Here is a 137,572-nt window from a genome sequence, read left to right on the forward strand (position 1 = left end):
GTTAATTTTCTCAATTTCGTTTACTTCTCTATGAGCTTTAATCACATTCATCTTTGTAATTATCTTATTACATTCACTAATAAATGTCATCATAAGTTTATTGACCTAACGACAAAATTACGATTTTCACTCATTTAAAATATTCCTATTAAAATGTACTCAAAATGTACTTTTATTAGATAGTTTACAAATGTGTTACTAAAACATGAACGCTAATCACATTATTTTCAATATAAAATTACTAGATTAGTCTTCATTAGATGACAAAATCTTGTCTAAGTTTTCTTAACCTTTATATCTAATAAACGTTAGAAACAAGTTTACGAATACATGAACGATAATCGCTTTTCCACTATTAATCTCTAAGGGATATCTAAATTCATGAGACATTAATAAGTGCTTAATCACTTGACCTTTGCGGCGGAAAAGTAGTAGATAAAAAATAATGGAAATCAAATTGTGGGTGGCCCTGAAAAGGGCCTTTACTCGTTCTCGCGGTCGAACGTCATCACTATTAGTTTGTAATGGCGCCACAGATAGGACAGTGCACTGCTCGCACGTTCGGCGATGGGTCGTAGGCACAGAAGGTATGAAACATTGCTTCACATCTACAGAAAACCCAACCAACCGCATCACCGGTTTCACACGGAGGCTGCGCAAGATTACAGATGTCGCAGAGTCGATTCTCGTCATGCTCTTCTTCATTTTCGATGTCCCGTTCAGTTAACTCTTCCGAGTTAATAGAAATTACTTCCTCCTCATCGTTACTGAGCGTTTCATCCAAATCAACAGTTCCTCGTTGTATAAACGGCACTGCTACGTTAGTCGAGGTTCTTGAAAGGGTGTACGAATGCTGTTCTCCATGTAAGTTTACTGGCGTTGTTGGTAGTCTACCGTGAACTATGAAGTCATGAAGTGAACTGCATTGTTCCTCCGACATTCGCCTGATTAACGCTATCACCGCATTCTTCATGCTTGGCTGACTCAGTTGCATTGGGAAATAATTTTCAACTGCAATATGAGTCAGATAACCATCATAGTGTAACCACCTGTCACAAATTGACTGTACGTTCACTTCGGTGTTACTGTGTATGCAGTAAGCCAATATGTGACGGCATGGTAATCCGTTTTCAATGAAGAATGGACACGAGCACCGGCTAGTGTCGACGTGTACGTAGTACGTCCCCGTGGCGTCCAAAGTACGTTGTTAAAACTACAAAATCATGTTATGTAGATTTTGATTTACCTTTCAACCGTTCGAGTGAACATGAGGCGAAAGAACAGTTGTACAATTTCTGATCGCACCCTCTACAATAACGGTTACTGGGTTAATGTTAATGAACGAAACACTTACCCTCTTTATCACATTCCGAACAAGGTGTACGCGACACAGAATATGGTGTGCATCCGGATACACCTGCGTAATAGCAGCAGCAATTGCAGGTGAATCATCGGTCACAATGCCTACCAGTTGTCGACTGTTGGTACACCGTTGGAAAAAGAAGAGGAATCGAGAAATCAAGGCCGACGTTTCGCGACTTAAAAAGGCAATGCACATGGGTATTGCCTTAAAATTCATATCCATGGCAACGACTTGATATAAATGGACGTTCTCGTTATTAGTTTTGTACGTCCCGTCAAAACCAATTACGTCACAAAAGTGACCAGCCAAATTCACTTGCTCAGCAGTCATGAAGAAGAAATACGATAGACAGTTCTCATCGTCCAATTCGTATTCGCAAAGCCCACCCAAGGATGTTATGTGAGCTTTCAATTTCCCGTAATCACCTATAGTGTACATTATAAATTGGCGAATTCCGTACCAGGAAGGTTCGCGTGTGAGAACACTTTGTACCGCATATTGCAGACATCTTGAGCGGTCAGACATTTCCCATAAGATTGGTAAGCAAAATTCCTGATGTGGAATGCAGCGGTACCGGAAATCAGCAGCGGTCTCACAGTTTCAAACTCCCCATCCGTTAACCTGCGCATCCATGAATTACCCTGGTACCTCAGGGAATTGCACTCGTGATTGTGATGTACATTCCCACGTACAACAGTCCAATAGCCGTCTATAATCTTACAAAACATAAATGCTGGACATTGGGTGTTCATAGAAGCCCTTCATTAAAAAAAATTATAAAACAATTTACCAAATTACCTCCTCCGTCTAATACGTTGTGACGAACCGCTAGATCTTATACGCCCATTTCGCCAACACACAAATTTAATGTAGGATTTTTGATCTCTGCCAATATGCGAATCTCTCACTACATAATGACTGTAAGTCGATCTTTCAAAATTTGTGATAGTGGTCTTTAACGCTTCAACCGATGGAAACGCAACCAGAAACAAGGTAGTCAAAAAGACTTCCTCCATTTCCGTTACGTGAGAAACACCAGCGCTCGTACTCGGCACGTTACTCTGCTCCATAATGACGATTGAGATTGTGCTTCGTCGACAAGTACTGATAATTTATAACAATTTTCAAGACATAACTAACCAATTAAATCTAATTTTTGGAACTAGCCATTTCATTGGACGAAACACGGGATGAAAAATATTGTAATTTGGGGTTGGAAAATTTTTTTTATAAAAAAAATGGCCGGTCGGACAATATTATTCCAATATTTACATCTATAACAAATAATTGTTAAATAGCTTATCAGAATATTTTCTGTAATTGCTTTGTAGTCTTACAATTATACTATATAAATTGTTTATATTTAGTGTTAATTGAAATGTGAACGTATTAATAATTTTTTTAATGTTATTCAAGCTTTCCATTAGTTGATCGTTCTGTTTTTATCATTTTAGTGAGAAACCAATCGATTATGGTGATTTGATGATTGCATTAAAGACATCATGTAGTAAATTAGGTCTAATGGAAGTCGAAGGTAATTTATAAAATAGATTAGATAGACATTTTTATCTGACAGTAATTTTTGTATGAATGAATATAATTTATTTACAGTTCCTCAGGAAACTTCTTAAGGGTTGTTGATATTCACTAGTCAAAGTATTTAAATTCCAAACTGATTGTTTGATTAACTATATTAGGCTAGCAGTTATGAAGTTTTGTTGATAAGTGGTTTACTTGGACAATACACAAATGAATTCGGTATTAAATTATCTTCCTTTATTATTAACTTACAAAATTACTAAATAAAATGTATGATATAATTTACTCAAAAATGAAGAATATTTGAGCGAACAATTGTTTTCAATAACTTCATCATCAGGCTCTACAGTTATAAATCCATAATTATGATATTTTACAAAGGCCAAAAATAATGCATGTATGAATGAATTTGACAATGTTATGTGTTAAAAATGGTGAACGTTTGCATCTGTTACGATATATATATATATATATATATATATATATATATATGTATATTGTGTTATTTGCAAATTAGAAAGGTCACTCACTAAAGGTCAGGATGATTTGGAGTAAAGTGTTCAGTCACAATAAGTAGAATAGTATTATAGCAAAAATGAAAATGCAAAAAAAAATTGTGTGAATAAAATGTATAGTAGGAGAATTTAATCTTATCACTTGAGATAATAATCTCCACAACCCCTATACTAGTAATCAACATGTGCTCACTAGTGACTAGCTTCGTGAGGGAATTCTCGAAGTTCTAGTGAGAAGCCGTGATCAGTGGAGCTAATCTATGTCGGGTAGAGACAGGTATCTACCTCAGTACAATGGAAGTTGGTCGCGCAATTTCGTGGATTGATTGATGTTAGACACTATCACCACTGGATGCCGGCTCAGTGGTCCAGTTGGTTAAGCACTTGCGCGCGAGACCGAAGGCCCTGGGTTCGAATCTCGTGGGGTGCGGGGTCGTGGATGCGCACTGCTGAGGAGTCCCACAATAGGACGAAACGGCCGTCCAGTGCTTCCAGGTTTTCAATTGTGGTGGTCTAACATCAACCGGTTCATGATCTCAATCAAAAACTTAGTAATCTCCACAACCCCTATACTAATAATAAGATTGTTGTGTGAATATAATATGTGATAAGGGGGATGTTATCAAGGTAATTACGATCAACGAATTAGGAATGATGAATATGAAGATTAAGATAGAGATAATCAAAAATAATGATGATAAGGAAAATAAATGAAATAAAGGAAGGGGGTAAGAGGTTTATAATATTCAGTCTAGGTATTCGGTGATCCAGTCGTAGGCCAAGGTAAACAAAGAGGCTGGATATATTTTTTCATGATACATAAATTAGGTCTTCTGGAGTTGATCCAGATGGCTTCGGCTACGTAAAGCAATCGTAATCTGGCTCCTTGAGGTAGATATTTTGGAACTTGATATAAAACAGAGAAAGCTTCCTATATTTTGATATGATGCTCACGATCTACCAAGTGGTAGTTCAACATTAATACATAATGCTAGACATCTATCACTGAATCATACTTACGAGTAATATACTCTAGTTGTGCTATCTTTTGTGAACTAAACGGATTTTTTTAATGGACCACTACATTGTTAACTCACTTGTGGAATTATTTTTTGCTTGTTGAGAGTTTTAAGTTTAATCATGTATAGGATCATATAAAGTTCAATACATTCGACTTCTCAATGTTACACTATCTGATGTTATGTTTAAGCTGCCAAAAGTTTCATAAACAACTCATCGGATTGATTATATTGACAGACGGATAGCATGACAGATGAATTATCAATAGTATCTATTTTCATTAATGTGATTTATGATAACAAGATGCATACATCGAAATTTAATGACTACTGGCTACAATAAGTGTAAACATAACATTTAGATTTTGTATTCAGTGACATTCTCGAACATAGGAGATTATCAATCTCAACGTTTTCACACAAAACCCTACAAAGATTCAATGTAAAACCCTACTACTAAAGTCACCATAATTAATCAGCGCCGACAAATATAGTTCACCATTAGGAGTCGAATTGTTTGAAATATAGTTTAATCAAACACAATCACTTTTTACCATTCATTCATCTCAAATGTTCTGTTATTTTCTTGATCTTTTCTCAAGGTTTTGTCCACAAATGTATTCAACTTTATGAAACAACTGTAGTTAGGCATGGACTAATGTTAGTTGGTCCAACTGGATCAGGTAAAACTAAGGTGAGTTATTACTTTTAATTTTACGTTTAATGGCAAATAACTGTCTATGAGTAGGTAATAATTCTAACTAAAAATATGACCCAATATATGTGGTTAATGTTCAAGATTGTTATCCTTTCCTGTTTTTGACATTCAGGATTGGATTTAGATCAGTCGGTACTTATATATATTCATCCTAGTCGGAATCCTCGTCATTACCTGTAGTTACGAATTACATAACTGAGAAAAAGAAAAAAGCAAGAATAGTTAAAGAATTTGTCTACTTGGTTCACCTTTGAGAAGTGACACTGACACACGGAGATGGATTTGCATCTAGTCTGATGTTCATATTTTTTATTTATTTTAACAACATTCTGAAATTCATGAAATGTTTAGTTAACTCGCTATAGTAGATTAAAATCAGAAATAATCAGTCTTATCTCAGTAGATAGTCATGTAACATCCTAGCAAAACTACTTCATCTACTCGATATCCTACAGAATTTAGGCATAAAAGAATAATTTACAGTTATCTGTTATATAATACAACCGCCTTTCTAATAATTCGTAGTCGACCTTGTAAAAACTATTAACACTAAGCAGTATTTGACAAAAGTCTCTTATGATCGACAGCTTTCATTTCATTTTATCTATATTTATTTTCAGTGTTATGAGGTACTTCAAAATGCTTTGACATCAATTTGTAAAAAGGTAGCTCCAGATGGCACATTATTTCAAACTGTGCATACATATATATTAAATCCTAAATCAATAACAATGGGACAGTTATATGGCGAATTTAATCTATTAACACACGAATGGACTGACGGTATATTAAGTACATTAATACGTCATGGTGTTAATTCATCGGATGAAGATAAACGCTGGTATATATTCGATGGTCCAGTTGATGCTGTTTGGATTGAAAACATGAATACTGTATTAGATGATAATAAGAAATTATGCTTAAGCAGCGGCGAAATTATTAAATTAACTGATCCAATGACTATGATGTTTGAAGTAGCTGATTTGGCCGTTGCTTCACCAGCTACTGTTAGTCGATGTGGCATGGTCTACTTAGAACCAAGTATTTTAGGATTGAAACCATTTGTACAATGCTGGATAAAAAAATTACCTGATCCAATATATCATCAACATGATAAACTTCAAGAATTATTTGATAGATATATGGAAGTAGGTTGTGATGACTTGTTTGGTTATTTTGTAAATGATAAAAGTAAACACTTCATTTTGGTTGTTGTACTTGTTTAGATCTTTGCAATTTAATTGAGTTCAAACTAACAACGTTAACTGATCATTCACAGACAGTAGGAGCTATCAGTATAGTTTAAACAAATAAATGATTTTTGAAATTACCTTATAGCTTACTGAACTACAGGGTTTCAAGAAAATAAGATAAATCAATATGAAACTTCTGTAGACAAGCATAACTGATACTACTTTGTAGCTCAACCACGTAATAGAAGCAGTGATAAAATTAGTAAATAAACAATTAGTCTAATAGCCAACAGCCTATACTATTGATATTTAATTAGGTTGTGTCAGGTTGAGACCTCAATGTACCTTATTATCTATCACTAGCATATTAAGTATATGAAACAGTGTTATAAATTTACATACTTCTGTGAAATACGTATTTATGTACTTTTTTGCCGTACATAAATGAGATTTTTTCCATGAAACGAAATATGAAATATGAATGAATAAACAGAAATAAATAGAATCATTAATGACCAGAATATTTAACATTCATTTCACTTTCTAAAACAGTGTAAACCTACAGGAGTAACACTATTTACATTTAGTTGAAGGAGTTTTGTTTAGGTTTGTATACTTCGTGGGCTGAGTTCTTGATACACTGATCTTAATCGGGGTACCTAGAAATCTGTGATGACAATAACCTACAAATCTAATTAACTTCTACAAAATCCCTTCAACTAAGCAATGGTAATCAGTTCATTAGTCACCAACGTCAAGATATTTTTGAAGCCCAGATATATTGGCATTGAAACAGTTTTACCAATAGTGTTTGATAATAATAGCACAATATCAGAAATTTATTCTAGTCGAAATTATACCATAGTATACTAACTCAGTGGTTCTAATACTTAACTATTCGTCAAGATACCCTAAGTCCCTGGGTTAAAACCTTGATTAAGTAGTAGGTGCATACTTATGAAAGTTCACATACAAGGACGAAACAGCTTCTTGATGACTCCTTATTTTCATTGGTATCTCAATTGAGATCAATCTGTAATAAATACAAACTAGATACTAAATAATCAAAATATTTTTGAATGACTGATTCGTAAATGCTGTTCTACTTCTTTCTTCAAAACTTATGATGCAACTAATAACAAAAGCATTTGTCGAGTGGTCAACTTTGGACTATTTAATTAATCAATATGACGGATACGAATCACATCAATTAATTTAGGCAAAAGAGAAAACTACTAAGAGCACAGAAAACCAATATCCGAAAATCAGTCAACCCAGAACAAATAATTGGTCAACAGCATAGAGGATACTCGTAGTAATAATAATGTGTTTGTTTGAGAAACGTTTAATACTTAATTCAATGTACCGAAGACATGCTGTTTCGTAGCTAAAGCGGCCATTTACATCTAATTGTATCCTATACCCAGTAATAATCTAACTGATAGCCTAATTGTTCAGCTTATCATATCACTTGCATAAACGTTTAACTCAACATAAGAATATTGACAGTTTAACATGTCTTCTTTTAATAAAAACATAAACGATACATTAAAACATATAATGTAACACATTTGTCATACTAAATTACTAAACTGAAATTATGCTGTAAGTAAAATAATTTTTCAGAACTTTCCATTTGTATTTTGACAGGATTCAATAAGATTTATTAGAAATGAAACGAAAGAGATTATTACAACAACTGATGGACAATTATGCTTTAGTTTAATGAAAATGATGGATTGTTTTTTTGTACCATTTCAATCGAAAGAGGTTAGTTTTGTTAGTTATTCAATAAATTGTTATATTTCTGTTCCAAATGTCAAAATAAAACAACATAATTGAGTGATCTTTTTACTACTCTCTATCACTCCGATAGAGAAGTACAAAAAATATTGATTGGTTTAAAGAATTGAATAAGGTTACATTTTTTAATAAATTAATATAATTTAATAGTTGAGATCATGAGTCAAGTTTAGCTAGAACACCATGGAAGATCTGAAATCACTAGACGGCCGCTTCGTCCTATTGTGGGACTCCTCAGAAGTGACCACACACGATCCTGCCTCGCGAGATTCGACCCCAGGACTTATCGATCTCATGTGCGAACACTTAACCTCTAGACCACTGAGTCGTCATCCAACGGTGTCAACGTCTAACTTCAACCAACCAACGAAATTGAGCGATACATACACCATTATCTTCAGTGAGTTACTATCTCACAACAGACCAGGTTGAACTCCACTGGTCACTGCTTCTTTTATATAGCGGTTTAGCTTGAACTGACTCATGATCTCAACTATTAAAATTACTACAATATCCACGAAACCCCTTCTGAAAGTAATATATTCCTAGAATTTTCAAAAACAGACAATCACTAAAAATATACGAGAAATATTTTGAAAAACAAAAGACAGCCAGCCATTAATAAACATGAATAATATAGGGATCCTCTGTGAAATACTTTACAGAAATGACGAAAGATAATTATTCAATGAAACTGAGTCATTCTAGTCACTTTGTTTGTATAATGATCCTAGTTGAGTTTCATATATATCTATACATATTTCCTAAATAAATAATTTTGATTATCATCTAAATTAGCTTTGTTTGTCAAATATTTTTCTTCATTAAGAAATCTATGACAGTTGATATAATGAATAAAATACATTTAACACTGAATTGCTTTTATTATAACTTGATATGATAAAAAAGAGAACTAGGTCGTCCAATTCAGTACAAGATTATTTCACTGAAAGCTTTTTTTTATCAAGAAAGCGGAGAAACTATAACTTATGGACGACCTTTGGACGAATCTCAAGTGATCTTAGGAAATATTAGCCAGTTGGAAAACAGTTAGTAGAAAGTAAAAATATATTATACAAAACCAAAAAATTAAAGTGGATACACTTCTTTTACATGGTTCAAAAACTTTTCAAGGTTAGAAGGTAGTTCGGAAGTTCTGAAATCGTAGTGCAAATGGTAGAGGAACTTATCCATATAGCTCCATAATAGTCGGCCCCTCGAACCACGATAAGGTCGTAAAAAACTCCTTCAGCCTCGACCACATTGCTTCAATATTGTTAGTGTTCACTCTGATTGTAGGGTCCACAAAATGGAGATTGTGTATAACGAAATGATGCACATAACCAAGCCCATTCAGACATCTGTACGCTCTCTAATCATCTGTATATATTGTAGTGCCTAGCTGCACACATTCCCGTATAATTGGTATTATTATTGTTGCCTGTCGGTTTCTAACCCTTTGGATATGTCCCTTTTGAGTTGACTTGTCGTAAATTTCAAAGATCTGATCCCTACAATACTCGTACCACTGAACAGCTGAAGCTTGAGTAATGTCTGTAAATGTTGCAGCCAGTATTACTGGTGCTTTTATCATCCAATTCGCAACAGTTTTCATGATTTCTGTTCCAACAGACTTCTCCCTCCAACATAAATAACATCAAAAGATAATCTCATCACGGTAGTCTGCAAACGGCACAGCAGTCATTTGATTATTGCAGTCACAAATAAAGGAACTTCTTAGTAATCTCATCTGTTGTAGCCGCTCAATTATCATGTCTCTAAACTCCGCTGTAAACTGATCGTACGCGGGCATCAGGTACTGAAATTGGCGCCGTGACCTTAAAATTCCTCAGACGCTTCTTATTGGCTCATTCATAAATCATAGTCTCGCCAGGACAGCTTATAAATTGATCATTTACCCTTAGTAAATTAGTCGTAAAATGGTCAACAAATTCTTTTGAGAAGGGGTTTGTGGAGATTTTAGACATTTTCATAGATTGAAATCATGAGTCAGTTGAAGCTAGACCACCATTGAAAATCTGGAAGCACTGGACGGTCGTTTCGTCCTAGTATGGGACTTCTCAGCAGTGCGCACCCACGATCCCGCACGCCGCGGGATTCGAACCCAGGACCTACTGGCTTCGAGCGCGAGCACTTAGCCATTAAACCACTGCGCCGGTATCCAACGGTGGTCTAGCTTCAAATGACTCATGATTTCAATCTGTGAAAATTCTTTTGAATTAAATGTTTAGCATGAATCTGTGTATTGCTTATGATAAAAGGAATGGATAGACTGTGCTAACATATAAGTCATTAATGAACACCGAGTAGGTTAAATTAAGTTAACATTATACGTTTTATGTGTTTGGCTGTTTTAAAATTAATAGTACATGACTTAGTCTAACAGTAAGCTAGTTGTAACTCAAACAGATCAGTGGTTAGGTTACAGACTGTGATCACAGTTCGAATCCCATGACGTCATGATCCTATTGGTTTCCTACGGTCAATTAGACATTAAAACATAGTGCATACAAAGTAAAAGGACTTAGATTAGTGATCGCATTGAGAATTGATCAATAGAATTAAATCAGAATTAAGGTATAAACAAACATAAAATGGTCTACAACTTTGATCAATCAATGTAAATGTGTTGTTCTTGTTCAGCTAATGTAAATTAAACTTTTATAATGCTCAATACATTTCTCCCAACATTTGATGATCTTTTTTAAAACTTGTAATAGTATAAAACATTACTAAAACATAAATTTAAATTTTTTCTTCGTTTTATTTTATAATTAGAATTTATCCAAAAAATGATGATTTAAAACTTACTCAAGCTTACTATCTAAAGTCTACACAATTATTAGAATAAAACTAGAGTAAAACTAAACAGTCCTTATTATTTTCGCATAATAATATGAATCAGAATTGGTAGAAATGGCTTGAATCCATTCACTCCTTATCTTCTTTTAGATATTGAGTTTCAAAGTTATCTTGTACTTCTTTTTCGGTGAATTCATTATTTCTTCTCGTTTTATATTGCCTATACCTCATCTTTTCTTCTGTTACCACTTCTACCGTAGTAGATGAAAACTCAAGTAAGGTAAACCACTTCATTGTCTAATGCTAAAATATACAATGTCTTCATAAAATATGAAAAGCATACGTTAAATACATCATTTGGACATCTTCCTTCAGTTGTCCTTTACATACTTCAAGTTTATTCCAATTCTGTCGTCATTATATTTTCTCTCTTCTTTCCTTCCTGTTCTTTTCAATTCAATCCTAGGCTATCAGGCATTCCACTTCTCACTGGTGTCGCCTACCACTTATATCTGTCAGCATACGTAGCAAACGCCACCCTACTACTTCGTGATTTACCGTAATAGTTTTATCTCACTGTAAAAATACGGTATGGAAACTAAAAGCAATTCACTCTGCTTGATCCTACACTAAGTCAGTCGGTCACTATCAACGTAGTTTATGTCTCAGAGATGTACTGACGCGAATTGCAATACCAAAATAGAACCACGAGTTTAATGCGTTCCTACTAGTTGTGAACGGGGAACTTCGTATTTAGGTTTCGTTTAGTCTGGGATTCATCAAAATGAGTGCCTGCAATCTTGAGAGAACTGATACTTTCTGTCAGATCTAAACCCGCATCACCTTAATTTACACTTTAAGAAATTAGAGTTAAGCGATTTGGATATCAAGTGACCTCCGGCAAAAACTGACATATTTCCAATTAATTGATCACTGAATAGTGACCAATGTCGTATTTGTTTACTTGTTTATTTTAATAACAATGGGACCTTTCTTTTCTACTAAACTTTTTCATGATTTAGAAGAATATAAATACTGATGAAATGATTTCACGAGTTGGTCAGGCAATAGAAAGTTGGTTTCTATTTTCACTGATTTGGTCAATCGGTGCTACGTGTACTAATGAAGGACGTATGAAATTTGATCGATATTTAAGGCATAAAATGAAGGAACTGAAAGTATGTATAAAAATAGTTGTGTATAGAATTATTTTCATATTAATGTTTACTAATGACTAAGGATGAATAACATTTTATATATAAAGAGGTAAGGTTATTAGACATTGTTCATTGCTAGAAATAGTTTACATCATGATCAAATAACAAGTAGAAAATCCCTAAAAATTAAAGAACAATGGATAGTTGTTTCATTTTAATATGGGACTTTTTTCAGCTAAATTATTGAAATTATAAACAATATAAATTAGTTAACGGTCTAACCATTTTCACATAGTTTAGTATTTATGGATAATATGCATAGATTTGAAAGAGCATTTTTATATTTTACACCACAAACCAACATTATCGAAGTATCTATTGAAAAGCAGGAGGTATTTTACGACTGTTTCATAGTAGTACATGACTCCGCAGTATTGCATTTTTTCGAAAATATGAGGAGTCGAACACAAAATCTTCAGCTCTCTTGGTGACCGCCTACTTTTTCAACTACTGATTCATCACTTTTAACTCTGATCGGTGTGATATATTGTGAAAATACCTTCAATGTCACTGACAGGTAGCTGCTTTAGACCCGCTATGGTTGAACTCCACTGCTGAAGAGCCACATACCAAGCCAAAGTAGATGTTCAGTACTTTTTTTACAGTATTTATCTAACTAAATCCACTCTATGATGTAAATTATTAAGTTCACTTCCGAAAACCTCCTTCATAAAAGCAATAACTCCATGTATGTGAATACTCCTTAGCAAATGTTTAGTTTTTGAATTACCGACTGTGACTGTTTAACATATATAGTTATACATACCCTAATACACAACAATGTTTTTTTATGCACAAACAAAGTGTGGCTTACCATTCCCTGAAGAAGGATTAATTTATGATTATCGTTTCGAAGATGATGGTTTACTATCACTTTGTGTCAAAGATGACGAGGAGGAAGATAATTGTGTAAATCGAAAAGTAAGGATAACATTTTTACTATATTTTGTAAATGTGCTGTTTAAATGATGCAGTGAAAAGACGAACAATATCAGAATTATGTGTTATATATTAATCCGATTTTACTTCGAACAATATGACTAAAAATTAACTCGTTAAGATATCTACATAATAAATGAAAGTGGTCAAACTGGGCAGAAGACATGACATCGAACAAAATACTAAGGTAAATGTGTCTTCATAAGCGGTACGTGGACAATATAATAGTCACTGACAAATATGATACTTGTTGTCTATAAATAAAACTTTGTACACTTCTAAAGCACATTGGTCTTCCTTATGAGCAAGAGATAAATAATCGGCTTATCTTTATAAATATAATTCTCAGCGGAAGAAAAGACGGTTCAGTCAAATGGTTTGTTTAAAGAAAGTCTAAGTGGACAAAATAGTATTTCACTTTCGTGGTAATTTTCAGATCCAATACAAGCGAGGTTTGATAGAGGGCTTATTAAATAGGATAAATCATCTTTACTCAAAAGATACCAAATAAAATGAAGTAGAGCTTTCTACTGAAACGTCAATTAAAAATGGATATTCATTTGCCAATGGAAAGTCGACAATTTGTGAGGGCTTACTGTGTTTCAGCATCCAAGAAGCAGGACTACATCACCTCACTGTTAAGAGGTTACAAGCAGTTTTGAAATGAAATAAATGAATAAATTAACGATTAGTAGAACATTTTACACAGCTCAAATTATTAACATTGAAAAGTCAAGATTCGTACCTCACGAAAAAATCTAAATGTTATATAAACAAATAGGTTTTATGCCATTACTTTTTTTAACTTATATGTATATGTAGACACACATCTATAGGAAAGACCAGTTATGAACTCCAAGTGAAGATGACTAAACGCATACTTACATTATTACAAATACAAATGAAGTCCAATGGTTCAATAAGAGCACGCGTTAAACAACCATCTTCCTCTATTGGTAAATATTTAGATGAGAGGAACCATAGGGTTGATATTAAATCAGCCTTTGTGGTGTTGAATTGGCATGCCTTTGGGGTTTATTGAAGCCCAAGTCATACAATGATCAATAGCATCTTTATATGTTTTTATTGAATTTATCCTACTGATAGTGACTTTAGGTTAATATACAGGGTGATATTATTTGTATCTTCATAATTATCTCTGTTTTTCTACGTTTCCATTTCACTAGTTTAATAACTTTCATTTTTCATATAAATATATTTACAAGCGATCAAATCACTTGCAATAAGGTGTCACCAATAAATTACATGGTTCTGATAAAGTTCTCATTCTTATTCGATTGTCGTAATCTATCAAAAGGATTTACTGCTTTACGTAAATACAGTTATTAAATTGTAGAGGGAGAAAATATATTTTAGATTTAACAGAGAATATTTTTATGCTATGCAGGAATTTATAACCACTTAGCTCGATTCATATTACAAATGATCATCAGTTAATCAATCTAAAATCTGAATACATATTGTTTTTTAAATGGTGCTCAAGTGCTTTACTGTCATGTCGTGAATAAAGAATAAATAAGTACCTTTGTTCCATCGATTCTATTCTAAAGTGGGCACACGAGACGAAACGTCAAGGGTCCGATCCCTCGTAATGCATGCGTACTGCCGAAGACTCTTATACTAGGACAAAACTAATATCCAGCGCTTCCTGGTTTTGATGGATATCTAATCTAGGTCACTTAGTGATGTCTATAACATTCAATAATCTCCACAAATTTCAATACTGATAATAAAAATAAATTACGTACCATTTCGAAATTAAATAAGCCTTCAAAATAAACAAATCTGTACTCCAACAAGACACCATAGTAATGAGAGGAAGAAATATCAATAAAAGTAGAAAACAATCGACTTTTAGAAACAAGGAAGTCATAAAATTCTTTTAAGATGAGTAATAATACTAAGTATGTTTTAGATATATCGGTCGTTTGACGAGTCCCAACTAAAACGAAACGAGCGTTTCGTATTACACTGTTAGTCACCATCCATCTCTGCTTATAAAATAAGTTTAGTTTAATACTGAGAAACAAGTGAATTTAGTAACGTTGGATATTCACTGCTTTATAATGATTAAACTTATTCGACTTTTTTATTCAAAATATTAAATTTTCGACTGGTATTTTATTTTTATGACAAATAAAACAAACTTGAATGTAGATGCATTGGGTAAATTGGATGATAAATATACCAGAATATAAAATCACTTCAGATATTCGTTATTCTGACATTATTATACCAACAATCGATAACGTACGTTCAAGTTATATTATTGAAATGTTATTATTAGCTAAAAAACCAGTTTTATGCATTGGTCCAACTGGTACAGGGAAATCATTAAATATTTTGCATAAATTAACACGTCATATGCCCAAAGAGTATATACCAGAATTTATTATATTCAGTGCTAAAACTACAGCAAAACAAACACAAGATTTAATTGATAGTAAATTGGATAAACGACGTAAACATTTATTTGGTCCACCATTAGGACGTTACATTATATTTTTTATTGATGATTTAAATATGCCTACATTAGAAGTATACGGTGCACAACCACCTATTGAATTAATACGTCAATGGATGGATTTCAGTGGTTGGTATGATTTAAAAATGATTGGTGAATTCCGTAAATTAATTGATGTGAATTTTATATGTTCAATGGGTCCACCTGGTGGAGGACGTAATCCGATCACTGCTAGATTAATGCGTCATTTCAATGTTTTGGCATATAATGAGCTAGATGACTCCAGTATGCAATTAATATTTAGTGTAATCTTAAAATCATGGTTAAATCGTTCTACCAGTGAAAATGTAACAATGAAACTTATGTCTTATACTGATGATTTGGTGAAAGCTTCAATTTCAGTCTATAAAACAATTCAAAAGCAATTATTACCAACACCAGCTAAAAGTCACTATACATTTAATCTAAGAGATTTATCAAAAGTATTTCAAGGTATGCTTATGATGGATACTGATCAGTTAAGTGGAAATATTGAACAATTATTACGTTTGTGGTATCATGAATCATGTCGAGTATTCCAAGATCGATTAGTGAATGATGTAGATCGTGATTGGTTTAATCAGTTAATTAATAAAACATCAAAAGAAATGTTCAACTTAAATGTAAATGATTACGTGACAACTACGCCATTATTATATGGAGATTTCTTGTCCATATCGAAAAATGACGCTTCAAAATATATGGAAATGACTGATCATAGCAAAGTAAGTTATTTCTCTTTTGTTTAGATATTTTCGATTACCAATAATATAGTTGTCGTTTGAGTGAAAATATCACTTAACACCCACCTTAAGAGATACTTAAGAAGGTCTTGACATTTTAAATACTACTTGTTGATCAGTGAGGTGAAAGATAAGCTAAAGTCTTTTACGAAAGGAGTAGTTAAAAAAGTTTTTTACGTTTCATAAAGTTTTAAATGTTTACATTATGTTGTTTCGCTTTAAAATAAAAGTTCACTGTACAGAAACTCATTCAGTAATATGTTTAATAGTTTTAAAAGTGATCATTCATAGAGCCTAGGTTGTTCAAGATATTCTACATAGCCTTTACAATTTCTATATGCAAAATTACTCAAAGACCAATGAAAAGGCGTTGTTGGACGACGACCTAGGAATCTCATACACATGCAAATCTCCATTCATTTAAATTTCCGTACACCACATATCTTTATTATTCAATGAAGCAAATCAGTTTTTATTGATTTGAGCTTCGAACCAAACATGCAGCAGAACGAGTAAGATTTTCATTTATTTTGGCAAATATATTATGTTGTAAATACTGACTGACAACATATAAGACACTTTCTTATCAACCTTAGCTGCTTAAATACTTTATAATGTCTTCTACTAATTTGCCTATCAAATAGATTTACTTAAGGCGGAAAGTTTTTATCGACCCGCCAATTTTTATGAACTAAAACGAATACATCTAAATAATTATTTTTAGGATGCAATGTGGTTACTAAAGTGAACAAATCGATATTATGAAATACTGCAATTTAGATTAGCTTGTTTGAGCTAATAGACGCTCACAACGCTTAAGTATACTACTTAACTGAGCTTCGAAAGACACATCATTATTGTTTATACACTTTGATCAAGATATCATCACCATTATAAAAAAGCATTGGTGTAATTTTATGTAGATGACCTCTCCTGAGAAACAGGAGCTCTCATCATTTTAACTGACATAAAATACTACTTGTTTCAAAGACTAAACAACGTCTACTGATTAGTTCAATTTTTCCTGTATAATTAAAATGAGATGATATTTTAACACACGAGATTGATACGGAAATCAGTTTAAAAAGTACATTTATATTAGGTTAAAATTTCACGTTTAAAAATCTGGAGGCGCTGGACAGCCGTTTCATCATAGTGCGGGACTTCTCATCAGAGCATATCCACGAGCCCGTAGGAGGGGCTGGAACCCAGGACCTTCGGTCTCGTGCGCAAATGCTCAACCTCTAGACTATTGAGCCGACATCCAGCGGTGTTAATGTATAAATTCAACCAACCCATAATGTCACGCGATCATCTTTCATTTTCTTCGGCTGGTAGCTGCATCACACCGGATATGGTTGCACTCCACTAGTCATGACTTTTTACTGGAATTCAAAGAATTCCCTCTCGAGGCGTTTCTGTTAACGGTACCGGATATGAAATCACTCCTCAATCACCTAAACTGTCCGAAGAAATCTTAACTTCAATTCTCAGGTGCCGAAATATCTTGATGAAATTCATTTCTAATTAATATGACAAGAAGTAATGTATTTCAGTTAATGCTTAGGGGGTATGCATATAACCTGTTTATAAATTCTAATTCTCTATTGATGACTTACAAATCAATTCATTTTGACAAGAAATCATAAGGTCATTTACTTCAACTGATGCTCATATCCCCGGTAATAAAATTTAGATTCTTTTGAGAATTTCATTACAATAATTAATTTACTAACATACCTTCGTTTTTAGGTACTACAAGTTATAGAAGAAAACCTCGATGATTACAATCAAATTAATACAGCAAAAATGGATTTAATATTGTTTATTTATGCAATACAACATATTTGTCGAATTTCACGTATTATAAGACAACCACAAGGCAATGCTTTACTTCTTGGGATGGGTGGTAGTGGTCGTCAGTGTTTAACACGTCTTGCATCTCATATGTAAGTTAGTATTTCTCTTTATTACGTCTTCAGTTTGATATAGCGTTCTGTTATCTTTCTTTCGTTTGATGATTGACTTCCTTGCTTTAGTTCGTATTTGTGTATTTTTTTTATTAATCCCGAAATAATTTGATTTTAGTAAAACGCAGTGGTTTCAGTCCCTCTATTTATTCAAAATATTAACACTATTTGATTAAAAGGGTTTTGTGGATATTGAGTTAATTTGTAGACAGTGTTTATCGCAAATTAACGGCACTTGCGGTACAATTAAGACCTAAGTAATATTTAGCAGCTAATATGTCCCGATTCGAAACTCCAAAGATTTCTAGCGTTTTCTGATTTGCAACGATGTCAAAGGTGACATCAACCTGTGATGAATATAATGTACAGTTCATTTAATTTTGAACTTATTCAGCTTATTGGTATGAAGAAGACTGAAATCTGTAGTACTTGAGTACGATATTATACAGTTTTTTAAGTGAGTAAATGTTCTTTAAAGTAATCACTCTTATTACATTGGGATTAAGGAAGTTAAAGATTTGTTGTTGAAAACCTTTAATCTTCTGTAAAGTTTAATAAAGACGTTAGCATGTGTTGCAGTTAAACTATCCAATGTTCATAATCACAATATATTTACCGACCAAAAAAATTATTGTTGATATTATTTATAAAATGTGATTTCAATAGGAAATGGCTATTGTAACTCACAGTTCAAATAAACAATCCGTTGGCGTTTTTAGAGGTTAACAATAGGAACAAATGTAATCGTATTTGGACAGTTAATCTCAAACTGATAGAAATAAAATTTTAATAAGCTCCTTTCTAGATTACTGTCAGTTAGAATCAAATAAAACGTTGATAATTCTGATAATACTAATGATATTATTATGACGTCAGTGAAGTTAACCAAATTTTAAAATCTTGGTTATTGTTTAGTAAATTTAAATAAATATATGTATTGAGAAAATTATAGGCAAAACCTCAGAGTAGGTTTTGTACCTGAGTATTACACAGGTATAGTCAGAGACCTTTTTGTGAAAATTTACGAAGAAAAAGAGTAATTTTTAGTATAATTTACTAAGTGAATGTCACAGCTCTATCGATGAGTGAGCAGTCAATCTACAGTTGACAAGTCATTTCCCCCAACGTTATATACACAATCGCAACATGTTAGATGATTGAAGATAGTCAGTAAGAAGATTTGATGAAATGCGTCATGGATGCTGACGCAATTCTCAATACTCAAAGTCATACACCAAATCTATAGCTTCTGTGAATAGAAAACAGTTAACCAGACATAATACGATTACGTACTTACTTTAAATACGTCTTTGATACCTCGTGGAGGATCATAGGCCGCCCACGAGCACTCTCTATCCAACCCTGTCCTAGGCAATCCTCTCCGGTTCATTCCACTTGACACTCATCCTTTTCATGTCTACTTCCGATTCCCGACACAATGTGTGCATTGGTCTTCCACTTTTCTGTCTCCCTTCAGGATTACAACCTACGGCTTGCCTCGTGACACCGTTCAATGATTTCCGTAATGCATGTCCTATCCACTTCCAACTTCTTTTCCTAATTTCCTCTTCAGATAGAAGATGGTTTGTTCTCTCCCACAATAGGCTGTTGCTGATGGTATTTGGCCAATGGACATTCAGTATCTTGTTTAGGCAATTGATCACAAATACTTGTACCTTTTCGATGATGGCTGTGGTGGTTCTCCACGATTCAGCTCCACACACTAGAACTGTCTTTACTTCCGTATTGAAGATTCTCACTTAGATGTTAACTGACAGTTGTTTTGAGTTCCATGTGTGCTTCAACTGTAGGAATACGACACTCACTTTGCCAATCCTCGCCTTCACGTCTGCATCCGGCCCTCCTTGTTCATCGATTATGCTTTCCAGGTAAGTGAAGGATTCCACACCTTCCACAGCTTCTCGATCAAGTGTGGTTCAGATGATGTGCTCCGTGTTGTATTTGAGGATCTTGATTTTCTCTTCGTGTGTCTTGAGGTCTGGTGATGCAGAGGCTTCTCACACACTGTTTGTCTTGACCTGCATTTGTTGATGTGTATGGGATAGAAGGATCAGGTCATCTGCAATGTCTAAATCTTCTGATTGATTCCCAGCTGTTCATTGTATTCCGTACTTTCCCTTACACGTTGAGGTCTTCACAATCCAGTCGACCACCAGAAGAACGAGGAAGCAGGAGAGTTATCAGCCTTGTCCGACTCTGGTCCTTACTTGAAATGCATCAATCAGCTGTCGTCCATGCACCACTTTGCATTGTAGTCCGTCTTATGAATTCCCCATGATGTTGACGATCTTCTCATGTACTCCATAGTGTTGAATAAGGTTCCATATGGTCGTCCTATCTACACTGTCAAACGTCTTCTCATGGTCAATGACTTGGATGTACAGTGACGAGTTGCACTCAACTGACTGTTCAACGATGATCCGTGGTGTTGCGATTCGGTCTGTGCACGACCTATGCTTACGGAATCTGGACTACTGATCTCGAAGCTGGATGTCTACTGAATCTTTCGTCCTGTCCAGCAACACTGTAGACAACTTTTCCTGGTGCTGATAGTAGTGTGATGTCTCTGTAGTTCTCACATTTGCTCAGATCTCCTTTCTGTGTTATCTTGATGGGGGTTCCCTGCTTCCGGTCCGTTTGTTTAATCTGGTTAGCGTAATTTAGCAAACGTTTTTTCTTCTTGATGGGGTTGCCGTCCCCATACCCAACCCTCCTGCTTTACCCAGGCTTGTTACAACAGCAACTCTAGAAGAGCTACAGGCTGAGTTAGACACTCTAAAATAAAAGGCATATATTCAGAGTGGGTTATAATTTTTTATAATGAGTTTAAGAACTGACCTTTTTTTCCTATATATCCTCCGAATATAAACTTTTATGTTCTGTTACTTCAAGGGCTGAATATGATTGTTTTCAAATCGAATTATCTAAAAATTATGGTATGAATGACTGGCGTGAAGATTTGAAAAAAATAATGATGAAGGCCGGTATAGAAAATAAACCAGTAACATTTTTGTTTTCTGATACACAAGTAAGGAAAACGTTTCCATTTCTTTACAACAATGTATTCTTTAATTTCTTTCGTATTGTTTGTTTGAATCTTCTCCTTGTCGTTTACAATTACAATCGACCATTCTTTTATTGGTATATGTACATCCTTTGGGGATTGCCTCGATATTACCTTTAGTCACAAGCATTATAGGCAAAGATGGATGGAGACTAGCAGTGGAATCCAGGACGTGCGTTTCGTCCGATTTGGGGTTCATCGGCTGGATTTACCTGAACTCTGGAGTGAATATCAACTCTGGGAAGCAGGCACATCCAGCTGACGAGCTCCAAATGGGACGAAACGCGCGTCCTGGATTCTGTTGCTAGCCACTATTAATCTTTACTTATAGTTCAATCTTTTATGATTGAAAAACAAATTCATGCATGAACTCTGAGAATTTATTGATAAAGTTGACTTCTTCATGGATTTACTATGCTGGTTTGTGATATGATACAATTTACAATAACGAGTCAAAGCTACATGTGCCGTCTATCAATCGTTCTGAACTAGTCTGAAATATCCAGTCAGGAAAAATAACGATTCTTCTTCCACTTAAAAATTTGACACTGTTAAACAGATTAAATAATTGATCAAGACTCGTGTTTTGATGTTTAGAAAAAATGATCTGTCTTTTTGGAGAGATAAAAAACATCAAGTGCCAATTGACTTTTATGTTATCCTAATAAATACTAGTCCATATGCGAAAATCATCTACAAATTACAAATTTACAAGACCTTTTCGATAAATTTTCTGATTTGCATTGAAATGTAACACCAATCGACAGTTAGAATAATACTTCTACATTTAGCACTAAGTGAATTTTGAAATACAGACCTTTGAATATTGACATAATATATAAAGGTTGAACCTGAAGATCCTGGGTTACACCCCTATCAAAGTCTTGAATGCTTATCAGTGAGGAGTCCCATACTGGGATGAAGTACTTGTCCAATACTTTATTGCTTTCCACGATTACTTAACTAAGACCAGTCCCGTAATCTAAAGTATGGGAAACTTTCACTAAACTTTATTTGATTGCTAGTTTGCTTAAATGTCTCATTATGTACTTGTGACAACGGATACTTTTTTCTCTTTCATGATCATTATTATAGATAAAATCAGAATCGTTTCTAGAAGATATTAATAATATTTTGAATGCTGGTGATGTACCAAATATATATCAGTTAGATGAATTAGACAAAATATATGATTCTATGAAAATAGTAGCCGCTGAATCAAGTTTACAACCAACTAAAACTAATTTATTTTCATGTTATACAAAACGTATACGTGCTAATCTACATACAGTAATTACAATGAGCCCTATTGGTGAAATATTTCGTGCACGTTTAAGACAATTTCCAGCATTAGTTAATTGTTGTACAATTGATTGGTTCAGTGAATGGCCAACAGAAGCTTTAAAATCTGTTGCATTTAGAATGTTACAAAATATGTCTGATTTAGAAATTGACGAACAAACATTACAATCTTTAGTACAATTATGTATAGATATACATCAATCAGTTGTACAAAATACAGAATTATTTAAACAAGAATTAAATCGTCATAATTATGTGACACCAACAAGTTTTCTTGAATTACTAACTGTTTTCTCTAAAATTTATGGATTAAAAAAATCTGAAATAATTACTGCTCGTAATCGTACACAAACTGGTTTAGATAAATTATTATATACAGAAGAAGTTGTTTCAAAATTACAAGAAGAATTAGAACTAATGAAACCAGAATTGTTAAAAGCTGTTGAAGAATCCAGAAAAACAATGGAAGAAATTGCACGTGATTCTAAAATTGCTGAAGAGACACAAAATGTTGTAGCTCGTGAAGAACAACAAGCATTGATAAAAGCACATGAATGTCAAACGATTCGTAATGACGCACAACGTGATTTAGACGAAGCATTACCAGCTCTATATGAATCATTAGAAGCATTAAAATCATTGAATAAAAATGATATAACTGAAGTTAGAGCTATGATGCGTCCACCAGAAGGTGTGCGCCTAGTCATCGAAGCTGTATGCATTATGAAAGATGTTAAGCCGAAGAAAATAGCTGGTGATAAACCAGGCGTTAAAATTGATGATTATTGGGAACCAGGTAAAATTATGCTACAAGATCCTGGAAAATTTTTAGATAGTTTAATGAATTATGATAAAGAAAATATTCCAGAGTATATAATTCATAAAATTAAACCATACATTGAATCTGAAAGTTTCTCACCAGCAACAATCGCCAAAGTTAGTAAAGCATGCACTAGTATTTGTTTATGGGTTAGAGCAATGTTTAAATATTATAATGTAGCAAAAACAGTTGAACCAAAACGTCAGGCTTTACAATCTTCTGAATTGGAATTAGCTGAAACTGAACAAGTATTAAATGAAGCAAGAAATCGTTTAAAGGCATGTGAAGATCGTATAACTAGTTTACAAATAAAATACAATGAATGTATACGTAAACAACATGAATTAGAAGAGAAAAGTCAATTATGCGAAGCAAGACTGATTCGAGCTGATAAATTAATTGGAGGTTTAGGAAGTGAGAAAATACGTTGGAAAGAATCTGTCAGTAATTTAAATTACTTATTAACTAATCTTGTTGGTAATGTACTATGCTCCTCTGGTTCTGTAGCATATTTCGGACCATTCTCCGCTAAATATCGTTTAGACATGATTAATGAATGGGTGGATAAATTAAAGTATCATCATGTACCGCATACTACTGAACCGGCACCAAATCTAGTTCAAACATATGGTGATCCAGTAAGATTACGTAATTGGCATATACTTGGTCTTCCTAAAGATGCATTATCTATTGAAAATGCTGTGATTGTACAATTTTCAAGACGATGGCCATTGTTTATTGATCCTCAAGGTCAAGCAAATAAATGGATTAAATCATTAGGCCAACCAGATGGTATTATTATTATCAAATTATCTGATAAAGATTTTATACGTAATTTAGAGAATGCTCTTCGTTTCGGTAAACCATGTTTATTAGAAAATGTTGGAGAAGAGCTAGATCCAGTTCTCGAATCAGTCCTATTAAAACAAACTTTTAAACAACAAGGTGCAACAGTTATTAAACTTGGTGATGCAATAATACCATATCATAATGATTTCAAATTGTATATTACAACAAAACTATCTAATCCACATTATAAACCAGAAGTTTCAACTAAAGTGACTGTTGTAAACTTTACTTTGTCACCAAGTGGTTTAGAAGATCAATTACTAGGCATTGTTGTTGCTGAAGAACGTCCAGATTTAGAAGAGGCTAAAAATCAGTTAATTATTAGTAATGCAAAAATGAAACAAGAATTAAAAGAGATTGAAGATAAAATTCTGGAGCGCCTTAGTGCTACAGAAGGTTCACCAGTTGATGATATCGATTTAATACAAACATTAGAAGCATCAAAATTAAAATCAAGCGAAATTAAATCTCGAGTTATTGCAGCTGAACAAACAGAACGTGATATTGATGAAACTAGAAGTAAATACATTCCAGTAGCAGTGAGAACACAAATTTTATTCTTTTGTGTTGCTGATCTGGCAAATATTGATCCAATGTATCAATATTCCTTGGAATGGTTTGTGAATATTTTCCTTCAAGGAATAACAAATGCTGAGAGAGCTGGTGTGTAAAACTATAACTATTGCTTTTAATTATTTTGACTAATAATTTATACTATTCGGTACCAGTAAAAATGTTTCCTACAAAGTGTTGTGGGCATTTTCATTTACAGCAGGTACTCATGTTGATTATATTTTTCTTGATTTTAACTAAATAACTTCTGAAATTTAGGAAGCAATGAACACGTTTCATCCAAAGTTTAATAATCCTTAGCTGTACACACCTACAATATCCTCATAGGTGATACCCAGGAATTTTTGGCCTAGCGCAGAGCGCTCTAATGATGGATTACCAGTGTGGAAAAATATATAAAAAAATATTTTAACGTTATTGAACTACTCTCTAATTTAAAAAAGCTATCTACTTTAATCATCTTAAATTGTCTTTAAAAAAATACTTATTTGTATAGCCTAGCAAAACGTGAAGAAAATAATCACATCAGAGATCGTGATTCTTTTATTATATCCCATCGTTTTGATGTTGATCAATAAAGTAAGCCATTTTGGTAGGTAAATTTTTACCACGAACTGAATTCAGTTAGAGAAACATTTAAAATCAATAAAAGTATTGTACAGATAATTTACTTCTATTCGAAAAAAAATTTCTGTTGTAACGTGTGACTGCAAATTTAGATAGCAGCGTATCTATCGGTCGGATCAATGACACGTAAACACGTACGAACGACCCAGAGTCCCGATTGGCCCTGCTTCACTGTCTAGCCCAGCCAGTTGAGTCCAGAACACAAGTCTCAGCCTCTGAGTTATGAATCATTATATTTCAGACATACTCTGTTTACATACCAACCAAACAGACCACATCGACCATAAAATAGAAAACAACATTTGTACAATATTTAACAAGTGAAATAAATACTGACCAATAGGGAGTGCCCATTTAAAGTCCAAGGACACCATTAGACTTAACATGATAATTACTGGTATATTTTTCCGAATATCCTAACAATTTCCTCTAAGAAGACCTAAAACATTCGGAATTTTTATAACGAATAATCACTGAAAAGGAACGTATTTCTTTTTTTGTCTAACCCTTTTATTATTAATTCTATTGGAATGACTTGTTTTGGTAAGTAAATATTGCGTAATGATATTTGCATGTTAACTAGTTTTGAGTTATTTGAGGAAAAACACCTGAGTTACTTTTTATATCTGTAAGTACTCATCATTAAGGTTCTTATGTTTTCTTAGTAGGAATTATTCTTAGGATGAGGTCCTATCGGCAATAAGAGTTAAATCAACAGTAAATTAGTTTGTATTTATTCATTGTTCAGCATGAGAAAATTTCAGTACAACAAGAACCCAGTCGTTAAATTAATAGTTAAATAGTAATGTGAAAGACTGTAACATTAATTGCTGTTAGTTCGACTCTCTACAAAGAGCATCACATTCTTCCATTTAAAATTTTACTTCATGATGAGTACCAGTTAGTAAAAAGCTTAAGTTTAGAGATTTCTACTAAATATCTCCAATTATGTAACATTTAAATTTTCATATGCTTACAAATTCAATGAATTCTGCTTCAAAGAATGGAAATGTTTTCCTTCATTTACTGTTTGTTTTCAGATTTTGTTCCACAACGTGTAGAAAATATTAATGATTATTCCACATTTAGTTTATACTGTAATGTATGCCGAAGTTTATTTGAAAAGCATAAATTGATGTTTGCTTTCTTGTTGGCTATTCGAATATTACAAAATGAGGGTTTAATTGATTCTGTAAGTAATGTATGATACAGTTTTATTATTATTATTATTAATGTAAAAATATTGAAATTATTATAATTATTAATTCCATTGTAACAAATGTTCATTGAAAAATGTCTGGTTAATACGTTTGAGCATTTCTTGTTAGATATGAGAGCAGTTTTAATCAAAATTCTCATCAGTAATCAGTAGTATTTTAAATATGTCATTAAGTCAAACACAATGCTCTCAAAATTTATCCTTCAGTGTGAGATTACTAATTAAACTAATGTTGGTCGTATGAATACATAGGGTTAGTCCTTAAAATTAATGACAGCTGATGGAAAATAGATTCAGTAAGTATAGGCTTTCAGATTGGGATTCATTGAAAAATTACGGTTTGCCATCAGAAAAGTGAGTGAAATACCTATCTACGACTGGTTTTATTATTTCTATGCATATTGGTAATTTCTCCACTAGACAGACTGATATAGACTGTAACAATCTGGATCTATTTACATTGTTACCAGCCGATACATACCCTATGGTTAAGTATCATCAATATGTGTCTGAAAAAAATAATATCGTGGTGTATGCTACTTATGTCTGTCGACATAAGTAGAAGTCCAAAAAATCCAATTATTGTTCATAATTTTATCTATTTTGATAGTATTGATTTAAGTCATTACTATAGTTCTCATAATATCGTCTATGCTTATCTGAATGATACTAACTGTCGGTGTTAATCTTCATCAACGCCTTGCTAAATAGTCGATAGATGAGTCTTCCAACTCATCATTTGAATTTAATCTGATCCAGCAAAATAATTACTCAAACTTTTAATAACTTTCAGAATGATTAATTGCTCAAAAAATTACAATAACGAATCCAGTTTTCCAGGTAAAAGAGTAGAATAATGGAAGACAAATGAGATATGAATAAGTTAACTTCAACATGAAAGCCTTTAAGTAATATTATATTCAAGGATGAAAATACTATGAGATGATCATGAAAATTTAATCCCACATGATAGATTTAATTTCTGTAATATGGTTAGCGCAACAGTGCTGTTTTTATCATTATACTAGATAGCATTCTTAGGACAACTTATTAAATAATTCGACAGCCTCTTCTGATAATCTGATATGTGGTCAATAGCTTTCGTTTAATATATTTTCCAACTAATTTATTGAGCCCGCAAACCTGATGAGAATGAAAATATAGATTAAAAAGCCAATTTTATTTCTTATAATGTGAATTATATGGTGACCATCATCTATGAATATCTATAGACAAGCTTGCTAGCCCAGAAAATCAGATATAGATATCGACTTTGACAGACTGAACAACTGACTTGCTGTCAATATCCCGCTAACATCTATATTTCATTTTTATGGTGGCCAAATGAGTGATCAGTTTGGTTTCACTGATTAAAGCATATACTACCTAGATAGATAGTTAGTGATCTGATTTTTCGGGTCGTAGTTACTTCGATATATTGTTTTAATAAATTTTAAAATGAATCTGTGTAAATCACATTTCCCTGATCAGTTTAAATGAAATTCTAAAACTTTTGATTGATTATTTTCACTTAATTATTAAGATGTAGTGAATTTTGACATGTATGCATCTAAATTAGTCAAAACTATTGGAGAAATCAATTAAATAGTAATCTAATCTACCGACTCCCTAAAATGAATTAAATTTTAATGAGAACTAAGTTCCATCAGGTGCTCTATGACAAGACAGTTTATATTTTTCATTGCCAGGTTTTTATGATCTACCAATTGTTAGTATTAGACTTCCTAAAGTTATTGTTATAGAATAAAATCTTTCCACCATACTCTGTACCTTTTATATCTTATCAGATATAGATTAATTACCAGAATTAACCTTGAATTCATAAACCAGTTTGACGACAAATTTTAAAATGCAGGCCATTCTCCGACTTTTATGGTTGAGTGTTGTATGAATACCTCTGTTTTATACTAAATACTAGTTATATGTATGATGCTTAGTTATACCACTGAAGAGGGTGAGGACTTCAAATTTTAAAAAAAATTGTTGCAATCAGTTAAGCACACGTAATATATGACTAATTTAACAGATAGGTAGTTTAGTGGGATCGTGAATACATCATGATGGGGTTAGTCAAGAGACCTGTTATGTCTTTTATGGTCGAAATCTGATAAGAATTTAGTGATTCTAGATTATAACATATTAAAGTTATTCAAAATAAAGCTGATTAAATACTCATGACTCCACTGTATATATATGAATATGTTGAAATTGTATTTCCTGTTCAAGGATGAATATCGTTTCCTACTTGCTGGTGGTACTCACAAAATCAAAGAATTACCAAATCCAGCACCGGAATGGATATCCGATCGGATTTGGGGTGATGTGTTAAATCTTGCCTCCCTGCCTAAGTTTACCAATCTACCGGAAAGTATGACACAAAATCCTGATCAATTTAAACAAATTTTTGATTCATCTGAACCACATAGAACTATATTCCCTGAACCATGGCAAGCAAATTTAGATAATTTTCAACGTATTTTAATTCTACGCTGCCTTCGAGCAGATAAATTAACTAATGCTATGCAAGATTTTGTCAGTCAACATTTGGGTCAAAAATTTGTTGAACCACAAACTGCAAATCTTCATCAGGTATTCAAAGATAGTTCACCGTCAACTCCATTGATTTTCGTCTTATCACAGGTTAGCACTTTTCGAGAAAAAAAGCATTTAGTTATTCTGTTTAAACGTTTTCAATAAGCCATTTAGCGTAACATTCATTGTCAATGTAATTATTCTTTATTACTTAGTTTTCCTTAAAATAGTGAATTTTCATTATGTTGTATCAGTGAAATGCTTAACTAAATTGTTGTTGATACTAAAACAACGAATTTGACTCTGCATAGTGCAAACATGAAGACTAGTGATATGGACACATCTGACCTAGAAATAAACCAAAATGACATTTGAATACACCACATTTTAAGTGATTCTTTTATTGTCGGATTTGTGTAATTTTAACTGAGTATTATCTAGTATCTACTGACCAATAAATTACGATGTGAACATATTTGCGATATCATATAATTAAGCATCTAACTGGTTTATAACTAATTAAGTTAGGGCGTTAGTATCCGAAGGGAAGAAATAATGATGTAATTAGATCATACTGTCAAACCCGTTAAAGGGAAGATAGGCTTTTAGTATTTTGCGCTTAATTCAAAAAGCCATTTCAGATTAAATTCCCCTTATCTATAACATTGTAAAGGATACCCTGATTCACAGCTAGAATTGTTTTTTCCACCATTATATGGTGAAATTACTCAAATGCTCTCTGAAACCTGAATAAATAGAAATTGTAACAATTGAGTTCATGGGTTTGTGGTGGTCGGTATTCAATATAATCCTTAAACTTCGTATACAGTTCGTCTTGATAACCGTCACTAGATAACGTCCCAACGTTATATTAATGAGAAGGCGAATACGAAGTGTTGATTACGTTTATTACGGGACCAAACACAGATATCCAAAATTACACGTGCGTTAAACAAGCATGAAAAAGTTGTGCCGATAGGCAAGCAGGCAAGCGATCGAGCGAGTGAGTCAGCGAATATGAGTACGAGTAAGCGAGCACAATTAAGCGAGAGAGAGCAGCGAATATGAATAACATGGACATATATATGCATAGTGAAATGAATGAATCATCGAATCAATTTAGCGGTTAGTAGTAAGGCTAGCAGCGTGAATAAATGAGTAGGCAGTAAAGTAATGCTCAAGCATACATGTTCATACATTCGCAACAATAATAAAGATACAATGATATAGATAAACTGTTGCTGTACGGATGACTCAGTTCGTTAATAAGTTAACAAAATGACTTAACCGAATTAAATGTGAACAAACTCGATTTCACGTGAGTTGCTATAGTTCAATCTAAGCTAGACCACCAATCAAAACCCAGAAGCTTTCAAGTTTCGAATGTTGGTCCAGCTTAGATTGACCCATGAATTCAACTGTCAAAATACTACAGTCTCCACAAATCCCCATACTAAAAATAAGTTGTTCAAAATCAACTATTAAAAAAAATCATGCCATTATTCACGCATGCAATTATAGGCACTCTTGTTTCGCATAAGTTTTCCGAAATCACTAAGATCTTTACTTACGTATTTCACAGACAGTTGTCCAGTTATATCATTTCATTGATATTTTTGGGAAGCTTAAAGACTAAAATGAAAGCTATTAGAAATCATTTATAGCTCGATTAAAGACTAGTAAATACAAACATTCTCATTGAATATGTGTTTTTACTGAAGTGTATTTACTTTAAGATAATGAAAACAGAATACAAACCTTGAAGAACTCATTATTTGTCCAAGACTATCACATTTACTCAAATTCTCATTACCTGTTTTAATGACAAACTCCTGATTTGTGAGGTCTTTTCTGCTTATAGTTCGATTTAAGTAGTTTGGAAACTTTAACGTCATTTTTCACTGTCATTCAAGTTGGGTAGCATAGCATACACTCATTGAGTTAAATATGCCTTTTTTATCTACGTGTACAAAATGGTTTAAAGCCTCAGTAAAGAAGACTAATTCACTGAATATATAGAAAAAACCTCACATTAATCAATCAAAACAATCATACACTATATTATAGTCGATACTACTTACAGTAATCAAACGGCAAGCTAATTTTTCTCCAATCACTTACTTAGGAAATGGATATCTTATTGAGAAAGGCATTCAAAACAGATAGTCTGATAACTGTTGATGAATTTTAATTTATATCAACTTATTCTTAAAAGTTTACTTAGAAAACCATCTGGAAATGTAAATCAGAAAAATATTCCACGAAACAAATTATCATACAATTTGTTGTGGCCAACCTACTTACTTACCTAAACATTATGGTTCAGTTGAAAAGACATTATGAATCAACGGAGATGTATACCACTTTGAAACATAAAACAGCCTATTTCACTGTATCAAATAGCACCTGACGGTATAGCCTCAGAAGTAAATCATGTAACCATCCGAACACAAGTTTGATGACCCTCAGAAACCGTATGTATTTTGTTCATTGAAAAAAATATAATAACCTTTAAATTGTTGTTGTCTGCGTTACAATTTGTACTACTGGGTATGAGTAATGTTTTGAATTAGTTGCAAGTTCGGTCAGAATTTTGTGACATTTACAAAAATTCAATTACAGGGTACAGATCCAGCTTCAGATTTATACAAATTTGCTGATGAAATGAGTTTTGGGGGAAAAAAGTTGTCCGCTATTTCTCTTGGTCAAGGACAAGGTCCGAGAGCTGAAGAACTTATGCGAACAGCAATGGAACGGGGTGTATGGGTATTCTTCCAAAATTGTCATTTAGCTCCGTCATGGATGCCAACATTAGAAAGACTTGTTGAGCAAATTGACAAAGATAAAGTAAGTTTAAAAACACTTATCTTTCTCAATATGGTATCACCGAAATAGTCATTACCACCAATCAGTTTAACACCAGTGGGCAACTTGATCGAATGAGTTGACCGTTCTATTTAGTACAGGGATTATGTCGATACTGATGAACTAGTTGTTCATTAAGTCTTTGCACTGATCCACACTAAACGCCTAACTTTTGTCCATCTATTCTTCACTGTGTATCATTGCATCCTCATTAAAATATGTTTTACAAATATTAGTTCATGGTTTACAGAAAGGCTTAAATTTAACTACCTTAAAAATAGGCTAAGAAAGGGTTTTGTTTAATGAAAACTTTCGGGGTTTACACACGTTTTCAAGTTATTGACAATATTTCTAACGTACCATGTCTATACGTGATAAAATACGAGCCTCATTCCAAATAAAATTATCATGAATTAGGTAGACAAACATCTCGTGTGACCATTTTGTTTATACATAATATAAACTAAGGCAATTTAAAGCAAGTTCAAAATTATTCAAAGTATCAAGTTATATTATGTTTTATTTATATTTGGTGTTAAATAACAATTCAATTTTTTGTAATGTATGTTAAATTTAAATAATGAATTGAGTCTAGAAATTATATGATCAGTTGAATGTATTAATTTATTGTATTCTGCATTAATTGCTAGGTACATCGTGATTTCCGATTATGGTTGACAAGTATGCCAAGTCCAGACTTCCCTGTTTATATTTTACAAAATGGATCAAAAATGACGGTTGAACCGCCTAAAGGTTTAAAAGCTAATTTATTAAGAATATATCAATCAATAAATGATGCTTATTTAGCGAATGTACCTGCTAAGGTTTGTTAATAATAGTTATACTGACTATTATTATTATTAATATGATGATGATAAATGCTTTTCTTTTTAAACACATTAGTTCAGTTCATTAATAATTTGTATCACGAAATAGCACCGCCTTGAAAACCAATAAAAATAAGAGAGGCCTGGACAGCTATTTCGTTTCACGTACGAGATTGTTCAGCTGAGAACTCAAACGATCTTAGATTAGACAGAACCCATCACTTACGAGTTTTGTGACAAGCACAATATCCATAGATTATTACGTTAGAATCTAGCCCTCTACACTTTTGTCTTTAATTATTTAGTGGCAAGTTACAAACAGCAATGTGTAACTGCTTTACTTTCTGTATGAGTGAGCTTTACCAGCCAGTTTTTTATTGAGAGGTAAAGAACCTAGCTCGAAACAAATACCTAGTTAAGATGTGAAGTTTCTTTGTTTGACTATTTTGTGGAGAATAGTTTGATTAAAGTAGTTTTTGTCAGAGACATTATTTTTCCAGTGTTTCGTAGCTTCTATGCTTCTACTTTTACTATTCACATTAGTTGAGTACTTATTAATTATCTTGTTAGCAATCAATTTATTAAGAGATAATTGATTGTTTAAGTTAGCATTAGCCAAAGAACCGTTGTGAAACAGGAGATAATTGAATAATTCTGCTTCGTACAGTATAACTTGCAAGCTGTACATGTATTTGACACCAAATGAAACTCAGTACAAATTCATTGTAAAGGAGTATATTCTCATTTTCATGAAATATTTGCATAAAATATTCAATTTAAATTTAATTTACATCATAGACTAAAACTTATTAAGCCAACCTTTTATAACCGAAGAAGCATCAAACAGTTTATTTTGCCTCAGTTTGAGACGTCATACCAATAAATAAACTATATTTTCAACACTGATGAAGCTCAACCTTTAGGTCTGATGATGTTTGTCTTTTACTTCGGCCAACTGAATTGCTATTCAGTGATTTCTACTTCCATCTTTAATCAGTTCATGATATTTGCATCAGTTATACCTGTCTCACGATTGATATGATCGAACTCTACTATCAATATGTATTAGCTAGAACATCAAGAATTTTGAATAAAGTTAATCACCAATCAGCATATAATTATTCGTTTTGGAAGATAGACCAAGATGTTAACTCTTGAACTATTTTCTTTCTTTTGTGTTCCTCTCATTTCAGAATGATGTCTTTCGGCATCTATTTTTATCATTAGCATTTTTCCATGGTGTATTAATTGAACGTAAAAAATTCGGTCCACTTGGATTTAATATACCATATGAATTTACAACTGGTGATCTAAGAATATGTATGGATCAGCTTATAATGTTTTTAGACGAATATGATGTCACACCATATAAGGTAAAAAGGGAATTAATGCTTTTTTGTCATAATAAGGAATTATTTTGATAATGATACGAATTTGTTTATTTTTCTTCTTCTGCATAACACAATGACTAATTAGATGAGTAACAGTAGTTTAGTGGTTCGAGACACGACTTTTAGTCAGTATGTCGTTGGTTCGAACCCCACCCCAACTACTATGGTTTTAACAGCTGAATAGTACCGCTGAGTCTCATATAAGTAATCTGATTTACAGCAGAGTACTCGATGAGAAGTTCTACTGTGTAAACCATCTACAATATTATTAATATCGTCATCACCATGAATAACAGCAAAAACCAGTTGAAATATTCGAAGTAGAGGTAATAGAATGATGTTCTCTTTAATATTCCACTCATATTCTTATCAAAATAAGTTATAAACACTAATAGACATGTAAATATACGGTAAGTTAAGGAATTTACATTAGACTTATAATTCTGTTATGCATGTTTTATAACATGACGTGGGGATAATTTGTTTAAAAAAAGGAATCTTAATAAACCCAACTAACTAAATATATTCCGTGCACTAAGTTGTGTTATACTTGGTTAGCATGTGTTTGTGTGAAGGACAGAAAAACTAACCAGTTCGCATCATTAAAGCCACAAGAGTGGTTTTCAAACCTGTAACCTATCAGTTTAAGAATAGACCTCTAAAAGTAAGCATTATAACAAACGATATTCTTCCACAGCGTATTGATTTAATTCAAAAAGAAATTATTCAGCCAACCATACTACTCCGAGTATATTCAATTAGTCTAGATTTATAATAAAAAAGTATCTCACATATAATTAATATCATAAACTTCTATTTATATTCAAAGGTTCTATGTTATACAGCTGGACATATTAACTATGGTGGTCGTATAACAGATGATTGGGATAGACGATGTGCAATGACTATATTAGATGAATATTATTGTCCTAAAATATTAGGAGATAATTACAGTTATTCAGCATCAGGTATATATCATCAGTTACCGGGAAATACAGATCATGCTGTAAGTTCACATTATTGAATTATATCACAATGTTAAGAAACTCTTGATATATGTTTATTTTTCTACTTGCAAACATTGATTTACATCATGACAGATTAACAAACAGAGAAACAAGTGAGAAATAAATGAATAAAATAAATAACGATAACTGGAAAAAGGATTATGATGGTTTACTGTACGTTTCAGCCACCAATCAGGTCCCGAATGAACTCGAAAAATGAAAACATACGAATACATTGGAGTGGATCAAAATAATTACAACTGATCCGCCTCAACAGTTAGCTGAACTGTTTTATTAAACTTGGTTAGGTGGATATTCTGCACGTTCAGTATAAAACAACAATAGTTGAATCTGACTAACTGTTTAGTCTCTTGAGATATCGTATGGCCTGTTAAGTTAATGATATATACACAAAAGTGGACAAATAGGTAAATTCATTCAGGTTTTAAGTTAGCAATTAGAACATTTATGATAATTTTAGTAACCAATTTTGATTACTGAACTATGAGTCGTCAATTTCTGGTGCATACCAAATGTTTGACTTGAAACGGTCATTCTATTTTAGTGATAAAAGCAGAACACATCGATTTATAGCAATCAAAATTACAAATAATTAAATTGATTCAATGAGAATTCTTCTTATAATTAGGATCAACAAGATTTTTCTAATTGTTGTGCTTAATTTGCTTTCCTTATAAAACTATTATTAATCAGTAAACTAATGTTTAGTATGTTTGATCTCGCTATGGTTCACATAGAAATGGATTTTGTTAGTCTTATATTCATAAATGATTTAGCTAGATGAAAGTGTAAATGAAGAAGAATGAAAATGACTACTGTTGTGATTCAATCTTAGGAACATTTTTTTTAGAAAAAAAATACGAAAGACGATTAATTACCCTTTTTATTCAAAAGTGATTTAAAGAGAATTTATTTCTATTTTCGTTATCCAAACCAATTAAGGGTGATAAAACTCGTTCTTAACATTTTAAAGAGACTGCTATAAAGTCATACAAAACTTAACATCTCACGTAGTTGTATAAGCTTTCAAAGTTAAGTATCTGCTAACAATGATATTAGGTCACAACAAATTACTAGGTGAAATGTATGTCAGATAAATTGATTATTTGCCTACTGGTTATCATGCAGAAAAAAAATTAATTATCTTGATGATCCAAAAAAACACATAACCAATATATGGCTGAAATTTGAATTTCTGCGCCTAGTTTAATGTTATTTCTTATGAATAGTTCACCTAGAGCTCCTCTAGAGTATGTTCTGGTCCCAAGCCTGGGTGAAGAAGGGTTTAGTGTAAGTTATTCTCATCCTGCAAGGAAAACCTTGATGAAAAACGCTAACCAGAAAAAAACGTCATTTCTCAAAAAAGGTAATTTTCAAATTATTAGTTAGAATTTATTACGTATTTATCGTTATTAACTTTCTACCATTGAAATTTTCCACATCATTATAGTTCGTTTTTCTTTACTTAATGACTAAAACATTAAATCATAGGTATACCTTGATTACATTCGAAGTTTACCAATTAATGATCCGCCGGAAATCTTTGGATTACATGAAAACGCTAATATTACATTTGCTCAGAATGAAACTTTTACACTACTAGGCTATTTATTATTGTTGCAACCAAAAACATTCAATACATCTGGACATGGAAAACAAAGTGAAGAGATTGTTGAAGAAATTAGTCGTTCGCTATTAACAACATGTCCACAATTATTTGATTTATCGAGCATAATTCAAAAATATCCAGTTATGTATGAACAGTCGATGAATACAGTTTTAACACAAGAAGTTATCAGGTAAGAAGAGATATGTGTGTACTTAATAGATGGATTGATATTTATTGTGTCTTATAAAGTACTGATTTTTCGGAAGCAAAGCAAATACTAATTAGTGGTAGTAAACATAATTTACATCCAGAAATTGCTTCGACCTTGTTTGTTTCCTTTAAGCGCTACTCTGTACAATACATTAGAAATAGACAGTTTTTGCAGCCATCATTAGCTGTCCTCAATGAGGCCGGATCCATGAAGTAACGTTTTTAATTAGCATTGAAACGACTTTCTAGCGTATGTGGTCGGGAAGATCATTTAGATGATGCTAGACTTCATTGTTTATTTCATCAGAATTTTACTCAACAGAAATAAAAACGTTAGATTTATTACATAACCAGCTACTTTTCCCCATGATTTAATTCTTTAACCCACAAGTCACAATAAGGTGTAAGTCACTGCAGTAAAATTTTATCTTCAAGTCATAGTATGTAATGTCAAGACGAGAGAGTTTAGATCCTGATTCCTATATGCTCGCTATTTGAGTACATATAAACTCTTCACTTTCCAGTTATATCAAATGAAATTTATGATAACGTCGGAAATTCCATTCTCACCAAAAGTTTAATCTTTTAGATATCAGAGTAACATCATGTTCGTATGTCATTCCTTAATTCAGAATAAGGAAAACCATATTGACTATAATTTCAAATTAGTGTTTTCCAACTCCTCTTGTGAGATATTTTCTGCACTACTGCTTTTTGCGATAACATTGAAAATTTACTATAACTAACAGAACTTACCTGTTTGCAGCTTTTCTAACAAAAAAATCAGTGATTAAATTTAAGAAAAAGTCATGTGATTACAAAATCTCTGCTGTGATGTTCAACACAATGAAGTTGTCTTTATCCTGAAATAACAACTATCGACGTCATGGATCAGCCCCGAACCTTTATTTGAACATTCTTTGTTCAACTACTTGATTAGTGAGAAAAAAGCTTGTGTTTATTTGTCAAAATGAAGGTACTGACACTATTATCACAAATCGGAAGAAATATATTTCAAAGCATCCTTCATTGCATTTGATATCAAAAAAATCTTTAAAAATATTCAAAATAGTACTACAGAACAAATTCAGCAGAAATTGATTAAAGTCTTTAAGAAAATAACGTAATTATTTACTCCTGTTACTCCTCGTGAAGGAGCATAGGCCGCCCACGAGCACTCTCTATCCAACCCTGTCCTAGGCAATCCTCTCCGGTTCATTCCACTTGACACTCATCCTTTTCATGTCTACTTCCGATTCCCGACACAATGTGTGCATTGGTCTTCCACTTTTCTGTCTCCCTTCAGGATTACAACCTACGGCTTGCCTCGTGACACCGTTCAATGATTTCCGTAATGCATGTCCTATCCACTTCCAACTTCTTTTCCTAATTTCCTCTTCAGCTAGAAGATGGTTTGTTCTCTCCCACAATAGGCTGTTGCTGATGGTATTTGGCCAATGGACATTCAGTATCTTGTTTAGGCAATTGATCACAAATACTTGTACCTTTTCGATGATGGCTGTGGTGGTTCTCCACGATTCAGCTCCACACACTAGAACTGTCTTTACTTCCGTATTGAAGATTCTCACTTAGATGTTAACTGACAGTTGTTTTGAGTTCCATGTGTGCTTCAACTGTAGGAATACGACACTCACTTTGCCAATCCTCGCCTTCACGTCTGCATCCGGCCCTCCTTGTTCATCGATTATGCTTTCCAGGTAAGTGAAGGATTCCACACCTTCCACAGCTTCTCGATCAAGTGTGGTTCAGATGATGTGCTCCGTGTTGTATTTGAGGATCTTGATTTTCTCTTCGTGTGTCTTGAGGTCTGGTGATGCAGAGGCTTCTCACACACTGTTTGTCTTGACCTGCATTTGTTGATGTGTATGGGATAGAAGGATCAGGTCATCTGCAATGTCTAAATCTTCTGATTGATTCCCAGCTGTTCATTGTATTCCGTACTTTCCCTTACACGTTGAGGTCTTCACAATCCAGTCGACCACCAGAAGAACGAGGAAGCAGGAGAGTTATCAGCCTTGTCCGACTCTGGTCCTTACTTGAAATGCATCAATCAGCTGTCGTCCATGCACCACTTTGCATTGTAGTCCGTCTTATGAATTCCCCATGATGTTGACGATCTTCTCATGTACTCCATAGTGTTGAATAAGGTTCCATATGGTCGTCCTATCTACACTGTCAAACGTCTTCTCATGGTCAATGACTTAGATGTACAGTGACGAGTTGCACTCAACTGACTGTTCAACGATGATCCGTGGTGTTGCGATTCGGTCTGTGCACGACCTATGCTTACGGAATCTGGACTACTGATCTCGAAGCTGGATGTCTACTGAATCTTTAGTCGTGTCCAGCCACACTGTAGACAACTTTTCCTGGTGCTGATAGTAGTGTGATGTCTCTGTAGTTCTCACATTTTCTCAGATCTCCTTTCTGTGTTATCTTGATTAGGCGTTCTTCTTTCCAGTTTTTCAGTGACACTTGTTCTCCCTCCTAAATACTTTCGAATAGAACGTGGAGAATGTTGCAGTTGCTTCTGTGTCCGACTTATGTACTTCAGGTGGTATATTGTCGGGTCCTGTTGCTTTCCCACACTTGACTTGTCTGATGGCCATCCTGCATTTTTCGATCGTTAGTGGAGTGATATCTTTCAGAAGGTCTGTGTGTACTGCTCCGATATCCGGTGGATTCAATGGAGTTGGCCAATTCAAGAATTTCTCGGAGTGTTCTACCCATCTGTTCCTCTGTTCTTGAATCTCGGTGCTCGTATGGCCTTCTTTGTCCATGACTGATCTCTCTGATTTACTATATTTCCCTGATAGTTTCTTCGTCGTGTCATACAGTTGTTTCATATTTCCTTCTCTTGCAGCTTTTCCCTTCGTCGTTGTTAGCCCTTTCACATATGTCCGCTTCTCAGCTCTTAGAGTCCTCTTCATTTGCTTGTTTGCTCCTGTCTATTCAGCTTGTGTCTTGACTTGTTCTGTTCTTGTTCGGTTGTTTTTAATTACCGTCTTCCGGTTCTTCCATTCTTGAACCTTGTCCAGGGTTTCCATAGAGATCCACTCTTTATGAAGTTGCTTCTTGAGGCCTAGAACATCCTGACACATTGATCCCTTTCCAGTTGTCTTCCATAGTGGATTCTTCTTCCTTCCGTAGATCTTGTGAAGCTTATAACCTGTTGTTGACAGTAATCTCGAACTTATTGAGCCTGTTAGTATCTTGAAGAAGGCTGTAATGAACATTTTACTGCTGTTTCAACGTCGAGTTTAAGTTCACTGATGTGTTCTATAAGCAAACTGAAAAAATAGCGATGGGTTTACCACTTGAAGCACTTCTAGTTGATTGTTTCATTGTCAATCTCAAAAACATTATACATAGACCAACAGTTGGCCGTCTTTTCTCCATTCAAAAAATATGTAGATGATGCTTTTTATTTGTGGCAAAAATATTAATTTCAACGACATCCTGGTCAGGCCCAATAGATGGCATCAATCAATCAAGTTCGTAATGAAATCAGAGTAATATTTGGAATACACCTGATAGTTCACTACAAAGATCGATACATAGAAAGCCAACCTGGGATGGTTAGTACACGAATTTTCAAAGTCGGGTTTCATGAAAGAAAAAGAGAAACCTGCTCCATTTTCTGTGAACTTGGATTAGATGAATCTGTACCGATGACACAATCAACAGTAAACCTGATAAACAACAGCAGCTACTGTTCAACAGTGAATTAGATTCGTTGAGAAAAATCTGAAGCCAAAAAAACAGCATGAAATGTGTCTATAACAACATAGAAGATCCTCTTTGTGGATAAAAATAATTAACGTACAAGATCTATGAGAAAAACGTTTTATTCGGTTGGACTTCGTATTGTTTTCTCTACTCGACATTTCATTAATATCTGTTTGAAGTATAAGCTGTCACTTTTGGTCTAATCAATGGGGATGTATCAGTTTAATCGTTCAAATGGAGCAGGTTATATTGGCCACACGAAGGTAGACCTTTCGAAATGCATCTCTCAATATTACCCCGCCTGGCTACCTAAAGGACTACAAAGCTCTATTCTGAAACATTGATTTAATTCTGGTCACTGATTCATCAGAATCCTCCTTCAAACTCATTCATGTAGTCAGAAGAACTGGTTCAAAAGGAATACAATTTAAAAGCTTATATGCAACAGATTATAGTTAAATAAGTAGGACAATATTATTAGATTTTTAGCAATAAGTGAATCGCTAAATCGATATAATAATAATAATTAATAAAAATCCTGTTTTAGTAAAGTTACGTTCTTCAGGGATGAATGATTTAATCGAAGTTTAGTTTGTCTTTCTAATGATATATTTTAAAATCCATACCAGTCATTAATCAACATTCTTAAACTCAATTAACTCAACTAACAAGGTAAGATGAAACTGTGCGAAAAGCTTTATTGAAAAGGTTGAATTATAGTGATTACATCTTATGAATACTTATAAATTAACAGACTGACAGGAACATGAAGTGGGTGACTTTAGTTTAATGAGCAACTCATTTATTTCTAGAAGTCCCTCATCCCTGTACTTTTATCTTCAATATAGATAGAACAACCTATTAATTACTTGTGAATAAATTCTAATTGTTCACTTCCCAATTTTATACTGATAGTGTTATCTATAAAGACAATCAAACCATCTGAGTACAGAGAAAATATCATCGAACAGATTCATCCGAGCTAGAGAAAAAACCTCGACCAGCATTTCAAACGCTATTTTTCCCTATTTCGAAATCTATTAAGTGGAACTATTAGACGTCAGTGTGGGCTTTTGGAGACTGTTGAACTTTATTGAAATCACGAACCGATCTAAGTTAGGAAACCATTGAAAACCTGGCAGCACTGGACGGGAATTGTTTCCAGGTATGGGACACTCAGCAGTGTGCAACCACTACCCCGCAGCCCATAAAACATTGGATCTCAGCCTAGTTGTCTAATGATTAATCGTTCTGGGCTCATCCCTCAGTTGTGGAGTCATGGATGCGCATTTCCGAGGACGTAACGGCTGTTCAGTGCTACCAGGTTTTAAATGGTTAGCTAACTTAGATAGGTTCGCGACTTGAATAAAATTATTGAAGCTGACCAATGAATGATGTGTAGATTATTTGATAAGACTAACATTTATGGATGAACTTTCAGCGACGCTAAAGTGTCCTTGGGAAGATTCACCTACCTACTAGTGTATAAAAAGGATCACAAATTGTTGCTGATTATTCGAATTCAGAGTTACAAGCTAAGTTAGGAAGTAAAATTATCATTGCGAACATCAGTTATAATGCCAAAGTGCTATTTAACCATGCAGATAGATGAATTTCGTGCTAAAATTCTAGACTTGCTGTCTTAAGTTTCATTGGTTTGTCCACAGCTTATAATCTCGCCGATAGTTCAATTTCATTCTCTTATTCATGCTTTAGCTCAGGTAACTGATCTGTGTTTCTTTCATTCATTAAAAAAATAGATACAATAACTTACTATCAACTATACAAACAACACTGAATGATTTAATCAAAGCATTAAAAGGTTTTGTAGTAATGTCAGCTAATTTAGAAGAAATGGCTAGATCATTATTTGATAATCGTGTACCAACTATATGGGCTAGTAAAGCATATCCAAGTTTAAAACCATTAGCAGCATGGATAGAAGATTTAGTGATGCGCGTGAAATTTATTCAAGAATGGATCGATCATGGTGTGCCTAGTGTATTCTGGATAAGTGGTTTCTTCTTCCCACAAGCCTTTTTAACTGGAACATTACAAAATTATGCTAGAAAAAAAATTATTTCTGTAGATACAATTTCATTTGATTTTAAAGTAAGTAGTTCTTTTGTTGTTTTTGTTCGACAGTGTTTCATGTTCAGTAAACAGATAATTATAAATCTATGAATATGTACTTGCTTGACCTGTTTATAATCTACTTAGCAAGTAAAAAGGTCTATTAGCTTATCATTTTATAAACTGTGGTCAGTCAGTCAGTATAATTGAGGCGATTAGATTAGTGTTACTACCATGAAACACGCTTTACGTACCTAGGCAGCGTCAACGATAAACAAGGGAGATCTGATGCAGATATGAAGGAATGGATTAGCAAAGCAAGGGGAACATTTCTACAACTGGAGAATGCCTGAGAGTCAAATGAACTATCACCTAAAACCATAATCAGAATTTTCCATTCAGACGTCAAGATAGTTCTATTATACGGGACTGAAACTTGAAGAACGACTATCAAGAAGTATAGGCATTTATGAACAGCCGTCTATGAAAAATATTATACATCCATTGGCCGAACAGCACTAGTAACAACTTATTTTGGCAGAAAACAAACCAAATTCCATTTGAGGAAGAAATTAGGAGAGGACGCTGGAGTTGGACAGAACTCATATTGCGGAAACCATCAAACTGCATCACGATGCAAGCGATAACTTGGAATCCTTAAGGCGAAAGGAGAAAAGGCAAAGCAAAGCACATATGACTCCGGGAATATGATGCAAGCATGAAGGCCATGAGTAGCAATTGATAAGGACTAGAAAGGAAAGCCGAGGAAAGAATCGCTCAAAGAAACCTGGTTGGCGGCCTATGCCACACTAAGCGTAATAGATTTAAGTAAATAATCTTGAAACCCAAAGTTCGATAGTTTGAACTGATTTTGTGCATACTTTTTCAATGGGTACCATACCATGTACTGTGAAAAAGTATTTAGGTTGGAACACCTTGTAAAATAGATAACTATGTGGGATTTACGCCACTCGGTTTTTCACGACAATTGAGATTGCATTCTGACCGTTGTGTAACTCAATGGCGTAAAACCTTAATAGGTATTACTCCAAACAAAAGTCAGTGACAACCTTGTTATATTTTTCTGTTATATTCCTCAAAAACAATTAGATGTACATTTTAACTAAATGAAGTCTACTTTAAGGTTTTTTTCTCAACATTTACTTATGAAAAATTACTTCTCTCTACGTTCTATTTGTTTAGAATACTGAAAGTAGGTTTTGTGTAATACATTTCTTAGTACCAGATTGACAGAGGTACTTTGACAATATAATAACAAGGAATTGGACAAAAAACTAACTGATTACGTATATGTGTGTATGTATCGGGTTAATTAACAACCAATAAACCCATTACAATGAACTTCAAACTAACACTTGATGAGATGATAAATTAAAAGCTCGAAAGACAAATCATTAAGGAATTCTTCATGTTGTAATTACACAACTAATCACAGCCTTCATTTTATAGATGAACTACTTAACAAATCTCAGGAAAATTTTGATAAACTGAGTTTATTTTTAGGATTCGCTCATGATATTTTCTTGGATTATGATAAGGACTTTAAAATCAAGCGACACTTAGATTATATCAAGGGCTTCAACGTAACTCAACAGGTATTAGAATAAAAATATGTACAAAAAGTATTTATAGCTGAAAAGGAGCATTCTGCAGATATTCAACTGTCTTAGCTGAATAAAACTTAGGACAAGCGCCAATCTAATGATTCTAGAAGAATAGCAGGGATCCATTTTATTTCATTTGGTTCATGCTATTCTGCTAGAATCTTCGTTCTTGCTCTCTTTAAGATGATAAAGGGGAGTATGTGTATGAAACTAATTTAATCGTTTCATGCTTTTACTGATACGCTTTCTACTTTAAACAACACCACATATTGAGATAGACGTCTTGCCATGTTGTTCTTAGTACTCGGTCAGTTTAATTGGGGGAAATTCATAATTTCACCTAACGGTTTAATTTCCTCCTGTTGGACTCTACACTTAAACATTTTACTTCCGATGAACCCAATACATAGAATAAGTATGAAATGTAATTATTCAGAATGAAGAATATGAGGTTCATGAACGCAAAATGCAAGAAACTCTGGACTTATATGTCAAGCCTGGTGGTACTTCTTAAAAAAGTCCATCTCTAACTCTTAGGGGAAGTAACTCAGTAAAGTGTATCCTAGTGTATTGAAAAGATAAGTAACCTACTACAGAAAATTGATAAACTTCTCCATAACAGTTAATAAGATTTTTAATTTAAATTCGGTTAATAAATACACTTTTAAAGATTATTATATATTATTATTTTATACATGAATAGGTAATGAAAGAGAACAATGCGAAATTGAATAAATCACCTGACGATGGAAGTTATATTCGTGGCTTATATCTAGAAGGTGCTGGTTGGGATTCCACACTCAATTTATTATGTGAATCACGACCAAAAGAATTATTTGTCAATATGCCAGTTATATGGCTTATACCAACAGAAAATCGTAAATCACCAAGTCAAGGAATTTATGAATGTCCAGTATACAAAACGTTAACACGTGCAGGTAATGTCTATTTAGTTATGGTCAAGGAATTTATAATAATAGTATATGAAATATAAATTCCATGTTGAGTTAGTATTCATTAAGGAATTGATAAAAATAAGGAAGCGCTAGACAGATGCTTTGTCCCACTTGGGTACTTTTCAGAAATGTGAACCCATCACTCTTTGCCATTGAGTGTTTGAAACCAGATATGAAATCGACCCCCTGTAGAATTGGGAGTGCGCACTACTAAGACAACTATTCATTCCGCCTTTATTCTCCGATTGGCATCAGTTCATTAAATATATATTCTGAAAATAATAATTACAGAATTCATGCCAGTTTGCAGATATGATCAACTTGACATAGACAATAATTTCAAACGTAGGGAACAGACATGTGATATAGAACCCCATGTAGACTAGTAAAGCTTCAAGTTCGACCAAAAGACAGTTTTCCGATGAGATTTCAGACATATATTTGGTACAGTGATACAATTTTGAACGGTATTAAATACGTTACATGTTAAAACGTTGTTGTTAACATATCTGTTATAAACCGACACGTTTTTCAATAAATCTTTCGTTAACTTCCGACAAGTGCTTTACGCATGTAAGTTAGCAAGGCTCCTCAAGGACTAATCACAACAGCAGTTTTTCGAAAATACCTGTGTTGGAATTAAAACCAAACTTCATCGACAGACAGTAATAAGTTCTTCATGATTGCAACGCCAATAAAAAGTAAATGGTTACTCAAGAAGATATAGCCATAGAGGATATTGACAGTCTTTATCAGAGATACCTATCTACACAAATACGAAACATTAAGCAACTAGAACGTCTGGCTATTTTTAGCCCGTTATTGGTATCACTTCACAAAATTTAAATGTAGTAGTACGTAACAACATGATACGTGTTTTAGAATGTAGTTCAATCTCTATAGTATCGGGTAGTAGATATATTTAATGTTACCACATATCAAACTTAAATTTTTATGCGAATATCTCAATGTTAGTCCAGTGATAGTCGTGTTTCGTAAGGACGAATAAGAATTAAGTTTAATAACTTACGAGATGTCCAGCATGAATGGATGAATAATGAAAAAAACTATGAATTACACTAAAAATTCTGGTTTTGTATATAAAATAACTCAATGATTCAAACGTTTGAAATGACTCATTATTAGTATATTTTACTCTACACTTGCAGGAACTCTATCAACTACTGGTCATTCAACAAATTTTGTATTTTCCATTGAAATTCCAACTGATCAACAACAAAAGCACTGGGTTCAACGTGGTGTAGCTTTATTATGTGCACTGAATTATTAAAACAATTAACACATTTGTATTGTTTAAATATAGAAAAATACAAATCAGATACCTTTGAGAGAAATGAACACAATATTATTACTATTAATCATACATATGTATCTGTTCTTTGCATTCGCTGTATTATTTTAATTATAATTAACACATCTTAAAACAGAATAAAAGTAGAAAAGAAATTCAAAAGAATTAGACAAAGATGCAATATGTATGTATGTATCGTCGGTTTCCACAAACAGTTTTATTCTAGCATCTATCCCCTTCGAGGGACTGGCATTTATAACTCTCGTTTATAATAACTGGATAGAAGTTTGTTTAAAGATTTAAACTAGTTTACTCTCCAAGTACCTGGATTTGAGCTACACTATAAGTGTGAGAACTAGTGATACTATCTGGTTACTTAAACCGAAGTAGGTGGAGCATGGGTCCAACCTGTAATTCAGTGACTGAAAGTCGAACGCCATAACAAATAGGCCACCGCTCAAGACGTTTATACATATATACACACATATATGGTAAAAATAAATCTCTTGTGCGCTTCTGTTGATTGATATGTTTACGTGTGTAAACATGGGAGAGGAAACTCTCAAAATAATATTACGACGATTGTAGTACATAAAGTCAACTACTACTGATGAGCGGATAGCTCAGCCCAATATAATTGTCCAAAAGAAGCAAGTTTATCAAAAGTAAATAAACTATTAGCATATTCAAAACAAACGTTATATTTAAAATAAACTGAAAAATTGCAACGAAATACTGACAAATACAGTATAAAAGCTGTCAATTATAATAAAAAAGGGGCTTTCTTTCCTCTCAATATTACAAAAACAACCACTGGACAATTAAGTTAATAGTACAATGGAAATAGACAATCTGAGATTATCTACAACATTCTCAATGTCCAATAAGTAAGACATATCAATCATTTTAGTTGTTTTTCTGTCCATTAAGTAAATGAACGTTTTGCACTAGTATAATTTTTATTGGAGATTCCACCTCCAGCTTCAACTTTTCACATGTTAATATTTGTCATCTGAGATTTTAGTCAGCGTTAAACTAACGTTTTCATAGCATACAATTGGAGATAACTCTAGATGATTGAAATAAAATCTTCTAGGAAAGTTAAACTTTGATATGCAGTATTGAATAATTGGGAAAAAAAATGATCGGAAATGATGGATAAAATACACCTTTTATACATTGAAAACGTTGGAGATAACTAGAGCCTAATATTGTCCTCAGTCGTTTTAAAGTGAAAACAGTTATAATATGTAAAAAAATCTACGAAATTCCGTCTAATGATTTTAATTGTATATCTTTTAAATTACTGACTAATTGAACACGTTGTTCTAATGACCATTGAGGATACCAAAAATGAAATAAACGTACTTGACATTGAAATATATCTGATGAATCTAATCTTTCAACAAATTCTGAATTAATTTGCAAATTCCTATTCATTAAATGTGCTAAGAATGTATCATTCATTTGATGACCAATAGTATTATTCTGATGTATAGAACTATTGTCATGCTCATTGGTATTCATTTCACTTATTATGGATAATGAATCATCAATGGATAAATGATGATCCACCGTTTCGAGACAATTTAATGTAGAAAGAAATAATTCACGTTCAGAGTTGTTCCATTCAGAAAACCAATGAAGAACTAAACGTACCGCCTGAATTGGAGGTATTTGTATATTCATTGAAATTATTGGGTTCCAAGAAATCTTGGCAAACTGAATGTTTCGAAATATAAAAAAGTAAAGTTAAGAGTTTAGTAGTATTCAACAATTGCTTCTCATCAATTGAGAACAGGCTAAATTTGCAAAAAAAAAACATTAATATGTCAATGGATTTCAGACAGAAATTCAGTGAGATCACCAGAAATTTAGTGGACATGAAGTGGAAAGTACTAGAGGATTTAGGATAATTAACGAATATCAGGCGCGTTACTTATTTCCCTTTGTAGAGGGGATTAGTATCAAGTTTTTCCCAAGGGATCTATCTATACAGTAAGACAACGTGGTCAATCAAACTATATTCTAATAAACATACTTAACCCTAAATGGTTTCACTTACTAAATTCCTTTAAAAATCCACTGACTTGTATTCATCCAGTAAATTTCACCTTAGTTGTGTTGTTTCGTTACCTCATCGCTTTTTCTATTGATTATCGTTGGTAGATCCATCTCCTTTACTTCACATAGTTAGGTTTCAAACAAAAATCTTCATCAATCATAACTGCAATATTCACAAACACTAACTGACAGCATCTTACCATATTTTTTTTATCTAATTCTGAAGTTCCCTTTTGAAAATAATTCACTGGAACATGAAAATCTTTTTATAGGTAACTAGATCATTCATTGTAACTATATTCTGTATGAATATGATAGGTTTTCAAATAGAATATGACTTCATTATTTAACAGCAAATCTTGTTCTTAGCCTTGATTAAACATTGTAAAATGAAATGTATGAAGTAATTTCCACTTATTATATAATAATTGTACTTAATGAAATATACGAGAATATTTTCACCAGTCAAGTGGATACTTATTCAATAAAAATGTTTGGGTATTCAGAATTGCCACATTTGGAAATGTAAAGTAGTATTCATGTGTTAGTGTTGCGTTCACTTCTTGTCTGGTCTTTATGATGAAATTGTTTTCTTCATCTAGTCTGTTATAACGACTTCTAGCAGTAACATCATGAGATCTCATCAAAAGTTTCTATCGATCCCAAACAAAATATAACTTTTTCTATGAACGCCTAACAAATTAACCAAAACGTCAAAAAACAAAGCCGACAAAACAGTACAGATATTAGGAATACATATATAACTCACCTATAGTTTCTTTGTAGTGTTCAAATTGAGAAGTTAGACAGTTATTTGCAACTACACAAGGATCATGTGATAGTAAAGGGACTTCATCAGTTTCTACGACATCCAGTCAAACTTGATGCTAACGAATGCCTAAATCATTACCGTTGAAAGTAATTGAGCTGAATAGAAAAAATAGTATACAGGAGAAAATGAACCAATGATGTGATGCAAAAGAGTTAGATTATTAACAAAAGAATGAATAAATCAACAGAATAATGAATTATTGGTATTATCATGTTAGACTGGAGAAGTTGCTTGCCGCAGCGAGGTTATAGGTTATATCTTTTTGAGCAATAGACTCAGTAATTGATCATTCACTTCATCACTGAGAATATGTTACTTTAATTCCTTCGTTTGTCAGTCATCATTGTTCATCTCGTCGTCCTTATATTTGATTATAACAACTCAGGACAGTTTATATTTCTGCCCAAATCTAAACTGATTGACATATTTATGGTATAGTATGATAACTTTTTTTAACTTAATGAAAAGTATAGAAAGCAATTAAGGATTTTAATAAGCTTATATATAATAGCGTAAAGTAAAATGTACTTCTATGGATGTACTAGTTGAGTGCATTCAATTTTAACCAGAACAATAACAACAGAGAAAACGTACATCAACAATACGCTGATAAAAGAAAATAGAAAATCATAACGTAAACAATATTATTAGTAATTCAGTCAAGTACAATGAAATAGCTGCATTTTCTCTTGGAGAATAATTTAACATCATAATAGTATGTAGCAACAAAAAAAGAATACCAGTAAAATGCAACAATAATAATAATTAATTAATGGCAACCATTGTAGAAAAAAAATAATGTTAATGTAATGAACAGTGTGTTAGATAACAAATTCAGTATATAAGTAGTAAAATTTTGATCGCAAAAAAAGTCAAAAAAACATGGTTTACAAATTTCAAAAGATAACAAGCATTGAATTCATGAAATACACATATTATTTAAAATGAATAATCGATTATATACTACTTCCTTCATTTAGAATTTGACCATAACATTCTTGTAATGTATTCATTAGATAAGGTAATAATCCATGAAGTGATAAACGTTTCGGTGCTAAATGTTCAATAAAATCCAATTCAGCACCTAAATACATAATTGCAGAGCGTATTACAACATATTGTATAATTGGTAATAATTGGTCAAGTTGAGATAAATGAGATAATGTATCCGTCGAACAAATTGATGGGTTTCTGCAATCATTATTATTCTTAATTGATGTTTGTAGATGAGAATCGGAATGTTTACTTTTACTAATTATCTAATAATGTTGGATATTTTATATGATACACACAGATATGAGTGAACACAAAGGACTGTAATAGAAAGAGATAGGAAGATAAATAATTACTAAAACATTCGAAATTAGTGAGCTACAGTGTGATTAACAACAATAGACAAAACGTAATAATAAAGCAAAGCTGTGATTACGCAATCGAATATCAAAGAAAAAGAGATCAGTACGATACCAATTTTAGTCCCTGATACTAGAAGTAGTACCATATATCTTATCTGGTCTATGAATATAAGTGACATCACCAACGATCACCATACAAACGATATGCTTTTTTGTAATGTATAACAATTTCTTGTGAACTGACTTATTATTAATCGTTCCCTATTTTGTCAGAAACGTTAAATATAATTTTCCAATATCTGCTTCAATCTAGACAGTACCTGTTGTACGGTAGATTAACAGTGCATGCATTTTTAAATGTTACGAAAGAAATTTCAGACTAAAACTTCTTTGTAACCATATGATAACATCAATATTAGTAACACATCCAATTAAGACGGATAGACCAAATAAACTGACGACTAATTTTATATTAAGAGACATAAAAATTCTGATTTCGGTCCTAAAATAGTAACTTATAGATAAGTTTCGATACTTAACTTTCTCGTGCATGATATTTACTCCAAAGAGCTAACAACCATGCTGCATCAGAAGAAGATAAACGAAAAAACATAGGAATAAAGCAATATTATTTATTTTGAATAAGGGATAAAGTCTGATTGAAATAAATGAAAAGTAAAGCACTGAAACACATTTTATAGTGAAAAGCTTTGTCGTGAAATTATGAATTGTTAAAAGACATCTAAGCTATACGCAGAAGCTTCGTCGTAATACTCTAGAAGTGGAAGGTCTACATTTATTATGCATCAAATTGATAACTATGTTTAAATAACTTTTAAAAAGGTTTCTTATAATCAAAGGGTGAGTACGTCAACTACTTAATATATCACCTAGCTTCAGTATGAAATGCTATTATTAAGCTATTCAACCGATGACTGACCTCCTTTACGAATAAGATATTTACAAGTAGTTGATCACTGAGTAATGACCAATGTTATATGTGCCTATTCGGTTACTGTATCAATTTCCTTGAGATTGTAGGCACGCTTTGCTGAGAAGTGCCAAAGGGGAAGAAACCCGGATTTAGAGTTTGCCTTTTACTACTCTCAGCTATCAACTAAAAACATAGTGGCCACTACGTTGAGTCACTTAGACTTTGTGTGAGCTCACTACTAAATAAAAGTCTTTGACAAGTAAAACATACATTTCCCTGCTGTACAACTTTATTTTAATATTAGTAAGGGAAGATTTATGGAGAAAGTTGAATGTCATTGAGATCAAGAACAGATGATTATTGGAAGCTAGGAATCAGTTGACAGCCGTTTTGTCCTAGTATGAAATTTCTCAAAAGCCCCCATTCATAAGCATACCGAAAGGTATCGTACCCACGATCTTTTGGTGTCACAGAGTGCTTAACCTCTAGATCACCACCAAGCCGGCATACAATACTTTGGATGTTTAACTTCAACCAATTTGTGATATTAATCAACCAAACTCCGGGAATTACCTCCAGCTACTAATGAGTACACGATAACTAATGTTGTACATTTTTTTCATTGGAAATAAGCCAAACCAAGATTAAATTTAACTTACATGATCCATAGTGGGGAAGGTTTGACATATAATTGACATTTTTTTAGTTGGGGGTTTTTTATGGCTATAAATTGAATAAAATAAATGTTTAAATTTAGTTTCGGAAATAAGAGCCAATCAATATGAACGGACAACCCAAACAACATTAATAACTTGATATTAGTGAAAAGTAAACTTTATGAAATTAGTATGATTATTTCATTAATTTAAAGACCAGATAGTATTAAATTGCATTCTCGCAATATCAAACAATTTCACCTTTAACCAACTTTGCTTATCTAAAGTGGTTGGGACATGAAGGTTCAATTGATCATAAAGATTTACAAATTAAGCGTCGATCGACAAATGAGAAATTTTGGCATGTTGTGGAGAAAATAAATCCCATAGGTAGAGGTTCTTCCTAAAATGTGTAGCGCAAATACATCACATTTTTTAGATCAACTCGGTCTTCTCATTGATCAATCAAAATTTATGAAAGGAACTAATTGCTTTAAATCCTATATTTCTCAAACTGACAATACGCACTCAACCTTCATCATACGCACGACACAGGGATGAAAATGTAACTATTACAAGTCATATGTATAATGCAGAATATTCATAAAATCACATTTATTCTACAAATCAATGAATGATAAGGAAATGGTCACTAAATACTTTACCATTCGATCGATTTCGTTGTTTATAAACTTGAATATTACCAGTTAATTTACGTCATAATAAGTTCAACAATTAATCTTTAACATTCATCCTTATAAAACTAACTGGAATGATTTTAGATCGATGCTGACCTCTTGGATTTCAGTCGGGAATAAATGAATGGTTTTTATTTTTATTTCCTAACCTTAGGTATGTTACATCAAGATTAAATGAAATATTACTGAATAGACTGTAGTTGACGAAATCAATATATTATTAATTTGAACTTACCTCAACTCACGAAGAAAACATAGCTGAATTAAAGACAGAATACTGATCCGCTTCAAGTGACTACAAATTAAATAAACGTAGGAAATTTATAATAGTAAATAAATTCTGTTGTATATGAAAGGTGTGCAGCATGTTGTTCATAATGAACTATGTAAACAACGATGATAATTGAATTGGAAGATGAATTATATAGACTAATTGCATCCCTTTTGTCCCTTAGACCGTTTAAAACTTGATAAAACTCAAAATATTAATCAAATATGAAAGAACCTAGGTAAAAATCAATGTACAGATTGATCAACTGTTTGATACCATTAATTGCTTCTGGCCCACTATGGGTTATTTGGAAAATAAATCCTTAATATGTTCTACTTTGTGTTATATAAGCACGTGAATCATTAAGTAATTCATTGGTTAAAAAGAATAACGACTGAATATGATGACAACCAACATTTTACAACGTCGACTATCAAGCTAGAAGTTATTTAAGTGGAAAGACTAAAAGACTGGTCAACCGCAAGATGTTGATATGAAGGCATTACATTTTTGGCATCGATAAAAATTGCACTACATGGGAAAATACGATAAAGTATCCTAAAATTCCCTCAATGCTACGATATGTAATGAATTTTTACTTGACTTATCAAGTTCCCATTTTCCTTTGTTAAACTATCAGAATGATTTGATCCATAACCAGAGCTCATAGAAAACAATGCTACACAAGAACTTTTAAGTCAATTATGTAGACGAGACATTATGATGATGAACAGAATTTTACTTACTGGTGAGTTACTACTGTCAGAAGATGATGTGTCCCATAACCAAAAATTTCTTTAAAAAAGTCAACTTAATACAATAAACATTAATAACATTGACAAATTGCAGTAAAACTAAAGGACGAGTATACTGCAAAGCAATTTGCTGTTCTGCTTTATGGCTGTGAAACGTGGCCTCTAAAAGTACAGAGAATAATCACAAGTTAATAGCATTTGGTCATGAGTGTCTTTGAAGCACTGCTTACGTATTTTGGGACCATCGAGTGAGTAATGTTGAGGTTAGACATAGGGAACTAAGATAGTGAATTTTCATCGACTGAGAAGGTTGGACTGTTTATTCATGCTCAACTACAGCCCACCTCAACAGGAAATATTGACTGGTATCGGAATAAGTTGGAGAAAATGTAAGAACGGTCAAACCAAAACCATTTTATTTGTTTATGAGCCGTGTGGGTAGATGCAGACTAGTTGGTTGGGGAACACATGATTACCGTTAGCAGCGATTAAAGACGTTGTGTAATATGAGTCAGAATTGACCTTTATGACGCATATCCACTCACTGACTTCCTTTAGGTATTCAGTCTAAAATTATCATACACTTTTTACTCTGAAAATTCATTCATTTTTCTTGAACCAAATTGTTTTTATTTAATCTTTTCTACTACTACCACTGATACTGTTACTAATTCTACTACTCTAGCATGCCTTGATAGTTTTTTTGCTGTAGGGTTATAGTGTGGCAACTTGGACCAATACATATATATTTCAGGTCCGATAATATTCATGACTGATTGATTGACAGTAAAGCTATCATTCAGTTAATTAATGACAGTTTGTGCCAAAAAAACCAGAAAGTTGTACTTTTGTATAATTTTATCAATGATTTTATCATATGATCCCCAACGGTAGACCATTAAAATTTCCAAATCCTTAAATTTGGTGTTTTCTCAAACAGATTTGTAGCTGTGGTTATCTGAGTGAATCGAAATGAGTGACAACATATGATGACATATTACATCGAAATTTCTGTGCATGTATAGCCAGATAAAGAAGGAATCTACATTTTTCAATGTGATATTTTTTAGAACTGATACAGTTAGTTTGGTAGACAATAGTCCGTTAGTTTCCATTCGTTGTAGCGTCTTTTGATCCACGTCGGATGGAATAAAGTTGTTCTTTTGTCTTATGAGCTACCTTGATTGCAGTGGGATTTAGAATTTTTATGGTGATTTCTGACATATTTATCACACATGGTGAGATGATTTGCCTTTTTGTTGATCAGGATGAATTTTGGTGTTGCTATGTTGATGGCTTGCTAGACACTTTTTGATGAATCTGTAAGAATAGCTATTTTTAGTAAGGACAGACAGATGATGGTTTATTCAATTTTCTGGTGGTGAGATTGATGTGTTGTGATCAGTTAAACCATTAAAATCAAAGAAAACAACCAAAGACATAATGGACTAATTACAATTCACTATAACAGTCAAACTGATTGGAATGTAACATAGATCTGTTGTAAGACAAATTATTCACCTAAATGGTAAGCCGAATTGTACCATCCTTTAGGTCCGAATTACACTCTATTTACTTTGATTTCAATCCACAGATATAGGGTAATTAGACCTTAATACAAGGGCTATGAAATAAGTCGAGTAGTATATCAAACACTACTTGAGAATTACGTTGTGATACAATAATTTACTCAATGAATATTTGATGGAATTGAATTAGTTTTTGGTAAAACCACATAAAGTTTGGATTCTTTGATGTATTTCCTTCTAGAGAATAAATTATTATTCGTCTGTCTACTTGTAGTGGTCAGTATGGCAACTGTACAGTTTATAAGTATGTATACGTACACAACAATGATATATCATAACCGAAAACTGACAATTCTAGGGAAAATATAAACAAATGGAATCGATTATTATTTATCACAGAATTAAATCTACTTCATTCTAGAGAAAGATTAATTTGCTAATCGGTAGAACACATACACATAATAAAGATTTCACGTTATGTCCATCACATATTGGTCTCAGTTGGTGTACCATTAAAAAGCAAGGAGCACTATACAGCTGTTTTATCCAAGTATGGGACTCGTCAGTACTGCACATCCACAACTTCACAAAGGACTGAACTCATGATCTTTAGGACTCGCGGTCAATGCTTAATAATCATCAGTTTGTGATATGCCGCAACAATCATTCAGTCCCAATGGTGTTAACTGTTTCGTTCCCAGCAGGTCTGATTGATCTATATCAGAGAATATAACCTATAAATTAAGTCAAACACCAGAAAAGTCGAAAGAGCTTAGTTTTAAATTAACAGAAAAAGAAACAAAACTTAAAGGACTTACTTATCTAATTCAAGGTAAGAATAAAGAATAAAATCGAGTTTATCATGTGATGCCTGACGATACGTTCAACAGGGTTGATCCAATAGGAAGGACGATTAAACATCGAGAAATATTGGGTGCTGAATGTTTTATTCTAGTTTGAGCCCTCCAATTGCTGTCAGTTTGTAAGGTTAACTATTTTCCAACTATATAAATATATAAGCGAATAGCAATGATTGTATCCTTATTCCCATCTTCACAGAAAACTGACTTAAAGATTGACTTCCCGAAACGCTAGACGGCAGCAATGACGCTCCATCGAGTAAACTTTTTTGGATTTCTTCAGACTAATAATCAAAATTATCAAACACTTGAATTATTTTAAATTTCAACCGCTGAAATTATTTCAAATATAATTTTTATATATAATGAATTAAGTGGAGTATGTTATACAACACATAATGGATAGTTGATTGCATGATGTAGTTAACCAATACATGATATTATTTATCTATTTTAATATATAAACATACACTTCATTTGTATTTATATTGCGAATTTTAAATGAAAATAAAAGTGATCTACCTAGAAAATGAATCTCGACAGAAAATGAAAACTAATCCTTAATCAATACAAGAATGTAAGGTAAGTGATGATAATGAGATATACATGAAGTACACACGAATACACAAACAAACATACACACATACATATACTTATTTACCCACTTAATTGAACTTCCGCTAATCTGCACAGAAATAATCGTTTACCATTAATTGAGTTATATTTTGCTTCAAATTTTCTTTTACGTTCGTTTTTAATATTATTTTGATTAGAGGAATAAAGGCGATGGTAGTGGTCTACATGAGTTGAACGTGTAATTTGTTCATTAATTTTTTCATGTCAAATTTTTCATTAACAGTAGTAAACTAATAACACTTTATACTTGGCTTACAAATCTAATTAATTACTAACAGTATATATATACGATCAAATTCTCAACGACCTACAAAATTATTTGTTTTAAACAGATTAAAATACCTGAAAATGTTTATTCTCAATCCATATGAATAAAAATTTTAATAAAAACTTGTAAATTTACTAATTTTGTGATTTTATACACGGTAAACAAAACAATCGAAGTTGAACTTGAAGCAGAATGAAATACCGTATCAGTACAAATGAAATAAAACTAACAAACTGAATAGTAGAGGAGACGAAAAAATCATAATAATAAATAATAATAAGACAGACTAATCAACGAGACCATATTTCACAAAGAACATGAACGAATACTAGAAGGCAAGATCTAGAAGGAAATAAGGAGCGAATTCATCTGAGCCATTGTGACCAATTCTCAAGCATTTCGCTCAACATGTCCAACCACTTATGAAGACTATTGAGCGGACCCCAACCACGTTATATATATATATATATATATATATATATATATATATATATATATATATATATATACCCTTACGTCATTCCAAACCAGATTCCCGATTTTCAGTACTTTTCATTGTCACTGATACTATGATTATTTCAGTTTCTTTGCTATTCATCTTTATCTTATGTTTATGTATGCTACAACAACTTTGGCAGAAAAGCACACGTTTGTTGTATTTCTGAATGGCAGTATTATTAAATGTACCACTGAATTTATCGACCACTAGAAGATTACACGATAAAATGTTTAATATATCCTAGGGAAATATGAGGAGAATAGTAAATAATTGTTAGTATCACATGACGATATGACTTTGAATACATATATAGGAAGGCGAAAATTTAGTAGTCAATTTACACAACAGCTCGATTATTGTAATATAATCAGATCTCTGATACATCAGAAGAAAGAAAGAAGAAATATGTAGAAAAACGTTTTGATTAGTGAAGTTGAACCACGACGAGTTTAAGACAATCACTCACCAGTGAGATTAAAAAGCGGTTGCACAATATCGCAAATTGACTGTAGCTAGATATATAAACACTATTGGATACCAGAGCAGTGGTGTGAAGATTTATTTATTTATTTGAACACATGAATATTGGTACAAGAGAGCGCCAATATATATGCGCCACACAAAACAATGAGAATTCGAAGAGAAGTAGAAAAAAAAACTAAGGAGCGCAAAAGAAAAAGAGAACAATGACGAAGAGATTAGAGTAAGGTAGTGTGGTAGTAACGAGGGAACGAAAAGGTACAATCAGAAGAAATCTTTCAGGTAAAGGAGACACAACCACTTTTTATGAAGAAAGTAAAAGAAGGTTACAGCAGGATCGCCACTGGCTTCTATTCTGAGCCATATCTGATAACGTCTCTAGCCACTGTGTAGCACCATCTCTCAGACCCCAACCAGGGAGTCGTGAAGGACCAACAGAAGCCAGTCCCGTGCAGCTTTCTTTCATACCACGACACCATGTCATGCACTGACCACCTCTCCGCTTCTTCCAACTAGTCCCAGAGTCGGCAAATAATGCACGACGTGGAATTCTCTGGGACGACATTCGTAGAATATGTCCAAGCCACCGAAGTCGGTGTTTCAAGATGGTGACACCAATTGAATTACCATCTCTGTGCCCGAACACACGATGCCGAACCTCTGCATTACTGACATGGTGTAGCCACTGAATGTCAGCAATCCTTCGGAGACAGCGATGATCGAACACAGAGAGTCGTCTAACGTCCTCAACTCGGAGAGACCAGGTTTCACAAGCATAGAGCAAAACTGCTCTCACCGACGCGTTGTAGATCCGACCTTTTACAGCCAGACTAACATCACCAAGGCGCCAAAGATGGCGCAGATTGGCCTAAGCCGCTCCAGCTTTCACCATACGTGCATTGATCTCATCACTCACACCCCCACCAGCACTTATGCAGCTACCTAGATACACGAACTTCTAGACTACTTCTATCTGCTCCACATCCAGAGTGAGTACAGGATTAGAATCCTGACAGTCTTGTAGAAGTACTTTGCACTTCGAAGGTGCAAAGCACATACCATACCTACGGACATTGATTGACCACTGATTAAGTGCGGATTGCATGCCTTGGGCATTATCGCACAGTAAGACAATATCATCCGCATACTCAAGGTCGAGAAGTATTTCTCCAGGCAACAGATCCACACCACCATTACTTACATTCATCAGAGCTGTTTCCAGAATGTCATCGATGGCAAAGTTGAAGAGGAATGGTGAGATTGGGCAACCCTGCCTAACCCCACTGCTCGAATGGAACAATGGAGAGAGGTGGTTGTATGCCCTCACTCTGCTTGAGGTGTTTGATATAGGGCCTTTAAGATGCTAATTAACTTCTCAGGAACACCCTTCTTCAATAGACAATCCCAGAGAACAGTCCTATCCAACGAATCGAAGGCAGACCTGATGTCAAGAAACACTACGATTGTTGGCCTTTGAAAAGCATGGCGGTGTTCTAACATTTGGCGGAGGGTGAAGATATGATCAATACATCCTCAACCAGAACGAAACCCAGCCTGCTCCTCGAGAGTCAATCTTTCTCGAGTTTTGAACAACCTACGAAGAATGACGGAAGCCAATAGCTTGGACGCAATCGGAAGTAAACTTATCCCCCGATAGTTGTTACAGGAACGACGTAGCACTTCGCCAGAGTCTTGAATACGGGTCTCGGATAGACAACAAACATCAATATTAAGACTTTCCAAAGAAATAGCCATCCCTATCTGTTGTCCGACCTCCATAAATGTGCGAACGTTGAAGGCAGCCAGTTTGAATGGTGCACGTGGTTTCAGAAAAACTGCTTCAGTCCTCGTATTCGGTGGTAACATACAATTTTCAACCGGACAGTGACTCGAGAACGTCTAGATACAGTCGAATTTCCACCAAAGACGAGCCGCTGTATAAGTATAAAAGAGGGTGAATAATGTGGAAAATAATAATAATAATAATAATAATAATAATAATAATAATAATGACAATAATAGTAGTAATAATAATAATAGTATTAATAATGACAATAATTGTAATGATAATAATCTGAATCAATTGTTTGTTTTTCAAAGCGAGAAAGGTAATTTCCATAGGCATAAAGAGTTCATCAATTTGTGTGTGGGCTGTGATACTGTCCGGGTGCCCAAACCGAAGCAGGTGGTTTTCTTAGGGGGCCACTCCCCGAGCCTTTGACCTAAAGGTTTAACCCACAAGGCAGTGGAGCATCGTAAGGAGATGCAGTCCCATGGTAGCCGGTGACCAACGATTGGTTCATACGCCATTTGTTCCCGCAGGATACTGGAGCCCATGTGCACCATTGATTTGGAATCCGGTTAAAGCGCCGGACATTCGCTTTTCGTCCTCTCATTTTCGTAAACAACACCCCCGCCACGAGAAGGCAATGAGTAGGACTTCCCTGGCAGAGGCTGTATACGCGTGGCCGTGTGAGAGTATTTCGAGAGGGAGAGCGGACTCTCCCCACTGTCGGCCGTACCAGGGCATTCAGGGGGCAAAAATATGGAACGCTTCACGACTTTGCGTGTCATCCTTGCGCAGGGGCCATGCTAATCTTCTCTGTATCGTTCCAATTTTAGTATATGTACCGACGAAGCGAGTACAAGATTAATTGTTCACCATGAGGCCTGAAGGTCCTCAGTTCAACTCTCGATGAAGAGTTCATAAATGAGCACTCCGGAGAAGCCAAATATTAGGAAATAACAAGTGCCCGGTGACTCCTGATTTTGAATGGTTGTTTAAATGAAATCAGTTTTTGATGTTTACTATTAAAGAAAAAGTTAGTAGTGACAAGTAGTGTCAATAAATGTTAACATCAGTCATCTGAAAAAATCCCCTCAGATGTAAGACAGCAAGATTAAGCTAGATAATATTTTACTCAATACAATAACAAGCAGTCACACTCAGTAAGTCCGGAGTAGAACTCACTGAGAGGAAAGGAAATCACATATTTAACAGTCAATAGGCATTTAGTTGCCAACCACGGGAATGCATCTCCTCACAATGCTCCACTGCCTTGTGAATCAGACCTTTAGGACAAAGGCTCAAGAAGTGGACCCCTAAGAAAACAACCTGCTTCGATTTGGGCACCCAGGCAGTATTACAGCCCACAAACACACAAATATGGTGTGGCGCAAATATATTTGGTGCCCTATTGTACCAATATTTATGTGTTGAAATAAATAAATAATAAAAGACAATATCATCCGCATACTCAAGGTCGAGAAGTCTTTCCCCAGGCAACCGATCCACACTGCCATTAATTACAACCATCAGAGCTGTTTCCAGAATGTCATCGATGGCAAAGTTGAAGAGGAGTGGTGAGATTGGGCAACCCTGTCTAACCCCACCGCTCGGATGGAACAATGAAGAGAGGTAGTTGTACGCCCTCACTCTGTCTGAGTTGTTTGTATATAGGGCCTTTAAGATGTTAATTAACTTCTCAGGAACACCCTTCTTCAATAGACAGTCCCTCAGAACAGTCCTGTCCAACGAATCGAAGGCAGACCTGATGTCAAGAAACACTACGATTGTTGGACTTTGATAAGTATGACGGTGTTCTAACATTTGGCGGAGGGTGAAGATATGATCAATACATCCTCAACCAGAACGAAACCCAGCCTGCTCCTCGAGAGTCAATCTTTCTCGAGTTTTGAACAACCTACGAAGTATGACGGAAGCCAATAGCTTGGACGCGATCGGAAGTTGACTTATCCCCTGATATTTGTTACAGAAACGACGTGAGCCCTTTTTAAAGATAGGGACAACTACCGGCTCATTCTATGACGTTGGTACACTCTCTAGCTCCCAAACCTTTGTAAACAACGTTGTCAGTTATTTAACCAGGAAGTCACCACCATCTTTAAAAAGAGCCGGAGGTAAGTCATCTGGGCCAGGTGATTTGTAGCGCTTCAAGAGTTGGAGTTCCTTGCGGACTTCCGCCTCATTTGGTGGATCAGTCGTCACCGGTCATGGAGGGCAGGACAGTCTGACCGATGTTGCCGGAGCAGCAGGCCAGTTGAACTGCCCCTCGAAGAATTCTGCCCATCGTCCAAGACGTCGATGGATGTCAGTGATTGGCATCCCGTCATCCTCGCAGATTGTTTCACTCACACCAGACTTCTTGCTGCCAGTGGCTCGGATGAGCCGCAAGCGGCTTTACTCGCCATTTTGATGGCGTCGTGAAATTGCTACCAACTTGCTGACATCAATCCTTTGGTGGCGGTCACTTCGTTGGCCACTGAGAAGTAAGGTAAGATTGGCGCAAACAAGGGCATGATCAAAGTCCAGATAGGTACACCAAAAGCAGTGGCAGTCTTGTACGCAACCACGCCAGCGGTAGCTGATCGCGATGTGATCAATCTGAGTCCAGGCTTGAGATGCAGAGGGAGGACTCCAGGTGGCACATCGGCGATGACTGTGCCGAAAGTTAGTGCTAGCCAGAAACGGGTTGTGGTATGTACACAGTTGCAGTAGACGGTCCCCGTTATCTGTCCTGCGACCAATACGTCCCAATTGGCAACCTAAACGATTCTCTTCTGTGCCTAGACGCCCGACCTGAGCATTCAAGTCTCCGGCTAGTACTACAATGTCTGTCGGACGCACTTTCTGAAGAATTTTCAAGCCATCGACCAGTGTACACATTACCTGTGTTCAAAAATAAACAGAATAAACCAGTGAAGAAAACCAAAGTGCAAAATCTGTAAAACAAAAGACGGTCTGCATTACAGACCGAATTTAGAAAACCTGAAAAGCAGAAAATGCTGTACAGACTTTTAGTCCCAGTATAGGACTCCTCGACAGTGAGGACCTACGACGCCTTCAAGGATCGAAAGACCTAAAGGCCTTGCTGCAATGGTAACTTAGTGATCTGAGGGTTAGGCGCTTGAAGTGGAACTCGAAGATCCTAGGTTTGGTATCCAGTGGAATAGTGCGCAGGTACTGCTGAGGAATCCTATGCTAGAACAAAACACCTCTCTAATACTTCCCAAGTTTTAGTGATATCCCAACCAAGGTCAATCAGTAACAAATACAACCTAGAATTTAGAACCAATCTCCACGAAATTCCCGTCAACTAGACCAAATTATTGTTCTCTAAAAAACAAATCAATATCAATGAAGTATTATTTCAACCACTTAACTATTCATTGGTAGGATCTACCAAACCCAATCTCCCAATATTGGGGAAAATTTGATCCATTTCGGGGAAATGGCACTAAAACCCCACTCTTGCTACTTAAGTAGCTGAAATGTATTTGAATGGTTGTCTAGCTTAGATCGGTTTGTAATTTTTCGGCGAGACTCTAATTTAAAGACGACCTTTGAACGAATCTTAAGTGACCTTGACAACTATTAGCCAATCAGAAGAAAGTTAGTATAAAGTGAAAGTATATTATATGAAAGTAATGAATTACAGTGGATATTCTCCTGTTACATGATTTAATAACTTGTTAAGGTTTGATTAATGTTCAGAGGTTCTGAATTCACAATGCATATGGAATAGAAACTCGTCTATTGGGTTAGGGTTAGGTTTACGGGTAAGGTTAGGGTTAGGTTAGGGTTTAGGGTTAGGGTTAGTTGAGGGTTAAGGTTTAGGGTTAGGTGAGGGTTTAGGGTTAAGGTCAGGGTTAGGTGAGGGTTAGGGTTAAGGTTAGGGTTAGTTAAGGGTTAAGGTTAGGTGAGGATTAGGGTTAAGGTTAGGGTAAGTTGAGGGTTAAGGTTTAGGGTTAGGTGAGGGTTAGGGTTAGGGTTTAGAGTTAGAGTTAGGTGAGGGTTAGGGTTATGATGCTAACATACGAGTTTTTAAATCATGTCAAAGAAGAATATCCACTGTAATTTATTACTTGCTTTTAATATATTTTTACTTTATGCTGTCTTCTGATTGACTAATAATTGAAATTGCTCAAACGATTCTGATTGGCTCGTCCCTAAATTAGAGTCTCGCCCGTAAATCTGACTGGTTCGTTCATAAATTATGGTCTAGTTTATTCTCTCTTTCTCTCCCCACTAAATCGGGACATCTCAGAGAACATAGCAAGCGGGTAGGAAGGCCAGGAATGAAAAAATACCGAGTCATAAATACTTGAAACCTGTCACCCGAAGCAGTGGTAACCGCACACTCAATTGACTCATTCAAGAGAAGATTGGACACTCATAGAAGCCTGTGCACTATTCACAAACCAACCCATTTAAGTAACACGATCTGTATACCTATCATTAAACTAAATCAGTTGGTCAGAAAACAGTTATATATATGATAGTAATTGATACTAATAACGCCGCCCACCAGCATTCTCCATCTAACTTTTCAGTTGTTTCCAGTTGCTATTCATCCTTTTCATGTTTGCTTCCCAGTCCCGACGCAGTGAAGGACTCCGCGTGCTCTAGAGCTTCTCCATCAAGTGTGATTTAGATGGTGCTCTCCGTGTTGCATTTGATGATCTTGCTTTTCGCCTGTGCGTGTTGAGGTCTACTGAAGCAAAGGCTTCTTACACACTGTTTGCCTTGACCTGCATTTGTTGATGTGTATGGGATAGAAGGATCAGGTCATCTGCAATGTCTAAATCTTCTGATTGATTCCCAGCTGTTCATTGTATTCCGTACTTTCCCTTACACGTTGAGGTCTTCACAATCCAGTCGACCACCAGAAGAACGAGGAAGCAGGAGAGTTATCAGCCTTGTCCGACTCTGGTCCTTACTTGAAATGCATCAATCAGCTGTCGTCCATGCACCACTTTGCATTGTAGTCCGTCTTATGAATTCCCCATGATGTTGACGATCTTCTCATGTACTCCATAGTGTTGAATAAGGTTCCATATGGTCGTCCTATCTACACTGTCAAACGTCTTCTCATGGTCAATGACTTGGATGTACAGTGACGAGTTGCACTCAACTGACTGTTCAACGATGATCCGTGGTGTTGCGATTCGGTCTGTGCACGACCTATGCTTACGGAATCTGGACTACTGATCTCGAAGCTGGATGTCTACTGAATCTTTAGTCGTGTCCAGCCACACTGTAGACAACTTTTCCTGGTGCTGATAGTAGTGTGATGTCACTGTAGTTCTCACATTTTCTCAGATCTCCTTTCTGTGTTATCTTGATTAGGCGTTCTTCTTTCCAGTTTTTCAGTGACACTTGTTCTCCCTCCTAAATACTTTCGAATAGAACGTGGAGAATGTTGCAGTTGCTTCTGTGTCCGACTTATGTACTTCAGGTGGTATATTGTCGGGTCCTGTTGCTTTCCCACACTTGACTTGTCTGATGGCCATCCTGCATTTTTCGATCGTTAGTGGAGTGATATCTTTCAGAAGGTCTGTGTGTACTGCTCCGATATCCGGTGGATTCAATGGAGTTGGCCAATTCAAGAATTTCTCGGAGTGTTCTACCCATCTGTTCCTCTGTTCTTGAATCTCGGTGCTCGTATGGCCTTCTTTGTCCATGACTGATCTCTCTGATTTACTATATTTCCCTGATAGTTTCTTCGTCGTGTCATACAGTTGTTTCATATTTCCTTCTCTTGCAGCTTTTCCCTTCGTCGTTGTTAGCCCTTTCACATATGTCCGCTTCTCAGCTCTTAGAGTCCTCTTCATTTGCTTGTTTGCTCCTGTCTATTCAGCTTGTGTCTTGACTTGTTCCGTTCTTGTTCGGTTGTTTTTAATTACCGTCTTCCGGTTCTTCCATTCTTGAACCTTGTCCAGGGTTTCCATAGAGATCCACTCTTTATGAAGTTGCTTCTTGAGGCCTAGAACATCCTGACACATTGATCCCTTTCCAGTTGTCTTCCATAGTGGATTCTTCTTCCTTCCGTAGATCTTGTGAAGCTTATAACCTGTTGTTGACAGTAATCTCGAACTTATTGAGCCTCTTAGTATCTTGAAGAAGGCTGTATTGAACACTTTATTACTGCTTTCCTAGTTGTCCAGTGTTTCTTTGGCACCACAATGTGGTGATCTGAAGCTATTTCAGCACCTCTTCTAGTTCTCACGTCTCCCATTGTCCTTCCGAATTTTTTACCGATGTGAATGTGATCAATTTGGTTCTCCGTAATGTGGTCCGGTGAGATTTATGTAGCTTTTTGTATGTGTTTGTGTGGGACATTTGTTGAATGCACATAGATTTTCAAATCGCTCCCCATTTTCGTCTGTCTCTCCCAGTCCATGTCATCCCGTGATATCCTCATATCCGGTGTTATTCATTCCGACTTTGGCATTCACTTCCCCAATCAGGATGGTGAGATCCTTTCTTAAGCACTTCGCTATGATATATTGCAGCTTCTTATAGAACTAACTTTTATCGTCGCCATTGCTATCACTGGTGGGTACGTAACACTGTCTAACACTCACTGTGATTCCTTCCTAATTTGTTTTGAAGGATACTTTGGTGATCCTTAATCCGTGAGATTCCCATCCCATAAGTACATTACGTGCTTTTTTGGACAGCATCAGAGCAACGCATTGAGTGCAAGGTGCATTTTCTTCTTCTTGACTGGACCAAAGGAGTATCTCTCGCGTATCTAGTCTTTGCTGTCCAGCTTGGCCCAATCGGTTTCGAGTACTGATTCCGAGACCCGCCAAGTTGAATCACTTTATTCCCGTAGCTACTTTACTGGTCATCCCGGTCTCCCACGTTGTCCGGACATTCCATATGCCTATGATATTTGTTACTGGGTCTGTTAGAGAGGGAATCGGCCTCGTGACTTCCAAAGAATCTCGACTTTCAGCATCAGGCGTCATAATTATTCCTTTAACTTGTAGGCAGAGTTGAAATGGTTTAACCTGTTTAATCTGGTTAGCGTTTTTAGCAAGATTGTTTTTACGTGATGGGGTTGCGGACCCCATACACAACCTTCCATCTTCCTCCCTTCGTGGAACCGGCAGTAACCCTAAACTTGCGGAGGTATAGTTCATTAGAGTTAAGGTATCATGTAGCTATCTGCAGAGGACGGTATTAATGGAACCCTCTGTAAGACTTCTAAAAATCAAGCTCGACGTTGAATATAGACTCAGAATCGCTTTCACCATTTACAAGTTACTTTTTTTGCCTTTTATTTCCAAACAAAAACAAGGACTGCAGCTTAACATTATCAATGGGAAAGTTGTAAATGGAAAAGTGGTTTAAATGTTTCGTTGATATTCCCTTGTTATTGGAACCATTTTTTAATATATATTTGTGGATCCGATCATATTTTGATTTATCATGGTAATCGTCGTAAAAAAATCCATGAAGTGAGAACGTCTTAGCATCCAGTTCACATGAAATAAATAACACTTAGAAGTAATATGATACACATTTTTGTTACTTTCTTGATAAACTTACAAACCTGGATCTGTGTAAAGATTATCAAAGGGAACAAATCGTTGCGCCGTTAGCCTTCTAACAATTTATTTCAGCCATCACGGTGTGACACGGTGGTCGGTGGATGAAAAAGTTTAGTGTATATTCCAACCATCTCTTAGTTTTAACTCATGTCTGCTCACTTGAATGCCCTATAATATGCAGGCAATGATTCTAATACAGTCATGGAATACTAGTAACGAAAGGTATAGGACACCTGTCTGCTTGTTCGTTAAGCTTCCTAGTGATCATACGACTAAGTTTCCGTTAAACATGTTCCGAACCTCACTTATTTTCTTCACAGTTAGGACACATTTTTTCAAAAGTATGACGCGTAACAGTTAAAAATTCGAGTATAAGAGCAGTATGCAGCAGATACACAAAATCGTGACTTGTCTTCACCGATTACCTGAAATACAGAGTAGGGATACTAGCTTAGCAGGTACATTCAGTAGAACTTTAATGTCTATTTGGAAAGATTAAGTGGAATTACTATGTGAGAAATAGTCCCAGTATTACGAAGAATGTTATTGAAATCGATTGTTCCAGGACGTGCGAACCACACAAACTGCAAGAATGTTATCCAAAAATAATTCGAACGCCTGTTACACTATTTCAGATTAAACGATTACTTGTGCACTTCCAAAGGACTAGAGGCTGTTGAAAATGAAGCTGTGTGCGTTCCAGTAGAATTCTCAGTTGTCAGCGTTTCAACTGAGAATTTTCCATATATAGCGAGGTAAGTTCATATTGAATACATGCTCATAAAGTAGTTAATCGAAAACAGAGATTTTCTCACCACCGCTTTCATGCAATTCAGAAGAAGTTAGGGAACCATAGGTAGGCGCATATGTAAAGATGACAACAAACGTTGCGAAATGTTGACAACATGAAGCTGAGAGCAATCAGCTACATGTCTACCAAGACTGATAAACTGATCGCTCACGATAAAAGACCATCTGTGTTTGCGAAGGGCAGGTGCGTCTATAATGGCATTAGGCCCTAACCACACAATCCTCAAAGCTGAACACGAGACAGCTGGGAAAGTAGATATCCAACATTTAACCCTTAGAGAAACAACGATGGAGAAGGCGGGAAGAATAAGTTCAATTAGTTCGAATTGATCGAATGGCATGGCTCGGCTTTTCAGGCGTGGTCACTCTTGATTGTAGTCATATATCTTTTATTCATATTAAATATATTGTTCTATCTCTAGCCTATGTTTGTTTTTCATCATATCATGGTGATTGTTACGATGCAATGAGTTGGTGTAGAGGATGATTTGACTTCCACGTAAGATCTTATACATTAGGCAGTTACATTATGACAAATCTACAATTTTAAGATTAGATCTATTACTAGAGCAGTACTAATATCGAAGTAGACCATACGTCTGCACACTGAACACGTAGATAAAAGTTTCGCATTCCCATTAAAAACACATGAAAGGTTGCGTACTTTTGAAATTGTTTGGAGAAGCTCAAGTTCCGTGGTCAGTTCGTGAGTATTAACAGGTATTTGAACAACTTTTACGTGGTCAGATTATGCGATATTATATATGATGATCATCGCAAATTAACCAAAGTATGTCCAGGTTGCTTGCTGTCGCCTGAACTGACTATTACTTGTACTTTACACGGAACTAAAAGTGAAACGGTATCAGTAAGTACAAATTCTACAGGACGATTCAAAGTAAGTTCACATTACAGTGTTAATATATTTGTAAGTGTCATGTGTTTCCCGTTACTAAGTGCAACCAATCCACAGAAAGAAATAACGCACGCAATGGATATTGCATACCAGGCTTTCTTGCACGACGCAAGAGATAAAGCCAATAAGCGTGGATGACGATCCAGAGAAAGGGTGAGCTAAATTCACTTTGAATGTTTGATTAAACAGCGTTTTTTTATATTAGTTTGTGATGTGCATTTATACTGAAATAATTACTTCTTGCTCATCTTATTTTCAGCTGGCTTCGCAAGTGTTAACAGACGTAGCGTAAGTTTTTATTCGGATCAATCACAATACTGTTATACCGTTGGTATGTTATCAACCGTTCACGTAACATGCAGGATTCATAAGTTGGCTGAGTGTCATGACATTTGTTTATTAAGTAAAGAGTAATTTTTTATTTTTGTAGAATATTGTGAATGATGGTTCAACGTCTACGTAACATACATCTCAGAAAAGCAAAATCGGTTATTAGGAAATGGAAAAAGTTTCACATTAATGGACAATTTGTAATTTATTAAATTTTAATAAACACTCAAATTTGTGACGAGTCAGTCTTTAAATTACAGTGATAAATCGATCCTTTTTACCAACTGTTGTTCAGCCTATTTGGCACTGCCTTTACTGTGCGAAATTGACAGAAAAATATGCAAAACATGGGTGGAAACTTCTAGGTCATTAAAATCGACAGGCTCATCTGTGATATCTGTCGAAAAATGTGGAGAACTATTGCATTATAATGCGACATTTCGGATAATTTCATTGATATCGCGCACAACGTTTCTGTTTGATTAGAAAATATAAACCGATTTCTACAAAGTGTAATAAGATTCAGGGGTAATTTGGAGAAATATTGGAGCTTTGGTGCCGTTTCTTCAAAATTTTCCCCAAAATAGGAAGATTGGGTTGCTCTGGAGTCTGATATCTATAAAATTATACTCAAAGTAAAACGGATTAACATCTTATCATATACAAATGTAAACACGTCAGAGAGAATACTCTGACTTGAACAGCAATAGAAAAAACTGAAGAAATAAAATTTACCTGGAAAAATTGGCGCCAACACGTAGCATCACATAAGTTGCGCAAATTCAGCACACTAAAATGTTAGATTATACAACGACATCAAAAAGACTGAGAAAAACGTATCAAACGAAGCATCCCGACTGCCATTGCTGACAAAGATGGCTGGAACGACAACTATCGCTTCATCGTGTATGGTCACCAAGCAGACTGCCAAAATTACGGGGCAGAATCAAGTTTATTTCCAGTCGGCTGCACTTTTTTTCTATACACAACCTTACCAGTACATGTCTGTGGCAGCGTCGTCTGTGTTGTACGGTCATAAAAGGCAGCCTTAGCACATTGATACGACGAAAGTTTAATCCACGTTAGATACTAAGAGGTATGACTTCGAAATTAGCAGGTCCCCAGTCATTCGACACAGATCATCTACGTCGACGATCTACAATAGTTACTCATAATACCCTTACCATGGCTTTTAAGCTTGTCTCAGTACCGATATTGTATTTACAATAGGTATTCAACAGCCCTTTGGAATACCATGTAACAACGTCGAACAACATAATAATTTGTACACACTGCACTTAGGTCGACTGAAAATTAAGGAGACTACCGTAGCATTTAGAGGGTATAATGCAAGTGCAGTCAGAACTCATCGGTTAATGAAAAGGAAAGACTTAATACAATCCTGTTATTGAATTTAGTTGGAGATGCGTTACATAGGTTGAGAGGCTGAAAAAGGCGCGAACTTTAACTTGGATCAGTCAAGTGGCCATAGCTACTCAGCACGTTAGTTCATTTAGGTTTGTGTGGTACAATAGACGTGTATTTCTTTCTTATTATGGACTCATTTCGCAAGAAGAAAAATAGCATTTGATGTGTTATAACGTGCAAGAACCTCTGGTTAAATGTATCGCGCTAACGCGACGATCTGTCCTGTGAAATGATAGTTTGGGCGAGTATTGCTAATTATGGTGAGATCTTTCTTTTCTGTACTTGCAGTGAGTAATAACCAGGAGAGTTGTTCATTAAAATGACTTGATTATGAGTTGATTTGTTGCCAAGTTTTTATGCAGTATCAGTATGTCTTCAGTAACAAGGATAGTAGGTTGGTAGACACTTGTCAATCATTGTAGCATATTTACCAGAGAAAATCCAACTTCTCCTTAAAAGTGTTCACTGGTTTGGCTGGTACTAGTTCTTAGGGTAAGGCCTTTCAGTCATTTAACCACCCGGTGAGAAAAGCGCAACCCCACCTTGAGTGTTTCAGATCACAGTTCCGAATCTTCTTGCTATGGCATCAAAAATAACTTGTTCCGAAAAGCGAAAAAAGATTGGACTTGTTGGCACCGAGATGATTGATAATATAGGGTGTCAATATAAAGTCATTTCGAGTTCTACGATTAGAGGAAAACCGTCGAACGTTTAGGCGTTCATCGTTGGATTTTGAAAAAACCGACTTCTGACCTTGTTCCCAAACACTGAACACGCTCGAGTGTGTCGGTAACGTTCGTAAGACATGAACCAAGTGGTTGGATCCTGTAGTACAACGGTGGTTTTACTTTGGTGGTGTAAATTCGTAAGACCTTGTCAAAGCATTTGAGCGTCCAGGCAAGTGACCATGTTGCTTGTAAACAGCTACTGCATCACTCACATCCGGACTCTCTCAATAATGATACTTCGTTGGAAGTTTACCGGGGCGAGGAACCTCGATAATTTGTATGTTCAGCTTATATCGGTGCCCGCAATTGTCTTTCTTCAAACCATGTTTATTTGTCACTTGTATCTGCAAACTCTTTCACTTCGTTTGGTGTTCAAGGCAATACTAATACTTCGCAGGAATCCTCCCATGGTCTCATTAAACAGGAGTCAGTAACTCGATAGAGAAACTGGCGGCCATCGTCATACTTCGGTTAGATCGCGAATTAAGACCTTTCAGTTTCTCGTATGGCTCCTTCAAACCGTATAAGGGTCTAGGCACGTAGTTTTCCTGTTCATTACATTATGTGAACACTAGTGTTTAGTTCTGTTTTTTTTGTGTCACAAAATACTTACGTCTTTTTCACATCCTATGTTTATGTTTCATCCTACATACACTAGATTTGGCTGTCGTTTTTACAACTTCTAGGGGTTTGACACGTCCCATATTCATCTGCTGGAAATAATTCTTCAGGCGACTCGTGAATCTGTTCTCTAATCATGCCGAAACCACCGTTTAAAGTTGGTAGGTTATTCGACCTATAGCTTGAATATAACTCATTTTCAGCCGACATCAGTTTAGCGGATTGGGGTAGAAAGGAAATCAAGTTAGCAGAGAATGAAATGCCAGGGCTTATTATGATGAGGCAAATGTATGGCAAAGAAAAGCCACTCACTGGAGCTAGGATTGCTGGATGTCTTCATATGACTGTTCAGACTGCAGTTTTAATTGAAACCTTAGTCGAACTGGGAGCATCGGTTCAATGGTCATCCTGCAACATTTTTAGCACACAAGACCATGCTGCCGCAGCCATTGCAAAGACAGGCGTTCCAGTTTACGCGTGGAAAGGTGAAACCGATGAGGAGTACACTTGGTGTATAGAGCAAGTATATGACTTACACCATAAATATAATCTTAGACTTTAATATTTCCTGATGGTTTACCTTTAAACATGGTGTTAGACGATGGTGGTGATCTTACATCTCTTGTTCACGAGAAACATCCTGAATATCTTGAAGGCATAAGAGGCATAACAGAGGAAACCACAACTGGTGTTCGGAATCTTTATAAGATGTTTTCCAGTGGTCGACTAAAATGTCCGGCCATCAACGTTAACGACTCTGTTACTAAGGTAGGGTGTTGCTTATATTTTAATGAAGTTTTCCAAAAGAGCAAATTCGACAATCTCTATGGTTGCCGTGAATCGTTGGTTGATGGATTAAAAAGAGCCACTGACATCATGCTTGCAGGAAAGGTAGCATTAGTCGCAGGTTATGGAGATGTTGGTAAAGGGTGTTCTCAAGCTCTTCGTTCTTATGGCGCGCGTGTACTTATAACAGAAGCCGATCCAATCAATGCTTTACAGGTAAGCATTTCAGAATACTGAAACTACGTTGACGTGTATTTATACCATAATTATTGAGGGAATGTGAACTAATCAGTGTTTCAATGGTCATTTCCTCAATAATAATAATTTCCAATTGGCTTTTAGTTATGATCAATATCCCTCCCACTTTTTGTTACGTTTCTTGTAATAAAATAAGAGAAATTAGTAAATCAGGTTAAATACTCAAAAATGAGACAGAATTGGGGTAATTAACTACATAATAGAAGCCTGTGAGGAAATATTTTTGTGGGTAAACGCCAATGAAAGGTTCACATGTTTTATCTTAAATTTCAATTATGGTTCTCTCAGTCGATGAACTAAGCTGTCGTGGCATGAAGCCTAACTTGTGTCGTATGAGGTTGATCATTAAATTTATGTATCTAAATTATGCCCATGTGTACTGTCAGAATTTAGCCTACATTTCATTGTTTATTACTGATCACTATTTTATCCGATTAATCCTACAGCTTCTAGATAGATGCTAGAAACAAAAAAAGTGCAACTCATGTTAACAGTGACACCCCTCATAGGAAGTGAGGTTGTCCTAATAATCTGCAATTACATAGTGACAAACTAAGAAACGTTTTCATTTGTGTACAAGCCGATTAATAGTTCTGTTTTCTAAACAAAATTTCACAATATGGAGACGTTTTAAATTGTTTACTTACGATCATTAGGGTGTAGACTGAAGGTAAATTAAAAACGTTGATGAGGTAAACGCTGACATCTGTGACACACGTTATGACTAATTTTTGTTGTGGAAAAGTAGGACTGTACTTATAACTGTATTATATATATCCTAAATTTTAGATTGCGTTGCAAAATTTAGTAGTTTGTGCATAGTTGATCGAGTGCCAGATAAATTCAAAGACTCATCAATCTCTATTCATCACTTTTGTGATTCCTCATTTCGGCTTCATTTTGACACATCGTTTTTGTAGGCTGTTATGGAGGGTTACGAAGTAACAACAATGGAAGATGGTGCGAAAAGAGCGAAGATATTTGTTACTGCCACTGGTTGTGTAGATATAATTTCTGGTGAGCATTTCTCAGAAATGATGGACGATGCGATTGTCTGTAATATTGGCCACTTTGATACTGAAGTCGATGTTAAGTGGCTCAATGAGAATTGTGTCAGTAAAGAATCAATCAAACCTCAAGTTGATCGTTACACATTAAAAAATGGAAGGCATATTATTCTACTTGCAGAAGGTCGCCTAGTAAATCTAGGCTGTGCTCATGGTCATCCTAGTTTCGTAATGTCAAACTCTTTTACAAATCAGGTACTAGCACAGATTGAGCTATGGACAAAACCCGATCAGTATCCAGTTGGCGTCCATTTTCTCCCTAAAAAGGTTAGTTCTCTTTTATTTTAGGGACAAAAGTGTTTGGACTGTTTTCACAGTTCAGATATTGTAAATTACGTTTTTAGTCGTAGGGCTTGCTTTATTTGACACGAATTAAATTGAAAGTTGGAGTTGCCTTATGTTGACTAAGGTCGAAGTTATGATTGCTCAAGTTCCACATCTTCGGGAAGATACGTTACTTATTTTAGGTTGAAAACATAGGTACATAATCATGTATCATTGAGGTAGTGGTTGGAAGCAGTCGACAGGAAACCCTGACGGGTTTGACCCCGCGCCACACAGCTTCACAGTCAAAGACGTTACCACTGAGCTATCTTGGCCATGACTGAGATGTATTTACAACTAATCGATCACTACCCAGTAATCAATCAATTATAAAGACATTTATCATTCCTTTGAATAATTCTATGCGTGTGTTATAAGACAACGCATATTAGTTTGTGTTTACAGGGATGTAATGGGTAGTTATCCAGCCATCATCAGTGTACAGCCTGACATAGATGTGCGTTGGTCGAAGCTGCCTTAATACATTAGCACGTCGAGATGAAATTAACAAGACTTAGCGAAGGAGATCAGAATAATGTAGTAGGAATAGCAGTGAAAAGGAATAAGTATTGATAATATGGTTTGGGTTGCATCTACCTGCATAGCGTAGATCAATCTTCATTTACCGCTCTTAGCTTTCTTCCAGTCTACTTTATCGACAATTATCGCCTGTCGAGGCACTTCCGAATTAGGCGTACTTAGAGCATGTCCTAACCACCTCAGTTGATGAAGACCCGAGATCTCGTCAACTACCAAGTCATTGTCCTCTATGACCCTTCGCCTAACCGACAGTGTTCACTCAGTCGCTAAAAACAGTTTATACACAAGTTTTTGTTTCAAATGGTTTATGTAGGGTGCTGCAATACTTGAACTATAAGTTTTTTGTAACTTGATTCTTATCTTTGGCATACTTTTCAGTTTCAGTGCTCATCATATTCTCTATTGATAATTGGATTGTTTTCCTTATAGTTGGATGAAGCTGTTGCTGCCGCTCACTTGGAACAGTTAGGTGTCAAACTAACAAAATTAACCAAAAAGCAAGCTGATTATCTGGGTGTACCAGTTGACGGACCATTCAAGGCGGAACACTATAGATATTAAATTTAAGTTACTTGATTTGTAAAATATGTCAATTTATATGTATCATAATCTAATGAACTGTTATTACTCTAAAATACAGATGCGTTGGAAAAAAGTATTATTTGTCTAAAATAGTAAATCTCCTGAACACATTAAGAACTTTGTTAATTGTTTTATGTGCATGAAGGTTCACTTCGTATGTCAGTAATTTTAGTGTCTAACATGTATACATAGTAACTACTTTTAAGTTTGTTGCACCTATTTTGTTACAAACTACATAATGATATCTGCAGTTCCTATACACCTTTTCAATAAGTATTTACCGACTATATTGTATTTACTTTAACTGTAGGATCAATTTTCTGTACTCATTGGTCATCTTTTAACAGGCATTTCAGCTTAAATTTATTTTCGGGAATCGAATACCTATCATTACTGAATATGGGACCCAACATATTCTATTGATTGGCTACAGACTGCAATGTTTTTATACAATAAATCTAACCATTAGTAATCAAGAACATATAACGGGTAGGTATTGCGATCGCACTCAATTTAAATAAACATGATGAATGTATTATCAGCTCGTCACGAGTCAGGACACTGGTTCAGTAATAGGACAAAGCTCATATTATGGCAACCGACACCGTTTTGATCTGCTTGAGCTCCATTACGTCAGTTTAAGTTACATGTAACCCATATAAGAGCTAAACAAATAATACGAATTTGACTTGAATGCTGATCATTTTCGTAACGTTTCAATGTTCTTGGGTCATTACAGTAAAGTCATAATTTACATAGCTTAGTGTGACTACAATATAAGTATTGACTGTGGTGTACTAGGACCTGATTTCTATGATGAACAAAGAAAAGAAGACCGTCTAACGCTCGAAAACGAATAATTATATCGATGAATGGTTGTGTAGATTACAACCAAATCTACCTTAAAGAGGAATAATATATATTTGTAAAATCTTAGCGAAAGAATTTGAAGTAATTCCGTTTCGCCTGGCAATTTGGTCAAGGCTTTTTCAAGGAAAATATAATCAAACAACAAAACTATCGAAATTCTCGATAGTTTTAGTGAGAAAGGATAGAGTTTGATTTGTAATATGGTAGTGTGAATTGTAAATATGATCAGACTGAATGGCTAGAATAGATGGTCCAAGTAGGACGTGTGGTGAGGCCTTCCTTTCTATTGAGAGAAGTAGGATTAAGCATTATATGGAAAGCTTCAGTTACCCTCCTTTCTTTGTAGTTGGGAAAGCCTTTTTGCAATATTTTGATGTTTTTAAAATCAATCTAGTGGTTGTTGAAAATGGCATGAACTGCTATTGCCGAGTTAATTTGAAGTTGATTCAATTCTACAGGATTGTTAGGAGGTTTCTTTGTGTACCTAATATCTTACAAATTAAACTCTATCCTTTCTCACCATGAAGGTCACACAATTTTTCATTTTTAAACAATGTACATATACACAAATTTACATACATATCACTTATGAATCACCTTGACAGAAATGACATGACATTAACTTGTTCAGACCTGTTTTTGATTGATCAAATATTATTCTTATTGTTCCGTTGTACTATTTAAATTTGGATTAATTTTAATTTGGTTATTTATTCTCTGAAGAAGTGAATTACACTAAGTCAGGAAACGTCAGAAAATCTAATTTTCTACTCATTGGGATATTACAAATATATTATTTATTTATAACAATCTACCCAATGCTCAATTTATTCGAAATTATCAAATCAAACCTTGGTAATGATACATACTACCTTGATTACTGCTATTACCACATTTAATACTCCCACTACCATTACCATTGTTACTGTAACTGTTGATACAATTACTATTATCACTGCGGGAAAAGAACACATTTTCCATTATGAACAAAAAGGAGAAAAAAACTTTCACTTAGAAAAACCACATCATTGGGTGCAAAAATGTCACACAATGCCGGAAAGCTACGCAAATATGGGACATGTCTTCATTGAGCTTCCTCCTAAAACTCAGCATTTATCTGCATACAGTTGGACGGTCAAGTTTTACATTCAGTCATCATTAGACATATGAATACAAACATAGTTCACTGGAATGTATATGCTTGTCAATTGTGGGATGAATGTAATTTGCGGGGAATTTTCATAAATAAATCCCAGGAAGTCGACCATTTCAGGGTAGCGATTCTAAGAAATCTCGACTACTGAGCGTTCACGACACTAATCCCGGACAAACAGAAGCAACAATAGTAGTAACAGTAGTGTTTGAAATAGCAGAAGTAGTGGTTGTCTTATTATTACGAATATTGATGTTAGTCAGTGATTTTCCTCCATGAACGTTTCAGGACAGCTTTGTAAACACAATATACATCTGGTTGTGCTCAAACGATCAAGACTATTCACCTGTGAACTGTTACAAACAACTCGCTATCTTCAAAGTGCTTATACATATGGCAGTAAACATGGAGAATTAGATTATTTACATTCGACTCTCTTTTGTTCGGTTACATGTAACTGAACTGTCGTGCAGTGTGATCTATCTTTCAGATAGCAGTTCCGAACATCAAGTCCTCTATAAGTAAGGAAAGTGGTCATGATACTCGAAGTAATTAGTCCCATTCACAAATTTGGATAGTGTAATAAGAAGACGAAGATTACCAGAACTGTGTGATATATTAGCGCAAAACATTTCAAACAATCTGATCACATATATACTTGTTAAGAACATTTATATATAAAAATAAAATGTCAACTAGACTAGAAATGTGGGGTAAGCGGAGACAAAGATAAGAAATAGAATAATATGGAAAACAATTTGAAGCCTCATCACACTGGATAATAAGCTAATATTACCAGGATAGGTTTAAGATGAGGAAAAACCGTTTTTGAATACATAAAGGATGTTTGAACTTTCGTATGGCTAAGGCTTCAACAAACCTTAATATACGCCCTTTTACACCATTTTACAACACCACAAAAGCCATGTTAAGTTCGATCCTATGACCTGTTTCAACTACGTGTCTGGCGATAGAGGATGATGGATGTTTATCATTTACTCTTATTGAGTCTTTTGATTTTGTGTTTGCAACCACTTAGGTACATGTTCGGACATCCTAATTAACAAATCACAATTGTTTTCATGACTTTTAGGTTTTTGATGAAGCATGGACCTTGTTTTTTCCTTAATAAAGACCTTTGCTACGTAATCCGTTATGTTAACAACTGATTTAAGCCTTCGCTTCAATTAAACGCTATTTGGATCACCTCTAAACGAAAAATAATGTAGACAAGTTTCTTTCTGCGAAGGTTACAGTAGGCCTCAGTATACTGTGACTTTTCCATCTATTTATGAATCTTAAGGCATAGCCAGTCTCCGTTAATGTTTTGTTTAACAAACCAACGTCGTCATCAATAGCGTCGTTTTTGCAAACACGATTAATTCCATTAAACAGACCGCTCATCGAACCTTGTTTGCATTGCACTGGGCAGTAACTATTGTGACTATGGTATTGACCCGTCCATGTTGGATTCCTAAGGATGGATCGTTTGCTTGAATCATCTCGTCTACTTATTAGCATATCTAAGAAAAGCCGACCATTCTTCTCCTCTTCTGCACATGAAAGGATGACGTGGTTTTGGAGTGTTAAGTCCACTCAAATAAACAATCCATATCGTCCTTTCTTTCACAGATAACTAAAATATCATCCATATATCTCTTACAGAGACATGATTTCGATTAGGTCTTCAGCTAGATTTGCAACATGTATCATGAACACATCTGCTGATAACGGTCCTTACGGACTAACCATAGGAACCCAATCAATCACGCCAGAGTATCCACCTTCAAATGTGAACTGGACTTTGTCAGTACATAATTAGTGCTAAATTTTTAAAGGAGCAGGTAATTTTTTAAGGCTGTTCAAAGATATGTGGTCACAAAATATATCAATAGTCATTTCCAAAGGTACATTTGTGAACAGGTAAGTCACTTGATATTATTACCTAAATGATCGACCAATTCAAAAGAATCCTTACATAAATGTGTTTCGATAGGATTCAGTAATTTAGCTAGGTTATGTGGTGATCGACACAGTGATAAGAATAAACGTAATCGAACGTTTGGTCTGTGAATTTTAGTTCATCCATGTAAATGAGGATACTCAGAACCAATAGGTTTTAGAAAATTTAATTCCGCCCTACCAATAATATTCATGTGCAGCAGTTTTACTAGATTTGAATTCATTCTTCCCTCTAGTTTGCTAATACCTCCAAATTCGATATCAGGCATAAATTTACTTTCATCACTGAGGATGGACATCTTACTTTTATATTCACATTTGTTTATGATAACCACGCCTTGATCTTTTATCAGACTTCAACACGATAATAACAGGGTTTGTTCGTGCTTCTTTTGGTGATTTAAAATGTTGAATAGTTAATATGCTACTCTGCTTTGGTCCACGATTTAGATATTAGTGCGCTATATCCACCAATTTAGCCTTGATTATATAAAGACGTATGGGTTAGCATACTCAGTTGAGAATTTCAAATTCGCCATTTATCTCCAATTCAGATATTTGTTATAGGGACAGGAAAACTAAAACCAAGAGAAAGTTCCTCCTTTCCATAGGCACACAATGCAATGGAAGATAAATTAGTGAAGTATTTGGGCTGTAATTAATTCTCACAGGGAATTAATCCTCATAACAAATAGAACAGTATTTCAGCTCTACACGCTACTTCATCAGTATCCGACGTTGGATGTCGATTAGTTAACTAAGGACAGGTGAAATCCCACATCCACATAAAAACCAACTCATGCATTCTGATAAACAAGCAAATTCGTATGTATCACGGATAAATATTCACCAAAGTTTAGTTACTTCAACCGGGATTCGACAAATATTTCACTTTTACTCACATTACCAACATGATTTTTTGTGGATTTGAAATAGTCTAACGAATTACCTACAATCTCAAATAGCCCACAACTTCCACAAGACCCAATCAATAAGTCAAATTCGAAGTAGTCACAATGAAACTACATTAGATCATGATAACAGATTAAAAGATAACACAAAATATTTAATTGTACAGTAGCTATATTGTCCAATTACCACACCTGTCACAGACTGTTTACTTGTCCACGTGTCTTTAGTGTACTCTTGGTTCATTGCAATCGTCAGATCCTCCCACTTGTTCAACATTCAGATTCCCGCTTTTTCCTCCTATATGAAATCAGCATTTATATACAGTCATCTTTATTGCGGGAAACAATGGAGTCCAAATTGTAACTACTTGTTCGAAGTTCACAATTATCTACACATCTAACATTAGTTAATAATCAGAACTAAAATTCGAATCACTTACTTCATTTATTAGAGCTGTCACAATGCATATCATCTCCAACAGGAAAGAGACAAAGTGATCGACCACATCGATAGCTCTGTATGACCAGTTCAGCCAGTATGACCGAGGGAAAACGGGAGAACATGTCTTGTACGCGTACTAAAAAACTACTCATAATAAGTCAAGCACCATATACGCTACTACAGTAACTACGAAAAATTAGCAAAACGGATTCTTCAATTAGTGATAGTCAAAGTAACAACCCTACGAAAACAACGGAAGAAACAGTAACTCAATACACGCGTACCTCTACAGATATGCATCAAAGTAACAAAAACAATCTGCACTTGAACCAAAATTAGAAAACATATGCGTATATGAAGAAGTCTACCAGAAAAACTGAATCTTCGTTGGAAAGCATACATCTACCATTACCAAAGGTTATCTGACCTACTATCATTCTTATTACGGACGACTATACTGCATCCTCCAGGTCGAGCGAATTCCCGTCTAGTTGATATTAAATTTAGTTGTCGTAAGAATGTCAGTCATATTTCGACGAGTTCAAAAGCAGTGCATGAACAAACCTGATCATCCTTCTTATCCTAAGATGTTTGTACAGTGTTTACATGTACTCTGGACATATACCAAGCCTATATAATATCAGTCTAGAGCGATGATAATCAGTTTATAAAATCCCATTTGCCGAGCGGTCTCATCATATAACGCTCGCAAATAAATAATTATATCGATGGACAGTCGTATGGATTGCAGACAAATCTGTCTTAATGACTGTTATTATCAATTTTGCTATTACTGCCATTACCGCCTACTTTCGCTACAATTGTTGTAATTATTACCATTATTCTCCAAAACAACCTACTGATTATCATGAACAAATAAAAGAAAAAACACGGTTTTACATGGCAGATCCACATCATCAAAGAGAAAAATGTCAAACAATAATGTAAAGATATACAAATACCGGACATGTTTAAAACGTCCAGGCCAAGCAATCAAAAAGTCTGGACGTCATGTCCATTTTGCAGACTTTCTAACTATTCACATTTGTGTTTTTGATTGCTTTACCGGTCGATAGTGTATGGGGTATCGTATGTGTTACTGTAGTGAGGAAGTAGGGAGTCTTGACAATCAGATAGGTTTAACCGAGTCGATAACTCGCTTGAATGCAATGTTTGTTGGTCGTAATTGAGTATTGCTGGCCGTGAACAATACAAATTGGCACGGTTTCAACTTCTGTCGAGTGTATGTTCACCGTAATCACCAACAAGGTATTGTTCACGGCTAACAATTCACTATCACTTAATTACGATCAACTAACTTTGTATTCAAGCGAGTTATCGACTCGGTTAAACCTATCTGATTGTCAAGACTCCCTACTTCCTCACTACAGTAACACATACGATACCCCATACACTATCGACCGGTAAAGCAATCAAAAACACAAATGTGAATAGTTAGAAAGTCTGCAAAATGGACATGACGTCCAGACTTTTTGATTGCTTGGCCTGGACGTTTTAAACATGTCCGGTATTTGTATATCTTTACATTATTGTTTGACATTTTTCTCTTTGATGATGTGGATCTGCCATGTAAAACCGTGTTTTTCTTTTATTTGTTCATGATAATCAGTAGGTTGTTTTGGAGAATAATGGTAATAATTACAACAATTGTAGCGAAAGTAGGCGGTAATGGCAGTAATAGCAAAATTGATAATAACAGTCATTAAGACAGATTTGTCTGCAATCCATACGACTGTCCATCGATATAATTATTTATTTGCGAGCGTTATATGATGAGACCGCTCGGCAAATGGGATTTTATAAACTGATTATCATCGCTCTAGACTGATATTATATAGGCTTGGTATATGTCCAGAGTACATGTAAACACTGTACAAACATCTTAGGATAAGAAGGATGATCAGGTTTGTTCATGCACTGCTTTTGAACTCGTCGAAATATGACTGACATTCTTACGACAACTAAATTTAATATCAACTAGACGGGAATTCGCTCGACCTGGAGGATGCAGTATAGTCGTCCGTAATAAGAATGATAGTAGGTCAGATAACCTTTGGTAATGGTGGATGTACGCTTACCCTCGAATATTCAGCTCCTTTTAAACATTCCTCTGGCAGACACCCGAATGAACGCCTTCAGCTCAACGAGTCTAGTAAAACAAATGCAGTTTGCTTGAGATATCGATGACTTATAGATCTGCTGATTTGTAGGTTTAATTCATCGCTTACTAGCTTTGAATTGTGAGAAGAAATATCGCGGTTGCATTTCTAACCCGAGTACTGTCTGTTGGGAATGTGTCAATGTAGTGCTTTCTATAACGAGACGTGTTGAACATCCGATTGTGATTGACGGAAAAGATATATCTCCGATTAAACTAATGACGAGTCAAGTGCCACTTGATGTCGATATGAGTAGTCATGCCTCTACAGTAGAAATCGAAGTACAGGATAAAACCGTCATCGTTGATAATAGTCCCGATGTGGCTGTCCTGAATTACGAATTTGGACGACAGTGCGGAAACAAATAAGCAAGAGAAAAAAGTAATAACGTCACCCACCCACCGACGAATGTGTTAAACCCTAACCAAATATACTCCTTAAGACAATCCAAGGGTCAGAGATACAACGTGATCTTCTGTTAAGCAGCGCTCGTAAACACGACAAATACCAACATTCGAGTAAGAACTCATATGTGCCTAGAAGATAGAATAAAAAGGACGACAGTACTAGCTGAACTATTAACCTATTGACAAAATAGTGAGGAAAATTTCCGCTTAGGGGCTACTCGAATAGTCAGGCCTTGGAAGTGATAGATGTATATATCGGAGTGCGCTGTTAGGATACATTGGTCAGAAGGTACAAGGTCATCAATTAAAGAGGCATGGTCCACACTTTAAGGCAATCTCAATTCAGTTACGTTCTTGTTTATACCATGCCTGGTACCACGTAAATCGAATAACTGCCCATCATGGACAACTAAACAAGTCAAGAAACTCCTTAGATGTAGGAAAAAGCATTTGAATATGTTCATCTCTACTGGCTTAGAACAGTAACGGCCCAGTTATTGTAAGGCTGAGAATGCTTGTAAAGCATTGATAAGTAAGACCAGAGTCATATGAAAATCAATTGGTTTGGGACTGCAAAAATAGTCCGAGACGATTACCCTCGTATATAAAGGGGCGGACTGGGAGAAGTGATGGAATCCTATCACATATGCCACAAGAAAACTCGTCAATATTGGCGAGGATGATGTCCAAAAAGCTGAAGGTTTGTCGGAATATTTCAGTAAAATGTTTTCTTTAAGCAATAAGGAACGACCAACGATTGATTGTGATTACAGTGGCTTGTCGATGGATCCTGTAGCTATTGAGAAAGGTAATGTTTTAAGGCTAATTCAACTACTTCAAACCTGATAAGTCCAGTTGTCCTGACAATATTCATTCTAGGACTATGAAGACTCTGTCGAACGTGTTCGCTGAACCTATAGCCATATTGTCTTGTATGTCTCTGTGGCAGTTCAGACTGCCAAGGTACTGGGAAGACGAAATATTTAGTCCAGTGTTTAAGGCGAGGAGTAGATTCTTGTTTAGTAACTAGCGATCCGTTGGTCTAACCAGTGAACTTATCAAACTAATGGAAATATTATTCAAATGCCTCTTATAAACTGTGTGGAAGGACATAATCACTTATCCAGGGAACAACATAGTTTTTAGAGAGGTATGTCACGCTTGACAAATCTGCTCATTGCAAGAGAAGATTGGGATGCAGCAAAAGATCGAAATATTCCCGTAGAAGTAATTTTCGTAGATCTAGGTAAAGCCTTTGACAAAGTCTCTAATTAGGGTCTCAAATTAAAACTCGAAAGTTTTGCAATCTATTATCAAGTCATAGACCGGATAAGTGACTTTTTCAGTGATAGAAGACAGTGGATAAAAGTAAATAGAACGCTCTCATTGTTAGAACCTGTAAAAATTGAGCTCCCAAAATACAATTCTTGATCCTCCTTTCTTTTTACTTTGTGTTAATGAACTACGAACTGTAGCAATGTCATCCGCACTACTCGCCGATGACAGAAAGATTTAAGGACCAATACATAGTATGTCAGATAGAATAGTAAAACAGAACGACCTCAATTCACTGGTTCATGGATGGTCACCAGAAGTCAATATGGTCATCTAATTCCATAGCTCTGATGATTCATATCACTACATAATACGTAGAGTTGTGTTACCCGAAATAATGGACTATAAAGATTACGGAGTCACAATATCAGCAACCTCAAAAATACGAGCAAATGCAAAGCTGCTGTGAAGTGCTTTGAGGTATTATGACCTATGAGTTGGTCATTTTAGTACTTGGACGAAAAAAAATGCTTAAAGTGGTACACCTAACTTTCGTGAGACTGCATTTGGGATATGGTGTCAAAGCAGCTAGTCCTTGTTTCAAGTATGAGGCGAATATAACAGAACGAGTTCAACGACAAGGTACTAAAATGATAAAAGGTCTCTCTGGTCTATCTTACGAAAACAGACTTGGAAATCTCAACTTGTTTACGTTGTCTTGCCGCAGATTACGAGTTGATCTAATATTGGCCTATCGTATCGTTAACTTTGGTCTTAGTGTCTTATCTTTTCCTACCGCCTAGGACTGATCGTTTGAGAGGACCTTCAAGAAAGTTCAAAAACCGAGATTAAATCATCTACGTCTGGAGTCTCGTATCTCGTACCGAGTAGTGAATTATTGTAATTCTCTACCAGAACACGCATCACCAGCAAATTCTGTTGATATATTCAAAACGAGATCGGACCTCTACAGTGTTAGAAAATGCATGGATTAATAAAAGTCGATAGACCTCCTCCCCTTATTACTTAAGACTTATTAGTGCACTAACATCGAAGATATCGTTATAAGGTAGATAATGATGGACTAGTCAAAGGTTGGGAATGTACTTTTGTCAAAACTACATGTTTAATAACTTTATATGAGTTGTCTTGGGGAAACGTTAAGATGTGGCTTTGGAGTGAATCCGCGTTGCTGTGTTAAAAAGTCTAGAAAATCCACCACAACACGGCTTGCTTACACACTTATTTTTGTGTATATTACTCTTATATCAATTGCATAATATGGGGGAGGATTTTTACGTCCGCCGCATACCAGACAGAGATAATCTCCTGCGGTTTAAAGCTTGTGAAGGTGACAGAATTATGGGGTACACTATTTTTAACATATATGCTCTTCACTCAAATTTTAATAACATTTCTTACAATCACAGTCCCCTCAAGTCAGACGTCCCAGAAGAAAACATGAGCACACCTGAACATCCTTCTTATCCTAAGATGTTTGTGCAGTGTCTACATCTACTCTGGACATTTACTTAATCCAAACCTACGTTCTTCATCCTTATTCCACAATGAGACTATACTGACCTAATCAGTCCTCATGATTAAAGTAAATGGCTGACTAATATTTTCCATTGTTTTATTCCTTACTTTTATCATCGTTGATATGCATGGTTCATTGATCGGTTTTTCCTTACAATAAGCAAAACAAAGGTTGATAACAACACCAATACCATGATAAGCATCAGTAGCAAAAATTAGTTCTCGTTCCGGGCTAGGAATTAAATAATAAATCAGAGGATAAGCTTTTCTTGATTTTATCAAAGGAGTTTTAACATTCGTTTGACCACTTTTACGACTAGCTGTTAAAAGCTGACTTAACGGATAGCGTAGTTGTTACGCCCAAGTTTTCGTTCGCTTTCCTCATTAAAGAACGGTATATCGACCCATTTGCAACTTACGAATCCAAACGAACAATAGAACCAAGCCCACACTTATGTACCAAAGTTTATTCGCAATTTACAAGTAGTCGACCCAAATGTCGTTCTAACAATAATTATAACAATTATGAAAAAAAAACCTTAAAATTAGTAGGTTTCCGGAGCAAAAACTCCCAAATACCAAACCAAAATATCCGAAAATAATGATATAAACAAACAAGTTCAGAAGTTGAGAATAACAAATACATAGAAAATACAGTGAAATTAGTAATAATCAATATAGAAGTTCTAATCAGCCGAATGTCTTCAGTTCTCCCGTAACATAGTGTCTGCCTGGCCAGAATATATACACTTTAATATCCAATCAAGCCAAAAAATAATCGTAATGTCATTAGGAAAGTCTATAGAGTCAATAATTTAATGGCATATATAATATCCGGATCGGTCAACAATCATGTTTATCAAATATAAATTCAACATACTGAAGAGATTCAAGTAGTTCACTTTTATATTTTCACAGCTAGAAACCGGACTTTGATATTCTTTTAAATAATTTATTTAGACGAGTCATTAGTTACTCTTTGGTAGAACCTACAACAATAATAATTACACCCAAATAGGCTGCAACATGGAGACTTAATATCATATTATCCACTAACGAATATCGAATAGCAAAGCTTGTTCACAAAATATCTATTTAAAATACCACCGGTTTCATCAGAACTAGATTCCCTTAGGGGTTATGGCAGGATAAAATGTTTGTGTTCAGCGTTCTTGTGGACCACGTTGTCGTGTCAACAATCGTACTTTCTTTGCTCACTCTATATGGTCGTATTCTATTCGAAAATGATCATCGATTCTGGCAAAATATGAGTCAAAAGTGTGACCATTTTCTGCCATAAAAACAAATTCTGGGGCTGAATTAAGTGATGATTTTATTTCTTTATATTCTAAAGCGCATTGCAGCTGGATTGAAAATATTGATATGTGATGTAAGCAATTGTTCCTGAGAAGTTAAAAAATTGACCCTGCTGATGCTGAAGTAATAATTGCATTTGCTCCATAATAATCGATATATTTATTTTTCATTCCTGCACTATTCAGGACAGTAATAAAAAACCTGAATGACTGATTAGTAGGCAGTACCGTGCAAGGATATGGGCGACAAATCTGCATATTGATTGATCAAATAATTAGACTCACCCTCATCTGACTACTGGCTGACCTTGACTTTCTGTGAAGGTTGAAGTTGTAGATTTTCCACGTCGTCGACAACTGTTGTGCTTGATGCCATGTAATATGAACGGCAATCAGTACATTGACTTATATAACATAGACACTGTGTCAAACCAATGCCGTGTTAACCAATACGAGCAGTTTAGAGTCAACTTAGGATCCTTACTGGTTCCTCTCACCTTGCTTTGCCCTGCCTGTTGAGTCCAGAATACAATCTCACTTTAGCCTGTATGAATCGTATATTTCAGACATACTTGATTTACACAAAAGTAGACCAGACCACATCACACCATCAAATCAAAAATAATTATTGTACAACATCAAACTAAAAGTGGCTGTGAATGTGAAAGACTGTAAACTAGTCGATCGCGAATAACCTGAGAATAGTAAATCGTATAATGGTAGTTAATAGGTCACATGGGAGCTTAAAATAATAGGAATATATATGATAACAGTCCATAAGTAGTTCCAAAAAGTTACCCATAATTCAATCTTCGGATACAATTTCCATGTCACGTGCAAGCTCATATATACAAAGTTAGATGAAGGGCTAGATTCCACCATCTTCAAATAGTCAACAAACTCGGCTATAGAACTTTCAAACACGAATAACGAATTTCGCAAAACAAATATTTTATGACCATCTCAAAATACGAAAATACAGTACTCCTTTGACTAAACCCGGTAGTGAGATATCAATGTTCAGATGCTACGAATTACCTAATGTATCAAAAATAATACTAGTTATATGAGATTCAAACGACGGGAAAAAATAAACGAAATCCTTTTGCACTAATCTAAGTAAATTTACTTAACATGTATATTCGGATCATCAGCTGAATGCCATGAAGCTTAGAAAACTCCGCTGCCACTTTACTGACGAACGTTTATTATCAATATTAGTGTCCTGACAAAAATGGGTGAATAATAGTTATTCGGAGGAATTTCAATTAAGTAGGCGACTAAGACTTATTTGAATAAGTTTTTTGAAAGGATATAAAAAGACATGTCGAGTTGATTAAATTTATATTCCGTTAACAAAGCAAATAAATTATTATTGGCACAAATTTGTGAAATGTTCTCTGAGACTCAAACTTATAACAAAAAAATAATAACCTAACAGCTTAATTTATATATGAGTGTCGAAGTAGAATTCACTTATAAGAGATAGACGTTTGATGAAAAATATGATATTTATATTATTTGTACTACATTACGCTGCATAAGAGAACATAACAAAAAATAAAAAGTATCACGTATTACCTGATAGACGTAGGTAAAATCCTCAGGCCATCATTTTGAATGTAAACCAAAACTCACTGGAATCCGGAGGTAGGACTTTTTTAAGTACTGAATTTGAATAACCTTAGAAATTGGAATTTTACTGAACTACGCTTTGTACAAATAATTGTACCTAAAGATGATGTTTTAGCGTCAATTACAGTATACACAAAAATAGTTGGCTAATAAACGCTACTGAATTCGTCACAAACACTATATTTTAATCTAGAATCAGATAAAGAATGCTCTGCAATTCATATATTAAAAAAAATTTAACAACAATCAGAAAATCACAGAAATTGAGATGCTTATTCTCGGAACCGCCAATCTTGTCTACATAAAGGACAATGTTGAGCCATTTGCTGACTATTTAACCATTTTATAATGCAATGCATATGAAAACAATGATTACATTGACCCCAAACAAGAGGACAGTCGTCACCTGGGAGTTTACAATCTGCACAACATGTTTCAAAAGCGTTCCGACAAATACCACAGTCATCATCGTTAGTACACCATTTCCATGCTGAAACTGCAAACCAATGATTAATCTGAAAGTTTGGAGTGATAGAAATATAAATTATAATTTACACATCTGAATAATTTCAGATAATTTCCAAACAAGCAATAAAATTATTACAATTCTTTAGTTTTGTAGTATTACAGTTCGAAAAACGGAGAAATAAATACAAAGGTTATGCATATTTAATATGGGGATATGCCATTATGAACAAACACGTTGTACCTACATTTTTAACTGAATGATAGAGGTTCGAGAATATATATATATATATAACCATTAGTACTATGATCATACATAAACATACTTTGTTTCAATCAATAAATACCTTCATATCAAAGCACGTTTTACCATTATTATATTATCTCATGAGTTCACAGTTTCACATGTCGCTAGCATCGAAAAGCAACCGTACTAATATTCCTACGTAAAATAAAATATCAATAATCGGCTCACGGAAAATGAAATAACTGACAGACGATATGAAAAGGTAAAGAAAAAACACTTTCTGATGAGTCATCAGTGCTTCATTTTTTAAGTGTTTAGTTGGATAATACTGTTTTTCTCATGATGAAGCCATACATATCAAGTTAGGCAAATCCATAGAATCCCAAATTATTTGAATTACATGTGCATATAAATAACACGTATAACTTAGTCCTTTAAATTTCTGACGTATAGTACTGATTAGGACACACTAGGAAAAAAAGTCTACCAACCTTTAGGCTAAGAGGTGACGGAGAGTCAATTAAATTTTTCGAAACTTCTGCTTGTAGGTCAGACATAGGTGCTATAAAAAAGAATCACGAGAAAAAAAAGACTAAATACCAGACTTGATATATTACTAACATATATATATAGATTCCAGTTTCTTTGGCGAATGTAAGTTACACGAACATGTATTTGATAAAATATACTGCAAGATATTTCGGAGAATGAATTCTATCCGGAGTAAAAGACAAGTAGATTTTATTTTAATCTAATCCCACTAATTGCTTCACACATTTCAAACATTGCAGCGTTTTACTCCAAATTAAAATAATCGTCGACTAGAGATTACAATGTGCATTGGAAATTTAAAATGAAATTTCACTACACAACAATATACAAAAATACGGAAAACAAACCGATATCATTAATTAGTAGGTGTATTGTTAAATAAAGACCTATAAGTGAAAAGTTTGTAATTTCGAGGTCTATTGTTGTATCATTGTTCTTTATCATGGGTTCATCGAACATTTTGCATGTGGTATTTCTAAATGATTTTATTTGTTAGCTTTGACTTGACATATATTTTATTATTCATAGATCACAGTCACTTAATTATGGATCTGTAACTCAATTTGTACTGCAAATGACCAATTCAGTTTGAAATTGTGATTTATTATTATTTATGCTACGTTTTAGTCTTGTTAATTGATGTATACTATCAAGCGAGTTTTGAGTTATAAAATAAATACAGTTAATCAGGCGAGTTCTGTTTCTTGTGTTTTGGTTAGGAAGGTTAAGCTGCAGTAAGTCGTCGTAACCGATCCTCATCAGCATACTTAGTGTGGACAGCGAGTGAAGAGAGGGTAATTAGTAATGCTGCTGTTAGCAAAATCATCACGCTCTAATTAGTTGGTTAATTAGAATTTAAAAACATGCCATTTATAAAGCAAGTGGCAACAACTAGTAAACAACTGTGTATTACAATTGATTATTGAAACATGGTGCAAATTATCAGGCAAGTTGTGGATTTGAATCACGTTTCAACCTTGAAATTGTTCTTTATCAATATAAATATTGATCAGACGACAGTGTAAAAGCGTACTGCTAACTAAAAATAAATGTTACGTACTATATGCGATACCAGTAAGTTCGTGTAAATATACATTTAGTAATAAGTATTTATGTACGCTAAAATAGATCACATATATGCAGATATTAACATTTGTAAACTGTAAATTTATAAAAATTATCCTAATTCATACAATTCAATAAAGCGATAATAAAATATAACCGGTCAATTTCAAAAAATTCCATATTAAGCCATAAAAATATTTACTTATGTTTTTTAAAAATTTACTTCAGTAAACAATGTTTGAAAGTCCCGTATTGTCTACAGATGTATTTCAATCTTCAACAGTTATCTCTTGGAATGGTGAAACTGAAAATTGACAAAAATGTGTTGGTACGAAAAAAACGCTTGTTTAATAAGTGAAAACTATATTTAAAAAAGAAAAAATCTTCCTGTATAGAGACTAGATAAAACAGCAGTATTTTACGAAGGAACATGATATGAGACCATATATTGCAGATAAATACTTAGAATAAGTTCATTAAGTTTAACACTGAAATCAAAAGTGCTTTACAAGTGAGTGTACTGAAACCTCATAGGGAAATTCTAATACGTAGTAAGACAAAAAAACAATAAACTTTATATTGTTATAAAAACCATTAAGGCTTTGAAACTCAAGTACATATGGATGTGGAGTTTTCGAATTTAGATGTTACGTCTTTCATACGCTTGCCAAAATAATATACAGAAATGAACTTTTCTCGATCTATGTTACGGCCCTAACACGATAAGCTAAATAATTTAATCTTGAGGCAGAGAGACGTAAACTATGCTATTGTAACGAACGGGAACACAGACAGGGACAGCCAGTGTATTTTAACACAAAATTACAGAGTACTTTGGCAAAATGTGAAAACCATACGTCTAATAATTCATTTTCAAATCCCCCATCAATTGAACCAAACTTCATTGCCATAACAGTCCCTTTGTTCTCGTGCTCTTCGATCCGATCTTCCTAACCTTCTGCTGCCAGGCATTTCATTTCTGACTGGTATCATATACTACATATATCGACAAAAGTAGCATACACCACACTATCACTTGACTGGTTGGCAAGCTTGCGTGAGTGAGAAGAGCCAACTGTAACACTAATCGATTTATTCCCGATTCAGATTAGTGTAAAAAAAATTAAGTGAAATAACATCCTCAAAAATAGCTCCCGCTGTTTGTAATGGCTTCTTTATTTCTCTATTCACATCTACAGAAATAAGCACTTGGTTAAGTAGTCTTGAAAAACAGAGATTAAAATGAAGAAAGATGTCATAAGTAAACATGAGACAGACCGATTGTTATATCCTAGTGAAGATTACATTACGAGTAACGTCTGAGACCTATTAATTGACTAATATTATTTATATATTCTTATGGTATAAATATTCAGTAACTAGATTATGTATATCTATATTCCCCTTGTTATAAGCTTTATTTCAACCTAGATATTATTATTGTACGATTTACTGTCCTTAAGCCATGTTCAGTTTATTGACTACTGCCTCCCACGTTCACAGCCACTTTTTGGCTTTATTGTGTATGAATGTTATTTCCTATTTTATGCTGCGTTGCGGTCTGTTTGTTTGGTATATGAACCCAGTATGTTTGAAATAAATTATTCGCATAGTGGAGGCTGTTATTGGCATTCTGGACTCAGCTGGACGGGCTAGGTGAGCAACAGACTAATAGGACGCTAGGCTGATCAGACCGGTCGAACGTCATTGGTTTAGTACAGTATATGAGCGAATAAGTCGTATTTTGATTGGCGAATAAATTAAGTGATAACAAGCGGCTCATAAAGTCACAACACCGATAATACGTAATAAGACAAAAATTAAGTACATTCACATCATTATGAAAGTGAAACGGAAGAACTGTAACTTAGAAATTCGAACATTACATTAACGAAAATCATTAGACCCAGAACGACTACCGAAAACTTCATACATTATTGTAATGTATGGGTTTAGTGAGGGTATCACAATATCCTCTAGTATCAGACGTTTTTGGATACAGTACATAATGATAACTAATTCACACCTAGATAAACTTAGTTGAAATACACTAATTATTTAGCCCTAAAATATCGTGAACGTCAGCGTTTGTAGTAGTTGTATCACTCGCGTTCTCTAATTTGAAACACGCTGCATAAAATCAACCAAACAACAAGGTCTTAATACGCTTCAGGGACTTAGCAATGACCGAATTTGATCTGTTAAGGAATATAATAAACTACTAAGCTGAGTGATAAGGTACTGGAAGTTATTCAATATTAGATAATTGAAGACAATGGAAAATACCACTGGATCAATATGACTACAATATTAGAAGTATGCAGTTAACCAAAGTTTCGAGAACAAAGTCGTACTAACGACTGTACTGGAATGTTTCCCGTCGGAAAAACCTCCCAAACGATGCCGACAAATGGAACTTAGAGAATATTGTTAATAAGAGCAGTACGCTTTTCTATCCCATACGAATTCCCGATCTCGAAGGTGAACTGGGAAAAGTAAAGAACTAATAAACGAAAACTACTAAGGAATAAGTCATGGATAGTCGAGAATAAATAGCTGTCCCTCGGAGTCTAGGGTCACTTGCAGGTTCCTTCTCAAGTATATCATGATAAAATCCTATTGCACTTTGTGAGCAACCAGAAACTAACATCCACTTAAAAACCTCCAACTGGCTAACAGTAGTATTCGAATTTTCCACTGGTCACTATTCGGACGTTTGGTGGTAGACTTAACGGACCACAGAATAATCACATTTCCTGAGCTATAAGTATCAAACATAGTATTAATAAATCCATTAGTACATTCTGTATGTATTCATTAGGCACGTTTTCGTATGCCATCGTCATGTGACCTATCTTAAAATCGACTGTGAAATAATCCAGTAAGTCTACGATGTAACATATAATGTGAAAAGCGAGTAATTTCTTCTACTCAGTTGTTTTAATCAGTCAGACACATTCTTTGAAATATTCGACAGATCAAAACATTATATCGGCAGAGTGTTCTACTCTACAAGACACAACAACAGCAATCAAACAGAAAAGAAAATTAGAGAATGTCAATCTAATCAGTTTCTATTTGATAAACAGTAAGCGAAAAAACTTGAAATTTAAAAAATCCGTAAGAAATTATATGTAACAAAAACAAAACAATGAGTTTTCTTCTCATTAGTTGCTCATTTTTAAATGCCACAACGCTAATGAGCACATGATTAGTTACTGTAGTTGATATCTTCTTTGAAAATACTACATATTGGGAGGTTTATTATCTACAGAACTAAATGTTGAATTATCATTATTATTAGCGATATTATTATTATTATCTTCATCGAATTTCTTCCTTTTTATATATTCTTGTAAGTGTGCATAATCCTCGGCAATCTCTCCATAAACGTCAAATTGACTGGCTAATTGACGTAAATTATTACCTGTTGAGTTTTGCAAGTTGTTTTCTGTAGAGTCGTCAAGATCAATGATAAGTTTTTGAGCTAATAAACTACGGGCTAGATTAAGTCGACTAGGTGCCGGATAATTTGCATCTGTATAAATTTCATCAGGGATATTCCATAGCAGAATACCAACTAATCTTTTATCTTTTGGGGTAAGATAGAAAACAACACCTTTGGTAAGTCTACCTATACTAGAATCAGGTATATGGGAAAAAGATCGAGTCGTCGAATTCTCCTCTTTAGATGACTTATGTTCAATATCATTGTCATCATCACCGGTAGTAGTGGAAGAGGCAAAGAAAGCACGTGTTAAAAGTAGGCGTGAATCAATCAATCCAACTGCATCCCACGATATTTCCGGACCAAGTGTAGACCATAGAGATGATTGGTGTTGGTAGTATGATGATGACGACGTTCTAAACGAAGATTTATTATTTCCAGATAATAATGAAGCAACCATATTTTTTCCAGCTAATGATCCACCTTCTTCAGCGAAATTTAGATGCTCAACACGTCGTCGGCAACCAACAACTGGGTCCCAATAAGATGCAGCATCGCCAGCCACATAGACACCTTGTCTTGCTTCCAATTCGGCATTCACTAGAAATCCACCATTATTAGGATCTACTTCAAGGGATGCATCTGAAGAAAGCTCCGTGTTCGGTTCTATACCAATCTATCGAGAAAAATGTGAAATGGAATAACTTGAGAATAATAAATCGTATAATAGTAGTCAATAAGTCACATGGAAGCTTATAATAAAAGGAGTATGAATATACATACCATAGTTATACAATAAGAATATATATCAGTCCATAATTAGACAACCAATGGGAACATACGACTTTAGAGAATTAGTGTGTTATAATCTCTCTTTTCTTACGGTTATTACCCAGCTATTCCTATTGCTTAGTATTCTCGGACACCGATTCACTCGACAAATCCCCAAATCAAGACACGGTTGAACAGGAAGGAGATTATATTCCAAATAACAAGGTTAGATGGAAGTAAGAAGCAAGTCAGAAGCACAATAGGGAAAACGTCAGTATATTTATAGTTTTTACATAAGATTCCAGAGAATCATGCATTGAGCATGCTTTAATCTAGTCTATGTCCCGCTAACATAGTGTCAGAAAGAATCAAGTGAATTTCCAGAAATAAATATTGGTCAAATTCAATTGATGGTCTTTTTTTAATTCTCAAGATTGAGAATAATTTCATTAAAATTACACAAATATTGTAAATATTCCTGTTGCCACTTTTATAGTTTTGTAAGAAATTTCCTGTGTAAATTATTTGTAATTTCATAACCGACTAGGGCGAATTGCTTTCGCATTCAACATGCATTTGCGTTCATTAAATATAGCTCATTTGTAATACAATAGAATGGAAGATGTGCTTAGATTATTAATCACAATCTGATCATAAGTCTACTGTATAATTTATGAAATCTCAATAATTTGAAATCTTCAGAGAAAAATTACAGTTTATAGATCATAGAATGTAATATTAGCAAAGTAGAATAGTAAGAAAAGCTATTCGTTAATAGTACAAAATAATTTCCTGAAAGTCATTCACACACAGTATGGAATATGACAAATATACATTAAACCAAGTTGGCATAATACTACGCTGGTACGAGATGAAATTAACGTAATGAGTAACGAAGGACTCAAAGTAATGGTGGTGGTAGTGAAAGTAAGAAAGAATAAACACATAATATAATTTAAGGAAGAAAACTAGAAGACAAGATCTAGGGGTAGATATAGAGTGAATGCACATGGACAGCTGTGAACGATTTTGAGCCATTCCTCTTTGTGTCTTCAACCACTGATGGCATGAACATCAACCAGATAGTTTAGACTGATCAAAATGTCAGTCTAAAAGTCGATGACTTCAGGAAATGATGCCACATCTTGGTTTGGTCACCTCTATATTTACTCCAACCTATTTTCCTACACCAGTTAAAAGCGTCCGCGGAGATAGGCAGTGATTAAGATACGTAACAGATGTCCCAGTTGCATGATTCGACAAAGACCTATTACTTTATCAACCAATTAGCGATCTTTGTCTAAAGGTTTATGATTAACTTGGTCGCTTCGCAATCAGCTAAAAACGCATAGAAGGTGATAGATACCTGATACATCTTAGGAGATCAACAGTTAGGTCTAGTAGCTCAGCGGTAACGTCTCAGACTGAAAAATTGAGTGACGAAGATTCGGATCCTACAAAAAACATTAGTTCCTTCATAATTGCAGGTAACCATAGTTAATGAATACTAGCTAACACGAGATTACATCTGTTTCTGATCGACAACCTAAAATCAATTAATATCTCAACATAGTACACGCAATATGAAGTCACTTAGGTTAATAGTCATATTGCAACTTCACTGACAGTATTCCATCAGTACCAAGGGATTAAACGAACATGACATTAATCAATACCTTGTGATCAATCAACTGCATTTTTAATACTTTGTGAACGATGCGCTATACATAAATCTGTACTCAACACCTTCCCCGACTGTTTCTGCTACCTTGATGTGGTAGTTGTGCTTTCCTACCGTAATGAACCAATCGAGCTATACTGGCTGAAATAATCGTTTCTCAAGGTCCTACCATACCAGATAGGTCGTTTAAAGAGCCGTAAGACTAAAAGCAGCAAACCCAAGGCGAAATCGTACTGCTGACTGTACAGAGGTGTGATAGCAGTAAGGTGTTTCCTTCAGATAACCAGCATAACAGCGATGCTGCCTTCTAACAAAGAAAGAGCGGGGCTAGAAAGGCTCGACCCTAGAAATGCACACTTCGTCTTATCTCACGAATTCCCGTCTCCGGTGATGAGGGTCCCAACAAGTACAGAGCTAACACAAAAATTACTCACAAGAAGCTCGTGTTTGACCCGCCTCGAGCAGTTGTCACTCGGGTACTGAGGTAACGTTCTCGGGTCACTAAGACCCACCCCTGATCGTATTTCGTTTTCAGGCACCTCAAGAAGAACCCTTCCACGGTGTGGGCAACCGGGAAGTGATAACTGCCCTCATACCTCTAACAGCATTCATAATCAGTTTCCCTCTTCAATTCCTATTATTCCTCCTATGTGGTTCTGAAAACGAGGCTGACCCAGATGTTGCTTGGAAAGATATACGAACAGCTGTGGAAACAGCAGTGACATCTATTAGTGGTTTGAACAATGGGGTTACAAAAAACCGATGGATTTCTTCAAGGTCTGTTGCACTAATAGGTTCTCGTAAACCCATCACATCAGGCTCTGAGCACGATGATTATCGGGTGCCTAACAAAGACTCATGAAATGCAAACACGAGAAAATCGGGCTGGCTTCAGACCTGGTCGTGGCTGTATCGACCACATATTCACCATTCGTCAGATTTCAGAACGCAGGCATGCTTATCGGCGTCCGACAATGGTGGTCTTCACTTAAAAGCAACATTCGACTCTATTGACCGAGAGTTTCTGTGGCAGTGTCTGTCATTGAAAGGTGTAGCTCAGAAGTACATAAACCATGTGAAGGCTCTTTACTCGATAACAACCAGTCGAGTCAGAGATTATGGCTAACTGTCATCTGATTTTACAACCTCAAGTGGTGTCTGGCAAGGCTGTCCACTATTTCCATTTTTGTTCAACTTCATCATAGACATACTGATGGAAATAACTTTCTCGCCGACTGGATTATCAGGAACTGATCTCCTACCAGGAGGTCTAATTATCGACTTAGAATATGCAGATGACATTTTCCTCTTTGGTGAAGACGTTGATGAAATGCAGTCTTTTGGTAGTACTGAGCAAGAATGCTAGGATGTTTGGGATGCGTTCCTACTCATCTAAATGCAAGTTGTTGCTTCAGAACTGGTCTACGTCAACACCTGAATTAAGGATAAGGAGTGAAGTAGTCGAACGAGTCGACAACTTCACTTGTCTTGGAAGTCTGATCATCCCTAATTGGTTGGTGTCTGGCGAAATCTCTGGAGGGACTCAGAAGGCTCGTTTGTTTTTTGCCAACTTACGTCACCTACGACGAAGGCGAGATATCCGTCTATCAATAAAAGGATGAGTATACTGCGCGACAGTTCGTTCTGTTTTACTTTAAGGCTGCGAAACATGGTCATTAAGCGTTGAAGATACTCGTAAGCTACAAGTATTTGACCACATATGCCTCAGAAATATTGCTGGCATCTGCTGGGATCACTGGGTAAGGAATAGTGGTTAGACGCTGGGGATTAGGGAATGATGGCAAATCAGTTTATGAGGTTGTGAATCTTCATCGACTGAGATGGTTGGTCCACGTGTTGCGTATGCCTGAACACCGATTACCACGACGCGCAATTCTGACTAGTGTTGGGGATGGTTGGAAGAAAGTTAGGGGCGGCCAAAACAAAATGTGGCGTCAGTCCATGTAGTCACCAACTCCTGGTCTGAAGCATGTTGATAGATGCAGACTACTTGGTTGGGGTACGCGTGACTATCGTAACCAATAGTTGGAGACTCTGTGTGACATGGCTCAGAATCGATCACAATAGTGCAGGTGTATACACTATTTGTCTTACCTAAAACCGCGAGTTTAAAATTGCTTTATACTGTTCTTTCTATGAAGTGAATCTTTCTCTCTGTATCATGTCCTCATACTCAATTTTTCTTTTATATATTACTACCATTGAAGTAACTACTATGAATTTGGTGGTTATCTTATTGTGCTAATAAGGTGTGACAACTTGGACCGATGCATATATGTGCCTGGTCCTACTTTGTAGCTTACTGACTGACCCAACAACTTCGAATTTAGTGAGCCCATTTGAATTCAATATGATAATCTATGTTTCAATAGAAAATGCTAGATAGCCAAGAATAGACTTAAGTAATTTTACAACATATTGAAAAATAACAAATTATCAGGATGATATAGAGGTTTGACCAAGCACTAGAAATAAAAAACCGTCTTAAGTAAAATCTTCCTTCTATCTTCTTCAATAGACATTTATTATAAATTATATTGAATGATAAAAACGAAGAAACTTACAGCACAAACTACATGATCAACGTCTACTTCTTCTACTCTTTCAATGCCAGATATTGTACGTCTAATACGAAGGCGAACACGTTTAGTATTAGTACTGGATATCACATTTTCCAATGGTAAAAGCTTTTGCGATTCTTTTACACTTGTAGTAGTAGTAGTAGTAGCACGAGTACTGGTATTCACATTTGTATTGGGAATAAGTGATAAGCTGACAACATCTGATGAACTCCACAATTCAATACCTTTACTTGATTCAAAACGTCCAACAGCTGAAGCTAAACATGGTGGCAAAACACTGCCCATTGGAACTGTTTCACGAAATGCATGCATTATAGATAGTTTTGATTGAGTTTTTGAATCGGAATCATCATTCTTGCTATCTGTAGATTTCGGTTGTTTTAATAAACTAACAGATAATTCACTCCCGAGAAAACCACCACCAATAACAGCAATCCTGCCACCACTAGTTCGACGAAGTTTATCAGCAAGATCTCTAAGATGTCTAGAAAATATTGTCATGAATCAACTGTCATATATATGATGAAATAAAAATATGTACAAAATAACACAATAAATTCAACACTAATCTGGACAGAATAATAAGATGAAGATTATATTAGCGTAATACATTTCAAACAATCTGATCACATATATACTTGTTAAGAACATTTATATATAAAAATAAAATGTCAACTAGACTAGAAATGTGGGGTAAGCGGAGACGAAGATAAGAAATAGAATAATATGGAAAACAATTTGAAGCCTCATCACACTGGATAATAAGCTAATATTACCAGGATAGGTTTAAGATGAGGAAAAACCGTTTTTGAATACATAAAGGATGTTTGAACTTTCGTATGGCTAAGGCTTCAACAAACCTTAATATACGCCCTTTTACACCATTTTACAACACCACAAAAGCCATGTTAAGTTCAATCCTATGACCTGTTTCAACTACGTGTCTGGCGATAGAGGATGATGGATGTTTATCATTTACTCTTATTGAGTCTTTTGATTTTGTGTTTGCAACCACTTAGGTACATGTTCGGACATCCTAATTAACAAATCACAATTTCTCCTTATGCATGTGCAGCCACACATAATATGATTAATATGTTCATTGAGTTACCCAAAAATTAGAAACATAACAAACTCATACATATTACAGAGCACACCTACCTGTAATCTGCTATATTACGAAAATAAGAAACATGTCCAGTGTCAATTAGATTTACACCAGTTTGACTACACGTTTCCAAGTGTTTATACCGTCTAGGTGAACCACCTGTAGCTAAAAGACAACGATCATAGGTTATTTGTCTACCAGATGCCAGAAAAATGGTATGCATATCAGGATCCAGACGAACAACAGGATCACCTCGCATTAATGCTACTCCACCATATTGAACAGAACTTAAACTGAAAACATATTAAGAAATAAACAACAAAAAATGAATTCGTTAGTTGATTATTAGAGATTAAAACATAACAGTAACAAAATGTATAACCAAAATAATTATTCTCAGGTACAATTTAACTCTAGAAAAAATCGCAAATAGTCCTTAAACCATAGTACAGTTTTTAATTTCATCAAAGAATCCAACTATGTATATGAAAACTTACTCTTCCGGTTTTAAAAAGAAGCTATCTGGTTCATAATATAACCATGAATGTCGACGAATATCTCCATCGCTTCGAAGTAACTTTTTCTCTTTATCAAGACTTCGATTCCATAATTCTTTACTTAAAGGTGGTCTCAAGTAAGGTGGTGGTTCAACAAATGAAGTTTCTTCAATACCTGGTTCAGCTATTGTACTTGATCCTCTACCGCCAGAAATTAATAAAATTCTAGATGTTGGGTCTGAGGCACGTATCGAACGGGCTGCTGACATTCCAGCCGCTCCAGCACCAACAATAATGTATGGTACATGTGAAGGAAACACTTCATCTTCTGGTTTAATGTACACAAGTGATTCCGGTACTATTAATGAGGAATAATAAACAAATATAAACTATAACAAAACCCAATTGCCTCAAAAAAGTATAGTTGATTTGCTACACAGAACGAATAAATGATATAAACTTGCTGAAATCTTATTCGTAAAAGTATATATATTAGGGAAATGCTTAGGCTATTATGAATTCTCAAGTATATATTTTGATGAGTTAAAATTTTAAGATTCAACTTTTGAATTTAAGAATATCAACACTATACTAACACTGACATATCTTAGAAGAATAAAGTTCTCAAACAACTTTTGTTTCGGATATCTACTTGATGGAGTTGAAGTATTGTACAAATTAATAAAACAATAAGGTGATTAAAAGACTTGGGATCTACGACATATAGTAATAAAAAGGTAATAACAGTGATGTAAATTTTGATTTGATATATTACAGATACCTTACTGAACTTAATTAATTTATCGATTTATTTCTGTTTTACAAGTTTTCAATAATTTCCTCAAAGTGGCATAGAATCTAGTACGTGTATACATCATTTCAAGTTGTCATACCGCATTAACACGGCGAGATAAAACTGTCAGGGTGTCCTAGAGTCGTAGAGGTAGTAAGAGCATCAGTGGAAATAGAATGGATTAATCATCGACGATAGAATTTGAGAATAAGTATAAGTCATCAAAAAATATGTGAATTTTAGAAGCTTAGGATTTAATGGAAGAGAAAGAGCGAATGGACCCGTGCTATTGTGAACGATTTTGAGCCATGTCGTTCACAGTCTCCAACTATTGGTTATGATAATCACGTGGACACCAACACATTAACATGGCTTACTACAATTATCAATAGATTGGTGTCACGTCTTGGTTTATCCGTCCCTAGCTTTCGTCATACCTACTACTACTACACCAGCCATCATCGCACCTCGAAGAAGGAAATGGACAAGTATACATAACACTTTCCAGACACCTTAGTCGGTGAAGATTTAATACTTCAATCGATTTGCCATCGTTATCTAGAACCCATATTCCTAACCGAATAAAAATAGAAATCTCATGCTAATCAAAGATGATCTTAGGAGTGCCTACTTATTGACATAAAGTGTTCATATTTTCTACTAGTGATTATCTACTACTCTAACATGTAAAAATGAACCAGTGACTGATTAGAAATCAATGTAAACCTAGTGTTTATTAGTACTTTTACATTCAGAGATATTTTGATAAAAATGCCCAGTTTTACAAAACGAAAATATGCAATACTTCGACGTTGCTCAAAGTATACAACAGAACACAATTCCATAAACTGGTTAAGTGAATAAATAAGTTAATATATATTTGTAATATTCCAATGAGTAGAAAAAGTAGATTTTCTGAAATTTCGTGACTCAGTGTAAGCCACTTCTTCAGAGAATAAGTGAAGTTTAAACAAAATAAACATTTAAATGAAATCTAACTACGATCAGTTAGTTCTGGGAATTTACTGTCAATCATTGTTAATCAAGTACAAAAAATACTGTGGAGGATGAAGCGGACTTATTACATTTTGTCTGCTCTTAATCACTTTCATTTAGCTTTACAGTTAAAATACTCTCGACGACATAATCATTTGAATGGCTAGAGAGATAGATCATATATTTTGTTCAATAATATTAAAATAATAGGACTAATAATAGTAATTATAAATTAGAACTCAACTAAAATGAACAATGAGTGTTATGGTGATTAAACAAGAGCTGTGAGAAATAATGCACTGTTATAAAAAGATTATAGGTGTCACAACAAGTCAATATTATTATAAGGTGTTTATCAAACTCCCGTTTAAAGGAGACTATCTTTGAGCTTAGAATAGGATACGATTAACAGATATTACTATATACACTTTTCCACATGCCCATTAATTAAATGACCACATATAAAACCAAAAGCCAACTCAAATAATATAACTTAGATAAGCAAGTCTCCATAAGTTACGTCGACCTCAAATGCCCTGGTAAGGCCGAGAGTGGGGGTGGCCATCCCTCTCTCTCGCGGCCGCGCGTATACAGCCTCTGCCAGGGAGGTCCTACTCATTGACTTTTCGTGGTGGGGGTGTTGTTTACGAAATTGAGAAAACAAAAATAGAATGTCTGGTGCTTCGACCTGGTTGGTGGACACTGAGAGTTAACCTAGGAGAGTTGAGAAACCCTGAAATCAAAACAACGGTACACATGGGCTACAGTATCCTGAGGGAACAAATGGCATATGAACCTATTGTTGGTCATCGGCTACAATGGGACCGCATCTCCTCACGATGCTCCACTGCCTTGTGGGTTAGACCTTTAGGTTAAAGGCTCGGGGTATGGCCCCCTAATAAACCACCTGCTTCGGTTTGAGCACCTGGCAGTATCACAGTCCACACACAAATAAAATGAAATGACAATATTTACTAGAAATACTATCCTACTTCGAAATAAAACTCAGAAAACTCGTATCCATTTGATAACATTCATTTTTATTTTTTCATGTACTATGTCACCCATACACTCTCTTTTATTCCCACTTTGTGTATCCTTATTTTTCAACTTATACAGCAGCACGCTGTTCTGTCCAGTCACTGACTGGTTGAAAATTGAATGGCACCACCGAATACGAATACTGAAACAGTTTTTCTGAAACAACATGCACCATTCAAACTGGCTCCCTTCAAAGTTCGCACACTTATGCAGGTCGGACAACAGATAGGGCTGACTATGTCTTTGGAAAGTCTTAATATCGACGTCTGATGTCTATCCGAGACCCGCATTCAAAACTATGGTGAAGTACTACAAATCCGCTCTCCATATGTCGCTTCGGAAGGCTTGTTTTAAGTGCGTCTATCCGGGGACCCTGTGGCATCTTCGTCTGGTCTTGCTCGCGTTGGTATCGCACTAAGCGCTAAAGCTGAGGCAGCACTAATCGACTGGATCCCCATTAACAGTCGGTTATGTGTTGTTAGATTACAAAGTTCCATCAAAGTGAGAAATTGGCGTGAGAAACGATGTCTTTTCATCATCTCCGCTTATGCTAAGAAGCAATCAAGGATGAATTCTATAACCAGTTAACTGTTCTTCTCCAGATATCATGATCTTCCTGTACGTCTTCGACATCAAATTGTTCTATATCTTTCATTCAGTGTTGCCGTTCGTTGTTTTGCAGTTTTCTTTCTTCTATTTACTACATGTATCGTTTAAATTTCCTAAATCTTTTTCTTGATGCATCATTGTTTTACTCAAAGGAAGCATGGAGCCCTAGACAATTACATTTTTATAAAGCTTCATACATTGTTTCAGTCTTTGCTCTGGTACGAGTAGTTCACATAAGCGCTCATATCGAAGCATTTTGTAAATAGATAATCGCTGTGGTGGTGACATTAAACTTAGCATAGTATTTCTCATCTCTCGAATAAGTTATTTGTTTGCAATGGCACTAGCACGCCCACTGCTTATTTTATCGAAGTGAGAAGAAATCGGCGTGAGAAACGATGTCTTTTCGTCATCTCTGCTTATGTCCCGAGAGATTGCAACCCGGATGCAATCAAGTATGAATTCTATAACCAGTTAACTGTTCTTCTCCAGAAAGAGAGTTCGACAGATATTGTAGTACTAGCTGGAGACTTGAATGCTCAGGTCGGGCGTCTAGGCACAGAAGAGAATCGTTTAGGTGGCCGATTGGGACGTATTGGTCGCAGGACAGATAACGGGGACCGTCTACTGCAACTGTGTACATACCACAACCCGTTTCTGGCTAGCACTAACTTTCGGCACAGTCATCGCCGATGTGCCACCTGGAGTCCTCCCTCTGCATCTCAAGCCTGGACTCAGATTGATCACATCGCGATCAGCTACCGCTGGCGTGGTTGCGTACAAGACTGCCACTGCTTTTGGTGTACCTATCTGGACTTTGATCATGCCCTTGTTTGCGCCAATCTTACCTTACTTCTCAGTGGCCAACGAAGTGACCGCCACCAAAGGATTGATGTCAGCAAGTTGGTAGCAATTTCACGACGCCATCAAAATGGCGAGTAAAGCCGCTTGCGGCTCATCCGAGCCACTGGCAGCAAGAAGTCTGGTGTGAGTGAAACAATCTGCGAGGATGACGGGATGCCAATCACTGACATCCATCGACGTCTTGGACGATGGGCAGAATTCTTCGAGGGGCAGTTCAACTGGCCTGCTGCTCCGGCAACATCGGTCAGACTGTCCTGCCCTCCATGACCGGTGACGACTGATCCACCAAATGAGGCGGAAGTCCGCAAGGAACTCCAACTCTTGAAGCGCTACAAATCACCTGGCCCAGATGACTTACCTCCGGCTCTTTTTAAAGATGGTGGTGACTTCCTGGTTAAATAACTGACAACGTTGTTTACAAAGGTTTGGGAGCTAGAGAGTGTACCAACGTCATAGAATGAGCCGGTAGTTGTCCCTATCTTTAAAAAGGGTTCACGTCGTTTCTGTAACAAATATCAGGGGATAAGTCAACTTCCGATCGCGTCCAAGCTATTGGCTTCCGTCATACTTCGTAGGTTGTTCAAAACTCGAGAAAGATTGACTCTCGAGGAGCAGGCTGGGTTTCGTTCTGGTTGAGGATGTATTGATCATATCTTCACCCTCCGCCAAATGTTAGAACACCGTCATACTTATCACAGTCCAACAATCGTAGTGTTTCTTGACATCAGGTCTGCCTTCTTTTCGTTGGACAGGACTGTTCTGAGGGACTGTCTATTGAAGAAGGGTGTTCCTGAGAAGTTAATTAACATCTTAAAGGCCCTATATACAAACAACTCAGACAGAGTGAGGGCGTACAACTACCTCTCTTCATTGTTCCATCCGAGCGGTGGGGTTAGACAGGGTTGCCCAATCTCACCACTCCTCTTCAACTTTGCCATCGATGACATTCTGGAAACAGCTCTGATGGTTGTAATTAATGGCAGTGTGGATCGGTTGCCTGGGGAAAGACTTCTCGACCTTGAGTATGCGGATGATATTGTCTTACTCTGCGATAATGTCCAAGTCATGAAATCCGCACTTAATCAGTGGTCAATCAATGTCCGTAGGTACGGTATGTGCTTCGCACGTTTGAAGTGCAAAGTACTTCTACAAGACTGTCAGGATTCTAATCCTGTACTCACTCTGGATGTGGAGCAGATAGAAGTAGTCTAGAAGTTCGTGTATCTAGGTAGCTGCATAAGTGCTGGTGGGGGTGTGAGTGATGAGATCAATGCACGTATGGTGAAAGCTGGAGCGGCTTAGGCCAATCTGCGCCATCTTTGGCGCCTTCGTAATGTCAGTCTGGCTGTAAAAGGTCGGACCTAAAACGCGTCGGTGAGAGCAGTTTTGCTCTATGCTTGTGAAACCTAGCCTCTCCGAGTTGAGGGTGTTACACGACTCTCTGTGTTTGATCATCGTTGTCTCCGAAGGATTGCTGACATCCAGTGGCAACACCATGTCAGTAATGCAGAGGTTCGGCATCATGTATTTGGGCGCAGAGACGATAATTCAATTGGTGTCATCATCCTGAAACGTCGACTTCGGTGGCTTGGATATATTCTACGAATGTTGTCCCAGAGAATCCCACGTCGTGCATTACTTGCCGACTCTGGGACTAGTTGGAAGAAGCGGAGAGGTGGTCAGTGTATGACATGGTGTCGGGGTATGAAAGAAAGCTGCACGGGACTGGCTTCTGTTGGTCTTTCACGACTCGCTGGCTTAGGTCGGAGAGATGGTGCAACACAGTGGCTAGAGACGTTATCAGATATGGCTCAAAATAGAAGCCAGTGGCGATCCTGCTGTAAACTTCTTTTACTTTCTTCATAAAAAAAATGGTTGTATCTTCCTTAACTGAAAGAATTCTTTTTGATTGTACCTTTCCGTATCCCCCATTATTATTATTATTACACTTCGTTACACTAATCCGGTCCTTATTGTTCCTTTTCTTTTTTTTCTCCACATTCACATTGTTTTGTGTGGCACATAAATATCTGGTGCCCCCTTGTACCAACATTTATATGTTCAAATAAATAAGTTAACTCTAACTGCACTTATCTATTTACGTTCAATTATATGACAATACAACTCCATCTGTAGCTCTTCTAGGGCTACTGCCGGTCTAAAGCCCGGGTAAAGGAGTAGGGTTTGGCATGATGTCAACAACCCCATCCCGAAGAATACAACGTTGCTAAAAAAACGCCAACCAGATTAAACAAATTAAACCTTCCTACGAGATACTAACAAACTTAACGAATACAAGATAACTCAACAACAGGTTCCAAGCTTTGCATACTCTACGGAAAGAAGAAGAAACTTCTATGGAGGACAACTGGAAAGGAATCGAAGAAGCATTAACTTCAAGGTGTCAGGGGGTACCGGACCGAAAGAAGCATCATCATAATGAATGGATCTCTATCGAAACCCTGGACAAGATTGAAGAAAGAAAGAACAAGAAGACAGTAATCAACAACAGTCGAACAAGATCACAGTAAGTCAATCCACACGCTGAATATACATAAGCGAACAAGCAAATGAACAGGAGTATTAGAGTCGACAAGCAGAAATATGTGGAAGACCTAACAACGACAGCAAAAAAGCTTCAAGAGAAGGAAATATGAGACAGCTACATGACACAAAGAAGGAATGAACAGAGTAATATAGTAATCCAGAGAGATCGGTCAAGGACAAAGAAGGCAAGCCCGATCACTGGCATTCAGGGACAGAGGAACAGGTGAGTCGAACATTTTGAAAAATTCTTAAATAGACCAGATCATTGAATCCCCAGGATATCGAAGCATCACCTACAGACCTTCTTAAAGATATCACCCCGCCAACGATCGAAGAAATCATCCGGAATTCATACGACGGGCTGCATAGAGGACAGCTGATCGATGCACTCCAAGTAAGGACCTGAGTCAGACAAGGTTGTTTACTCTACCCCTTTCTCCATCTTCTAGTGGTCGACTGGATTATGAAGACCTTGACATCTGAGAGGAAACACGGAATACAATGGACAGCTCGGAATCAATTACAAGATTTGGACTTTCGTAGACGACCTGACCCTTCTATCCCATACACATCGACAAATACAGGTCAAGACAAACAGTGTAGCAGCAGTCTCTGCATCAGTAGGCTTCAACATAGACAAGGGGAAAGGTAAGATCATCAAATGCAATACGGAGAACACCACCTCAACCACACTTGATGGAGAAGCTGTGGGAGATGTGGAATCCTTCACGTTCCCTGGAAGCATAATCGATGAGCAAGGAGGATCATATGCGTATGTAAAGACGAGGATTGGCAAACCAATGCCCGCATTCCTATAGTTGAAGAACATATGGAACTCGAAACAACGGTCAGTCAACAACAAAGTGAGAATTTTCAATGAGAATGTCAAGACAGTTCTGCTGTATGGAGCTCAAGCTTGGAGAATTACTACAACCACAATCAAAAAGGTACAAGCCTTTATAAACAATTGCCTACGTAAGATACCTAATGTCCGTTGTCCAGATACCATCAGCAACAACCTACTGTGGGAGAGAAAAAAACCAGCTTTTGGCTGAATAGGAAGTTAGGAAAATATGTTGGAAGTGGATAGGACACACATTGAGAAAATCATCAAACGGCGACACGAGGTAAGCGCTAACTTGGAATCCTGAAGGGAAACGAAAAAGCGGAAGGCCAAAGAACACTGCGTCAGGAATGGGAAGTAGACATATAAAGGATGAATAGCAACTGGAAAGGATTGCACAAGACAGAGTTGGATGGAGGGGTAACAGACTTAAGTAAAGTAATAGGGCAACACGTACATTTAGAAGAACAAAAACGGTATCATTTAAAAGTATCTTCAAACATTTGCCAAAAGAAATATGACAGTGAACAATTGACTCTAAAATACTTAGCAGTTCAATGTGAAAACTTATAGCTTCTACATTTATTTATTCATGATGCAATATTCAGACATGTTCTTCCATAGAAGAACAACGGAAAGCTAAGGAGTAAAAATGACTAAGTTCATTTTAGCCAACTGTCAAACTTCTGGACCAATGTAATACCGATTTCGTAGGATTTTACGATTATTCGTTAATCTATTTCTGAGTTATGAATACTGGATTTAGTCAGAAGTAAACACATATATTGAAAACTATGGAAACAAACAAAAATTTGTTCAAGAAACTTTATTCCTGCGCATACCGAGTCTTTATTCATGAAATTTGTCTACAGATTTCAAAGGTTATAGTAAATCAACAAATACATTTACTGCCAAAGATATAATGGAGACGTACAAGAATCCCGGTGATTCCTTAAATTGAACCTATAATTAAACTTATAAAATACAGTGTAGCCGTAACTTACAAACACCAATAAAAGTTATTAGTGAAAGATGGTTTCTGTCTGACACTAACTTCTCCAACCTGGCTTTCAAAGATTTTATACGGCCACACAGTAATCTATAATCAACTGAAAAGCGGCAGATATCATTTATAGGATTACATTTGTAAAACCTTTTATTTATTTATATAAATCAGTATGTGGGAGATTAAGAGCACACGAAATAAACTGAATTCACTTTATCCAAATGTTAGTTCTTCTTAGTTTACAAAAGTTTAGCAAACGAACTAATTGTATGAAATCACTTTTATTTAATAAATTATAGGATTCGAATAGCTAGCTTAGTCAGATTTAATCAGTCAAGTATTGATATTAACTGTTACCTTACTAAGTATAGTTTATAACGTAGAACACAAATCTTAACTTAATTGGTGAGTTAACATATTTTACTACACTGGTTAAACTCTCATATAATTTTCCCTACTGATTAATTTAAATCAAACAAACAAAAAACAATAAGGATTCATTTCGTCGGTCGTAAGACCAGGCACGTTGTAGCTGACTGACTGACTCGGAATCCACATGACTATCGTAGCCAATGGTTGGAGACATTTGACGACATGATTCAGAATTCTTCGAAATAGCCTAGATGCGTTCACTGTGTATTCTCTTAAATCTTCAGTTTGAAAATCATCTGATAACTTTGATTCTGCGAACCGATTATTTTCTCTTGAACTATATTGCCTATACCTAATCTCTTCTGTCACCATTGATACTGTTTTTATTTCTATTACTCTAGCATTTGTTATGATAATTTCATCTCTGCGCTGATGTGCTATGTCAGCTTGAATAAATGCCGATTTGTGCCAGGTTCTGTCTTACCTATGATTGAATGATTAAGCAATATCGAACCCTAGATCATTAAATTTTCTTGGAGACAGTATAAGTTCAAGTATATTGAAGACTACCTACGTCGAATACGCAGTAAAGTTAGTCACAATATCAAGTTATTAAAACAAGTGAAAAATTCAGACCGAAGACAGATGGAATTAGATAAACAATGAACATTAATTGATAATATGCAACTTTTCGACAAAATATACAGATGGTTACCTACTTTCATCATGAAAATCTGGATTTGTAACCTCTTTCACTGAATCTTTTATAGATTCGGTAACCGGAGAATCAACAAAATCCAAAGTATCCAACTGCTGTTGCTCAACAATAAGAGGTAAATGGTCAGTTGAATCTCTGGTTTCATGTTGAACTGGAGATATTTCAAACGCATTTGAAGCTGAAGATGCTTCAGGTTCCAGCCTTGATAAATATAAGACAAGAACGGTAATCCCTTTTTTTTCTTGAATAAAAAGTGAGAATAATAAGAAAATTATTTATTTGACCATTACTTTGTCAAATAAATGCTTCCAGTATTCATATCCAGTTTTACACAAACAGTATATGTGGTATGGTATTAACAATTATGTAACTTTAAGCAACATCTCTAGATAATTACAATATTCAGTGAGTGCCAAATGGAAATTTGACGCAGACAAATTGAACACTAATAATGAGGTTAATTTTATGAGCTAATAAAATCACGCAGAATGGGATAACTTAGATTTATCTAATACATGTCGAGGCACAACTTAGATGACCCAACTTGCCTGTTATAAGAAATATGATGGAAGAAATCTTAAGATGGTTTCATAACAGTTTAAGCTGTATACTATTCGTCATAAATACGTAAGAAAATGTCAGTTATTCACCGTTAAAGTAAAGCGTGATTAGGATGTGTGATAGCTGAAGTTCCCATAGTGGATTAGCACCAGACGAAAATAACAAGATGAACACTAAAAAAGAACGAAATAATGCGGTAGCGGTGGTAATCAGAAGTACTAGAGATAAGAAATATGGTCCAAAATGAAAAAGTTGCATTTTAAATATTTCACTGGCCACGGGAAACTGGAAAATAGCAACTTGGAGTTAAACTTCGAGAACATAGCGTAATTTTATTTAAAGCACATTTATTCGAGTAAAATCGTGTCGAAAAGTGCACACTATATATAGTGAAAATACAAATTGGGAAAGGTCAGTACAATCTATAAACAAATGAGCAATATCATTCAGCAAGAAATACAGCTCAGTTAAAAAAATATACACGAAAGCACTTAAATTATGGAAGTTCATTACACTTTTATGAAAAATGTAATAGAAAACTGCAGCCGAATAATCAGTGGGTCTTATTTTTAACCACATCTGATAACGCTTCAGACCACTGAGTTGCACTCCCTTTAGGATCCTAGCTAGGAAGTCGTGATGGACCAAGAGGTCCTAGTTCAATACAACTTTTGTTTATACAAAGGCGCTGTGATAAATTGACTACCGGTTTATTTCCTCAACGTCGGTAAATAATGAGTGGTAGGGAAGCTTCTTAGATGGAATTCGCAGAACACGTTCAAATCAGCAATGCACCGCATAACTGACGTTATACAGAGACTAATATTACGACAGCGTTAACATGACCCATACTGGTACAAGAAGCAGTAACTTGCAGTAAACCTAGACTGATCTTACATGTCCCGCCACTACTAGTATTTACAAAACTACACACACACACCAACTTATTGACTACTAATGATTCACTACAAAAAGTGCATGCGATTACCGACTACCCCAGTATTGTACAGGTGCAAAGTACTTATGAACACCAATTTTCAAGTGATTTATTGCGATTTCCGTAGCTTGAGTAATCATCACACAGTAAGACAACTCAATCAACATACTCAAGGTTGGAAAATCGTTCCCCAGAAAACAGACCCACACTACCACCACACACATCTTTTAAATCTGTTTACAAAAAGACATCGATGGTAAAGTTGAACAGTGATGACAATGGACAATCTTATCTAAATCAGTTGTTCGGTAAGAACAAGAGAGAGGTGATTGTATGTCTACACTCTGCTTGCATTTGTGAAATCTCAGTCAGCCAGTCAGTAACAACGTAGAACTTCGTACGTACGTACATCAGTTCAAGTTGCCACATCACATTAGCACAGAGATGCAGTGGTCGATTCAAATCCCGTAGTGGTAGAGGTAGCAAAAGTATAGGTAGTAATCGGAAAGATTAGGGTTTGAAGATGTTATTCAAGGAGTATAATACAGTGAAATAAATTTGGAAAGAGAAAAAAAGGGACATGAAGAATTCAGAAGGCTACCACTTGGGAGAACACAAAGAGTGGATGCACCTGAGCCATTGCAAACGATTTTGAGCCATGTCATTTAAGGTCTCTAACCATCGGTTGTTATCGTCTCGCTGATCCCAACCAGGTAGTCTACACCTACCAACATGACTCAGTCCACTTGTCAGTGACTTCATGGACTTGTGCCATGTTCTGGTCTGGCCGCCCCTAGCTTTCTTCCAACCTACTCCTATACCACTGAACACCGCACGTCGAGGCAGTCGGTGGTTGGGCATACGTAACAAGTGTCCCAGCCATCTCGACCGTAGCTGCTACCTTGGCGCGGTGGTCGGGCTTGCCTATCGTGATGACCCAACGGAGCTATATTGGCTGGAACATATGTTCCTGTAGGTTCTACCATGCCAGGCAACTCGATTGGAGAACGGTAAGACTAAAAGCAGCAACTCAAGGTCTGAGGGCGAAGTCGTACTGATGACTGCAGAAGGGTGTGGCAGCAGTAAGGTGTTTCCCTCAGATAACCAGCATCTGCAGCGATGCTGCCTTCCCACAAGGAGGGGTGGGGTTAGAAAAGGCCGACCCTAAAAATTTCACACCTCACCTTACCTCACGGATTTCCGTCTCCGGTGGTAAGGCCCTTTGAAGAACGGAGCTAACACGTCAAAAACCTCCCACAAAAAGACCGTGAGTGACCGGCCTCAGGCAGTTGTCTCCTGAGCTCTGCGGTCACGCTCCCAGTCCGTTAAGGTCGATATTAATCCGAATTCCTTTTCAGCTTCCTCAAGAAATACCCTTCCACAGTGTGGGTAGCCGGGAAGTGACACCAGACCTCATACCCGTAACAGCACACGAGACCAAGTTGGTAACATTCCAATCAATTTGTGAAATCTTCATGATATTAATAAACCCATCACGTGTGCCCTTCCTTAACAGAAAATTACTAAGCGTAATCCTGTTCAGTGAATCGAAAGAGGTCCTGGTGTCAAGAAACATTACCACTAATAGCCCCTAATAGATGTCACGGTAATCCAGAATGTGATGAGGGTTAACACATCCATGACTTGAACAAACCGACCTGTTTTCGCAACTCAGTTTTTTTGTGTTTAGGACAATTGACAATGGAGATTTTTTGAACTAAGCGATCTTGATGTTATGATGCTGATACGGATAACCTGGCTTTAATCTACACCTATTCGACCGAACGAGCAAGATTCATATGAATGGAAAGACTGAAATAGAATACGGTACAAATTATACGTTTATTAAATATACGTCAGTCTCGCTGGATAATCAACTGTAACCTCTGAACATCAATAAGTAGATGAGTAATAAATATCAGAAACCATTACCATATTTTCGTTAAACGTAAATAGGAAGAAAATATTGCGCTATTTCAGGAAGTTCGTATTTTGTGCAAAATTGTGACAACACGGTACTGATAAACGAAAAGGCTAATCATAATGGTAAAGAAAAAGCATATAAATACGAACCCTGACTTATCTGGATTTTTCTGTTCAGTAATGCTGTATTCACGTAGATGATTTATATACCAGTGAAAAGCCAAGCAACTGCCAAGAAATACTCCGGTTATTGCAATGGATATAAATGTATCATTGATGAAACTACTATTACCTCCACTGGAGCTTCCTGACTCCTTAGAAAAGCGATTGGAGAGATACCTTGATTGTCTCAGTAAAAGAGCATCTTTTAGATGATAAAGCTCATAACTGAGCTTTGCATTGGTAGGGATATAATAATGACGATGAGAAGTACAAATAATTGCAGGTCTGATTTTGGTGCCAAGTGCCGTATTTCTAATAAAACAACTTCTTATGTAAGATGAGGCTTTTTGCCTCAGCATTAAATTTATCATTTCTATAAAACATAAAAAGGGTTATAATAAATCAAGATACTTTTCGTGAGATGACAGAACACGTAAAAATGATAAATATTATATATTTAGTCTACACTATATAAATTGTAATTTTTACGAAGACATGTCAGTCTATTAATTTTAACGTCGAGGTTTTTGATCTATTTCATAGGCTCTGTCGTGAATAATCCATAACATCGGCAAAACAAGAACAGCAAATGTAATGTACCCAACAGGATTGGTTTGGTTTCTAAGCGGGTTACGGTAAGGATTAGGCATTTGTGAAGAACTTCTATATGAGTGTTTCAACAGCTGGTTGATTATCTTGGAAGAAACTGACGGGAGCATATCAAATAATCTAGAAAGAATAATAATAGTCATGTATCTAAACACAGTGTGGTAAAAAGAAAGAGATTTGAACCTTGCAAGTTATTTATTTTAAAAAAATAATAATATATTACAACTACGAACTGAAAAGTACTGCGCCTGCCATTAAAATGCAACAGACAGCAACATAAGGACTTTTGCGTTCACCTGTAAACAATGAGCAATAAAATAAAGCAGTAAACCGAACTGACCAATTCTTGCACATTTCCAGAACAGTCCTAAAAGTCTTGATTAATAAATAAGATTATGTATGCAAATATCATGCATACCCATGTTTTCGTGAATCCAATAAGGTAGGAGAGAAGTGTCTAATGTAGGCACAAGTGCATATAAGCAACAAAATGACACTCAGCAGGCTTTGAAAGTTAAATAATGCTGACTGTAGGAATATTCAGCACGGCATATTGTAAGCGTATGTCTATTTACCATGAGGAAGAATACGATCTTCGTCAAACTCCAAAAAAGTGAAATCCTAAAGTTTAGAATTAAAACAAAAGACCGCGAAAGTTCCAATTAAAATATTAAAGCTATGAAGAACATATTGGCTCATTTTTTATCAGTGCAACTGGTTACAATGTAAAGACGCAAATAATTCATTGACTACTATATTATTTACAAAATGATATTCCCGAATTCCAGCAACAAAAAAAACACATGTAAGGGGCAGAAAATACTTCCAGTGCGGTATTTTTAATTTCTTATCATATTTTCTTTTCAGAATCCCAACAGAAACTAAGTCAGACAGGATGAGTATAAGCAGCCCTTGGACAACCCCACTGATAATTTGGCTCAATGAAGATTAATGACTGTTTTACTTTAGGAACTTTATTGAATTGAATTGATATATCATGCAGAATGATAAGCCTTTTGCAATATGGAATTAAAGCATGAAACAGAAAGATGACATTGCGGAAAAATAGGAGACAGAGACAAGCAAAATAAACGACAATAGTGTGTGTAAAACAATACAGTTCAGATGAGAACATGACCAAGTTCAGTTCCGTTTATTTAGTATACACATTAAACTCTATCAAAAGACCGAAGCAGGATCATTCCCCACATAGCTACTTGAGTTCATGGAATGTTTCATTTAAAAGACCCAGTGAATACACATGATTCCTATAACTTTGTAGATATGGTGATTGTATAACTTCAGTTTAGTTTTCAAAATGTTAGCAAACTTTTTGGATATACTTTTAATCTCAGAGTATGGTAATATCTAGGAGACAGATGACACGATGACTGTTGTAGTGAAACATGAAAGATAATTTCCAAACGATAGAACGAGGGTAAAGATGTGGTCAATACATTCGCAAGTTGAACGAAGTAGTCGATTTCAAAAAGCTAGATGACAGTAAGTAAAATGACTATGCAATTAAGAATTCGTGCAGGTTGGACATAACCTGGACATTGACTTTCTACTATTAACGATATAACCAAAAGATAACTTGAACGAACCTGAAAGGACGTTTAAATTTTTTAACTCATAAAAATGATCGCTCAGTCTACGATACGACCACTGTAACTATTACATGACACTTTTGAGCTTACGTATATAAGTTCTACAACGATCCTGCACTTTTCAAACTGGTTTACCAGTACTAAGAAGCATTGACACAACGGGATGCATCACGTCCAAGGTTTATCACTTTAAACCACTCCTTTTGTTTATGAAAAGACATCAATGTTAGATTTCTTTGTTATCCATTACCACGAGGACCTAACCAGGTAGCCTATACCTACTAAAATGGCTCAGTTCAATTGTCATTGACTTCATTGATTGGTACAATGTCTTGGTTTAGCAGCCTCCAGCTTCCTTTTAACATAATCCTACACGACAAAATGGCCCGTCGAGGCAGGCAGTGGTTGGACATACGTACCGGATGTCCCAGCCACCTCAGTTGATGATTTACTACCTTATCAATCTAATTCCCATTTTTACCTAGTACTCTATTCCCGATCCAGGCATTGATTACTCCGTGGTCCTAAAGTACATGAGAAATGCTTTGAAGACACTTATTATCACATACCAGAAACCTACGAATATCCTCTACTCTTAATGACCACATTTTACACACATAAAGTAGGAATCGAAATGATGCACAGTAAACTAGTCCTTCGGTTAGGAAACGGATACTTCGCCTACACCACGAGTGAAGCAAGTTAGCAAAAGTCAATCGAGCTTTCTAAATACGTGCCGAGATTAAGTCAGACAGCAGACCATCAGTACTGATGAGACTCGCAAGGTAAGTGAATCGGTCAAGGTGTTCAACTAATTCACTCCCTATCATCAAGCGCTGACGCAAACCAATCCAGAAGCAATATTTCGAGTAGTCTTTAAATGGTCGATATGGTTGTTTATTAATATTGACCTTTATGCCAGGTGCAGATTCATGTACTTGGTCTTGAATCATTTTAATAGTGAGGGCATAAACTTTTCGTTATTTGAAAATTTTTGTGCGGAATCGTATCGATTACCAAAACTATACTAACAACCTTCAGCGTCTTAATAGTGAACCGGTATTAATCATAAAACAATTACGGAGTAATGAGATTTAATGGAACGCATAGTTTTGACATGATTAATGACCCTTTCAATACTGAACTACTTATCATAGTGAACGAAAAATTGTTAAGTGCATGCCTGTGTAAAATTTAAAATCAGTATTTGACAGAAATTAAGTTAGAACTAATGCGTCCGTATGAAGACATTTAATTTCAAGAAACTAACGATGATAAAACCATTTAGTCCCAGATAACTTCGGAAAGTGTACGCAAATAGCCTGCAGAGCTGAGTATATGAGATTATAACTTCCCGAGCTCCCAATTTTGGGGGAAATTTGACTCATTTTGGGGAAGCCGCTATAGTAAAACCACAAAATTCCCCCAGACCTGCGTAAATTTCTCAATATTTCCCCCCGAATTCCCCTTTAATCCTGGTGAACGTCATTGGACTTTGGCGATTTCCCGGTACATTGGTGAAGGTCATTTGACTTCGGGAGTTTCCCCGAAATTTCCCCAAACTTGGGAGCTCGGGTTGGGGACGAACCAACCCGATTTAGGATATCGAGCCCTGAACCTTGGGACGAAAATCCTTATCACAATTCCTCAAACTAAATTGTAGTTCATCAATAGCATCAAATTCACTTCAAGACCATTCAAAGGTCACCCAAAAATAATAGCCTCTGCGCCTTGTTGTTGTATATGCCAAACTATACACTTTGTACACAAGGAAAAAACATGAGGCTTTTTTAAAGATCAGAAAATCTAAGAAAGCTATCTTAAGCAAATGGGTAACAAACCTTAGTCTGAAAACAGTGGGAAATATGGGGACAACACCAACCTCAACCAACGAGAGCACTGAAAGAACTAAATAACCCGCTTGTTCAAATGGTTCAAATGATTGTGGACGGAATAGAAGAAGCTTTCGCTTAACAGGCTTCCGTGTCTAGTAGCAGGGCATCACCAAATCCTCCAGGCAGGAACCTAGGTATGTTAACAATAAAACAGGAAAAGAAATTAATAAATCATAGTGTGATACTATCCTTAGTCCTTAAGAATAGGTCAAGTTGCCTCTTGAAGGACTTCTGGGAAGTCGCTTGGACTAGCTCTGCCGGCAGCGAATTCCAGCATTTGACAACTCTTAAGGAGTAGATGTTGTGTCTACAGTCCGTTCTGCTATGTTGTGTCTCCAGTTTCTGGGTGTTACCCCTCAGGTTAGTGTTCGAACTAAGCTTAAGTAGGTGTTTGAGAGGATGTCCAGAAGTGTTAAGGATACTATAAGCCATCAGAAAGTCACCTCTAAGAAGTCTATACTCTAATGGGTAAAGGTCTAGTGAATGGAGGCGCTCTTCGTAAGGTTTAAATTTGAGTCCTCGAACTGATTTCGTGGCTCGCCGTCGGATATGCTCCAGAGTGTCGTTGTCCTTTTGGAGTGAGGGAGAAAATACTATGTTTCCATATTCTAAATGGGGACAGATAAAACTATTGAAGATTATATGTAAAATTCTTTCGTCGAACTGTCCAAAAATGCGCTTCAATGTTACCAGTGCAAGGTTTTCTCGGAAGGCATTTTTGTAACAGTTAGCGTAAGACTTTAAATCGTAGGGCACCAGGACTCCTAAATCTTTTTCGACTTGGGATACTACTAGAGAGGAGTTACCTAAGTTATAACTGTAGTCTGCGACATGTCGCAGATGGACTACTTTACACTTTGAAGTGTTAAAGGTAAGTCCGTTATCGTCTGCCGAACTTTGAAGTCGAGTCAGATCCTCCTGAAGTGCCTATATATCGTCTTGGTTGCGTATCTCTCTCCAAAGTTTCACGTCGTCGACAAAAAGTAATAAGTCTGACGATAACTTTTGAGGAATATCATTTATATAAACCAAGAAGAGAAGAGGTCCTAATACGTTACTCAAGGCGTCAGTATCAATGTCTATTATCTTAATGAAAACCAGCCCTTTTTGATTCTGAACAGTGGTCCAACATTTCTGATCGAAGTGTCTCTAGTCATCACTTTGCGTTGATCCGAGGCATATGTGACTTGAACTTTTCTATTTTCACTCTTTACTCCTACAAAATGATTGATTTTTGCCACAACCAACAATTCCGACCTCGTCAGTTGTTGTCTTTTTCGATAGCATCAATTCAAAATGATGGAATGTGAAGTATGAAAATGAGATAGAGAAGTTCAAACACAAGTCTTAGTAGCTCACTCACAAGTTTGAGGCCTACTAAAACAAGTTGGTCTGCAGACATAATTTCTACTCTCTGATGATAGCGAATTCGAGAATTTGAATTACTACGGACGAACGTCGACTAGTGCACCTCTAGAAATCGCTAAATACTGCTACAGTGTTCATCAATCACTTCACCAAGCATAAAAACCAAGGTTTTAGGGCTTTGTGAGGATATACATGGCAAACTTATTTCGTAGATAGTTTTTGATGTATTTATTTAGTTAATTTTTCACAGTTTATACATTCACCATTAAACGATTGTGCGTGTTAAGTGTATGACCTTGAACATAATTCCGTTGTGTTACACTCATAGCATGATATACACTGTTATCTACTAACAAATACACTACTATACACACACATCTTGTTCTCCATTGCTCGTGATTGTGATAACTGAACTTTAAATCATCTACTGTCTACATTTATAGACTGCAGCCATATTTATATTATATTCTACGCTTGGCTATATCACTGGAAGGACAACAATCTTACTGGAACCTTCAATCATCTATAATTGTGGATTCTGGTACCAAACTCAACCTGAACACGCACAAACCAGCTGAACTAAGTAACATCCCTGATTTTTATTGTGTTTATAACGTTTAACTAATATATTTCAACATTACCGTTTGAGTTCAATAACTCTGTTATTGTTTTTGAGTTCGTATATTGTTTGGTCCACCACAGCTTCAAGGTTCCAGTCAGTGCTGACTATTCATTGTTACAAGTGATATGTGGCTGCTGATTAGTATGGTTCAACTCCATGGATCACAACGCCTGGCTAGAACTCTAGGAAATATTTCTATATAGTCTGAAAAACTACAGGCTAATCCCCAGTAGACCTTTTCAGAAGAAACCCGGTAGTTTCTCAAGCACTCATCCATTGGCCAACGGACCTTTGACAATGCCTGTTTAGACAGCTCGTTTTGTCTGAGCCTCCATAAGCAGTTACAGGCAGTGCTTATCTCATTTCAAAATAACGCTGTGGGCGAACTGGCTGCATCTGATAATCGGACCCTGAAAATCAAGACAACCCCCGTTGCCGAGGTCTGTATGGTTAGGGATATGCTTCAAACAACACAAAATGACGTCACAAACCTCTGTCATCCTCTGATCCGGTTTCTTATTATCCATCATAATCGTGGACGCTCCCAAGATCCACGAAGAAGCTCGTTACGAACGAGATCTGTCTCAAGGCTGCGGAAGTCAGATAATCCTGATTGGTGCTGATAGCATAATACCTATGGCGATTCTTCTAAATGGTCGGGAATCTCAACTTCGTACACGCAAATGTAGATAACTGCTTGATCGTAAGTCCGAACAAAGAATCTCGTCTTCAGTATCAGGACCTCGCTTTCGAATGACTGCTCATGCTTCACCTGCAACGTTTTGATCAAATAACCCAGAGAAGAGATGTTGGTCAGTCAGTGGTAATTCTGTACTTCGATTCTGTAAGGCTTTAGGCAGTGTCTCACACAAACTTCTTTTGAAACTTTCTTCATTCGGCATAAGGAATCCCCTCTTATCTTTTTTAGCTGAACGTAGCAAATCGTCCGCTTTGTATCTTGCCACTCTAAGCCTGTGAATGTAACCAGTGGAGTTATACAAGGAAGTGTGATTGGTCCATTACACTTTCCGATTCTCATCAATGACGTGTGTTCCCTCGTTCAGTACAGTAAACTTTTCCTTTTTGCCGATGATCTAAAAGTGGTTTATTCATTCTCTTCTCTCACCAAGGAAAGCTTCATTTGAGCGGTAATCCAGGAAGAAATAAACATGTACTACGAACTGACTGTTTCGTAGAATTTTATTATTATTATTATTATAAGCTTTATTCAACATTATGTTTTTGGTACAATATAGAATTCTCAGCATGAAGCATTCCAACAAGTTTCATGTTCTTATATCTTGATCGATTCTGACGACAAATATTGAGTGATGGCCAGTTAGATGTTAGGAGTTCGGTAATCAACATCTGAATAATGTTCATTCGTTTCAATGCATATTGTCGGCTACCATGATATCGCTGAATGTACCTTTTTGCAACCTGTACAGCGAAAGGTTTTAAACTTCTCACAAACGCGCCTGAATAGGTCGTGAGCTCAATAGGCATAATGATGTGCTAAAACAAACAAGAAAACAGATAACTTTACGAAATATCTAGGTGGGAGGAACACGTTTCCCAGATATTCAAGCAGGCCGCTTAGTGTTGACAAAAGTGGATTTATTCACATTGGCCTCTGCCTTAACCTAAATCTGGCTATGCACAAGCATACACTGAAACCTCTCAACACTATTCGTGACTTGGGTTTGAGATATAGCAACAGTTTGAACATTTCCGAGCATATTGCATCTCAAGTATCTAAAGCTAAAAAGTTCATTGGACTCATAATAATAATAATAATATCGGATCGAGATTATTATTATTATACAGAAAATGTATCTTGCCCATTCTTGAGTATGGTTTATTAGTTTGCAGTAATTGCAGGTATAATGACCTGATTAAAATGGAAGGTGCTTTTATTCAGAATTTTTATCAACTACGTACCCCTTTAATTGACCTTCTGAAGAAGAATATAAAGTGGAATTGGTCTGAAACTTGCTGCTTACTCATTACGATCCATCTTTACCCATTTAAATATCATCGGACGCTTCGAACTATGGCATTAGAACAATTATTTCTCACTTCATGCAAGCCATATCACATGCGGCTAGACCTTTAACTACAGCAGAACGTAACTATAGTCGGACTGAGAAGGAAGCATTGTCAATTATCTTTGCTGTAAAGAAATTTCACAAGATGATATTTGGACGTAAGTTCACTCTATTAACTGACCATAAACAATTACTATCCATTTTTGGGTCGAAGAAAGGTATCCCGGTACACATAGCAAACAGACTACAACGGTGGGGAGCTCCACTCTTGGGTTATGACTTCAAGATCAACTACTAGCCCACTACCGCTTTTGGACAAGCTGACGCTTCACCTAGACTGATTGGTTCACAAGTAAAACAGGAAGATTCTTTGGTGGCCGCAACTGTGACGAAACAGAAGTATATTGAGTATTGGAAGACGCAGTCGGTGGTTTACCAATTACTTTCAAAGCCATCAAAGAAGCCACGGAAAATGACGAAACATTAGAAGTTAGTGGCAACCTTCTCACCAAGTGGCCGAACCGTCGTTTTCGAAGAGAAATGCTACAATATTTCTGCCGACGGGACTATCTCATGATGTTTAGTGACCGAATTGTTGTTCCAAAAACATTACGCCACAATGTTCTGAGACAATTTAACAGCGGTCATTCTGGCATCAATAAGATGAAAGCGTTGGCTCGAAGTTATGGTTATTGGCCTACAATGTATCAAGATATTGAAACCAAATACCGCAATTGTTCGTAGTGCCTGCAAGCAGCTAAACGTTCTAAGAAATGTGAACCGCAACAATGAGAAAAACCCGTCAGTTCCTGAGAGAGGCTGCCCACAGAACTGTTTAACCTCTTTGGAGTTCCGGAGACTTTAGTTACCGATAACAAAATACAATTCACTGCAGAATCATTCAATCAATGGAAGTGTACATATACGCTCTTCACCCTATCATTCTCAACCAAATGGACAGACAGGGCGCTTTGTGGACACACCACTGAAAGGTCAGGGAGAGGGGAAGTGTCAGGTAATTACAGAATTCTTAACAGCTTATAGAACTACGCCTAACTCTATCGTCCCAGATAGGAAATCCACTGCTGAAGTGATTTTCGGGAGGAACATTCAAACTATATTTGACGCTATGTTACCACCTAAACCAATGGATGGACGCAAAAAAACAGAATATCCGGAGATTTAACGTCGATGATAAAGTGCTCATCAAGTCATACATTGGGGAAGATCGTTGGGAACCGATAGTCATTGTAAAGAGGATGGGAAATGTTTTACACAATGTGCGTGAAACTTCTGGAACGTGATTTAGACATATCAATCAAATACACAGAGAGAAAAGGACTCTAAACACTGTAGACAGTCGAATGAGGCTTCCGCTAGAGATAATTACAGATGCTCCAACGACAGGAACCCCAACAGACACTCCTAGAAGCTGGATACAAAGGAAGTCCTAACGCCGCAGAAAACCAGTTTTCAAGCTGCAAGTAGACCCGAAGAAAATGCCTTATCTTTTGAAAGGGGGTTTTGGAGAGATCCAGAAAACTCCTCGAAATATCTGAGAAAGGCTCTGAAAACGCTGAAGAGCATCTTATACAATCAGCGTTCACTAGAAGTCTTTCCGGAAACATCTAGAAGTTGGAAGGTCACATTTTGGGTTTCCGATTGGGTGATTACTACATTGCCACCATGTCTAGTAGCATCCTAGAATTTTCGGGAAAACCCAAGAACATCTAAAATACTGTAAAAGCCCTGTACTTTCTGTGCATAAATGAACGTTTGGAGTAAAGTGTTTCTTGCATATTTTGCGCCTTTTCTCTCGTGTTCAAGTCGCTGTCTAGTTCTAGCTTAGGGGTTACTAGAAGAGCTAAGGAACCGAATATAGCGTCCACTTAGCAAGACTTGTCGAAAAACGCTTATTCTACCGCCATATCTTACTGCAGTAACAAATTATTTTTCTTATTTATTTTGTTCTATTTTATTTTTGTCACTCAATTAGCGATAAATACGTGATTGTTTATTCTTGTTCTACGTTCACAAACACGCCTATTGAACTATTTACGTAGTTCGCGTCTCCTTCATTTCTATTCTCTTATTCTCTCCCTTTCCTTCTTCAAAGTCAACTCAATATTCTCAATTATACGGAACTTGATTTATTATTATCATCCTATAATCATTATTATCATTTTTTTCTTCTTTTTTCCAAATATGGCAAGTATAATGCCAACATTATTGAAACCTGCGTATTATTTCGTTTTCGAAGAAACTGGAAATGGCGTTACTGACCAGCAAACATGATGATCGGGAGATAACTTCAATCCACCCATGTCTGTAGGGCAGAACATTTTGTTTAATTATATCGCCTTATGATCTAGTGGAATGTCACGTACCAATGGTATTGATGCTGATGTACTATGCAAAATACTTCCTTAAATCGTGTTTACAACGCTGAATTGGCTTCACTGCCTACCGAGTAATCCTATTACAAGCAAACTAGCCAATTCGCTAAAAGCGAAGTCTGTTCAAGACCCTATAAAATCTACAAAAAAGGGCTCAAATAACTTCAAAAAAAGGGGAGATAGCCATCTGTGTATTAAAATACTGTCTTCAGCACTATATTTTATAGCTACACATAATCCCATATTTTCAGCTTCTTTCTGAACCATCTTCATTTATACAGTTCTTTATCCAATCATACACTGTTTACACTTATTTCCTTTAACTTATTAGAACACTTTTGCCTAATAAATACCTTAATAAGAGAGAATTAGACTGAGTAGTCATATCTTAACTATTCCTTAGTGAACATTGTCTGCTCTGCTTCTCGTCCTTTCTTCTTCTTGTACCTTTTTTCAGCCTCCTTGAGATATGCCACTAAAATCGAGTATGAAACGTGTGATTTCGTGCTCAACATCCACTGCAATTCCCAGCCAGATTAGATCATTCGACCCCCGATATATCGGTAGCCTATCACATATATCTTCGAACTACCTTGCTTCTGTCTTTTGATTTCAGTTGGTGGGTACGATTCATATTAGAAGGTGTTACTGGCAAAAGCGTTGTCAAACTCTAAATACCTGTGGCATTTTCAGTGAGAAATCATGAATAATCATATTTCTCAAAGTCATTTTTGTCCTAACGGATCAAAACTATATCTGGGTACTGAACAAAACCCAGAATGACACCATTAAACCAATTATTATAAAAAAGCAACGAATCATTGAAAAAATAAACTCGAATTAACTCAATTATACAAATTAAAGACCGACAACCCAAGAAGCCTGTGGAAACCAGTCATACGACCATTAGCCCGTGACTAGAACATGTTCTTTTTTAAACAATCCGCTCAATATCCTGACATACTTTGACCACTTTTTCTTGATTACTATCTATACAGCAGTACATGAAAACGTAGTTAGTTCTGTAGCTAAAGGATTACTTAAATTTAAGATCGTGGTTCATCTTGATGGCCTTAGAATATTTAGCAGTATGCTTTTGGGTTTCCCTGTTGATCGACTTATCTTCCTACTTATTAAATATCTACTAAGTCGTACGGATTTTAAGACCTCGTTATATGAAATAAATGTTAAGAGTTTAAGAAAAGTACGACGTTTTTTGGACATCTTTTGTCAACATTATTACTACCCATGGCTTTAGACTTTTTGACACGCTCATTTGAAATATCTAACTAGTCATTATCTCGCCATTGTTGATCGAAATCTCTGGCCTGGCGATGACTTCAGTTGTTGCAGTCATAATTCTACATCGTTTATTATCATTTTGACTGAAGAATCCCCGGTCTTCTCGAAGAATTTTTATGATAGATCAATCATATACTAGCGTAGCTGTTGTCCTTGAAGTCCCTAATTTTAGGAAGATAAATAGAACGAGTGACTTGACAACTAGAAACCCACATAGATCCCATGGTTTCCCGATTGTAGTACTTGAGTGCAGCTGTTTTTAAAATTCTGATTATCATTAATTACTAGACTTCCGCAACGAAGATGGTGTACGCTCTCTAGGAATATCAGCCCAGATTTCTATGTAGCCAGATCTCTAACTATTGAAAATCGTCTTTATTACATATTTCACAACTCACCTATAAGAAACCTCCGCTAATATCATCCCACCTCAAAATATACACTGCTTTTATGAAGAGTGCTAATAATATTGGCCAGTTAGGTAATCGGAGTAAAGAATAAGTCCTGCCTAATTTTCTGATGATTTTAAATTTGCAACCTCAGCAGTATGCAAAAGATGTCAAGGATTTCATAGATCATTATATACTTATAAACCTGAGAAAATTGTTAACCCTCGTGTTGACACCACCACTTGAGATCAAAATTATTGAATTAGGGGTTGGAATATTACCTATTTTTGCACCATATCAGAACAAATAGACAGGACAGAACTAGTAAACTCAAAAACAAGAACAAACTGAGTTTTCGTGGTTCACTGATTTTGATTCTAAGTAATCGAATCTACGATCCTACTTCTCGAACGTATTGTCTGGTATGTTAATTGACTCGTCGAGTGGAGGCGCAAAAGAGTACTGGAATGTGACCTCTGTCCTTAAAAGACACCCTTGAACCTGAAAAATTATCACAACGTACCATCTGGATCAAATTCACTCATGTTCAAGTAAATCACTGATGTGTTTCCGCTCCAAATTACATCCAGGAGAAATAAAACTTTTTGTATTCAACAACTAGCGCCTGCAAATCAGACTGAGAACCTAAGAAGACGACATTTGTCTTATTCCGTCCGGCAAAGTTTGAAAGTTTGGGATGTCAAGGTTCGGCTTAAAACTCCTTTTTCACAAAAGTTTGGGTCTACCTGGAGTGCTGTTTCAGGTGGTATGTTTATAAAACCTCTACAGATAGCTTACTATAGTTCTCCTGAAGCAGTTGTTTCTGAAGCCTGTCTCGAAACTTCCGATTACTACCACTGCTACATATATTATGGTTATAAGTATAAATACCAAAATTATATTTGTTAGTTCCAGATAAATTGAGCACTGGGTAGAATTACTGTTTAAACTCGTGTTAATTTAATTTCAGTTATTTGTTTACTCTAGAATATGTGGTACTTTAAGTCACAAGACATCAAAAATATGGTTTTTCTACTAATTAGGATATAATATAACTTATATTACGATTGTTTTTGTCATAATTATGATCCGGTCTCTGTCAATCTCACACAAAATCAATCCAAAACATCTATCGTCTACCCCTCTGAATTTCGATCTTGCGATAGCGAAAAACCACGCTCCAGCAGTTGGTGTGATAGCTTCTGTTCGTAACTACCGTGTTGCTCGTAAGCAAATGAATTTGTAGTGGCACTGGATCGTAACCATACGACCTTTGACTTGTAGTTATAATGAAAGTGTTGTTTTCTCTTTATGTCCATTCACTACAGAGGATTACAGTATGTTTCTCTATCTGCTACTCATTAAATATCTTTAAAATTTGTCACTCTAATTGGAGGTTTAGTGACACAATCATGCATGTAAGCCATCAATATTACCAGTCGAGAAAATCTCCTGCAAACTGAAAGCATCACTGTCGAATTTAACCAACACTGAATAAGGTTCAAGCCATTAAGAGTTGTACTCCCCTTGGTTACAACTTATGTTCTCCCTGATAACCGCATGAGCATCACTCACTGCTTCTCACCTCGTGAATATTTATATATCCGGAAACATAGTGCAACATCACAGCACCTATGTTTATGGCACATAGGCTTGATCGGTTTCAACAATTCGTAATCATTTTATCTGTAATAAGTTGTTTTCTTACTTATGCGAAAATCGATACTTGCAATTAACTTGTATGTAGATATGAGTATAAATATCATTGAGTCTGGAGCATGTCTCTCATGTATACACTATTGTTTAACGAATTGCTCCTAGCTATCTGTCCAAAATTCACATCATCATCACTTTTCACGTATTAAAAAACGTTTTGATAACCATTCATATACACTAGTAGTATTACTAATTTTTATCACGGTTAAGCAATAATGAGGTAGAGAAAATCTCCCCGTAACTAGATAAATCTTATCAAACTTAACAAACTAACTGGAACACTCGTTGGAATTCTTCTTTTCCACTGTAATACTTTTGTTCCTTCAATTAGCTTACTAATGCAGATGCAATTGGTAATCAACCCATATGGACTGATTACCGGCGTAAACATTAACTGACTTTATGAATCAAAGGAAAAATACCAATGTCAACATTTCTACAATATTGATTGTTTTTATATTTCTGGACACAAAATACTTGTACTACCTATAAGTTAAGCTATTAACCAACGGGTATTACTACGCATCTTACTGTAACCTGATAAAATTCCTCTTCACGAAATCATTATTAATTATAATAACCCCGCTTTGTTCAACCGTTAAATAATTTTCCCATAGATATCTATTTTAATGTGTTAATAATAAAACCAAACATTATGAATTTACAACATGTATTTCTTGATCAGTTGCTGCCGCTTTCTTCATGATTTATCCTTCAGCTTAATAATACGCACAGCATTATTATTTTTCTTGGTAACTTTCGGCGCGCAACAGTTTCACTTAATATGGCGTAGAACCAACGTCACGTTGATTCTAGTGAGAGTAGTGTAGTGGCATTGAGCCCTAACCATACAGTCCTCAAAGCTGAACACAAGACAAGTGGGAAAATATATATCCAAGATTTAACGCGGAAAAAACACAAAAATGGAGGGGGAGAAGGGCTAATTCAGTTTGTCGGATGGCATGGCTTGGCCTTGTAGGCATGGTCATTCTTTATAACTTGTCTTTACATACATTAAATATATTGCTCTATCTCTAGCCTGAATGTGTTCTTTAGAAACATCAAACACGTCGTTAATTGTTACGAAACGATGAGTTAGTGTGAACAATGATGTGACGTCCATGTAAGATGTTATAGATTAGACAGTCGCATCATGACACATCTACAATTTTAAAATTAGGTTTATTATTAAATTAATACTGAAAACGAAGTAGACCACAATTCTACAGACTCTCACATTAGCCGGGATTAGTGCAACCGAGTAGCCGAACTGCTTACAGTAGCGGACATCAGATACACACAGCCTTGTTACTGTATCAAGAATTAAAAACAAAATACCGATTAGTTCGTCACAACAGCATTTAAAATGTCATAAATGTTCTGGCTTTGACAACATTTTTGTCAGTAACCCCTTGGTAACCGAAGGATATCAACCAAATCAAATCAGAAGACAAAGATGAATGCATCCGAAGATATATTTGTAAAGTTGCAGACATGTTGATAAACTTTCGATTTAAGCTGGCAATAGTTACAAGAGATGCGCGGCATGGCGTGCCCATTCGTGACCTGACGTGAATGAATGGCTGAGCGCTTTAAGTTGTGATGTGTCCGTTGAAACACAGAAGATAGGCATCAATGTCGTTCGATTTCACAGCTCATTCCTCATTTAGTGGGATAGTGCTGGTTTCCAGGCGTGGCCGCCCAGAAGTTTAAACTCGATGAGCTTGCTGTTGACAAACACTGTTCTGACAGCGTGCTGTGTCCAGATGTGGTCTACTTTCGTTAAATTAAGGAGCTATGTGGTGCAATAGGAAAAGGCATGCAACGAAAAATTATACCAATCGTATTATTCTTCCTTTTTTATCTTTTCCTGTAGTCCTGGAAAAGAAAATAAATAGAAATGTAAGTTCGTGTCGAAATACAATTGTAGATGCGTTAGAACACCTGGCGTAAATGGATACATATATCACGCAACAGCATGAAAAATTTCGACACAAGGTGTTTTGTTTTTTGCAAAAGATGCTATACACATAAACATATTACAAAATACACTTTCATTTTAGATACCATAGTATGAAGAATAGGAATACAATCAGATAGTTGTGTATTGCAAGAACTGAAACAGAGCACAAACGTAAACAATTTCCTGAGTTCAGTAGTCGTTCAAGTATTCCATCAACCTTACTGTCCTTCCGCAACGCGTTGTTTTGGGCCAGAGACGTTTCAGCGAGCTCGTTGGTTATCAGGGACGGCATCGTTATCCGTGGGCTCGCACTATCCCATCATTCAAGAGGAAAGTTAGTAGAATTAAGATTTCCTTCTAGGTAAGAGCTTATGAGATGGTTAACGTTGATGTTACCTTTAGTTCTCATCATATAGTGATATAGCGCGTGATTTTGCAATGAAAGACTTTAAAGCCACTTCGTATGTAATTTCGAGTAGTCTTATTATTAAATCGTGAAGTACAATGACGTGTTATAGTTCATTGTGCAGGTTGGACAAAAACATCGATTAACTCAGGCAGAGGGGCAACTGAGTCTGTAAGCATGCTTATGTAGTAGCATTGTCCTTGACAGGTACCGCTTTTGACCATCGTATTAAAAAGTTTACACTCGTTAAGAGGTATGAGTACCCGTTTGAATCTGTTTAGGGTCCTACCAAATCCAGATGAACATGCTTGAAACGAGCATCGAGAGTTGAGAAATAGCTTGAGGGAAATTTGTCGTGACAAATCACCTCAGGAGCATGCCTAAAACCTCACATCTTTATTCATACCAGGTCAGCAAAATCTTTCTGCCACGAGCTATATGGCTATTCGATCATCTGGACGAGAAAGTTTGTGCAACGTATTGAAGACGTTGCATCAATGATGCTTCGGTACGATTGAACAATTCCTACCTGCGTATGTATCACATAGTAAAGTTAACTTACCCGTCCCCACCTGTTTGATACGTAGTTTCAGGTTTTTCAAAGATGACTCGTGCTGACGATGAGTGTTTTATTTTTGAAATTGGGCGAGTTTAATGAGACCGATTCCTATGAAAACTGTTCAAGGAAGTTATACGAGACAGGGCGCCTGCAACTACATTGCTTACCACAGAAATGTGTTATGCATTTGAAGTAAACCGCCAAGTATAATCTAGTTTTGAAATTCTCGAGGTAGTAATTGTCAAAAGACGAGCTTAGAAGGAAGGTGAGAGGTTTGTGGTCAGTAAACAGAGTGAATTATCGGCCTCCTGTGACACTGGATTTGATGTACTGATCTATGTGCTCTATTACGATATATAATTATCTAGCCGAGGTGCGTATTTGCACCAAACAGGTGTTTTCTATCTCTCAGATGTTGTTTCAAAACCCATTGTGCAACTGGAGCATCACATTCGACAAAGACTTCTATTAAGTTATTCGCGATCCTCGGAACGGTTGTCCTTTATTGACTTCAACCACTTCGATTGTTATTCATTTAGACGTTTTGTTTGATCGATCGGCAACTTCCTAACTGCATAAGCTTTACTAGTCTGTATGGGTCCCTAGTCATCCAATGGAAATATCTCTAAAGTTATTTCAACACATTTAAGGCGGTAGTGTCATTCGCAATCGCTACGTTTAACGAGGCTTCCTTACCTTCTAGACCAGACTGATTAGTTATTTCTGTTGGATTATGGTTTACTATGATATTTGTACTGCTCTAATAATAGACCTAATCCTAAAATTGCAGGCTTGCCATGATATAACTGCATAATCTATAAGATCTTACGTGGAAGTCACATCATTGTCTACACTGACTCATCGTACCGTAACAATTATCAATATATGACGGAGAATACATTCGGGCCGGAGAAAGAACAATATATTTGATATGAGTAAAAGTATGTTGTACAGAGCGACCACACTTGAGAGGCTGAGCCTCGCCATCCGATCAATTGGGATTATTTCAATTCATTGTTCCCGCCTTCCTCATCGTTGGGTTTTTCTCCGTGTTAAACGTTGAATATTTATTTTCCTAGTTGTCACGTGTCCAGCTTTGACGATTGTGTGATTAGGGCTTAATGTCACTACACTTCTTCGCATACGAAAGAAGCAATATAACCACAATCCAGGAGAGCATACGTTTACCAACTTATTTTGAAATCATACAGCTTGACCAGAATAGTACCCTAACAGACCTTCAACATGTTTTAATCCTTATTTTAATTCACTAAATGGTTGCTATTGCCACCAATATGTAGCATCGAATTATGTTGAATTTCGCAGTTCTCAACGTCACAATTTATGTCCGAGTTGCAAAACCAAGCTATGTGACCCTTTCTCAAACACAGATAACAGAGACCACATCTTTCCAATTCTAGTCGCCATTCCATGACATTCATACCCGATAACTTTGTACAATCTGTCACCTCGTGATCATCTTGGCAAAGCTCATATTTTGCAAAATTAACTGAGTTGCTTATATTATGCTTAAATACATTCAGGCTTTCTCTGCTATCAACTTTGCCTTCTAAGCCTCTTTAACCAGACTCAGAGTTAAGTTGTGCCTATCTCCCATATGTTCTTGAGCAACTCTGGCCATTTCTTCTACGGAGCTAATCAATTCTTAAACGTTTGGCCAAAGAACCTTTGATGATGGCCTATTTAGACAACTTTTCTTATCCAAACTTCCTCAACAGGTGCAAACTGTGCTTGTCTTGTTTCACAAAAACGCCTTAGACGAGCTGGCTGCATCTGCCCACCGCATTTTAGAAATCATAGAATCCAACGCCGAGGATTTTTCAGTTGAAGAAAAGCCTCAAACGACTCAGAATGATACAACAAAGTTATGTCATACACTCACGCGATATCTTAAACTGCGTAACGATCATAAGCGATCTGTCTCTAGACCACAAGAGACGGATAATCCCGACTGGTGCTGGTGTCGTAACTAGTATGGAAAGTCTTCCAGAAATTGAAGAAAACCCTGGAATTTTTCCAACTCAAAACTGAACAACACGAAAAACAACTCGGGAAATTTCCAAGCCGGCACGCTTTAATGGCAACCGTAGCCGACGAACATAGCCGCCTGTTATACGTCACAGATGTGACAACGAGAGTTCTCTACATCGTCGACACTGGCGCGGAAGTTAGCGTTCTCCCAGCCAATCCCGACGACCGGCTTCATGAATCGGCTTTAAACTTACAGGCGGCAAACGGAAAACCTATCGCTACGTATGGCAAAAGGTACGTTTACCTTAACGTGGGTTTACGCAAACCCATTAACTGGATTTTCGTTGTTGCAGATGTTTCTATGCCAATTATTGGTATGGACCTTCTACAACAATATAATCTAATCATCGATATGTGAAAACGGAGGCTAGTAGACGGAAACACTAAATTATCCGTTTGCGTGACTTCTTTTTCTGGTGGCAGATTATCTCCGGTCACAATTAAGCATACGATAGATCCACTTTATCAACCACTACTCGATAAGTATCCTGGAATACAACAAACGCAAGCGAAACTACCGTGTGTAACCAGCAACGTTACACATCACATCACGACTAGATGACCACCTGTATTCTCTTAAGCACGACGATTAGCCCCCGAAAAGCTAAGGTTGGCCAAGAAGGAATTTGACCACATGATAGACTTAGGAATCATACGACCGTCAAACAGCCCATGTGCATCTTCGTTGCACATAGTCTCTAGAAAGGACAGCAACGATTGGCGTCCGACTGGTGATTATCGGCGACTGAATGCAAAATCCATTCTTAACCGTTACCCGTTGCCTAACATTCACGGTTTAACAGCTACCTAGAAAGGTACAACCGTCTTTTCAAAAATCGGCTTGGTTAAAGCATATAACCAAATTCCCATGGCCACTGAAGACATTCCGAAAACAGCTATCAAAGCTCCTTTTGAACTCTACGAATTTTCGTTAATGCCCTTCGGTTTAAGAAACGCTGCACAAACCTACCAAAGGTTCATAGACGTTTTTTGAGGTCTCAACTTCGTACATGCGTATGTTGACGACTACCTTATCGCACGTCCGGACAGAGAATCGCATCTCAAGCATCTGGATATTGTTTTCGATCAACTATAAAAAATGGCATTACTGTAAACATTCAGAAATGCTAAATTGGAACTGACTCATTAGACTTCCTATGACACACTAATGATGCGCACGGCATTCGACCCCTTGGAACCAAAGTGACGGCCATTCTGGATCACCCAGAACCGACCACGATCAAGCAATTACGAACGCTTAACGGCCTCGTAGGTCTCTATAGACGATTCATACCTAAATGCGCGTTACTTATGAAACTTCTTACCGACCAACTTCTTGGAACTGCGAAATCCATCAAACTGGACGACACCACACGAAAAGCATTCTCCACAGTTAAGGAACTGATCACTAAAGCAACAATGCTTGCTTATTATGACACTGAAGCACCCATTAGTATCGCAGTAGACACATCGGACTCAGCAATCGGAGGAGTCTTACGACAATGGGTTAACAACTCCAGGCAACCCTTGGCATTTTTCTCTAGACGGTTGCTAGACACTGAATCGAGGTACAGCACATTCGGTAGGGCACTCCTATATATGTATTGTGCTGTACGGCATTTTCAACACTACGACGAAGGCCGTGAATTCACCCTTTTCACTGACCATAAACCTCTTACTTTCTCGTTAAGCTCCTTTTCAGACAAGTACTCACATCGTGAGTATCGACAACTGGACTACATTTCGCAGTTTGCTTCAGGCATCCAACACATTTCTGGAGCAAACAATGTAGTTGCAGACGCCTTGTCTCGCATAAATTCCTTGGACAGTTTCCAAGAAATCGACCTTCTTAGACGCGCCCAGCTTCAAAAAGAAGACACTGATCTTCAGCACGAGTTATCGTCGACAACACTCAAGCTAAGAATCAAACAGATGGAACAAGTAAGGTAACCTTACGGGTGGGGATCGCTCAATCTTGCCGAAACGTTATCGACGCAATGTATTCAATACGTTGCACAAACTTTCTCATCCAGGTGTTCGTGCAACCATCAAGCTCATAGCAGAACGATTTTGCTGGCCTGATATAAATGAAGACGTGAGGGATCGAGAACGCCTTTACGTTATTTACCTTTATTCCCCAATTTTGTGTCTTAAAGCCCGTACGAGTTTATTTCCACATGCATTCACATTTTCTTTTTTTCTTTTCCACAACGGCTGGAAAAGACGATAAACAGAACGATAAAGTTTATGAGTAACCAAAAATTTTTATTGTACATTATTTTTTTTACTATATTGTATTTCATGGTCCCTAATAGTAAGGAAAGACTACCAGACGCTGCTTAACCTAGCAAACTATCAAAAGAGTGTTTACCAACGACAAAACTCGTTGGGTTTAAACTTCTGGCTGGCCACGTCTTAGGGTCATCACCACCCCACTAGGGGCGGAGTGATCTGTGGCGGTAAATAAATCCCCGAAATAAATAGCTCTGTAAGTTTTCGACATTGGA

The 137,572-nt window shown here is 35.9% G+C and overlaps 5 protein-coding genes across 7 annotated transcripts; 3 read left to right on the forward strand and 2 right to left on the reverse strand.

Moving 5' to 3' along the window:
• Positions 1 to 2,820: 2,820 nt before the first annotated feature.
• Positions 2,821 to 47,104, forward strand: DNAH1 (Dynein heavy chain 1, axonemal). The gene is made up of 20 exons (XM_051210484.1): positions 2,821 to 2,897; positions 5,039 to 5,130; positions 5,775 to 6,302; positions 7,998 to 8,117; positions 11,996 to 12,151; positions 12,995 to 13,111; positions 15,308 to 16,378; positions 18,149 to 18,345; positions 21,280 to 21,415; positions 22,547 to 25,085; positions 26,663 to 26,814; positions 29,089 to 29,502; positions 32,017 to 32,241; positions 32,910 to 33,083; positions 34,280 to 34,459; positions 35,307 to 35,483; positions 36,997 to 37,304; positions 42,835 to 43,186; positions 45,476 to 45,710; positions 46,898 to 47,104. Exons 3-20 carry the CDS (start codon positions 6,039 to 6,041, stop codon positions 47,017 to 47,019), a joined length of 6,939 nt encoding a protein of 2,312 aa, XP_051070478.1. The 5' UTR covers positions 2,821 to 2,897; positions 5,039 to 5,130; positions 5,775 to 6,038; the 3' UTR covers positions 47,020 to 47,104.
• MS3_00002833 (uncharacterized protein) lies at positions 45,766 to 58,340 on the reverse strand. Of its 2 annotated transcripts, XM_051210485.1 has the most exons (6): positions 56,953 to 58,340; positions 53,815 to 53,874; positions 52,885 to 52,948; positions 49,874 to 51,250; positions 48,409 to 48,762; positions 45,766 to 46,000 (listed from the first exon to the last, which is right to left on the reverse strand). In XM_051210485.1, the coding sequence occupies exons 5-6, from the start codon at positions 48,727 to 48,729 to the stop codon at positions 45,980 to 45,982; spliced, it is 342 nt and encodes a 113-aa protein (XP_051070479.1). In that variant the 5' UTR covers positions 48,730 to 48,762; positions 49,874 to 51,250; positions 52,885 to 52,948; positions 53,815 to 53,874; positions 56,953 to 58,340; the 3' UTR covers positions 45,766 to 45,979. The 2 variants fall into 2 exon arrangements, with proteins under 2 accessions (XP_051070479.1, XP_051070480.1); XM_051210486.1 differs by lacking the exons at positions 45,766 to 46,000; positions 53,815 to 53,874; positions 56,953 to 58,340 and adding an exon at positions 46,075 to 46,356 and having other exon boundaries at positions 52,885 to 53,493.
• Positions 58,341 to 71,396: 13,056 nt separating this feature from the next.
• MS3_00002834 (uncharacterized protein) lies at positions 71,397 to 77,454 on the forward strand. Its single transcript, XM_051210487.1, has 6 exons — positions 71,397 to 73,234; positions 73,277 to 73,596; positions 73,629 to 73,841; positions 73,881 to 74,075; positions 75,038 to 75,451; positions 76,478 to 77,454. Exons 1-6 carry the CDS (start codon positions 73,210 to 73,212, stop codon positions 76,607 to 76,609), a joined length of 1,299 nt encoding a protein of 432 aa, XP_051070481.1. The 5' UTR covers positions 71,397 to 73,209; the 3' UTR covers positions 76,610 to 77,454.
• Positions 77,455 to 78,208: 754 nt separating this feature from the next.
• On the forward strand, positions 78,209 to 78,689 carry MS3_00002835 (uncharacterized protein). Its single transcript, XM_051210488.1, has one exon. The coding sequence runs from the start codon at positions 78,359 to 78,361 to the stop codon at positions 78,668 to 78,670; it is 312 nt and encodes a 103-aa protein (XP_051070482.1). The 5' UTR covers positions 78,209 to 78,358; the 3' UTR covers positions 78,671 to 78,689.
• An 8,671-nt stretch (positions 78,690 to 87,360) lies between these two features.
• AIFM1_1 (Apoptosis-inducing factor 1, mitochondrial) lies at positions 87,361 to 120,389 on the reverse strand. Of its 2 annotated transcripts, XM_051210490.1 has the most exons (12): positions 120,191 to 120,389; positions 117,315 to 117,360; positions 117,158 to 117,267; positions 117,080 to 117,114; positions 116,119 to 117,035; positions 112,549 to 112,748; positions 102,758 to 103,115; positions 102,314 to 102,553; positions 101,135 to 101,636; positions 92,852 to 96,773; positions 91,524 to 91,594; positions 87,361 to 90,835 (listed from the first exon to the last, which is right to left on the reverse strand). In XM_051210490.1, exons 5-10 carry the CDS (start codon positions 116,499 to 116,501, stop codon positions 95,895 to 95,897), a joined length of 2,562 nt encoding a protein of 853 aa, XP_051070484.1. In that variant the 5' UTR covers positions 116,502 to 117,035; positions 117,080 to 117,114; positions 117,158 to 117,267; positions 117,315 to 117,360; positions 120,191 to 120,389; the 3' UTR covers positions 87,361 to 90,835; positions 91,524 to 91,594; positions 92,852 to 95,894. The 2 variants fall into 2 exon arrangements, with proteins under 2 accessions (XP_051070484.1, XP_051070483.1); XM_051210489.1 differs by having other exon boundaries at positions 87,361 to 102,553; positions 112,549 to 117,035; positions 117,315 to 120,155.
• Positions 120,390 to 137,572: the final 17,183 nt, after the last annotated feature.

The sequence above is a fragment of the Schistosoma haematobium genome, chromosome ZW (genome assembly GCF_000699445.3).
Source record: "Schistosoma haematobium chromosome ZW, whole genome shotgun sequence".
NCBI lineage: Eukaryota > Metazoa > Platyhelminthes > Trematoda > Strigeidida > Schistosomatidae > Schistosoma > Schistosoma haematobium.

Excerpts from the sequence above, each read along its gene's own strand:
- DNAH1 (XM_051210484.1), top strand. The coding sequence starts at position 6,039 with ATGAATACTGTATTAGATGATAATAAGAAATTATGCTTAAGCAGCGGC. Across the intron at positions 16,379-18,148 it reads AAATGACTGATCATAGCAAA|GTACTACAAGTTATAGAAGA; the intron begins GTAAGTTATTTC and ends CTTCGTTTTTAG. Across the intron at positions 35,484-36,996 it reads CGGGAAATACAGATCATGCT|GTATACCTTGATTACATTCG; the intron begins GTAAGTTCACAT and ends ATTAAATCATAG.
- MS3_00002833 (XM_051210486.1), bottom strand. The coding sequence starts at position 48,729 with ATGAATATACAAATACCTCCAATTCAGGCGGTACGTTTAGTTCTTCAT. Across the intron at positions 46,357-48,408 it reads CAGATATATTTCAATGTCAA|GTATTTTCGAAAAACTGCTG; the intron begins GTACGTTTATTT and ends ATTCCAACACAG.
- MS3_00002834 (XM_051210487.1), top strand. The coding sequence starts at position 73,210 with ATGCCGAAACCACCGTTTAAAGTTG. Across the intron at positions 73,597-73,628 it reads ACACTTGGTGTATAGAGCAA|ACTTTAATATTTCCTGATGG; the intron begins GTATATGACTTA and ends ATATAATCTTAG. Across the intron at positions 73,842-73,880 it reads TTAACGACTCTGTTACTAAG|AGCAAATTCGACAATCTCTA; the intron begins GTAGGGTGTTGC and ends GTTTTCCAAAAG.
- MS3_00002835 (XM_051210488.1), top strand. The coding sequence starts at position 78,359 with ATGATACATACTACCTTGATTACTGCTATTACCACATTTAATACTCCC.
- AIFM1_1 (XM_051210490.1), bottom strand. The coding sequence starts at position 116,501 with ATGATAAATTTAATGCTGAGGCAAAAAGCCTCATCTTACATAAGAAGT. Across the intron at positions 103,116-112,548 it reads TCCAGATTTTCATGATGAAA|TACCGGAATCACTTGTGTAC; the intron begins GTAGGTAACCAT and ends CCTCATTAATAG. Across the intron at positions 102,554-102,757 it reads TTCTTTTTAAAACCGGAAGA|TTTAAGTTCTGTTCAATATG; the intron begins GTAAGTTTTCAT and ends ATATGTTTTCAG.